Genomic DNA, 109,101 nt, shown 5'->3' on the forward strand with positions numbered 1-109,101 from the left:
TCCAACTCGCCTCCTTCACCCGTCAGGATGCAGCTATCTCTTCTCGTCCCAAAGGGGAAGAGGAAGAAACTCAGTGCAGCGAAACTCCGCCATGATTTATTTGGCAGTATGACTCATTAAAAAGCTTAGCATACCTAGCATACTCAGCGTTAGCTTGAACTTCCCCTAATCCAAGAAGAGCAGGAAGGAGTCAAAGCCCTGAGGAAGAGTCAGGCTTTGAGGCACTGAGCCAAAAATCACTTGTTGCCGAGGTATTTACCGTGTTGAGACCCGTAAACACACGTTTCAGCGTGTGGACGGATTGCACAAAGTTGGGGTTAGACTTCAAACGGTCAGTTAAATGTGCTACAAGTGGTCTTTGACTGATCGGTTGTTTGTCCCGCAGCGTCACTTGTTTATGAGCGCAGTTAAATCAAACTCCCGGTTCACACCTTGCCCGCCAACAGGAAAGACTTTGTGACTGTTTGCCAGCCAATTACAGGACTCAAACGGAGAGGCATTAATCAGATCTTTAGCACGGTGGCAGACATCAGATTGCAGAAGCCTGCAAAACAAATATGTCACTGTCAGTGAGGCCATGCAGCAGGCATTTAGGGGATTGCATTAAGTCGATGGCTCAGCTGCAAGCTAAGCTAATGTGGAACAGGGGCCTCTGGGAACTGTTTGCCGTGGTGGGAGGCGGAGGGGGAGAGTGTGGAGGAGTGAAGCTGCTTCATTCTCTCATCCCTCATTTTTCTATCTCTTCTTAATTCTTTCTGTCTATTTTCCACCTTTTGTCTGTTTTATTTAAGCCGACAGGCTGAACTGGAGGGCGTGGGATGGCCGGTGGGAAAGAGGATGAGAGAACAGTGTAAGAAGGGAGGAGACAGATGAAATGAGATAAAGACGAGCAGCATGGTGAGCTGTAATGAAAGAAAAAGAGGACGTAGAGCGGTTGAAGGAGGAGAGGAAACAAAGAGCAAGACAGCGCTAAGTGAAAAACAAAGAGGAGTTCAGTATATTTGTGTTTCTGTACAGATGAAGGGCCTTTGTGGCTTCTCTCGTGTACTGAACTTTGTGACGAGGATCATGATTTGTAGTGGAACGAGTGTGAATTTAACCATTAAGATCATTGGATTGCCACCATGGCCTCCTCCTGGCTGCATCTAGCTGCCTCCCTGATCGCTCTCCAAGCACTCTGCGCCTTTTACTTTGACCTTTTTAGAGGTAAACAAGTACACTGCTGCACACTTTCGGACATTTTCCAAGTCGAGAAAGTCGCAGTTTGTCATAAAACGAATGAAATATAAGGCTGTAAAAGTACGTAATTATAAAGACTACACAGCCAGTAGTCGCGTTAGTGACGTCGTCTCGTGAACGGTCACCAAAACCCTGTAACTTGAACACTGTAGAGCTGCTCCTGAATGTTAGCAGCTCACAAAACTGACCAACTCTCACTTTCACATAACTCTAGCTGTCAATATGAGTGGATTTATTGTGATTTTCATCTTTTTTAGTACCTTTCTGTGCCGAGGTGGCGGCCATGTTGTTGTTGTTGGTGACGATATTTGACTTTAACTAAGACAAACTGCGACTTTATTGACTTAAACATCATATGTGTGATTCTCGGCACGATTCAAACGGGATCAAAAATGTATTTCTGTCCCCGTTGACGACTGTACGGTGTCCCGTGAGGTCCACTGGAAGAGGCGTGACTTCGGCTCTCTGCGTGAAATCACATGAAATTTGCTTCCTCCGCACTTTCACATGCAAATTGGCCATTTTCACCTGCAGTATGAGTGTAAATCTCACACGTGGAAGCTTTAATGTGTAAAAAGAGCTTCCCTGTAAAGTATTACAGTAGACTAACGTGCATACTAACGCCCTGCCCTCAGCGTATATAGAGCTTATCGAACTTATCAGTGATTAAATGAAAGTGTAAGTCTTAAATGAAGCTTGTATCAGTGATGTCACCTCGGCAGTCAAAGTGGGAGTTTATGGATCAATAGCTGTCGCTGCTCAGGAGTCCTGCGATCTGTAAAGCCTGCTTAAAAAGATTATGACTGCACTGCTGTGGGTGTCGGGCTGCTGTGGTTATGCATTGCGGGTGTGTGTGTGTGTGTGTGTGCGCATGAGGAAGAATAAATTACAGGGTAATGATATTAAAAGCACAAAGTCGTTAAGATGCCAAGTTAAGACACAATAAATCCAGTCATGGCTTCTACAGCCTGTCCCCACACTGGGTAATTAAATTAGATTTATAAGCCATATTACATCAGTGCGAGATACTTCATCCACCCTCAGCTCCTGCACCGTCCCTCCATTTTGTCCCGCTTTATTAGACGACCTGACAGCCGGCGAAAAATATGGTGGAATGTTTCAGGTCCCGGGCTGCGAGAGCTCTGCACAGGGGCACTCTGTCTTTGGCGGTGTCAGTCGTGTCCACTGATAATATATTAAGCGCTCCACTTCTCTGCAGAGCGGGGTAGTAGCAGGGCTGCCTGTGACACACTCAAACAGCTTTATCATCATCCACAGTCATTGTTAGCACCGCTTTACTGCTGCTGCTGCTGCTGCTGCCGCCTCCACCTCATCCCAGGCGTCTGCACCCTTCTTCACCTCCTGTCAGATACTTGTTGAGCACACGAGGAAGAAGGTTTTGGATGTCAACGCAGGATGTTATGGTCCCTTTAAGTAGCAAGGTGGAAAGTACGGGTGTGGAGGCCGAGGTGGTGGAGAATCCAGATCTCCACCCTCCTGGACTTCAGTCCTACGTACCGTGTTGTGTTCACTGTCATCACGTTAAGTCTGCGAGTGCGTGAGACTGCAAGGCAAATATGACACATGCTTTTAAGGACATCCTTGATTGCAGTGGATCTGTTTTAAACTGGTGGAAACTAGGCTGGTTTCACATAATCCTGAACAGAACCAGTTCAAGAACCGGAGTTTATTGGTAGAAAGGGATGTTATAGTGTCTTTTAGCTCATTGTTTTTGTTTTCTGGCCCTCAAATTTACTGTTTTGGCTCACTGTTATCGCTTTCATCCACATAGCTTCCACCCAAATAACAAGGAGAAACTAAATTTGAACCGTAAACTGTTTTCATTAGGATCATTTCTCCTGTGGAATGAAAAGTATTCAATGTAAAAGGCTGGAAATCCCCAAATTTGAGGCAAATTGAGCTAAAATATGTATTGTTAGACACCTCTGAAAGTGTAAGTAAGCAAATATAATATAATTTGGGTGAAACAACCCCTTCAAAGTCGAGGCAGAGAGCAGAGTCAATCATAAAAACCCCAAAACGTGATGAGATAAAAGGATGAATCAGTGTGATTGTGTGTGTGGGAGGACATTTATCTGTCAGCATCAGAGTGACTTAATAAAGACAATAACATTAAGTATAACAGCGAGTGGAGTATTAATATTTATGACATTTGATGTGTCAGCTGAAGATGGAAACATAATAAAAAGGCCAGATGAAGCGAGAGCAGCAGTGCGGAGGGTTAAAGGCGCCGCAGTTCAGCCTCGTGTGGTTGATTTTAATGAGCTGTGGCAGTTTTATTATCATTATTAATTAGCAGTTTTCAACCAGCGGGCTGTGATCAATAAGGTGGAGTGAAACAAATTTCAATGGGCCATTGGAATCAATCAGAAAGAGTTTTTATCTACATAACTGCCACTAAGCCGCGCTCGTTAGCGCTAACATTAGCAGATGAGAGATTTGCAGCGTTTTTAATTGGAACGACGTCACCGAGCCGACATTTTTCTTCTTCTTCTTCTTCTTCTGCTCACTTTTAATCTCTGTGATTTTTTTCCTCTTTGTTTCTCCCGTATTAATAATTTTCTTTTCCACCAGCCGTCGTTTCTAACAGGCACGTGTGGTGTGTTTTACACGAGGATGTGTGCATGCATGCTCACACCCCTAATCCTTCTCACCTCTTAATCAGACAGCCATTAAAATGGGATTAGAGACTGTATCTGCTGAAATTCAACGTTTTTCAAGCGGGAGATGTTCTCCTTGTTTACTAATCTGCGATTTTCCTCTTTGGAAAGCGACACAATCCCTTAAACTCGACATGATGAGAGCTCGAGACCGTTGACACCACGTGTGGGACTCCAGTTTTACTTCTGGTGAAGGTATCGTACTGTATGTACTGAGTGAGGATATGTACACTGTAATGATACTGTGACTATTGTGCATATTTTTCAAAAGAGGATAAAGAGGCTTTCTGACATATTTGTCAAGAAGATAAGAATAATAATTTATTGATCGGCAGAGGGGAAAGTCTGAGATTAAAGACTCTGGTTGGGCTTTAACACCATTTTGGTCAATATCTCAACAACTGTCAGATTAATTGCCATTGCATTTGGTGCAGTTGTTCATGTTCCCCTCAGGATGAATTGTACAAACGTTGGTTTGACCCTTAACTTTTTATTTTGTGCCAGCAACAGGTCAATATTTCACTTCCTCGCCCCCATGATTCATTTACATTTAGGGCATTTAGCTTTTGTCCAAAACCACTTACAGTAATTCATACATACACTGACACACCGATGGCGGTGGCTGCCATGCAAGGTGCCGACCAGCACATTAGGAGCAGTTTGGGGCTCAGTATCTTGCCCAGGGACACTTCGACATGCAGACCAGGGGAATCGAACCAGCGACCTTTCGATAACAAGACGCCGGTACAACGTCTCAGTCATTCACGAACATCTAGGTTTGCGACTTTATTGAATGAAAACCACAAACACGCTTCTAAAGCCTTGAAAGGGCCACCGGTGCGTCAGGTTTCGTGACCACCAAAGTCGTTTTAGGCAAGTCTTGACACTCAGCAGCCATCTTTGCAGCGCCCCCGGGCAGTTTATAAAGGCCACGCCTTCGAAGATCGCCGAACAGAGTGTTGTTCAATGAGACGGTGTAGTCTACGGGGTATATACGTCACCAGCTCTGCTCCTGTTGCCTACCAACCTCGACATTACTGGAGTACCTTGTTTTGTTAACATCTGCACCAAATGATTTGTAACCACATACTTACATTTAAAAAATGTATCCAGCTGCTGTTTCACAGTGTGCAGAGATGCTTGGGAAAGCCGAAAGCGAAATGGGACGGTCTTTTCGGTCTTGTCGGGCCGTTTGTCCTCCGAACTGGGACACAGCAATTGAGAGCATGTTAGCATACTTAAGTTAGCATTTCACTGAGATCACCGTAGAGCCTCATGTAGACTCCAGTCTATTTTTTAAAAATGCCGACATTGTTTATGTACTGTTAGCGATTAAAACATTTCTGTCACAGCCTTTTAAACCAGGAAAAGAAAAACACTTGTGTCATATCATGATACAATGACATCCATAATCCAAGAGGATATACATTCACATACCCCGATAACGATATAATCTCAATATATTGCCCAGTCGTACTTTACACTAAATGAAATAATGTGATCACCTCCCTCCCCTCCTGCCTCCCTCCTCTTTCTCCCCCACTGTCGTCTTTCTCCTTCCACCTCTCCTCTCCTGGCAGTCAGCGGTGGAGGGCTACTTAGCACACAACAGTTAATACCTGTCTAATTTATTAGCCTCCTGCCCCAGCCCTGAAGGGCCATTAGCAACACACACTGACACAGCACACCGGCCTGTGTCGTAATTTATTGTCTTATTACAGTGCTGCAGCGGCATCAATTAATTATCCATTAAAGCGCTGCTGTCCCAGGATTTATGGAGGCGACTGCAGGGGCTGAGGGAGATACAGAGGGAGAGGAACGAGGAAGAGGAGGAGGAGGTGGTGTACAGATATATAGGTGAGGATGAAAGATGGATTGTTGTTTTTTTTGGGTTGCGCCTCTGTTTATGAAAGTTGGGATAAAAATAAAGTTTGCTGAAAAAGCTTTTAAAAGAAACAAGAGACTGCGTATCACATGTTCCTCTTGTAAACAAATATTGTTTTAATTGTGAGATTATAAATCACATTGAAAGCTGAAATATAGTCTTTGCTAACGCTGCGTTTACTGCTCAGGGTCAGGCTGGTCTCCACGCTCACTGAGCTAAAATGAAAATGTTCACAGATATCAATTAACACAGTCGTAATATGCGCGCCGTGGGCAGTTTAATAGAGTCACAGTTAACTACACCACCGCCAGAAAATTATATTTAGCGGGAGAAGTTATCGATGCTTTAACTTCAATAAAAGTTGCTACATGACAGTTTATAACAGCATTGATACAGAAGTGGGACCAGCTCAATGTACTTAAAGCTGCACTGATCAATATTTAAGACCCAACAGTCCACTTTAATTCAATCAAGCCTAATCCAATATAAAAGAAAACATATATAAATCCACTAGATCTGGATTTTTATTTGGATCCACATCCATTTGTACTCATAGATACCAGACACCTAAATACACCAGATCTGACAATGTTAAAGGAAGTGAGGAAAACATTCCTGGTTCTGCACGGAAGGTTAATCGGGTCTATTCTGGGCCGGGACCCATCCTCCGTCCAAGTTTCATGGAAATCTGTTCAGTAACTTTTTGTGTTATCCTGCAGACAAACCAACCAATCAAAATGGACAAAGGACCTTGATGGAGGTAAACATCACCAAACTCTGCTGTTCCCCTGTGTGGAGCATTTTGGCGTCTTACAGCTCATTGTTTTGGCTTTACACACCGCGACTCTACTGTCATCAAATACCGGTTGGTATCTGACCGGAGCTCCTGACCTGAAAGCATCTTTTATTTGACAATTTACAATCAACTATCTTCCTAGCGCTGTGGACACCCAACTTGTCAGCTCTGCCTAGCCGTAGACCCACTCAGGCAGGTCCTGGAGGAGGATGGACCCAAAGACGGAGGGACTCCAGTCTCTGAAGAGGTCGGTTTGTTTACTGGGGAGACTGCAACTCACATCACGTCTGATCTGCTGCTGTTTGTTTCATAAAATAAAAGTGATGCTGCGGCCGAGAAAGATGAAGTTGGTTATAGTTGAAGGTCTTTATTTTGATAAGTGCTGTATGGTTGCCATGGTAACAGTACATATGCATTTGCATGTAACGGAGCGTACAACCATTTCTACGAAAGGGTTAATTCATCGGCTCCAACAGAAAGCATTGTTACGGTCACAGCATGCAATCAACAGTCCCGAGATCCACACATGTTCTATGTTTTCTTTGATTAATAACTCAGTTTCTCAATTAGTATTTTTGTCTAGTTAGAAACAGACATGTTGTCTTACTGGTGTCAAATCTTAGAAAAGAACATCTGTGACAGATGTTTTGAAAATGTAACACAGGCTCATCTTGCATCCGAGGAAGATTTAGTAAGAGTTGGGTGCTGCTTCCCCAAAAACAGATTTATTCCACAATTTGGGAAACAGATGAACGCTTTTCCTGCGTTCATCCGAGTCCTGTCCACGCTGGAGGTGTTTGACCACCAGCATGAGGTTGGAGATAGATCAGGAACGTGATGTTTAATGTGCACACATTGTTTTGTTTTTTTGTACATGCAAAATTTTATTCGTAAAACAGAATTTAGCACCTGGATTGTAACAGTTCAAACAGGTTGTTTGAGTCCCAGCGGGCTGTTTTATTTCTCTGGCTCATTACACATATGTGAGCGCTGTGGAGGAGCTGACGTGGTCGTCTCACCTGCTGTCTGTCACTCAGCGGTTGCCATGACGAGTCAACTGACACAGCGACTGTGAAACTGTCGGCGTCGCGCTGCTAAGTTCACCACAGCGATTTATCCTGTCAATCATTCGCTCTTCTTCCTCTGAAGGTTCGAGAAAAGAGGAACAGATTAACATAAAATAAATACAAATGTTATTTTTCTTTCTTAAAGTATTTAATTTAATTACGTTGCATTGAGGCTTGTGGGGATCGCTGCAGATCTTTGTGACCACAGGGATGATGATGATGATGATGATGATGCTCATTTGGGTGCGTTTGATTTGTCACATTGCCGGGGACGCAGTTAGTGAATGTGAACCCCATTAGCCCCGGATCACCAGACTTGTTAGCAGCAGCACCTTCTGCAATAATTTACAACCCTTTCATCGCAACAGAATGTGTTTCTTGTAGAGCGTAATGGAAGTAATCCATTCTGCCTGTCAGCGCCGGGAAACACTTTGTTTTCTGTACAAATTGTGTTCGGGTGGAAGATGCTGCTGCTGGAGGAGGAGGTGGAGGAGGAGGTGGAGGAGGAAGGAGATTTTTTTTTACCGTGGGCATGTTTCATCATATATGCAGGTTTTCAGGACAGGAGTGTTTCTATTCTCGTGCACAGACGAAGTGGTACAGTAAGTCTGCTCGTACACTCTACTGTGCTTATGTGAACATGAATCTTGCAGTGAGATTTATTTGTGCGTTTGTGTCACATGTTCATGTTTATCTACAGCTCAGACATGTTTTTGCAGCTATAGGAATATGATGTGTGAAAAACAATTAAAATCTCTGCAAGAATCAAGCAAAAGTCAGACAGACGCATAACAAATTGTGATTTTTGGCGCTTTAAGTACTGATTATGTTCAATATATACAAAAACAAGCCCACACCCTGATGATAAGAGGGGTGTTTATAGTTTGGAAACGTCCTTTTGTCTTCCTTTGTTTAACTTTCAACCAAACCAACCCTGACACCAACAAACCCATCATCAGTGTTTCCACGACAACAGCTTTATCATGGTCAAGAGTTCACGTTGGTACGAATGTGATGTCCTGTGCCATTGTAATCTCTTTTCATCAGCTCGGAGAAAACACTCGTGAGCAACAATCACAATGGATTTGCGCGTCCTTGGGACAAAGAATAATTCCAAACATGAAAAAAAAGAAAATATATATATATGAGATTTTCCTTCACACCTCCGTTGTGCCGTCGTTCCCCGGGGTGACGCAGACAGGAAATGGGAATGACTGCTTCCTGCCCGAGCCGGCTTTGAAGGCAGGCTACGAGGGGACGATGTCATGGCGGAGCAATGTTCCTGTGCTTTCAACGGGCTCTTTGTAATGTGTGATTTACAGCTTCCCCCCCGCTGTTTCATCTGTGATTTAGTGTTTCCCGGTCAGATGGCTATCAGCTGCCTACATGTCCGCTCAGTTCCTGCAGGACCGAACGTGGAAACAAATAACACACAAGAGCTTCCAGCCACGATCGCCTGTACGAGTTAAAATACACAAGTATCATCAGTGAATGTACTTAAAGTATTAAAAGTAAAGTACTTGATACTGAGGTTGAGATATATTAACAGTTACATAATCGAGTCCAGTTCCTGAGCTGATTAATGGGAGAGGAGATATGAAAAGTTCTGCTACACCAAACTCCATTCATTTTTTTGTCGTTTTTCCAATTTTTGCTGTTTGTCAAGTATTGGATGATTTGACCTCTTTTGGCCTCAAACGATTATTAAAAATGAAGTAATCTGAGAAGTTTTGAAGAATTTTGATTAAAAACTCAGATGTCTGAAATGTGTAAGGAGACACAACTACACACAGATATTTGTAGCGGCTCAAAAGGCCAAAAAAGGTTAGAAACCCACACTTACTTCTTAAACAATGTTTTTATTTTATATAAAGTTGAATAAAAGCACAATATTTGCCTAAAATGTGGCTCTGACATGTAGTGGAGAAGAATTAAGCAGTGATGTGATGTAACTAAGTATCTAAATCTTATACTTTACTCCACTACATCCATTTCCCAACCTTAGTTACTAGTTACTCTGCAGATTACATGCTGCATCAGGGCCAAAGTGCTGCAACTTTTAAATTAATTTAACACCTTTTCAAAGCTGAACCAGACGAGTCTCCACTCTGCCAGTAAAAGACACATGAATGATATCATGTCTTTGTTCTCTCCGACTATTTTGAATCATCAGACATGAATCATAAAACAAAAGCAGGATTTCAGCCTCTGTCACATCCAGCTAATTGAATCATGATGATAAAAAGGTGTTTCTTCTCTTGTTTCTCACCCAGAAATATAAACTAAACTGTAAAAGAATCATAGCAATGTTAAATTATGTAACATGCAGTCTGAGGCTTATTCCTTCCTCTTAAATGTTGTAATAAATGACTGGAGTTTGGTGTGTGTGAGATACTTCAAAGAGAATTTCTCATTATTTCAGTACTTTTTGAAGTACCTCCCTCTAACACACATTCCCTGACACACGTTCCTGTTAATACTCAGCACTTTCCCTGCCGTGACCTCTGACCTCGCCCCCCTCCTGACCTTCACCTCCTCCTCGACCTCAAACCTCGTCGTAAATCCTCCAAACCTATAAATCCTAAAGCTTAAATTAGAGGTCGAGGTGATTTAAAGTTCAGCTGTCGTGTCATTCCCAGTGTTGCCATATTAGTTTTTTTGTACAGATGCTTGTTTTTTTCTTGATATTAACTCGACAGCCTTAATTAAGATGTAAATTAATTGACGGTAACATCTGTAAGACAACATGCTGTTGAGACATGAGTTCCTGGAGGAGGCAGACTCTTGATTTCTCTCTGCGTCTGTCAGCTGATTGACGGTTAAGCAGAAGGAGAACGGATAAATAATAGAAAATAAAAAGTGTTGGTGTTCATACCGCTCGCAGAGGAGCTTTGGACCAAGACAGGTTTTAGCTAGTTAGCATGCTAACCTCTGTAGATATCTCTACAACACAGATCAGTCATAATGTCAAAACTGTTGTTTCTGTTGATACTTTTTGTAAATTTTTTTAATGTTTTCATCAAAAATTGCACCTTTAAGTCAAAGTTTAAGCCAAATGGAGCCTGGTTAGCTGACAGCTAGAAGCTAGCTTGTACACAAAGTAACCACGCCCTTAATTATTCATGACTTTTAAGCTTTAATATAACCTAAACGAATAAGTAAAATTAAAAATTCAACCCTTTAGAGCTTTAGAGACCAACAGTTTGTTGTTTCAGGCTGTAAATGTGTTTATTTCTGCTCTTTTGGGGACTGACTCTCCTTTTTGGAGCCTCAAATGGTCATTTGAGGAACTGCAGTTTTTGGGCACTTCTGCGTTGGCTTTACTTTTTTATATATATAATATTTTGCCAATAATGTTTAGCCTTATTTGTGAGTGTGCCTTTTACTGAGGCTCGGGTGGACAGCTCTTAATGAAGCCCTGTCAAAATAAGACCAAAGTGTGGCCCTCAGGCTTCTGTCCAACAAAGACCAGCAGACGAGTGGCTTTTCTTCTCACTCCTTCCTTTTCCTTCGTGACCTACCGCTCTTATTTTTTTCCCCCTTTCACTGGTCTCTTCTTGCACATGTCCTCGTTGTCAGTCTCTCAGCTCCTCGTCCTCCCCTGTTGTCACTCCTCTCCTCCCACTGCTTCCTCCGCTGAGTGAGATACTGTAGGGACGGAGAGCAGATGGTGCGGCCGCCATACGTTTATGAGGCGTTCTGCTGCTGTTGAGTACGTTTGTTTTTACTGTGTAAACATTCAACAGCTCCTCCAACTAATGATGGTGTCAGGAGAAAACCCACCAAAGAGTAACAGTGAGAGGAGTCGTGGTTACAGTATTTCTTATTGTTGAAGACCAAGTCTATCCATTATTTTAGCTCTTTCAACCATTTATCCAATAGCAAACTAGCCTATATTGTTGCTTTTCCGCTAGCTTAGCTAAATTTTTCAATATTTTTTTACATTTAGCTTTATTATGCAACCATTTATCTATTTGAATAATTTTTTTCACTTTTAAGCTAACTATTTGAGTTGTTTATTTGCCAACAGCCTACTTGGCGCTAACTCATTTAAACTTTTAGCAAAATGTTTAGCCAGTGGTTTTGGCTAACATGGTCACTTTGAGCAAACTGTTTCAACTGTTATTCATTTAGCTAAACATTGCTAAAACTTTTCAGCCAGTCATTCATTACCTTTAGCTTTTAACTATTTAGACTGTTTGCTAGCTATTGACTCATTCAAACATTTAGCAAACTATGTAACTGTTTAGCCAGTGGTTTTGGCTAGTCAAGCGAAAATCACTTTTAGCTAACTATTATTTTTAGCTGTTTTTTTAACTATCATAGCTTAAATTATTCCCCCCATTATTTCCCCATAAGTTATTCATTACTGTTAGCTATAGTATTGTACTATTGTATAGTGTAGTACTGACAGTGGGCAGCGCATACACACACATACTCACACAATCAGTACACACTCACAAATAGATGAAGCGCTTCACACTCACCTTGTCCTCAGTAAGCAGGCAAAACGGAAGCGAAACCATTTCCGCCCTTAAGAAGAGTGGGACACGCATCTCCAGGGTCAGGTGACCATTAATAAAAATGTTTTACTATTTTCATGGTGATTGTGTAGCCAAATCACGTGTTTTGTTTATGGGAAAATGTTTGGATGACAGGCTAAAATGAGTGTATAAACGTAGTATACAAAGTCTAAGTAAGTATACAATCATTTATCTATTTCAACCACTTATTCAGTACGGTTAGCTAACAATTTGAACTGTTTATCCTACTTTCAGCTAACTATTTCAACTGTTTGCGATTAGCCTTAGGTAGCCATATGTAACTGTTTATCCATGTGCTTTTGCCTAACTAAAATCACTTTTAGCTAACTATTTCAGCTACTTTTCAGCTATCATCGATAAAATTACTGAACACTTTTAAATAACTAATTTGCTTTTAGCTTAGTAGCCAACATTTATCTATTTCAACCATGTATTCATTACTTACTCAGCTAACTGTTTATCATTAGCTTTCATTTTGCTAGCTCATTTTAACATTTAGCAAACTATGTAAGTCTAACACATCTTTTGGCTAGCTGTTATCACTTTTAGCTAACTATTTGAGCTGTTTATTCTACTTTCACTAACTTTTTCAACCGATTATAACTAGCTTACTTATTAGAAAACTTACTAGAAAACTATATAACTTGTTAGCCATTGGTTTTGGCTAAATCATCACTTGAAACTGTTTCAACTTCTACGCTTGCTTGCTAAGACGTTTTTGCATCTGCAACAGGTGGTGTGAGGTTTATATGTGGATCCTGGGGTACCCCTAGTTGATAAAAACTGCAGTATACATGGGCCTTCGTATAATACTGTACAGCATCCTGTGAGCGTAGGCCGATGTGCGTGCATAAAGGCGTGCTTTTGTGTGAGAAAGTCCAGGGCCGGCCTCGTCCTGATCCCACCCTCTCATCACGGCAGTGCCTGTTTTTAATCTGGGCCAGTGATTTATGAAGCAGCTCCGACTGTGTATATCTCCTCACTTCCTTTCATTTCTCAAATGGTTTGTGCACTGCGGGATGATAGATTTATCTACACACAACCCCTGCATGACTAATTAACTCTGAAATATCAGGGCCAGATGTGGAACTGAAAGACGGACCCAGGAGTGTTTTCTCTCCCTCTCCATCTTACTCTTTCGTTTTTCTAACTGTTGCTCGTGATTTTTCTTCTTCTTCTTCTTCTTTGTTCCTGCTCGACGTTCGGCCATATTTCTGTTGGTAATTTGACAGGGTGTTTAAGGTGAACGTAAATGTTGAAATGACTGAAATAACAAATCGACAGAAGGGATCCGGCTGCTAAATAAAAGGTTTTTTGCCTCATTTTACAACCACGCAGACATCCATCAACTTTGATACTAATCACAGTATCCTGATAATCAGTGTTGTAAAAATGACATGTACTGAAAAAATGAACTCACGTCTTTTCAAATCAGTTTTGCATCTTGTGACTTCCAGAGACTTGGATTGTGCCAGACGAGCTGTATGGACCCATTATGTGTTGGTGCTTATTGGATCTGCTATTCAGCATTTTCTGTTTATTAGATAATCAGTTTTTTTTTTTATTCAGTTGCTGATGAAATAAACTAATTACCTTCCATCAAGGAGGTTATGTTTTCACCCGTGTCCGGTTCTTTGATCATTGGTTTGTTGGCTGGATCGTTAAAAACATCTACAAAACAGATTTCTAAGAAACTCGGATGGAGGACAGGTCTTGGCCCAGGATCCAGAAATCTATGAGTGTATACAAAAAAAGGGCAGAGGTAACCTCAACTGTTTAGGATGAACAAAATAAAGTAAAACGTGTCCTCAAACATGAGATTTTACATCCTCATAAATATTAAAATTATTGTTGTTGATGTTTGTCCGATAAAGGACGCGTGGCTGTGGGAACTAAAACGAGGCTGGAACATTTGCCGAATTTACAAGAAGAACTAAATAATTATGAATTTGTCAGAAACAGAGCTTCAGAGTTTTTGAATTTTCTCCTGAGTCAACAACTCACAAAATTAAGTGTTTTATAAAGGGAGTCTGGTGAATTTTTCTCCGTCAGATTCATCTGTTCGCTGTAATCAAAATTAGTGAAGGATATTTTAGTGTCTCAATTTAATTTGGCTTTTATTTTACTTTTACTTCTAGTTTAAAAATGTGTTTTACTTTTGCCCTGGAGGGAAAAGTAGTTGGTATTTCTTTACTGCTAGCACGCTGACGTTAGCATTAGCTCAAAGCACAGCTGTTCCTAAACTCACAGAGCAGTTGGCACGGCTGTTAGCTCGATTCTTTCCCTCTAAATGAAAACACAGAATAATAAGTTTTTGCTCTCTGAACGTCTCTGTGTTCGATCTCCGTGTCCGTCGATGTGGACTGCAGCTCAGCTTCACGCCTCGTGGAGTCCCTGCCTGCATGAGATGAGTCAATACACAGTCTGAACAAGGTCCTCACATCACACACCCATAAATCCCCTTTATGACAGATTAGAGAGAGCGATGGCTTTTCCACTCGTTTACCCATAAATACAGCAACACGCTCAGCTGGTTTATGCCTCTCTCTCTCTCTTGAGACGATGGAAACGGGTGAGCTGATGTTTATAGCTGTCACGGCCCAGCAGTGAATACGTCTCTCACTGGCTGCGGTCCAGCCAAACTTCAAAGCAAAATAAGAAAATAAGAGGCGCTCTGTAAAAATGGAAAAGCAAACCAGCTGTGTGTGATATGATTTTTTAGCTTTTGTTCCTCACAGAGTGCCTTTTTGTTGTGAGAAAGAACAAACAAAGTGAATTTTTAAAGAATATTTGCTGCTGCACGTCGGCAGAGATAATATTTCCCACGCCTGTTTTTTGAAAGTTCGTGTCACACACATATTTTGGATTAGAAATGAAAGAGAGGAAATAAGTGGGAAAAAAGACTGTAGGAAAAGGCGAGAGGCCGTGTGAGACGGAGAACAGGTTAGAAAAAAAGAAAAGCAGCCGTCAGATCTGATGTAGGCGTTTCTTCCTGACAGCTGTAATTCTCCAGCCTACAGAGTTTCATCAACGGCGGTTGCATTTAAGCTTCGCCGTGGGGCAGCGGCGCTTTCAAGTCTCCTTCCTCTGACAGGTAGATTTATTAGTCCTGAAATTTGTACAGATCACACGTCACTCATGGCAAAAGCTGTCAGCGTGTCAGAGGGGCCTTCTGGCTTTTTCTCAAGGCGGATCTGCCCTAAAGACTTTTACCCATCAACTCCCTCCTCCACCCAGAACTCACTGCCGTCAAACATTTCAAAAACAGAAGAGGAGAAATAAAACACAGACACTGACGGTGAATATCTGTCTGTTCCCTGAAGAAGATTAACTGCAGAGATCAATAACACTGAGAGCAGACAGTTTGACTGATAACTGAGCCAAAGTACAAATACTTTATAATTTCTCAGGTATCTGTACTTTACTTGAGTATTTATTTTTCTGACAACTTTTTACTTTTACTCCCAATTTTAACACAAATATCTGTACACTGTAAAAAAAAGAAAGAGAGACTATTACTGTAATTTTACAGTAAATTACAGTATTCTGACATAAAATGACATTATGATACTGTTATAAGCATCTGTACTTATTGTAGGTTTACACATTTACTGTGACTCCATAGTAATATTACAGTAATGTACCGTTTTTATGTCAAACAAACTATATTGCTTTTAGGCCTGTTAGCCTTTTTTTTTAAGCATGGTAGCATGTTAGCATTCTAGACTGTTAGACTGTTATTAGCATGTTCACGTTGTTGGACCACTTGTCAACCTGCTTGCCTATTGTTAGTATGTTAGCATGTTAGCCGTTTAGCCTGTTATTAGCATGTGCACCTTGTTGGACCACTTGTCAACCTGTTTGCCTGTTGTTAGCAATTTAGGCTTTTAGCCTGTTATTAGCATGTGTACCTTGTTGGACCACTTTTAGGCCTGTTGGGCTGTTGTTTGCCTGTTAGCCTATGGTTAGCATATGTACCTTGTTGTAACACTACAGTATGTTATTGATAAAATACTTCAGCTTACTGTAATATTCCAAATAATTACCCATCATGCATCGCAAAAGCTTAATAACAGTACTGTCAGAATTTGAGTGTAAAATAACTAACAGGGATTCATAATTGGTTTTAAAGGGTAAAATAATCATGTGCCTCTCTGGTAACTCCCTTTAACCCCTCGACCGCTCGGCTGACCATCTCACCGACCTCTGAACCCTGGTTAAACTCCCAGCATGCCCTGGGGCTTGAGGTTCACGCCCGGGTCTAGACCAACAAACACAGTCAGAGGTCAGCCTTTCTTTTGCTCTCGTCTTAAGCTTAAGTGTGTGTGTGTGTGTGTGTGTGTGTGTGTGTGTGTGTGTGTGTGTGTGTGTGTGTGTGTGAACACCCTGCTGGGAGCAAAAGAAAATGAAAACTCGTGAATCCACCTGGATCTAATTTTGTACTTTCTCTCTCCCTCTGTGAACATGTGAACTCTTCAGTGCTGTATGTGCCTGTTTGGTTGTGTATAAGAGTGTTTGTGATTGTATGGATGTGTGTTTCTTTGGGTTTTTGTGTTGTAGAGTGTCGAGTGCTGTGTGAAGAAGCTCCAATGAACATCTTGGAAATAGTTTTAATAGAGGAGAAAGTGATATTTGTCAACCTTGGGCTCTTTCTTACGTGCACTATTTCTACTTGTCATACTTTTTTTTTTTTTTTATAAATGTCTTTACTTGGGTGATATGGCCATGAAATAATAACGCACTACATGATATGTATCTCGATATTTTCTCAATAGCAATTCATAAATGCTCGGACTGGGTGAGAAAATCAAAATATCTTGATATTTTTCACCAAATATATTGATATTGCGACAACATTTAAGGGATGACTGTTGGTACAGCTGTTATAGGACCAGCAGGCAAAACATGTGAAGGGCCACTTTAATGCTAAATGTTATCAGGAATAGACGAGGCTGTGCGAGTTTGAGAAACAGTAGTGGACAAAAAACTCGGTGACGTAGCGACTGCCTGTGGGGCTGGTTGGTAAACTGCTGCAGCTGGCGAGCTAACATGCTAGTCTGCTGGGAACATACGAACATCTGAGAGCATTTTGTTCTCAGAATTTTACATCTCGTCATTGAATAAAGAGTTGTTGATGTAGTTACAAAAGCTCCCTGAGCTAGCTGGTTGCTAACTGTCAGTTAGCTAGTTTGTTAGCTTGGCACCACAAGTTGACACAGTCCTCTACCGTCTGTCTGAATGAATGAGGAGTGGACCTTCCATGTTGCTGCTCCCTGCTGGTTTGAAGCTTCTCAGTAAAGCTTCTGTGGTTGCTGGCGTCTTCACGTCCCTGTCAGGTTATTTATGTCTCTCAAACCTGCAGGATCTCAGCCAGCGTTACCCATGAACTCTGCAGGAACCCACACACACCAGGAGGAAGAGGGAGGGAGGGCGAGCAAATGATGAAATCTTGGGATTTCCATCGCTAACACACACACACACACAGAAACATGTCGTCTATTTCCTCGCTAACCGTAAGTAATGCCAGAGGTACAAATGCAAAGCTGTGGACGTTGCCGCACTCTTGAGTGTAGGAGACGAGAGACACATTGAAACCATGTGTTTCCACTCCACACTGTGACCTGGGGAAGTCTCCAAAATCCCCAGCACAAGCCCCGAGCGCCTGCCACCAAGCATAGAGTCACCAGCCCGCTCAACGCCTCGCTTCAAACCAGATTTTCTACTTCCAGTGCCAAGCTGCTGCCATATCCCATTTCTCATCAGACCTTGATGGACCTAATGTGGGAATCCATTATCACACCCGTGCTCTTTCGCGGCTTCGCTCTGTTCTTTCTTCGGCCCTGTCATGGATCCACAGCGTATATGTGCCTCCGGGGGCCCCCGAGCAGCCTTGTCTAGTCTGCGCTGCCCCAGCCCCGAGGTCATCCTCCGCTTTAGTCCTGTTCACCGTTGTCAAAAGACATTCTCTTAATGTCAGCACACAGAATAAGAGACAGTAGATGCAATGTAACGGGGTTGGGATCTAAATAAAAGAAGTTTTGTTGGTCGAAGCCACACTTGATTTTTCAAGGCTTTGAATAGATGTGCTTGTGCTACAGCGAGTTGACCTCTCGGTGCCTCTGCGAACAATCGCTCTCCTGTTTTTGAAACATCGTCAAACTCTCAGACGCTTCGACTGCTATCGTGAAAACTTGTACCGCCGTATATAAATATAGTCCACATATAGTAAATCCAGCCACGGCTTTATGTTTCTTTGTCTCCGTCACTCACACACACACACACACACACACACACACACACACACACACAGTGAACTCTTCACCCCGGCTGCCGACAGAAGGCTGTCATGCTAAATTATACCTGTGTTGTTTTGCTTCGATTGACAGACAGGCGGTAAGATCAGAGAGATACAGATTAACTCGCTGTTTATGTCTTCAGGAGTTTTTTCCTTCCACACTTTGGAATTAGATTACAGCCGCTCTGAATCAGCAGAAAAGCAGAACAAAACAAAAAAACCCTAAACTTCCGTGTTTAGTTTCGTGGCAGTTGATTACTCGGTTTCTCTACTTGGTCTTCTGATCAAACCTGTGATCTGACACCTGGGAATCTCTCTGCATCAACCCCGTATCCAAGAAACTAGATTTTTACACTACTTATTGTCACTTTCACAGGTTCGTGAGAGACTGGCGGAGACCAAAAACGGAGCTAAAAGAGATGAAATTGGCTTCAAATGAATGATAAAGTTGCTCCACAGCTGCTGGATGTTTGAATAAGCATCTCTTCGTCAGAGATTCGGGACTCGGGTCTGAGACTTGTACTCGAGTCGCAACACACAGACACCTGAGACTCGACTCAGACTTGCGATCAACAATCTTTAAGACTACACACAAGGCCGACACTAAACACTCGTGAATACAACATCTGCAGGATCAAAATATAGGACACTGATTCGCGCCTTACTAGCAGACGTCAGCTAGCGACAAGCCAACGTAAAGAACGACCTGTAGAGAAAATGACTGGTGATGATTATAAACATGTTGTATTGTTTTCCGTTATACATTTTGTTTGCAGTTGTTTTGTTTGACTACTCGAGGCTGAACTTCGGGCTGCAGCTGAAACAGAGACGTGTTGATTCGCTTTACAAAAAACACAATGAGACAGTCGGGTTAGACGCGTCGGCGTGAAGTTCGAGGTGACACAACATCAGCTTCCTGCGTAAGCGTGGAAGGTTACCGAGCAGAGATCATCCATCAGGAGTTTCCATGAATTTTCTGATGTTTTGTTGTGGTCCAAACACCGGCTGAGTAAGACCAATAGATGCCTTTTCAAATTTATCTGTGTCAGTGTGGACGTGGTGAAAGATAAAGGTCCCACATCTGCTTCGCTCGCTCTAAGGCAACACCTGCTGCCTCGCTGTGAGGTCTCTTGGATTTGGTCCCACCTTTGACCAACTCAAAGCACCATAGTAAACTGTGTTAACTGCTCCTTTGTCAAAGTGTCCTGAGCTGCAGTGAGTGATTTACAACACACAGCTTTTATTAACGGTAATTTATTGCGATCTGCTTCGAACAGCATAATCTGATTAAACAGCACAAAAAAGCTCTTCGGCTCGATCGAGATCAATGCTCCGTTTGATTTTGATGCCAAAAGCGGCTCCGAGCGAGAAGGCCAACTGAAATCTGCAAACTTCATCATTCAGGGAATCATTCAATGTGACGCTGCTCGCTCCTTTTGAGCGTGTGCTCACTTGATACTGTCAAGAAGAGAGTTATGTGTTTTTTGCTGTTAGACTTTGATTTACCACCAGTGAAGAAATAACTGGAAATTAAAAATTGAGGTCAGGTTTAATAGGACAAAGGCAGACAGGACGTTTTCAAACCTGTTGTTGTTTAGTCTGGAGGAATCGGTTATGGACCTAAATTACTAAACCACAATCCAATCTGCAGAATAGATGTCAGAAAAGACAATGATGTGCTTGTGTTCGGTTTGAGGCACAAAAACCACTTGGTGAGTGTTCGGAAAAGATCGTGTTTTGGTTTAAAAAACCTGCTTCTGTCACCACAACCGATCTTAATGTATATACGGTTTTGTTGCCATGACCACAGATGGAAAATATCCCAAAAATAACCAGTGGTCTTGTGCTGACACAATGTTTTATGCACAAGAAACTAAGAAGCTAATGTATAACATAAGCCGAATTCACAAGAAGGCCCCAGTAATTGAGAATTTGCCATGAAAAGAGTTTCACAAAGTTTAAAAAGTGTCTCCGAACTCAACAACTCACAAAATTGGGCGATTTTCAAAAGGAGTCTTGTGAATTTCTCTTCCTCTTCATCTCTTCGCAGTTGTTGACTATAGTTGACGTTGCTGCTTTGACCTATAGTATGTTGGAGCTCAGGTTAAGAGATGTTCTCTCACACAAGTATCCACTAACTTTCTCGTGACTTTTAGTTATTAAGCAATTTTGCTTTGCTTGTCTGAATGAAAACAAGCTGAACCAAAGAGGAACACATAACACGTTAATACCTCGTGATGTGGACCAGAGCAAACAAAGCACAGGTTTCAAAAACATCCTGAACGTCTGGACAAAATGTTATGGTTATTATTTCAGTGGTTCAGTCTGGACCGACCAGACATAGGAACATTTCCATCCATGAAGCCACGACACAAGCTAATAAAAAATTATGGGAAATCATGCGAATGTGTGGTAGTGATTTCTTCATGTTCGTACAGGAAGATCTTCATGTGTTGGCTCGTTCCTCTGAGATCGTCCTTCTTGTCCTCCTTCTTCCTCCGAGGTGTGAGCGAGGCCTCGGCTCCTCACGTGATGAAGCCTCTCTGGAGTTGAGCGACAGGCCGCGGCCTTCAAATTGCCCTCCTCGCCCTCGGGGCACGTTCATGTGAGGATTCAGTTTAGGGTGTGACAATGAGGATCATCTGGCTCAAATCAGCCCAAACAATCACGGTTCAGCGCCCCTCAGACAGACGGGTAGACAAGTTGGCTCAGACGTGCCACGGAGAGGCGCTGACAATGCCATCAGAGGCCGTCCCAGTCTGCGTTATCCGTCTTTATATTCCGGCGAGATAAGACGACTCTGAATTAATTACGCTGCAGGAATCTCTAATGCCTCTCACATCACCGGCGGCGCTGACAGAGAGATGTTCCTCCATCGTTGTCCTCACCGAGCCGAGCCGCTCTTCAAAGGTTATCATCCCAAATTCCACGAGTCGAGATAGATTCGAGGAGCTTTGACGAGAGAAGCTTGCGATGAAAGAAGCTTTCGAAGCACAAAAGGCTCCTCCACTCCTCTTCTTTTTTTGCTTTCTGTCCCGGCTGTCACTCTGGCAGATTTGTCAAACACACACTCTGCTGCCGGTGTCACACTTTTTCGCTTTGAGCCACGAACCCAAACTGGTGTTCGTGTACGAACGCCGCACGCTTGTCTCTTCCCATCTCGCCTCGTCTTTTACCCCCTTTTTTCTTGACACGTGTTGCAGACTGTGGACCAGCCCGACCAGCAACAGATCCCCCCCCCCCCCCATCAGCCTTTTAATATCGAGAGATGTGAGAAGTGATGAAAGGAGAAGGAAAATAAGTGAGATGTCATCTTTAATGTCAAACACCAAATGTGAGCCTTCATTATTTTCACCCCCCTCCTTCTCTCTTGTCTGGCTGCTGTAACATTAGCCGTGTTGCTCGGAGCGACACCCTGTCAGGTGGAGTTTAGAGACTCTGACACAGTATCCAGTAACCCCTCGTCAGGGCGAGCGTGAGCCAGAGAAAAAAATACAGTGAGAGAGAGAGACGGACGGAAACGGCAAGAAAGACAAGTCAAAAGACGAGAGGCGACCGCTCGGGAAAATCTGGAGGAGCCGCGTTTGCAGAGGGAGCCGGATTTTTGCGTTTTGCAATCTAGTAACGAGAGTCCGGTTAGTGTTTGAGGTTTAACAGAACAAAACAAACTCTTAAGCATTTAAATTAGTGTTTAAATCCCAGTATGCCCCCTGCCCTGACCACTTATGGTGCATTCAGACCAAACGCAAGGTGAATTATTCATGAGGAAAGGCGCTAAAAGACGCAAACATTTCAAATGCGTTCGCTCCGGGCGCGATGAAAGGACGCCAACATGCGAAAATTTGTCATGAAAAAGTGGTAGCTGGATAAAAGACAAAATCGGGAGACATCATCCTGACAGATTTATAAAAACGTGTTTGAGAAATCACTCTTAAATTTCCCCCTCAGGCTCTTCACTGCTGCGTCTACACTCATGACGTCCTGGCTCCTCTTCGTCTTATCTAACACTAACCCTCCCTGAACACTGTTTTCCTCGATCTCAGTCTAGATATTAGCTGTCTGTTCTTTGCTGGAGTCTTTCTCTCCCTCCTCCTCCTCCTCCTCCTCTTCGCTCTCTCCCCTCTTTGTTTTCTGTTCATTTTGCTGCCTGTGCACAAACATGTCTGCTGTCTGCCTGCCTGGCAGCCAGCAGGTTTGAGGCCTATATTTAATCACCACAAGGCTTAACTCCCTCCGTCAGTGACGGCTCATTTGACGTGGCGGCCCTGGGCTCTCTCGTCCCGATCCTGTGCCAAATACAATAACTCCTCTCTTTCGTTACCCTGCTGTATGTTATAATTTCGCTATTTTTCAATGTCAGGGCCCGGCCTTTTGAAGAGTTTTTATTGAATTTCCTGCTGGACCCTGCTGCCGGGGCCATTTTTTATCCAGCCTTCACTGCTGTCACCAGGCTTTTCTTTGTGAAAACCCCCTTTGGATTCGCTCTTTTTGTTTTTGTCTTTTTTAAAGGGAAAAATTCGCCCAAGCATGAAAATCCATTCATTATCTCCTGAAAATTGGAAAGTCAGGTGAAGTTTTCGTACTCTGCAAAACATTTCTGGAGCTTTGCAGCAAAACAGATGTGCAGCATCCTCCCTAAGACTCCTAAAACTGGCTGCACACAGCTCGTCCGGTGTTATCCAAGAGTCCTGAAGAGGAAGACGTTACTGGCACCTTTTTAAAGCTGAAATCATCACTGCAGCTGTTAAGCTAAAAGCGTTAGCGTGTATACCGTCTGAAGTCGAAAGAAAATGTCCGAAATGTTTTACGGTCCACGAAACTTCCAACACATCCTCAAACCAAAAGGACTGAACAGGTCGACTGCCAGCGACTCCCAAAACAACACAACCGCTGCAGCGTAGGAGCGTCGACCCAGCCCGCAATGGACCTGCTCCGGAGTATGGACGAGCCAGGCCCGCCTCGCCACCAGGCAGGCCACGGTGATGTCTCGCGACTGCGGCCAACCCGTGACAAGCCCCCATCTGACCCTTAAACAAGCGTGTGTTGCAAATTGATACTGTTCAGCTCTCAGTACTTTTTATAGCTTCTAACTGAATCTCTTTAGTTTCTCTCGTCCTGTTTGTACTTTCAAACATCTGCTGGTGAAAACACGCTTCCTGTAATGCTGCTTCATAATAAAAGCCTTTAAATGACTTAAATAACCGGGGCTCTCATTGTGAACAAGTTGTCAGTGCTATCGAAGAATCACCACAAAGTGGCTTCGCTAATTCAGTTACAAACAAGCGCGATAAGAAACACCTTCAAGCAGTTTGTCCAGCCGTGGTGGAAATGCAAATCCCTGCCGTGCCGAGTCAAACCGAGAAGATGAAGAACGGCAACTACATGTTCGTTTTTCTGTTGAGGACGAGCTGGAAACGTCACCAGACTCTCTCTCGGCGTGGGGGTGATTAGATAACCACTGAATCTTCTTTTTTTGAGTGAACTGCTCCTTTAAAAACAGTCAAACCTAGCCCAAACATGATTCACGGCATCGTTTCATCACACATGAAACTACAGTGTTTCATTGTTGAAACTGTGTAGGTAAAAAACAACCCCACTGCCCAGCAAGCAGAAACCCCCCCTGCATACTTACTATTAAAGGTTCTTGTTACCCATGTATCTCCTCTGGGTAATATTATCTAACCCTCCTCCGTTACATGTGTTCACAATTCTCGAGCATTATAAATCTTGTGCCGAAGCTGTCATGAGTGTCTTGAAAGCATTAAAATGCCTGTTGTTTGACCAAATGGAAAGGGAGTCGATTCAAACAATACTTCACTCTTCCTGTCTCCGAGTTCACAGAAGTTAATGCGTTTGGCAGTAGCAGATGCCGCTCTCTCTCCCTCCTGAGCTGTGCGAAAGAATGTCACCCAAGTCTAATCAAATTATGGCTGTTATAGCAGATGTCAAACCTTCACTTTAAATTTCAGCCGCTCGCCGCTGACGCCTTTCGCTGCACTTCGTTTTTTCTTGTTGTGATAAAACCTCGGATAAGATCTCGACGAGAGCGTGTCCGTAGGGTGATGTGCTCTCTGATAACGTGGCCGCGGATCATATGGTTAAAATCTGCGCGGATAAAGGCCCACGGTTCGCCTTGCATGTGTGTGTGTGTGCGTGTGTGCGTCATCTCTTGTGACCTCTTAATATCGCATCACATGTCTGATCTTATTCTTGTCTGCCATCTGAACTCCTGTCATGTGCTCCCTTTGCCAATCTGTCACACTTAATCTGAGCGGAAAGGAAAAAAACTTAAAGAGGAGAGCCTCCAGTGCCCCGGGAGCGCTTGGGGTTGGGGTGAAAAAAAAAAAAAAAAAAAGAGAGCGGAGAAACAAAAGGAGGAGAAGGAAGAAGAAAATCACAACGGCGTAGCATTTCAGGGGCATGAATGGCATCAATGATTCGCTGAGGGGGATAAATGGGGTGAGAGAAAAGAGGGAGAAAGATGAGAGAACAATGCGTCTGTTGTTCTTTAATCTGGAGTAAAATCATCTGTCTCTGCCTCTGTCAGGTGTTGAGCTCGCCTCTCGTCGCACAATGCTTCAAGGGTTCGCCCGGTACAGTGCTGTCCTAATGATTTAGTCAGCTCTCTCCCCTTCATCTCATCTTCCCTTGCTTTGGTTGATTTCACGAGATCTGAAGCTAAAAGGTTTTCTGCACACTTGAGTCAGCGCAACAGTTACACGCTTGTTAAGTTGATGATTGTGGTCATTTCCAGCAGCCCGATATCTGAAGTCTAATCAAGCCTCGACGCTCGTGTTAACGCTCTCGACAGTTCAGCGAAGGGAATCGTGTCTCGGCCTCCAGGTTTTTTTTTCTCGCTGGTTTAGATTTGTGTCCTTGGACGATCATGAGAGCGGCGAAAAAAGTCAAACGCGTTCAGATTTAAGTCCTCGCAGTAACGCGAACCATGAGCTGGCTTTGTGTTCGTCTGCCAGATGGGACAGCTGCGCAGGGTGCAGCTTCGCTTCACTTCACTTCGCTTCTCTCCGGGTGAAAAGTTCACTTCTGAAGTGGCAAAGATCCACGTGGGGATGCAGACGTTAGCTGAAGTTCATCACTCTGCACGTCTGAAACGTTTCCACAGAACATGTTGGAACAAGAACATCGTTTTCTCAGAATTGTAAGATAAAGATTTGTTGAGTCGGTGTTCGTGCAAGTGACCCAAATCTGAATCTGTTCTGTTGTCGGCCGTCAGAACTCGACTGTTAGTTGGAACCTGAGGTTCTGAGCCGTCAAATTTACTTTGGATGTGAATACAGATGTGGACGATACTTCATATTTGCTGGGTAGAATAGAGAGCTGAAGAAAAATGCTGTTTTTATGCCAAAACAAGAAGCTAAAACATATTAATCAGTGAGCTTTAGAGATCTTTTTAGATGTTTTGGACTAATGTAGGCTAGCAGTTCCCCCTTGTTTCCAGTCTCTGTGCTAAGCTACGCTACTTGGCTACGGGCTGTATAGCGCTATCACCCTAAATGTTGAACTACTCCTTTAACCCAGCTACACAAAAAGCAATTGAGCATTTACAGCATGAAAAGTCCGATCGGTCTAGATTCGAGCGATGTCATTCACAACTTTACGAGGAGATGAAAAACACCGGACGCCGCTCTCATTTATAAACACCCTCAGCGTTGCTCCGCTCAGAGTCCAATTAAATGTTTTATGAGAAGACTGGAAGTTACGCTCTTCTACAGACAGAAACTGAGAACATATGCCGGGATGTGGAGCTGCTCTGTGTTTGACCCGAGCCGTCGGCGTCAGCAGCTCGCATTAATATGTCAAATTAAACAGCGCTGGTGACAGAGCAGCGTCGGCCTCTTTCTGAGGAAGTATTCCCCCTTTATCTTCCACTCTTAACCTACATTTACTGCATCGTAAGCTATAATTTTCCTTATGTGACAAAATTCGGTCGCTTGGCTTTGAAAACGTCCGTAAGTCGAACACGTCGTGACTCAATAAATGGGAGGTTCACGAGAAGTCAGTCAGCTCAGACATCAATCGAAGCACTTAATGTCGTCAGGGTTCAGTCGCTGAGGGCCTCTGCACTTTATTTTAATGGTCGCTGTAGCTCAGACTGTCAGGTACATAACACGGATCTGTAGGGTTGCATCTTTTATCTTAAACACACACAATCCTCAAATTGTTCTGCAGCAGGTGGCAAGTACAGGCTCATATGTACTCGGAGTATCAAAGTAAAAAGTTTCCCTCTGAAGGACGTTTCTGTGCAAAGCTCGCGTCGTATTAATCTAATTCAAAGACGATTAAACTTAAAAGGTAGAATCAGTAGGATTTGTCCCAGCTGCTCCTAAACGCACCACGACAATAGCTGATTGTTGAGTCTCATTCCCAGGACGTCAGGTAGACACATTTTGGGTTGGTAAAGTGCCCCGGGCAGGAACAAAGTGAGAAAGTGAGAAAATCCAGGCAGATACGAGACACGAACACACCTTTTCACCCCGTTCCAGTCTCCCTCTCTGTCTGTTTGCGTCTTCTTACGTCGTTTGGTCTTGACACTTACTCGCCGACAGGTTGAAATCGGTCTCGTGGTGCTGGGAAGGCACCGTGCAATGACTCAAAACAAAAACAATCGACGATTCCCCTCAAATGCATCAAAGCTAAAGTAACGAGCCTATTTTGAAAATGTAAGAAGGAGAAATTCAGATATTTGTTTTCAAATGTAGTGAGGAAAAGTCAAAAGTTGTCCGAAAAATCTACTTAAGTACAGTTATTAAGTATTTATACTTAGCTACTATGTTAAATTGGTATAATAATCTAAAAAGTAACTAAAGCTGTGGAGTTAAAAGTAAAAAAGTTGCCTCTTTGATGCCTTTAAACAGCAAATACGTGAGTAAATGTACTTAGTTACATTCCACCACTGGCTGAGACTATTAAGCTAACTAGCTTTGAGAGCCACTGACTGACTGCACAAGTAATTCCTGGCTGTTGCTTGTTAGCAGTTAGCTTGCTAGCGACAGTGGTTCTCCAACTAGGCCCCCAGTCTTTATTCATCAGTCCCCCTTTTTAAAGCCGCTGAAGAGCATCGAGAAGACGAAACACGTGGAGGTAAAGTGAAGTGAAGCAGGTGAGGCGCTGAAACGTGTGTGGCTGGCTGCGGCGTGTGTGTTCGCCTCCCTCCTCTCCTGCGTGGGTGTCGATGTGTCGGCCTCCCGTCGCTGAAGAACACTTCACAGAAACTCCATCAAAGAGAGAACAGAAGAAGGGAGCGGGAGGAACCGAGCGGTGGGAGGCATCAAAGGCCGATTCTCTCCACTGTTTCCACATGCTGCAACATCCCAGTGGTAACAGCTGACAAGCCCCCTCTATAAACAGCCTGCTCAGATCCTTGCCAGCAGGATGCGCCCATTCAAAAAGCATTTTGCTCGCTGGGCTTTGTTTATTGAAGTGCTGCCTGGACAGCAGGGCAGCATGAAGGGCGGGTTTGAATCCAAACAGAGAGCGAGAGAGAGAGAGAGAGCGGAGGAGTTAAGAAGATAAGAAAGGAAAGGAAGAAAGAGGTCAATGAAGCCAAGTTCATGTAGTGTTGCTGCAAAGACCAGAGCTGGAGGATCCTCTCACGGATCTGCTGCATGGTGGCGTCGTGGTTTCCTGGTTGGTAGTTGAAGTTTGCAGTAGCTCAAGCGTGTTTTCTGTCTGGTTGTTTCTCACGAGTTCGTCGCATCAGCTCCACAAGCTGCTCAAATATGACAAATTACGATTTCTACAGTTTCCCGTTTGCCTCCTCGTCCCTCCACACCTCCTTTGTCCTCCTCTCGCTATCTAAACTGACAAACGCGCCGACAACTGCTGAGTCGTTTCTGTCGCCACCTTCTTCTTCTTCTTCTCGCAGCTGAAAGACCTGAGAGCGGTAAATATTTGCCGTCGGTGCAGCGATGATCTCCAGAGAAGACAGACAGTGTGTTCATGTTGAAATAAAGACCAAAGAGAGCCGAAGACGTCTTTTTCCAGATGTCTGACTTCATTTCACTCTCCTGTGAGTGAAAGGTGTGACTTAACTTCTTCCCTTCATCCTTTTCTCCACATCAAAGGTGTTATTCAAAAATGTGCTTTCCAGTTTTATGCAATACCTCCGCTCGGTGTGTCAACAGGTTCTGCTCTCGGGGTTTATTTTCACTTCCTAACCTCCTCCTCTTCCCTCGTGCGCCCGTCTTTTGTCGGGGCTTGCTCCGAGTCTTTATTTTTCGCCCGGGGATGGGCAGTTGTGCAAGAGGAAGAGGATGAGCGGAGGACGAAAATCAAACAAATGGGCGTGTTCCCGCAAATTCCACCTTTCACCGCGACTTCCACTTTCACCTCAAAACATCCCCAGCGTCGGGGCCTCGAACCGGTCGCCCGGCTCTGCCGAGGCTACGCCATCGTCGCCGTCAAAGATCAAGTGAACGTGACAGAACGAGAGTGAGTTGCATTCCTCTCAGGTGATGACAGCGATAATCCACCGGCAGTGTTGGATTCATGACGGGGGCCGGAGTGACACGCTGACACGACGCTGCCACACATTACCTGAAACCCTCCCGTTCGCCTCAAGGCCCCGTGTTGAAAAAAAAAAAAGAAATGTGGGTCATGGGTGACGACTACAAAGGCTGTCTTGACGCTGCCGCACACATTTCCGCGTCAACAGCTCTAATCCTCGCTGTCAGACTGTGTGACAGCCTGATGGACGGATAGAAGGAGGGGGAAGCAGCGCTCAGTGTTAAGTGGCAGGGTGACGGCAAAATGACAGTCCTTAGGCAACACACACACACACACACACACACACACACACACACACACACACACACACCAGTGGCAAAACAATAATCACACAATCCCTTCACACCCTGAAGTGGTGGAGTCTCACCAGTGGAGACTGACTCACTGACATGACAGGAAAAACAAATCTCAACACACCTGGAGTTCATTGTTTCCGTCCTACGAAGTTCATAAAATACATTTTGTAAAGAAGGTTATTTCTGCCAGAAGAAGATTAATGAACCAAAAAGTCAACATGAGAATAAGTCAAAAACTGAAATTAATATTTAAGTCAATATTTCTACTTAGTGTCTCATAAGTCTTTCATTTTTGCCTTAGTATACTTTTAAAGCCAGTCTTGTGACTTAGTACCTCTTCATTTTGACTCGCTTGGTCAAAATTTTGACTTGGTATCGTTAATTCACAGCTTTAATATCAACATTGTTTCTTTGTATCTCATAACTTTTACTCAGCGACTCTTAATTCTGATTAACCAGAGTAACCAGTCTGCGGCTGATCGAGTCAATCATAGCAGTTTGACATATTATCTCATAATTGTATCTTAGTAAGTCAAAACATTTGGTGAACTGTCTCATAACTGTAACTCAGTATGCTGATAGTTTCATTTGGCATCTCATATATAATATTTTGACTTGGTATCGTGATTTTATTAAAATTGTATGTAAACATTTGTGACAGAATATCAAAATTTTTACATTTTCAATCAACATTTTTGACTTAGTGCCTCCATTTTTACTTTAATGTCAATATTGTTACTTATTTTTGTATGTAATGCCTCAATTCTGACTTAGTGAGTCATAATTGTAACTTTTTAAGTCAATATTTTGATTTAACATGTTATATTTCTACTTTTAACATCAATATTGTGAGTAAGTATCTGATCATTTTCTCTTTTAAAGTCAATATTTTTGACTCTCTTGAAAACTTTTACTTAGAGCCTCATAATTCTGACTAGTATCCTATAAATATAACTTAGTAAACCAAAACTTTGATTTAGTATCCAGTTATTTTGACTTTGGTATCATAATTGTAACTTTTTGAGTCACTGTTTTTGATTTAATATCTTATAGTTTGCACTTTAATTTTAGAAAGTCATAATTATGAAACTGTAAGTCATTATTTTTATTACTTGGCATAACTTGTCTAACTAAATCATAACTTGTCCTTTTAATCTCAATATTGTGAACTAGTATCTCATATTTTCATCTTGCTTTGTCACTGTTTTGACTCCGTATCCTATTTCTAACTTAGAGCCTGGGGTGGTGGCGACGAGCTTGCTAGCGGCAGCAGTGTGTGGCAGCATTTGAGTTTGAGGGGACGTGAATGATGAAGGGAGCCGTATTTATACGGACCGCCTTGTGGTGAGAATAGCTGTGGTTCTTGTGTGACTGATCGGCAACAATGATCCAATTGGCAGCTGTCAGCGTGCGAGTCGACCTCCACGTCTACATGAACTATAACGTTTGGCCTCATCAGGTCAGAATATTAACCTTCCTGTTAGGACGACACGATCGGCCTCCCGTACACACCTCCAAATTTCACACACAATAATTTTTTTGGATCACGATTCTGTCCTCACCCGACTGCAACTCATTTCCTGGAACTGGTAGCCAACTGGGAATGATAAAAAATCTTTTTAACGATTCCAGTAAAGCGCCAGTGCTGGGAGTCACAGCTCCCTAATACCTTGTGTACTCTCCACACTGGGCTGATGTGCCAGAGGCAACACCCTCATTTGTCACCCCTTGTCAGAAAGATGGCTGCGGGGCTGTGGTGCTGGTGCTGGTGCTGGTGGGGATAAAAAAAAAAAAGAAAAAGAAAAGGCTGTCGGGAAACAAACGGCGCCTCTGTTTGAGGGGACGAACACAGAAATGGATTGATTTATCCACAGCTCAGAAGTTTGACAGGATTTTAAATTCACAAGTTCAAAATGTCAAAACAAGGATACACGGTCGGTCGTTACAGTTAGCGAGGTCAACAGTGAAATGAAGAGGAATGTCAGTTTCCTGCACGATTATAAAAGACCTTTTTGTCTGTTTTACCCCTTAATTATGCAAATGGAACAAAAGTCCATGAGCCATCATGGACGGATACTTTATGTTGACTGCTTAATGTATTTTTTCGAATAATGAGATTATTGTGAGGGCAGAAAAAAAACAAAACAGGAATGAAACAATTTGAATAGTCAAATAGGCGACACACACACACACACACACAACACACACACACTCTTGTTGTGCACCCCTCCTCCCTGACGCCGCTTCCCTTCCTGCCAAATCATTTCCACCAAATCCATTTTGATACGACATCACAGCGCCACGCAAAGTGAAGATAATCCTTGACATTTTTATCGTTCACCCCCCTTTTATTTAGTCTGCGCTCCGCTCTGCCTGTCTTGTTTGCTGATAAAATCTGCCAGCACGACGCCAGGCTCGGGCGGATCGCACATCAAAAAGGTCCGTTTCCCCCCAGAGGGTGATGAAGTGTCAAAATAATATTTCCTCTGTGTGCTCTGGGTGGCAGCCTAATTTAAAAAAAAAAACTTCATCTGATGATTGTAGCCATTTACATCTTGTTCAAGGCTCGACTGTAATGTGTGGATCCTTCTGATTTACATGAATAAAAGAAAAGGGGAACAAGTCGGGGTCATAAAATACCAACGGAAAAGACCGTTTCTGCCAAGAAAATATAAAAAAATATGAAATAATGAATGAATGGCAGCTACCAAGACTCTTGATCACTGATGAACCACACAGACGCCGCCTGAAACCAACGGCCTTATAGCTTAGTGTAGTAACGAGTCTCAAAACCAAGAAATCAGTTAGCATCAGTTAGCGTCTATGGGTTTTTTGAATTGGTTTTTGGTTAAATGTCTGAAATAAGGTCTGTGGTTACCGCAGGCTGAAGATATTTAATAATAAGTTTTGTTCTACGACATAAAATACGTAATTAAATATCCCACAATTTAATAATAAAACAATTACGTGTCTTAAAAACAGCGGTTGCTAACAAATGGCTAAATTACATGTCATCACAGCGAACACGGAGACTCATCTACTCACTAGTCCGTCTTTACAGGCCGACTTTAGTTACAAACTATTCTAACTCTGACTTTACAACTTGCACATTGATCAGTTTATAGAAAACATATACAGTAATCGTGTAGTAAGACACATTGTGGTGGTGACGCTTAAATTAGCTTTTTACCTCTAGCGACTGAGAAGATCATCTTACTGAACAAAACATGTACGTAAATTAGCCTACAAGAAAACATCATCTCTGCTGCACTGTATTAAAAATAGATTTATTAAACCCAAATTTCAGAATTACTTTAAAATTCTTTCTCAATAGAGATAAAAAAAGACAGAAATCATAATTTGGATCAACAAGTTTTGAAGGATACTGAAAAAAAGCATTTACATGACGTTCCTGACTTACCCGTAATTTAGACTTACCATCTCTATTTTAATGTTTAGCACACATTTTTATCTATTTTTCTGGTTCTGTCAGCGTCCATGAGTAACATATGGTCGTTATGAAGTTTAAACGGTTGGACTCTGATGAAACATTCTTGTCTTTCCCTCCATGCCGTCCATATAATGTTGTTGGGCTCGAGTGAAGTGCGTGAAGAACAGTGAACTGCGTCTTGTGTCGGACTACTGTGATCCTTTTGAAAACAGGCGAGATTTACCCAACAATAATTCTCCTTGGCTCGAGCTTCAATAAATTATTTGTGAATGTCCGGATAGGCTGTAACAGACTGTGACAAGGCTTACAGTGCGAGACGACATAAAAAAAGAAGAAGAAAAAGCTGCGGGATAAAATCCAAACATGTGTGGCCAAGAATCCACTCAGAGTTTCTGCAATCCTGACTCGATGATTAATCATATCTGTCGACGCTAATACAGAAAAAAAAGCCCCTTTATTTGAGGAGCTATTACAGCGTTTGCCTGTCGGGCCACTGTTTTCCAATATTCGGGGGCTTTCCTGCAATAAGGCAGAAGTTTTTCCCAACTGTATTCAGTGGAATGAACAACCCGGGCCAGGCCATGGTTTTGATTTTAACAGCAACGAGCACAAACACTATAAATTTACAGTCACAGGAGAGAGTTTTTAATAGGAACTCAACTTCGCAAAGGCAATAAGTCTTACTTTCTCTCCCTGAAACGCTCCCACTGTTTGCTGAGGTAGCCGAGGCAGCTGGCAGCGCTCAGTACTCGCTCTGACAAGGTGCTTTGAAATACCAATCACTGAGTTTATACAACAGGGAGGGCTTGTAAATGTGTCGAGTGGAGAAATATACAATGCCATACTTCCATTTTCGTCTGGTGAAGAATGAGAGTTATGGTCTCAGCAGTGAGTACACCTTACAGGTGATATAATATATGCTTGGGCTTGTTCTGAAAACCCATTTATCACAGATGACAGGAGAGGAAAGTGCTTTTAGTTCTGTTATCCTCGTGACAATCTGCCGTAACCTCTCGCCAAGACGCCACCCACATGTATACACACATGTACACGGACACATGAGACAGTGAAAGGCTGGATGTGGCCTCGCTGTGAGTAATTTACAGCACCGTTCGGCAGGAAGTGAGGAGAAAAACTTGGACTTTTACCCACAAAATAACACCTCCAAGTGTGAAGTGTCTTTTACCACATGTGTCGGGCTTCGAGCCAGCGGTCAGCCGTTTTTCATCTCAGCTGAAATGTCATTCGGAGAGTCTTTCAGCTGGACGTGGCTAGCTAGCAAAGTAACATTAGAAATAAATCATGATGCGAGTCCAAAATATTCACCTCTCGAGACCGAGGCTGAAGCCACATGTCCAAGACGAGATAGGAGAAAACTTAACGCCAAGAGTAATGGTGGGACGCTGCTAGCTTCAGCTGTGGCTAGCTAGCTGATTAACATTAATGCTAGCTCAGAGAGATGGTTGGTAACTCTGTCTCCGGCTGACTCTTTTTAAAACAGGAAATCATGAAAGGGTTTAAAATATTCACCTCATTGCTACATGAATGATTATACTAAAACACAGAAGCTATAGCTACATGTCTAAGGCGAGAGTAGTAACACTGGGTTACTGCTAGCATGCTGGCTAGCAGGGCTTGCTGGGATGAACAGGATAACCTCACGTTATTCCACACTGGGAGTATTTTCAAGATGGTAACTCTTAATTTAAATTGTCTGATTTAAGTTTATTTGCAATTCTACGAAAGGTAAATCATTGATTTTTATTAGTGTTATATTTGATTTTATTGAGATGCAACCTCCAGATGTTATGGACCCATTGAATGCATTAAAGCGTGATCTTTTCACCAGATGTTTCTTTGAGCAGAAAGTTATCGACGCCGCTGCCAATAAGCGGAGTTACACACGAAAGGGAGAAAATAACTGAGTCAACATCCCATACGGATGAGTAACAGGGAGCAAGTGGGAGTGAAATAGCAGGAGGTGAACAGTGGAAAAAGACTAATCCACACTTCAAAGATATCAGGAGTTAATCTATATTTATGACTCTGTGGAAAATCATGACATTATCTCACCCTCTAAAGTTCGTCGAACACTCGGAGCTGGAGGGGAAACTGTCCTACTTCAGCGAGAAATCTGAGGTCAGCGCAGAAAATATTTCACGGCGTGTCAGGCCGCTCTGCACATGGTGAATAATGTTCAACATGACACTGTAATGCTTGTTCAGGTGAAAAACGGTTCCCTCCGCAACTTTCTGGGGCAGCGGTAATAATATTCCACGCGAGGAGGGCGGTGGTGGTGGCGGGGGGACGAGTGTGAAATATGGCGCTACTTCACATTCATGTATTCATCCTGGAGCGATAAATTAGACCCCAGACGTTTCAATCTAACTTCCTAAATAGAGCACTTTGTCATCACAAACTATGGGGAGGTACGTCGGGTGATCAACAGAATAATTCATGACCTTTTTTTTTTTTTTTTACAGTTTGAGCATCTGACACACGTGATTATCAGAATTAGCTGTAAAACAAACAAGAGGACGACAAAACGCAGTTTTAATTTGAAATAATTCCTTATCCTGCTTCCTTTATCTCCATCTCTGCAGTCAAATATCATCTGTAAACGAATTAGACTGGTGCAACCGGGTGAGGATCATTTGTTTGCAGTGACGCGGCTGATCGGCGTTGACTTACTTACACAACAATGGTCTTTTAATTGAGCTCTTCCGTCCTTTGTAACATCAAAGCCTGACAAGTGGTTTGACAACCAGCCCTTTTCTCCGTGACTGACAGGTGCAATATGGTCGCCCTCATCCCTCTCAGCTTCCTTTCACTGTCACGACTGACTGCAGGATTTGAAATCGGACACCTTCGCCTCAGGGACGAACTACGAGTCCAAAACAGAATTTGAAATTAACGTTATCCATTTAGAAAACAGAGTTTACTGCGGGGCGGTTTGATTTATTCAGCTCTGCATTGGGGGAAACTGTTCAACACGCGTGCTCTCGGTTTGATTTATTTGCTAAGACAGAAATACAAATAAAGAAAGCAATCTCATTTACCACCTTCCAGTGTTGCCATAGTCTGTTAAGCCACAAGTCAAGTGTTATGACAGACTTTGTCTGCTCTGCTGGCAGGTCTTGAGGGAGAGCAAGAGGAGGCGTGTGGTGTGTGCAGAGCGATGACAGATGTGGGACGAACTCCCAAATGCATCTTTCCTTCAGTAATGGTGTGTTTTGGTTTGAAAGGCTCGCAGCTGACCGGTGATTATGCGGCCGTGTGCACGCAGGAACACGGCCTATGTTTGGTGTAGCTCACTTTTGGGGTTTCTAAATGGTGCGTGGATTCATTCCTGACATTTATGAATGAGGGTTGTTCTGAGGGTTAAGTAAATAAAGCCATCAAAGTGGGGGAGCGTGCGAGGGAAGCGAAGAGTCGCCTTCGCTGCTTCCTCCCGCATTTTTTCACCCTCAGCTGCTCTGTTTAAATAACTCACAGCTTTCTATCTATCTATCAGTGTGACTTATTGAACAGGGCGGATCGATGCCTGACACGGGTCCTGGTCCAGCGCCCCGTTACAGCTTACTGCTTCTTCTTTGATTTTATAGACAGCTTGAGGATTAATGGGGATACAGAATGAGAGCGATTGACTTCTGTGTCGCCCTCTTTCTCATTAACAGCAGGGGATCTGTGCGAAAACACAAAATGGCTCCAGGAGGACACATTTCCTTTACTGGTACGGTAACCTACAGTGTTGTGAAAGGGTTAGTCACATTTATGCTAAGTGACAGTATACAGTATTTTTAAAGATTATTCAGACTTCAGGCTTGAACTATTGGCTACACTGCTCTGTTGTTTCTGCAAGTTTTCAGAAAACATGCAAAGTTAGCATCGCCCTGGTTCCCTCAACATAAAGCCAATGAGACTTTTCAATTGCGTTTTGGATTATTGCAAAGAATAAGCTCTGTGGTAAACACAAGTTTCTGCTACTTACACATTTAGGAAAACTTCCCAGATGTGTAAGTAGCACTTCTATGATTTTTGAAGCGTAAATGCAATCGGAAAGTAAAAAGCTCACGTTATATAACCTAAAAAAACTACATCAAGGTCCCGTAACTTCAGCGTCACCAGCACTAAACGTCTTACTACGCTATACTATTCACACTTTACTATAAATTGATCAATGTACAAGTTGTAAAGTTAGAATAAAGACGGACTTGTGAGTTGATTATTCCCCGTGTTTGGTGTGATAACTTTTAATGTCCCCGACAACCTCTGTAGTCTCATTTAGCCACTTGCAACCGCCTTTTTAAAGACATGTAAACGCTTTAAAATGCAAATGTGAGGTATTTCTGGATGTATTTTGTGTCGTAGAACAAAACGAGACAACAGAATCGTCAAATTATCATTTTATCACTGAATTTCTGCTTTTCAGGGGTTAGGGTTGTTTTCCTCCAAACAAGTTTGCTTTGACAAAGGACTCAATAAACCCTCTGTTATTACATCATATGCAGAAAATCCATTTTTCAACTTCAGTCATAATTTTGCTTCCTGCGTGGCGACACAAGGGTAATCAAAACAACACTAATGGATTAATAACCATTTCTCAGCATATAAAATGATGACTAACAAAACATTTTGTCGATGCTATGGGTATTTCAATGAGCATATTAGCTCGAGAAACAACCCTTAACTGTTGAGCGGACCTTTAGCCTCAAACTTACTGTCTCAGCTCAATCCTTAAATCGCCTCTTCATTGGGCTTTGAGCTTGACCGATTTCCAAACTTTGGCCACAGTTCACAGAACGTATTAGGAATGCTGTTTTATCAGCAGAAATCTTTCATTTAATTGGTTTTATGCACTCGATAAAGATATGTTGCTTATCATTGCTCTTTCATAAACTCCGATTCTCCGCAACGACCCACGTGAGTGAGATGGACATCAGCTTCAGATAAATCTGTGGCATAAGCCCTGACAAACGAGATAAGCCTGGCCTGTTCTTTGCATCTGTTTAAGTGTTTCAAACAGAAGGGAAATCAATGGTAAATGATTGCCGAGCTACTGTGCGGAGTGAAGGCTACAGGGAGCGATGGAAAAGGTTTGTTTAGCGCCTCCGGGGCCGTGCAGTCACGATCAATTTCCCTGCAGCAGCCGAGAAATGGTACACCAGGTCGCTAAAATACTCTGAAAAGTGAAAGTAATAAGTAATTCTCACAAGAGTGAATGTCAGATCTGTATACTTTTAATGGAAGACATGAAGTGTAAACTGAAACCACAAAAATGGATGTTACGCCTGTTTGCTTTCCATTCTACCGTTGCACACAATGTAATGTTGTCGTTCTTTGTACCATGAAGAAGGCGTATAAACAGAGAATCTGACAAATAGTTATCATTTCAAAGTTTAGATGATGGATAGTGTAAATCCGAAGCGATGTCGGGACATATTTCGAGGCAAAACAACATATTTGATTATTGACAGTCTGTTAATTTCACTTTTACCAAAGAAAGAGCTTTCAGGATGAGGAAATTTGGCAAATAACATCATCTAGGGTAAAGATATTAGCTTGCTGTTGGACTGTAAAGCCGTACAGAGATGCTAACATTTCTCTAAACTCTGATATAGCATCTTGGCTTGGCTAATGTAACGTGCAACCCCACGAAATAATGTTTAAGTAATGCTAGTTATGCTCCCTGACCTTGGTAGTAATGCTAGCTTACAACTGGTAAGAAAGTTAGCTGTGTATGCTAACGTTTGCGGCTCCTTAATGCCCTTTCTGTTGGATTTTTAACATCCTTGCTCTTCTATTTTTGATTTTGTAAAGGCTAATTAAAAAAAACAACTCACCACCGTCATCTTAAATGCAGCTATTGCTCTTTCTAAAGCGCCTAGCATCATATAAATAGTCCTAAATCAACTATGAGCCTTTAAAGATAAGCTTTATTTTCACAGCATTAAAGTAGACAGAGGTAACATGTTATTTCAATAAAAAGCTGAATTAATACAGCGTATATTTTGCCTTTTAAAGCAGTTAAAACAAGACATTTCTTCATTGGTGCTTCAACCTTTTGGGTTTTTAGAGGACAGGCTAGCCAGCAGGCAGTTCTGAGTTTTTGGAATAAGATGTTCTACAAAAAGCCAAATCTAGAGGGGTGTGAAAAAACATCTTTGATGTCAGATGAAATTTCACTGAACAGCACAGTACAATCTGATTGCAGGCTGGCGTCCTCTGGCAGCCTGATCTCACTGGATCGTTCCACCCACAGGACATGAAAAGTGCATCTGTGCTACTGAGACACTGAGGTTCTGTGTGTCTGAGCTCTTCTGTGTGTGTGTGTGTGTGTGTGTGTGTGTGTGTGTGTGTGTGTGTGTGTGGACAAAAGAGCTAATGGTTTAAATATATGAGGGAAAGTTGATTATAGAGGTGGACCGACCTTAATCACCGGACAAATCCGAGGCATTCAGCAATTTTAAGAGGGCAGTGTTGTACTTTAATTGATTCACATATTGAAAATGAGATATGCCATCAACCAAATACTCTGTTTATAATGCAGGAACATTAGATGTCTGCTTGTGTTTCTCTTCTGTGATACACAACAGGTGAAGTTTTGTAAATAAACATGCTGATGTAAGAGAAGGATTAAACGTTATCAGCTCTCAGTAAGATGCTGACGTTACCATGTAGGTCTAACAAGCTTTTGTTGGATTACAAACACATCCTTTATGTTAATAACTAGATCGGTCAACTGTCAGCGACATATATCACCTTCGTTAAAGGTTTATTTAGGTTAAGGCAAGAAAACAACTTGGTTAGGTGAAGGAAAACTTCGCAGTTTGGGCTTAAATCACATTTCTTCGGTAACTTCCGTTACAAACGTACCTTCGTTACCCAGGTAGGACAACTCATCCTTGACTTCTGGCTTTGTACTGGATACAAACAGCGATCTCCTGAATGAGAGTCCTGTGCTCGGATTACAGGTTAGAAAAATCACCATTCAGGACCGGACAAGATGCCACTGTATCAGGGTTTAGGCTAACAGTAGCAACTCCGTCCTGCTTCTTATGTGGTTATTTGGTTTGCCGGGATGTTGTTTCGTTTACCCAAACTCATCACTAACCTCATTGTTGCTTCTCCATTTATGTTTTTCTACTTACCGTTTATAATTCTGTACCATATTGGGCTAACTAAGTCTTTCCTTGTCTTTTTGCTTTATCCTGTTTTATCCTTAATCCTCTCCTGTTTGTGCACAATCTCTTTGTGGGTTCTGATATAAAACTCTCCACAGGTTACATTAACACATTAAAGAGAAAAGTGACGATGAATTCAAACGTCATATTTTGAGTCTGTACGACTGGTTTTAATCCATTTCTCAAAATTGGTTCCATTGTTTTTCCACGTGTTGCTGCCTTCACTATGTTTTTAAGATAAGGTGACGAGAGGAAACCCGTCTCAAATTAAACAACAACAGGAAACTGGAATCACTCACACGCTTTGCCGCTGCTTGTTAATGACCGACTTCAAGGCGAGTCACGAGAAGTTAAAGAGAAGAGCTCTATTGTTTATTGTGGCTTCACTCTCAGTGTTTGACCTTCTTTGGCTTCTCCTCGGCTGCTTTTGTCTCGGTCTTTCCTCTCCTGCTCAGATCCACACCTGCAGGCTTTGGATGAGAGTTTCTTAAATACTTCTGACCACATTTAAACTTAACCGTTTAATCAACAACAGTTGAATGAGTGTTTATCAGTCCTCAATGCAACTGTGTCGAGATGCCTGGTTGTACATGTTTATGTGCATATGTAAAGTATTTATGTTGATAAATAACTGTGCATATGTTCTGTTTGTGTTTACAAACTTCTTCTATAATGGCAAACAAATTACCGTGAACCTCAAACAGAGTGGTGTAGTTTGGAGTCCTAAAACCCTGAAATCAGTTAGCATCTGGTTCCCTCGTCTCAAACTCTTTGAGGTTTTTTTTAATTGGTTTTCAGTTAAATGCCTGAAATAAGGTCCATGTTTACCACAGGCTGAAGACATTTACTTGTTTTGTTCTATGACATAAAATACTGTACATCATTAAATGTCCCTCAATTTAATTATAAAGCACTTGAAATAAAAGCAGCGGTTGCTAACAAGTGGCTAAATGAGACTACAGAGGTACTATAATGTTATTTCGGTGTCCTTCTGATCCATTTTGGAGTCAGGTCACACAGAAATGTCTTCGTTTTGGGATGTGGTTTGAGGTTATCTTTATTGGCGCGATCAAACTTAGCAATTTAGCAATAACAAATTACTGCATTTCGTCTCGATCCTTTGAGTTGAATTTACTGTATTATTATATATTTTGTGTGGAGATAACTGAACAAGCAACTTCTTCATCAGCAAATGGCCTCCGGTACCATTTAAACCTTAATCTATTAAACTGTAACTTGCAGAAGCTGATATATTGAATACTATGATGTATTTTTTAATGTACTTTGTGCCTGTATAACAACAATAACTGTACTGTGCCAACACTTGATACTGTGTCTGCTTTTCCCCCCACACAGCCATACAAGCGCTCTCTCCTCGACAACAGTGCCGGCTGTGACCTTGTTTCCTGATGAGATGCTGCTCGCGCTCTTTGCTTCTTATCACCAGCAGGACATTGATGGATGGCTGTGAGTAGCTGTTCTGCTGTCTGGGCCACGAGGTCAAGGCGACAGTTACTTTAGCCAAATGTTGATTTTTCATGACCGCGTGCTGATTTCAGATCGCTAACGAGGATTTATGTGTTGATTTGACGCGTGTTCATGAAGAAATCATTGAATAATCTGTGTTTTTTTACATGAGTATTTACGTATTACCCTTATGTTCACATTGCTTTTGAAGATTAAGCAGGACCCTGCAAGATATGTACAAATATCCGTCAGCTAATTCACATTATGCAGCCGTTTGCCCACAGGTTATGAGGGATTAGGAGTGATTTCGCACTCAATTGAGGCTGCAGAGGATTCAGAGAATCAGAGCCCCTCAGACAGAGACTATTTTGGGCCGCCGCTGCTAATAGTTCTTGTCAGCCGTAATTTTTAAGTACTTTAACCAATTCATTGTATAATTAGGTTAACAAAATTAGCTCATTGCAAAGTCAGTCAGCAGGCGGTAATGCAATAAAGTTATTAACATTCCAGATTTATAGACCCATTAATACAGAGGTGATCTGTCTTTATCACATTTTTCTTCCCTGGTAAAAATGGCATAAATTAATAAAAGAAAATAGACTCTAGTGACATGCTCTGTATGCTTTATTGATTTTTGTTGGGGTTTTTTTTTTTTTGTGCTAACAGCAAAAAGCCAGAAGACAAAACGATCCGTCACTCCACGTGTCAAAAGTCAAAGCAAGAAGAAAGTGGATAATAAACATGGTGTGTGTGTGTGTGTGTGTGTGTGTGTGTGTGTGTGTGGAGGGCTTTTAAAGGGGAATTCCAGTGTTTTCAAAGCGGGATCACATGTTCACATATGTTGGTGTGTATATGACGCATAGGTACAACTAGTTTGGTACTTGGGATGTGATGAATGAGCGACATGGATACACAAAATACTCGCCTGAGGATTATTTTCTACGACATAAAATGTTTTTATAAAGGTGGTCTGGTGGATTTGAAGAAAGCACAGACGGATACAACACCTTCAGTTCCCCGTCAGTTCATCCCACATATATACTGATATATATCTGTCATCCTAAATCACATTTGCTTAAAAGGTGACATATTATGCTCATTTCTGCTTGTTGACATGGGTCCTTGATGTCTAAATGGATTGTTAGTAACATGCTTTGGTCGAAAAAACCGAAGGATTGAGCACAGCAGGGTTGTTTACACACCAGTTTCACAGCCCTGCTCTAAGCAGCCGGATTCAGTGACTTTCCCTTTTATGCTAATAAGCTACTGCGTGCGCCGCCCACTTCTTCCTGCCGACCGGAAGACGTGAGGACGGCATCGCGGGACCATGGCAACGAGCGCTACACAGCAACTTTCAATAAAGTTGAGGAAAAAAACAAACAAAAAAAACAACTAACAATACACAGCGCGACGCAGCTTTTCTGTGTCCGTGCCTGCATAAAACTGATAGTAGCACAGCAGACATGTAGCATGTAGCCATGTAGCCCCTGTCTCCGGCTCCAAAACAAAGTAGTGACTGCTTTACTGCAGATAACGTTTTGATACTCTCAGGTCTGGTCTCTCATGCCAGCAGCTAACGCTACAGGCTGTAGCATTAGCTGTACCGTTAGCTGTAGCCTACAGCTAATGGTACAGCTAATGCTACACACGTATTACATGTATACTAACACACAGAAAAACAGTCAGAGGACAGTCTCCCAGAGCCATGACATCTGCCAAACTACAGCAGCTCCTCGGCCTGTCACACAGTCAGCAGTGCATTCAGACAAGACACGCTTCTAGAAGTTTGATTACACACTGTCCTTTAGCACAACATGCTAATGAATGAACGTAGCTCACTGGCCGTGAATAACAGACCAGCTCATACCGTTTCCTCTGCGTGTTCACCGCGGAACAGCAGCGAAACGTCCGCGAACAACTGACACACACAACTGAGACGATGTCACCCCGTCTCCTCTGTTTGTTCACCGCGGAGCAGCAGCTCACTGTCCGCGAACAACTGAGACATTTCACCCCGTCTCCTCCCCACGTTCACGGCCGAGCAGTGGTTCACCGGCCGGTTAGAAGCGATAAAATCTCAATATACTAATTCATTTTCTCAATTCACCGTCATGTTTTAAAAGAGTGCTGATATGACAAATAAACGTTTCGTATCATTCACATTATCTGAATCCTACGGCCAGTAAGCCCAACGTTGATAACTTCACATGTAATGTTAGCTCAGCCTCATATTTACATCCACGGTTAGCGTTAGCTCATGTGCTAAACGGCCAAAGTAACACAAACTATACTGTTTTTTAAATACTTACAGTTCCATCACTGACAGTGGGTATGGATCCATCTTTCAAGGGACAATCTTGTTGCCAGTCCAGCGTTGTACTGACCCTGGTTGCTGAAACAGTCCGGGGTGAAGTGACTGGCACAAACCATAACGCTTCTGCTCACTGAAGCTGGGACCCTGATAAATAAAAAGTAGCCTCTTCGCTCTGATATCCTCTTTGGTAGGGCGGCGATGTAGCGAAACATGAGGATCCGTGCATCCGACGACAGAGCAGCAGTGCTCGGCTTTCGGGTCGTACATGGTAGCGGTCAGGCTGTCGCTAACTAAAATGGCGGATCCTCGTTCAGGTAGCTGGCGTAATGTGGGAGAATGCAAAAGACCGGATTGTGACGTCACAACCCGGTCGAAATCCAAACGGCTCGTTGAGAGACTCAATTCCTGACTCTGCCAGGTACAAAATATTGACTTAGTTGTCAAAACTCATGCTTAGGGGGTGGGGAGGCACTCCGGATACGCAACTATACATACTAAAGCAAGGAAAAAGTCAGTTTTGCATAATATGTCCCATATTTTGTGTCCTTTGTCATATAATACCACCATTGCCATAAATTGTAACTAGACGTGCTTGGTTGATGCCTTAATTTGTAGTGCAAAAGCTATGAAAAATTTATGTCATTAGTTTTCAGTATTTTGTTCAAAACTCGTGACAAAACCAACAGTTCAAAAAAAATATATTGACGTACGTTTTAATCACACATGGGCAAAAAAACCCTTCTGTGTAAAGACTAAATGTTTGTTTTTTGCCACGAACAGGCTCAGATTGTTATTCTTAAAGTCAGGAAACTGAATACCTCAGAATTACCAGATGAAGAAGACTAAAATTTGAGTTGTTCGAGCTAAAAAAGTTTGTAACTTGAAATTATCAGTGTACTTTACTCAGTCATTTCAAGGTAATCAGTTTCCTCTTTTTTCTTTTTACGTAAAGTCACTTGTCAGATTTTACAGCGTCTGACACCATTACAGAGGATCCCTGCAGACATATAGTCCCTTCTGTCGAAGAGTTGGATCTCTTTTTGTATCCAGAAACCGACGCTAATTCTGTCAAACAAGATAAAACTCATGAAATCATCTTTGTTCGTCTCGCCGGCTCTGGTTTGGTCAAAATTACCCCTTAATTCTCCTTTAACTTCTACGTAATAAAACAATTACTTTAAAATTGCATCAAGGATTTTTTTAATAAGCTCCACATCTCAGCTGCCTGACGTGTCGCCATTTGACAAGTTGCCAAATTGTCACGATGTTGAAGTATTCGGCGTGACACGGTGTGGGCCGCCTCGCAAACAAGCGTGTGAACTTTAGAGGGTTTAGAAATCAGGATTTAGGAAATATGTGACCCGTCCTGTTTGTGCTTCTGTCAACTACATTTATGTCTTTTCCCATTTGTTCTGCGTCGTACATGGTGTTAAGGAACATACTGTACGGCGTATGCGCGTAATGTGGCGATTGACTTATGTGGAAAAAGTGGGTCATGTATAATTGCAGCATCTGTTCCAAGTTTGAAATGATTCCCACCCTGTTCAGAGGCTGAATTAACACTCAGCACATGCTGTGATGTGATGTCAGCGATAAAGAATCAGCAAACATTGCAGAGATGATAAAACATATTGTTTAATGAGCTGTCACATAGTTCAGTTCAGATTAAATGGACTTTTAAGTTCAGAAGACTTTCGTAGTTCTTCTCGTAGAGTTTCGTAGTTTTGATCGCGGCACGAGCTCCATTTTTGCCGACTTTACAGACAAACCAGTCGCCAGAATGAATGAAATGTAGCTACAGGCTACATACGGTACCATATTAACATGTGTACAGTAAGTGGATATTTTTAACGAGACGTTGGGATGTTGTTTTTTCCTGTAAGTATTTGAAATGAAAACATGATGTTTTCCTCACCGTACCCAAGTGATTTTTGTTGCTAAACCTAATCAGAGCATAAACAAAGCATTGTCACGACACATAATTGAAAATTTTACTTGTAGAAACGAACATTGCCAACATTTATTCCTTTGATTCAGCTGAGAAAGTTTGTTATTTAAAATTTCGCACCCAAAACGTTGGTGTTTTTGTGTTGGCAGCGCGGCTCCAGGGACGGAAACGCTGGTCGATCCACCAATTTGATCTGGACTGAAATATCTCAACAAATAAAACGGATCCAAATGACTTTGATCGTATCTTTTCAGACTTGGGGCGTAATTATTAAGTGATAGGAACTACACTTCCTATATTTAGGGCACTTTGGGGAATGTAAACAGGAAGTAATGTTGCATCAGAGTCGGTGAGTTAGCTGTGGGCTACAACTTGTGACCCCTCGTTATATCTCAGCTTTGATACTGAAGAAAACTTAAAGGAGATAATGACATCCTAGAGAAAATATGTGTATCATGCCTTTGTTTTTTGAGTTGTGACTTTAAATTTTGAGCCAATCACAGCTCACTCTCTCTACTAACTGCACCCTGAGCCCCGACACAGCGAGCGTGACCCTTCGCTCTGAATAACAAGCATCTGGACTCGTACAGTAAAAACCCTTCTGGTGTTTTTTGCCCTGCGTCTACTCATCTGCTTGTTGACAACAGGGTTGAAGGATGACTCATAGGACCGTATGACTTATTTCCACCGCTCGCTGACTTTGTTCTCTGCATCATTTCACTCACAAAAGTGCATTTTTAGTTTTAATAAGGGGTTTACACACCGCAATCGCAAGTACACTCACAGTATCCCTCTCTGTGAAGTTGACAGTGAGCTCTTCTTGGAGAGCGATCCTGCCCGGGCCTTCAGATCTTATGTTTCACGAGCTGGAAATTATAAGATTCCATCTGACATTTTGAGTAAAGTTTAGTTTCCCACATATTCATGATCCTGTGGTTTCATTTAGACTTTACCGTAAAGTTTAAATACCGTGTGGTCACATGTCAAACATTTGATGTGTAATTTCCTTAAAACTGCACTCTTGAGATTGAATCTTATGATTTATCACTCATGATTTATGATTCATCTGTGTTGTGAAGCCAAAACAAATTAATCATGTCAACATTGAGGGCAAATACCCACCAATTTTATGCTTTTTTGTTTCTGCGTCTTGTGATCAAGCGAAGCAGTCTGACCCGGAATTCAGGCCACAGCATTTTTCCAAAGATTTATTCTGATTATTTTTCCCACGAACGTGAATAAAACTATTTGCTGGAATTCTTCGGGCCTTTAATTTTATCTTTAAAGTGGTAACTTTTTTAATTTTATTTTTCAGGACAGTTAGCAGTGTGATTTATGGATGTGTCCTTGCTCCAGGGCGAGAACATTTTAAAGGGGAAGTTCGACATTTTTAAACCAAGGCCTGGCATTTACATGTATGAGTGTGCAAATGAATCATGCTCGTCCACTAAAGGTGCTCCTTGTGCCACTGACAGGCTGAGGATGTTATTCTAAGTGTCCGACAACATTACAAGCACAATTCCTCTTCTCGCTCTGAAATCATGCATGGTGAGTTGTTGAAGTATTGTCAAAATCAGCTAAATATACAGCTGTGACTTTGGGAAGAAAGTCTGTCTGTCCTCGCTACATCTCTGACTCACGTTTCCACTGTTGTTTTGGTTCCTTACAACTCACATCTCGTGAGATTTCAGAGCGAGACTTGAACAAACTTGTGTTTCTGGTTACAAAATGTTGTCAGACACTCAGAACAACAGCCTCAGCCCTTTTCATGGACGTAACTTCAACGGTCGGAGTTGCCTCAAAGTATTGCCTAGCAGCCTTTGCAGCAGCCAAGTCGTCAGGGTTTAATGTTCGCAGTTAACATTTTTGCAAACCACAGATTTGTCCGAGGTATCATGTTCACAATAAATGCTTATTAATATACTGTTAGACTCTAAGACTGTTATACTTGTGTGGTGTAGAGATGACAGATTTTTGTATTGATTAATTTTTGAATAATTGCTGAAAATAATCTCGGTGACAAACACAAGTTTGTGATATGTACACGTTTTGCTCAGCGAGATAATCTTCACAGATGAACACCACTTTTGTGATTTTCGAAGCGTAGACTAAATCACTAGAAGTCAAAAGCTAATGTTAGGCTATAAACAGACTACATTGCAGTCGCATGAGGTAAAAAGTCACCACCACTAACCATCTCTACTGCGATTTATTGGGACTTTCACCTTTTTATGGAACTTGACCTGTGCCGTGGCGGCACGATGTAGTTCACTGAGCGGTTTAACACAAAACTAGATGATGTTTTACTTTATTTAGGACAAACTGTGACTTTCTTGACTTGGAAAATCATCTTTTAAATTGACAAACAACATATGTGTAGTTCATGATGCGGTATCAAAAACTAATGTATCTCTCTCCGTGTGACTTGTGCAGCTTCCTCTGGAGCCATTAAACTACGTTTTTTTCTCTACAAAACCTGTAAACACACTTTAATGCGAGAAATTGTTGGAGCTACCCTTTAAATCAAATATCTGAAACCCTTCTCCAACACTGGGTGTAATGGAGGTGGAGGGTTGTCACTGGGGGAGGCTGGCTGCCGTCGCCCCGCCTCCCCTCTCGTCCTCCCCGCCCTCCTCATCGCTGATGCGGCCACCCAGCGGACACTCTGCTGCCTGCCTGTTGAGATCAGTGAGCTGCTGAAGTCCGGAGCGGAGACACGCAGTGGGACGTTTCCTCTCAACACTTGGGATCTATAAAGTAAGCTGCTGTTTTATGACCTTACAGAGGAGACGCTGTGTCCATTTTTACGCACGGTGACTCGCTCACTTTTTGTTTTTTGGTTTGGGATCCGTGTGTCAGGAGGTGAAGATGCTTCAGACGAAGTGAGAGAAGAGGCTCCTCCGTCCTTCGGGACATTTAAGGACGTCCAGCTGTGTGTTTTTCTGGGACATATGTGCTGTCTGCATGGATTGGATTTAAACGTCACCTGCATTTTACGCACCGTTTCGCATTTTACGCACCGTTTTGGACTAAACGATCTCCAGAGCGCAGCGCCCTCTCTCCAATGAAATATCTCCCCGCTGTGGATCGACTCAGTAAGCGGATCGAGCTCAGTGAGACCAGCCACAGCACGAAGTCTCGTCCCGGTGCCGTGGTCTCTCTATTGACCCCTCTGGACCCACTTCGACAGGCAAAGCGGCTTCCTATCCGAGTCATCAAGATGTTGACTGCGCACACTGGACACCTGCTTCACCCCGAGTATTTACAGCCTCTGACGTCCGCACCAGTGAGCATCGAGGTAATTTATGTCTTTTAAAACGCCTCATTTTATACTGAAGTGTGGTGAACATGAGAAGACAACTATGAATTTATCGCACTGTCATCTGATGTGACAACAGACTAAGGAAACATGTCTGACCTCAGATTTAACTCGAAGGATTAGTAATGAGTAAAAGTATCAGATACATTACATCATAGATCAAATGACAACTTAATTATGTTTAAGTTAGTCCTTTAATTTACAGAAAATTTATGATAAATGACAAAAGGCTGCAACTACTTGAACTAATCGATTAATCTACCGATTATTGTGTCAGTTAATGTGTTTGAAAGGTGAAAAATGTCCCTCACAGGCGCTCAGAGCCAAACATGAAGGCTTTAACTGTCTTTTGTTCAAGTCCCAAACCTCGCAGATTCTCTGTTTAACCCCATGAATGACAAAGAAATGCAGCAAATCCTCAGTTAGACAGTTAAATCGTTTACTTCTTTGTCGACTGACGATTAATCGACAAATCGTTTGAGCTCTGAACACAACAATGTGAGGATGCCCCTTAGGATTCTGGGAAATCATGTTTTAGTATTTTCTGTCGTTTCTAAGACAAAAAGATCGATCAAGAAAATAAAAAATAAAAGAATCTGCCTTTAACTTTAACGTTTCTGTTGTCGATCATTTGCTCGATTAATCGATTAGTTGTTTGGTCTGTAAAATGTCAGTCAGTTTACTTTAAAGCTGAAGATGACGTCGACAAATGTCTTGTTTTGTTCTCGTTACAAAGAATTTTTAGCTTTTGAAAAATTATTTTAGTTTGTAAAATGATCCTTTATTTTCGTAATGATCGTTTGTGCTCCGAAAACAGCAATTTGAAGACCTCGCCTCGGATCCTGGGAATTTATATCTGGAGTTTTTTGTATTTGTTTTTATTTTTTTTTAGATGAAAGGATCCATCAAGAAAACAATCGTCACAACAATTGTTAAATCCAGGGCGGCAGCTAACGATTGTTTTTGTTGTTGGTTAATGTTCTCGAATAATTGATTAGTTGTTTTGTCAAAACAGATGAAAGAGATTTAAGTTTACTGTCAAAGATGAGTTAAGAAACCAGAAAATATTCACATTTAGGAAGCTGGAAACAGAGAATTTTTGGCTTTTTAAAATAATATTTTTGCTTGAAAAATGTTTGTTTATTTCTTTGACGATAAAACGATTCATCGATCAAGTTTGAGCTCAAAAAACTTTGATTTGAAGACGGCCTCTTGGATTCTGGGAATTCATGTCAGGCATGTTTCAGTATTTTAAATCAATTTTTAGACAAAACGATTCAAGAACGTAACTGTCACATTAATTGCTGCTGTAATTCCATGGCTGCCACTTTCATTCTGGATCATTTACTCGATTAGTTGTTTGGGCCTTAAAATGTCAGGAAATTCTGAAAAGGTGCCTCAAGATGACAACAACAAATGTCTTGTTTTGTCCACAACCTAAAGATATTCAGTTTCCTGGCACAGAGGAGGAAAGACACCAGAAAATATTCACATTTGAGAAGCTGTAATCAGAGAATTTCTTAAAATATGACTCAGGTCTACAGATGACAGTACATTTTTTTGCATGAAAGTTAAAACGAGCTAATCAGAATCTATATTTTGTCGTAGCTGGATGCCAAGAAGAGCCCCCTGGCCCTGCTGGCACAGACCTGCTCTCAGATCGGCAAACCAGACCCTCCATCCTCCTCCAAGCTGAGCTCCTCCTGCAGCCAGGGGGACAAGGAGCTCAGCAGTCGGTCGTCCGGCTCCAGCCTGAAGCTCGGGGAGCACCGTCCCTCCCTGGATGACAAGTGTAGCTTCAAACCCTACAACAAAGGCGGTGGAGACTGTCGCAGGGAGGGAGTCACCAGCAGCAGCTCCAACAACACCAGCAGCAGCAGCGGCGGCGATAAAGTCGGGTTCAGGGTACCCAGCAATAACGTCAACACTAATGGGAACTCAACCACTGGCCAGCAGTCGTATCCGCCCCACTCTGCCTCGCCCAGCTCCAGAGCCACCCCACCAGGACACACTCAGCAGCAGCCTCACAAACAGAGCCAGTCTCCTGGTGGACAGTCACACTCCCAGACTCTGAATGGAGACGCTGCACATGAGCGGGGCAGTCCGACCAGCACGAGCAGCAATAACAATCACCCAAAAAAGGACGCGGATGTAAATAAGAACAACTCGGACGGTCCACACGACGCTAACTCCAGCCACGTTCGAGCCAGCACGAACTGCAGTAACGGCAGCTCTGATGGCGGCTCCAACCACGAGGGGGGAGGTAAAGCGGAGTCGATGCAGCCGAGCCACGGTCCCGGACGCATCACGCCCATTTCTCCTTACAAGACAAGCCAGCCGCTCTTCCCCCTGCCCTCCTCTAACATGGGCTACCACGGGTCTTTAGTGGGGGCTTACGCAGGCTACCCGTCTCAGTTTGTTCCCGGGTTGGATCCGACTAAGTCGAGCCTCAGCATCGGAGGGATGGGAGTTCCTGGTAAGCACCCGAGCTCCAGCCCTCTCACGGGTGCCTCCCCTCCCTCCTTCATGCAGGGTTTATGCAGGGACCCCTACTGCCTGAGCTACCCGAGTGTATCCCATCTCGGCGGAAGCAACTGCAACTCCTGCATCCACGACCCCTCCTCCACCCTCAAATCAAACTTCCCACTGGTGTACCCCTCCCACCCGCTCCACTCCCTCCACCAGAGCTCCAGCGTGTCCTCCTCCCTCTCACACCCCCTCTACACCTACGGCTTCATGCTCCCCAACGACCCCCTGCCCCACGCCTGTAACTGGGTGTCAGCCGGGGGGCCCTGCGACAAACGTTTCACCACGTCAGAGGAGCTGCTGGCTCACCTGCGCACACATACGTCCCTGCCTGTGGGGATGGACAGTAAGCTACTCGCTGTTTCCTCCTCTGGACCTGCCTCCTGCCACCTCCACCTCCCCCACCAGAGCAGCCCAGGCTCCATGCCCAGCTCCCTCTCCCTCAGGGCTCCACCCAGCCTGGGTTTAGCTCGCTATCACCCCTACAGTAAGGTCCATCTACCCCCCGGACCCTCCTCCATCTCCCTGCACTCTCTGCCCACCACAGGCCCGTACTACCCTCATTACGCCCTCTACAGTCAAAGACTTGGATCAGCATCTGCTCTGGGCTACCCGTGATACACCATCTGCTCATATGTTTAAAGGAGTAGTTCGACATTTTGGGAAATATGCTTATTCACTCTCTGGCAGAGGGGTAGATGAGAAATATGATACCAAAGTCCAGATTACCTTCGCACGTACACTGGAAACAGAGGGAAACAGCTAGCCAGTTTCCAGGCAACATGATGAAACTTCAGGAGGTTCCCTGAAGTGTCAGGTTAATTTAATTCTTCGTCTCTCAGCCAAGAAATAATCTAAAACAGCGACTTGACAATTATTATTTTTTTTACAGTTTTAGTATTAAAGGAGCAATTTTTTAAGGACAGACTTTTAGTTGAAAGCATCCAAACAATGAATTAAGCAGTCAAAGTGTTGTTGTTATATGAAAGATGTCTGAACTGAAATTAGCATGCTAACCAGCTAGCCTCGTCCTGCCCTGTAATACAACTCATTACCGCAAGAGGCGATAGACTGGTAGTTTAAGTTAAGTCTAGTTTAAACTGGGACATGTCTTTCCTTCGTCGTCTAATAATTAAACAAAATAAACTAGAAATATAAGAGATATTTTTACACATACAACCATATGAATTTAAGTTTCTCTCTTTAACCGAACCAAGACAAGCTTAATTCCCTCGTTAACTCATCGTGAAACAACAAACCTCTGGTTTTGTCGAAGTAAATCCACAATTCAGTGAATAAGATGTGACACTGTAACACTCTGTCGCTTCTTTCCACGCTATAAATCGCCTCCTTACCTGAGTCGTCAAACTAACTAACCGTGAGACACTGTGTTCAGTCCCAGTTCGGCATCCGGCCATGTTTACTGTCAGTTTGCCACCGGCTCCACGGCTAACTGAGTCATGAGCCAATAAGCTAACGGAAGCTAGCTATAGCCAAGGATAGCTAGCAAAAAGCAGCCACCTATGTCTTTGGAGCTACCTTGCATTCTGGCTATATTTTACAAATTACAACTTTTTAGAAATGAGATTAGGAATGAAACAATATGACGATTTTATGTTGTGAATTTCCTCGCCGAAATAATTGAGATTCACATTATCCAAGTAATCCCCGTGATTAACTTATCCCAAGTGTTTAATTGGACTGTGATAAAGTTTTAATCTGGATATGAGATATAACATGTTGATTTAGGAGTTTTAAAGGTGCTGGTAGGCAGATTCGGTTGCATTTGGACTGAGCCAGGCTTTCTGTTTCCACCGGTTTCAAGTCTTTGTGCTAAGCTAAGCTAAGCTTTAGCTATTTAATGGACAGATGCAACAGTGGTATCGTCCTTCTCATCTAATGTACCAAAGATAATAAGCAAATTTGACAAAATATTGAGCTATAACTTTAAGTTTGTACTTAATTGCGGCAAGTTGCTGCTTCCTGTGACTTCAGACTGGATTCAAGTAGAACTGGGATGGGAGAACAAGTCCTGGATCTTGACTTGAGCACATCTTCACTCTTTTGTTTCTACATTATATAAGTAGGTTTTTCTAATCAGGCCCCACTCCTACAGATCAGAGGACAAATGTGGCTCTTTGCATGGCTGCACAATACTCGGATACTTCTGCAACAGATGCGACTGCCCCTTTGGTGACACATTGATTGGTTGGACGCTGTGTGATAGCACTTGGATGTTCAGGGTTCTCAAACGATGATGATTTAGCGCAGAGAAACATGCGACAGGGATGGCAATAAGCTGCAGCCGTGGACCGAAGTCCGGCCACAGTCGCTTTCTCCCTGCGAGAGATGCATGTAAGCTCGACACAGCGAACACACGTAACTGTTTATTCAGCCCTGATGGTTTGTGATGATTTGTTTTGGTTCCTTATGTTTTGTTTATTCCTACTGAGAACTTGTATTTATTTTTCACCAGGAATCTGGCTTTCATGTTTACCATCTATTCTCATTTTACAGTCCTCTGAGCAGACATGTGGGGAAGCCAGATGACAGATGTTTAATATTTTGTGTCTTAACACTTTTGCGAGAATGATGAATGTTGAAATCACATCTCTCTCTCTCTCTCTCTCTCTCTCTCTCTCTCTGAACTCCTCAGCTTTTTGATTTTTTTTTTTTTTTTAATTCTCACAGCAAATCAATAAAAATGAGATGTGATATTTTTTGTATAATTGGAATACCGTGTGGTGGTATCCAGTTAAAGGGGAGGTCATATTTTGTTAAATAAATCACACTGAAGCTGTTGATACTGTCGTCTTCATTTCACTGTCAGTTCCTCATCTAAATATCTCTTTTATTTAGAGAGTTTAACAGTAATCAATCAAGAAAATCATAAGTTTTAATTTTAATTGGTTTCATTTACTCCTTAAATGTAATAACTATCTGATTTTAGGTGATTATCTCCGATTCTAGAGGTCATTCTGTTGCAGTTCTTACGACCCAAACGCTAAAATAAATGTTGGCTTTTCTGCAAACCATGAATACGATGAAACTTTACATTTCTTAAGGTTCAATTTTCTATTTTATCTTGTGACAACGCTGTGCTTATGGTCAGTGATGGACTGTAACTGAGTACATTTACGTAAGTACTGTACTTTAGTACAATTAGAAGTGCTCTGTCAGAAAAGTGTTTATGTTTTCTGCAACCTTTATACTTCCTCCCCACTATAATTTGTATTATTACTGCTGTTATTGTAGTAGATGTAGTAGTGATTTTGCAGATTGCAAGTTGTATCAGAGCCAAAGTAGCTTTTTTATTATTATTATTGACAATCAGATTGAAAAAAACAACAAAAATGCTGAATATCAGATCCAATAATTGCTTAATCCATAGTATATACATACATTTAAATGTATATTTACTATATATGTATGTATATTTTACTTTTGATACTTAAGTATATTTAATATCCTTCACTTTTACCACAATATTTCTTTGGGGTACTTTGAACAACACTGTTTATAGTCTGGTTAGGTTTAGGCACAAACACTTGGTTAGGGTTTGGAAAACGTAATATTTTGGCTTAAAAGATCTGTTTTTATCGCCACAAACACAAAAATCTGTTGCTTTCACACTTAAAATTGTTGAAACACAGTCTTGAACTGCAGTCACTGGCTTGGCAGCCATCTCACCTGTTAGGCAATAAACATGTAACGTGAATATATGACACCTGTTGTACAAACGTCAACATGTAGCCGGAATGTTAACCGCCAACATTTTTGCGACTGGGCTTATAAGGGTGTGAGTTTAAAGGGGCACTATGTAGTTTTGGGAAAGACATCCAAACTCAGAACAGGTTACGTGGTTGCACGTCTTCCAGGATCACCTTCGACGTTTTCGGAAACAAAACATTCGCACAAACTAGCTCTGATGGAGAGTACAGCGGCCTTAAGGGGGGAAAGGAGGTGATGTAGTGAGAGGAAGATGTCAACTTCTGTCCGTGTACGTGTCAGCCAGACTTTGGCTTCTGATTTGTACCAATGGCTATTTTTACGGTGGAAGAATCACATGATTAATGGCTCGAGGTGTGCTTTACTTCTGCTAATATTTCACTGTGTTGACAGCGGCTCATGAGCAGACCACAAGGATACAGCTCACATTCCTCGTGTTCTGCGGTGTCACCTTAAAGCAACAGCATCCTTATTTAGACCTCCTGGATTGTTTTACAGAAATGCCGACATCTGTGGATGCTGGAGTCAAGCCTGTCTGACTGTAATGTATAAGATCCTGATAAGCATCAGAGTCAGACTGCCGATTCTCGTATCTGTTCGAGATGAAGACCTGACGGTCGCTCGAGTTACCACCGCCGCCACATGATTGGCAGCGGTAATATGCCATTTCCTCGCAACATGACACTGTGACACCCATGGCGAAGTATAGATGACCCACGCTGGTCACTCACAACTCTGACAAGGGACCCACAGGGGTCAAAACAGCCTGTCCCCACTGTAACAAGAGAGAGCGCTCCTCTTTCAGCGGTCTGAGATGCTGTAGGGGTGTCTGAGTTCGGCAGGAGGGCATCAGATCCTGTAGGTCCACTCTGGAGGTCTCACGTTCCCCTGATATGTCCCAGAAAACAGACACACTTTAGATTATTGAGAGCTGGATGCTGATACTATAAAGCAAAGAGTCGTCACATGCTTTCTCTCCAGTCTTGGAGTTAATCTTAGAGGATTTTTTGAGGCAAATGTGGTTTTTATTGTTTACAGGATGGATTTCACTTCACTTTGGCTTTTCAAGTATTTCCAGTCAGTTGTGTTCACTGTCACAAAGGTGGAGAGGGATGTATAGTGTTGGATTGGGATGCCACCTATTGGTGACCAACAAAACCTTTTTGTCATCTAACTTTAAGCATCAACATTCGAGTATTTCTTGTTTGTTTCTGTTGATATATTCTATCAACCTGCCCGGGTACATCCCACTGTTTATTCATGTGGTTTGTCCCTGATAAAGTAAAGTAAATAAAAGTAACTACTGTATATTGATTATTGGGCAAAGTTTAGAAAGGGGGAAAGGATATATATTTCTAGTATACATTCATAAAAACAGGGAAATGTTTTTTTACATTTCAGCTTCGAAAATGTATTGTTTTATTGAATACTTTCATTTTGAAGCTCACTGTCTGTGTAGAAAATCTAATAGTTTAATCTAAAAGATGGCTTTGGTTGGAGCCACAGAGTACCGGTAACAAAAACATGATGTTGAATGTTGATAAACGTGATGCTACACATTCATTTTTGGGCATTTATTTATTTTTGTCTCCTCAAGATGATTTTTTTTAATAAATTCAGAACTTGTGCGCATCAAGTTGAATATAAGAACTGAACTGTCACCATCAAGAAGTAATAAAAGTTCATTAGCTGCAAAACTAACTGCTAACGTTAGCATGCTAACATGCTGAACTAAGTCGGTGACCACGGTAATCATTTTTCTTCTTCTAATGTTGCGTTCCAGTCAACTTCAGACCTCGAAGCGTTCCAGGTGCACAATGCACAAAAGTTGACGAAGAACCTGGCTAGCCGCAACAAAATGGCGTCTCTTGTGTACACAGAATTGAACCCTCAGCAGCGCTGCCTCGTTGCGTATAAATGAAATACAGGAGGAAAAATAATACAAGGTAAGAGACGTCATTATACATTTTATTTTACAGCACTTTTATGCCTGGAAACACATCTAAATACTGGATACTCGTCCAGAACACAGCATGTTAGCATTTAGCTTAAAGCTCCAACAGAGCTGCTACCACGGCTGTAGACTTGTTAAAAAAAAAAAAAATGAAACATGACCTTCATTCCTCACACCATTAATTTTCACCCAGCCTCTTCGTCATTACTCATTCATGCAGCCAATATTTATGATTTCTTTCTTTTCAGGCCTCGATTATTTCCTTCATTTGTTTCTAATCTTTTCCGCCCCAGACCCTCATTTATACACGAGCTGAGCTGAGTCATGCTGTTTTCCATCACTTATATTAGTTTCACACCTCGGAGAGGCCCCGGCTCAAGCGACAAAGAAACCGAGGCCAAAAGAAGGACTGAAGGGAGGGGATTACTTATTCACTACTCCCACCCACACTCCCCCCGTCAACCAGAGGTTTCATCCGTCACAAAACAACTCTTGCTTCCCCTGATCTCTTGCTTACCACAGCCCTTTTTATTTAGCACTCTAAATTAAACCCAGAGTCTGGAGGACATATTTCTCTGTAATATATAAAAAGTCTCTTGGTATTGTTCTTGGAGATGAGGGCTCGCCTCCCTGCTCGGTCTGAGGGAGTCCAGGGTGCAGCTTGACAGCCCCGGTGATTAATGATGACAGACTGTGGAGCTGCTCCTCCATCACTTGACGAGGCTTTAACCCCTTTATCAGCCTAAATCAGTGCAAAAAAAAGACCAGAAGAAAAGAGATAGTGAATTGTTTCTTCCTATTAAATCATTAAGCTTCAAATCACGAACATCTGCCCCGATGCTTCCTCTGGATTGTCTGTGAGTTACAGATTGCAGGCAGCGTCCCAGAAATAGATTCCTCTCTGCTTTTATTTTGTCTTCTCTCCAATTTTATCACTTCATCCATCATCCGACTATGTGGGCTTTTCAAGTGGTCCAAAAATAAAGAGGACACAGATGTCAGCCATGCTATACTGATGTTTCTAAACCACCGTAAACCCATAACTTACATTCACCCACAGGCCGGGAGAAAGGGTTGAAAATACACTTTTTTTCGCCTACAGAAAAACACTGAGCTGCACATAACATGCTGAGACTCCCACGTGCTTGTTTTTTAAAGGAACAGTTCACACAAAAGTGGAAATTTAGTTGTTATCTACTCACCCTTAATGTATTATTCACTTTTTATTGACCATACTTGAGCGGATAGTGACATGACATGAAAAATTATACCTTCTCCGTCGAAGTTGTTAAATACTGCTGTATTATGTGACTTTATGCATTTTCTTGAGTGCCTCGTCTCAGCGCCTCTCTCTGTTCAGCTAACGGAGAGCAACAGTAGCTAACGTCGAGCTTGTGCACCCACGTCAGATCGGGTTGCACGCTTTTCATTTCGTAGCTACATTAAAGATTTCAGCTGAAAAAAATGGTTCTGGTAGGTTCTCAGGTGACTCAAGTGACTTTCCTTCAGCATGGGGGTGAGTACATGATGACCGACTTTTCATTTTTAGGTGAACTGTTCCTTTAAATTTCCATAGTCCAACAATAAATTAGTCTCCGTAATGCCCCCAGGAAGAGAGCCGGGCTTTGCAGCCAACTTTCCTAGTGACCAAACTGTGTAATTACAACATCACGTGATGCACTTTGGGCCCAAATGACCTTTTCCCATAAGCTTACATTGTGAAAGAAGCAGCTGTAAAATGGTGGATAAATTTCACAACCCCTGAGAAATTACTAGTTTCACTGTCATAACTGGAGCCATTCGGTCCAATAAAGTCTTGAAGAAACCACACGATTTAATTCATTTATCCCCGTTCAAGTTAGCCGGGCACTAAACCGAAAGATAGAGAAGCTCAACACAGAAGATCCTGGTATCTACTTTTTCGGCTTCACAACCGCCGCTGAGCAGCTTTCACAGGAACGAACAGGGCTCCATTAATACAACGTCCTCGGTCTCCACTTGGGCAGGTATTTTTGTTGCTAAAAAGGGGCACTATCCTACCTCTCTCTCCTCATGTCTCAAGCCCTGTTGTTTAAAAAACGTCGACGGAGAGAGTTTAGTGGTGTACAAGAGGGCAAACGCAATTATGGTTTCGTTGCTAATGTGCATGGCCCCAGCTGGTTTTGATCTGGCTGTGCTCTGAGGGCTCCCAGCTCAGTTGTCAGCTCTCATGCATCACAGACCCGGTGCTTAACGGAAAAACGTGCTTTGGCAGCAGCCAGCAGAGGCCTGGAGGCCAGCGGGTGCTGGTGGGTTAGCCGCATTCAAGTGGGAGGGGGGGGGGTGACACTATCCTCTGCCTTCCGCATCTGGATCCTCACGGCCACATTCTCTCATTCCTTATGGTTTTTCACCCTCTTCATGAATGTAACCGCTGTAATTGGACGGCGTGACCCAGTGCAGACGCCACGCCACAGACTTGGGAGGTCAGAGAAAAGGCTCCAAAATACACACACATGGATGGCAACCGAAAGAAAGAAAAGTACAAAGCAGAACGAGGAAAGAGATGCTTGCATGGAAATAAGCAGACATGATTACTCAAATACAGTCATTAAGGAGGAAATGTTGTTTTTCATGCTGTCAGGATGATTAATGAGGGACAGCAAATCCACTCAAATGCTGTTGTTTAGTCTAACCAGCAGACCTGATCTCTGCCACTAACGTAGAACAGACAGGATGTGTGTGATATGTTCAGTGTGTGTGTGTGTGTGTATGTTGAATCACTAAAAAATGTAGAAAGCTTAAAAAAAAAAAGGTTACAGACTAAAGCTGGAGAAGTCAGGAGCTTTAAAACAATGATGTAGTACATGTAGACTAGTTTAGACAATACTCAGCCTGACCTGCTGTGTTTACTGTGTGCTATTCAAGTCATAATTAATCTTAATTAAGTGACCACGAGGATGTGTTTCCGTTCAGAAAACACAACTGCCTGTTCTCTAAACCCTTTTCCCTGAACGGCGATCGTCCAATCATGTCTTTGTACTTGTAAACTGTCCAGTTTTGGATTTCTCAATGTTTAATTTGTGTGTTTGAGGCTGTAATAAGAATAATATTCAGCATTTAAAGAGTTTGAAGGTGTGAGGAAGGGATCAACTAGTGTGTTCAACATAAACTTCAGTCGTTAGCATGCATGGCTTGCTACCTACAGTCATTGAATGTTATTTTTTAAGTCCAACACCCATTTAATTAACTAATTAGATTAGTTTGGGCTAACTTTTAAAAGTTGTGTAAAAATTAAAAACACAAGAGTAAAAGTGAAAGGAACTACTGTTAATCTACTGTAATGTAAGCGTCAATCATTAGCATGTCTGGCTAACTAGCTTGTTACCTACAGTGCTTGAATGTTGCTTTTAAGTCCAACACCCATTAACTTTAGTTTGGGGTAACTTTTAAAGGTTATGTAAGAATGACGAAGTGTGTAAATCTAACGTTAGCTTCAATTGTCAGCATGTCTGGGTAACTAGAAAGTAATCAAGTGTTATTTTTAAGACCAAAACCCTTTTAATTAACTAACTAGAGATTTTGGGGTAACTTTTGACAGCTCCTAGAGTAAAAGAGTAAAAGTTTGAGGAACTAGTGTTGATCTACTGTAACGTAAGCATCAATCGTTAGCTGTTTTTGCCTACTTTCTCTGAAATCAAGGACCCATTGTTTCCAATATTTACATTGAAGCAGCGTTAATATTACCATTGTAGGCTGGCCAAGCAGGAGGTTGTGACTTGAACTGAATGTTCAACATCAAAATGTGATTTAATTTAGAAAGCAGTCTCAGACATCTTTCTCTGGTTTCCTTCATGCGCACCACATTCATTAAAAATACATTTCATGCTCCCATTGATCACTTTGAATACAGTATGTGTCAACACATTCTAGAAAATTAGCCGTCTTTTTTGAGTTTTGTAGCCCGTACCGTGCCAAACTCTTCAGAAACTCCAGATGTTCCCCAAAATCATGCTGGAAGGCTGATAAGGAATCAGCTTTCAACAGATGTCTTGTGCCTGGACTCAGTGATTTAGTAGCTGCAAATGATGAAACACTGTTTCCGCGTCTCACAGCCTGACTGGCTTTAATCATTATGCAAGCAGCTGCAGATCTGGGTGACGTCATGTCAGCGGATGGGAACGACGAATGAGATGGTACATTAGTTTTTACATTTTTGTGTCTTTGTATATTTGATGGATTTGGGATGTTTTTGCTAAAGCATGACATACAATCACAGGAATGTGGAAATGAAGCACAAAAGAAGTCGCTATGCAGCTATTTATTATTATGAGGGGGGAAGTTGTATCTTGACCTTGGAGAAATCTTAACTCAAAGACCACTAACCAGCTTTTCATTTCATGTTTTACTAGACAAATGAAAAACTTTGACTTACTGGTACTGTTAGATTAAAAAATCACAGAATCACCGAATAGGATTAATCTTCTGGGTAACATGAACGTCTGCACCAAATTTCCCAGCAGTCAGTCCAATAGTTTTTTAAGACACAAGATGAAAAGTCCCCAAAATCATGAGGATCAATTTGGAAAAGTCACCAAATTATCACCATAATCATTGGGATTAATCTTCTGGGGAACATGAATATTCATGCCAAAATTAATGGCAATCACTCAATAGTTTTCTAGACATTTCACCAAAAACTACAGAGCCAACCTCGTGGTGGCATAACAGTAAAAGTCAGGTATCACCAAAACCATTTGGATTCATCTTCTGGGGAACATGAATGAAATTTTTTCTAATCCATATAGATGTTGAGATATTTTACAGGTCAAAAAACTCTGAACTTTGACTTGCTGTTAGTGTCAGATGAAAGGTTAGAGGATCATTAGGATTAATCTTCTGAGGAACATGAATATTCTTGCCAAAAGTAATGGCAATTAATCTAATTTGTTTAGACATTTCACTCAAATCAACAGACTCAATCTCATGGTAGTACAAGATTAAAAGTCAGAGGGTCACCAAAATCATTAGGATTAATCTTCTGGGGAACATGAACGTCAGTAAAAAGAAATGTGCTCTAATCTGTATTGTAGATGTTTTACTTGACAAAAAAACGATACACCATGACTTGCTGATGGTGTTAGATGAAGTCAAAGGATGACCAAAGTAAATAGGATTAATCTTCTGGGGAACACGAATATCTGTACCAGATGTCATGACAATCTATCAAGTTGTGTTCACTGTCTAATCAGGGTTATCTGAGAAGTAAAAACCTGTGAACGCACGACTCCATCGGTAAGAGCAGTCGGCTCGAACACGGCTGCGGTTGGTCAGGAGGAGGTGGCGTCTGACAGCACAAATGACTGACACAAACATTGAGGGAGTTGGACAGATGAGAGCCACAGGCGCTGGGAGCCGAGGGGACGCATGAGGGTCAACACATCGGCTGTGCATTGAGTGTGGCCCCGGCAGCTGTATGCATAGGGGAGCCTTGGCCTCCTGCTCTGCATGTCAGGGGCCGTGATTAATGACCTGCAGGCCTTGCTCTTTACCCCCCCCCCCCCCCCCCCACCACCACCACCTCCGCCCCACAGAAGTCACAGCGCTCATTTAGCTAATGGACACAGGCATGGGCAGGCACTGGAGGCGAGGGGGTACGTACAAGAGCGCGTACATGTGAAATAAGAGCAATTTCCCTCCTACAAAATACCACTTTTCCAGGCTCCGTGTAATTTCAGGGCGAGAGCGATGATTTCTTAGATTACTGTGTGCAACGGCTGTGTGCCTGTGCAGTGTCGAGGCTGAGAGGGTGCCCGTGCCTGTGTACCGGTTCCCAGCTTGTCAGGCAGCTGTCGAGGAGTGATTTATGACCACTAGACTCCAACCTGTCTTCACTGCCAGCTCAGTATTGTTACAACTGACAGCTAATGAGGCCAGACATGCTTTCAAGCAGAGCACTTAACAGGACTTCAATCTTCCCCCGTCACAAGTACCATTTTTGCACTCTCTCACACACCAACCCTCCTTTTCTCTATGCCTTCCTTGTTCTCTGTCTTTCTGTGGTGGAATATCTGACAGGCAGTGAAAAGGCTTCTGCCTGCCGAAGGAGGAGATGTTTCTCAGAAGGCAAAGGCATCTTTCGCGCACACATATCTGCAGCTAATGCTTCATTTAATCTAATAGTCAAAACCCTTTCTCACTGGGCTTGTGGCAGAAAAATGCCAATTCAGTTTCTTGCCGAGAATTAGACGAGAAGAACGACGCCACGCTCGTGTGAAGCTACAGCCAAGGAGAGGGTTGGGTTAGCTTAGCTTAGCATAAACACTGGAATCAGGGGGAAACAGCTAGCCTGGCTCTGTCAAAATGTGATATAATTCTCCTTAATTCTCCTTTACCTTTTGGATAGAGTCAGGCAAGTTGGTTTCCCACAGTTTTCATGCAGAGCTAAGTGTGATTTGGCTTAAGTACGCAGGTACTTTACGTGAGTATTTTAATGTTATGCTACTTTATATTCCTACTCGACGTCATTTCAGAGGGAAGTATTGTACTTTTTACTCCACTACATTTATCTGACAGCTTGAGTTACTTTACAGATTAAGATTTTACAAAGATATGATCAATTTCTTTATATAGAAATATGACACTCTGCAATACATTAAACTTTCCAACAGTATATAAGATATTCTGTTAAATCATCAGTAATAATATTAACTAAAGGGACCATTCTCCCGAAGAAGTACTTTTACGTTGACACCTTTGTACTTTTACCTGAGTGAATTCACGGCTTTCTTTGAAACAGAGCCGTATTTCTACATTAACTTGAGTAAATAAACTGAGTACTTCTTCCACCGCTTATTACCTGGAGATGTGAACCAGTAAACAAACACACTCTCCGTGTCTCCCAGCTCTCCTTTCCTCTGAATAAGCTGTTGGTATAAAAACAGAGTCTCTGGCAGCTTTCCAACCTTTAACCCCTTGTTCCCTGTCAGCCATGATTAATGGCAGGCTAACTAGCTGCTAGCTTCCATTGCCGGCTGTGCCATTGTCTCCTGGAAACTTAATGAACTCTGACAAGTGTTTTGCCTCCTGAGCTGGTGTTTTCTTTAAATGCTGCAACAGCGACACCTGGAGGTCGATAGAAGGAAACACAGACACAACACTGACTATGATAACATACATTAAATTAAAGCTGCAAGCAGCGATGAACGGGCCCTCGCCCCCCCACGTACGTTGGGGCGTGGCGCTGTCGGAGGGCAGACGCAGAGGGCAAGTCTGTCCACTATGTGGCCCTAGAGCTCACCCATCAATTATACGTCATGTTGTAGTGTATGATTTGGAGAAAACAGCCTGTGAATGTCATGTAAATTGGATGATGTTTGTCGTCACAGCACATAGCTGAGCGAAAGGTAGCGCCTCAGTAAGCTTCTGTCAGAAATGCATGTAGGCTATGTTTTATGTGTGAGAGAAAATGCTAATATTTACATATAAAAATCAATAAAAATTAATGAAAAATATGAAAAGATGTAAAACGTAAAAACAAGAGGTGTATCTCATGCAGCCAGTGTAGTTACATGATCTCACACTGCTTTTGAGTCAATTGATCACATGACCTGGAAGCTATTGAGCTAAAATGCTAATATTTGCTAAAAATGCTAATATTTGCTAATAAAAATTAATAAAAAATTATGAAAAGATGTAAAACGTAAAAACAAGAGGTGTATCTCATGCAGCCAGTGTAGTTACATGATCTCACACTGCTTTTGAGTCAATTGATCACATGGCCTGGAAGCTATTGAGCTAAAATGCTAATATTTACATATAAAAAATAATAAAAATTAATGAAAAATATGAAAAGATGTAAAACGTAAAAACAAGAGGCGTATCTCATGCAGCCAGTGTAGTTACATGATCCCAACATGAAAACAAGTTCTGCTGCACAAATCTTTATTTATTTTTTGGACTTGGTCTTTAATTCTTGCTTCTGTTTTTTGCCATTTTTCTTCTGTTTGTGTTGAACTGTTACTTTAAAGAGGTCATATTATGCTTTTTGTGTTTTTGCCTTTCCTTTATTGTGTTATGTAGCTTTTTTTGTGCATGTAAAAAGTTCTGCAAAGTTAAAAATCCCAAAGTCCACGCCACAGAAAACACTGCTCCTGCACTGCCTGGTTTGGAGTCGAGCCTTTACTTTGTAACTTAAGTGCGTCACTATGTAACAGGTGTTATATAAATATATACACTGAACACAAATATAAACGCAGCACTTTTGTTTTTGCTCCCATTTTTCATGAGCTGAGCTCAAAGATCTAAGACATTTTCTATATACACAAAAGACCATTTCCCACAAATATTGTTCACAAATCTGTCTAAATCTGTGTTGGTGAGCCGAGATAATCCATCCCACCTCACAGGTGTGGCATATCAAGATGCTGATTAGACAGCATGAATATTGCACAGGTGTGCCTTAGGCTCGATCTTTGAATTCAGCTCATGAAAAATGGGAGCAAAAACAAAAGTGTTGCGTTTATATTTGTGTTCAGTGTATTTATTATAAAATATACACACTCCAGTCTGAAGCTGCCTGGAGTAGAAAGTACAATACCCATCTGTATTTAAGTCGGATTTTGAATACAGGCCTTTCACTTGTGTTTTTTATTGTGTGCTGTTGCTACTTTGTAACCAAACGATTTCAATAACTTCCTCCAGCTGAGTCAGCGGACTCTGCAGGACTCTGCTGCCCCTTGCTGGAGATCCCTCTCAAATACACTCTGTTACAACGATGTTTAAAGTTTGGAAATCCATTTTTTCACTGCAGGAAGTTGAGTAACAACAATAATTAAGAGCGTTAGGAAGCAGCTACCCAGACACTGGCACTTTTTTGGCGATTTGGAGACGATTACGCACAGATTTTCAGAAGTTCAACCTTTTACGCGCGTATTTTTAAGATCTTCTGCGTGTTTAAAGAGGTTAAATTCCCCGACTTTCCCTGCTTTATTAAATTGTAATCTGCAACCCATGGTTAGAAGTCAGCCCCAGCAGCAGGAGAAGGCTTCCTCCTTGCAGTTCCTGATGTTGTTCCCTGCTGCTCCCTCCCCTTTCCCGACTCCTCCTCTGTCCGACCTCTCGGCTCTCAGAGCGATCTTTCCAAAGTTTCCGTGCCAAGGCTTCCTGAAGCTTCTGCATTATATGCAGCACTGAGGCGACTGTCGGAACCGACGGAGGCAGAGATGAAGTAGAATATGAGTTAAAAAGAACATGGTGCTGATGACCGAGCAGGCGGACAGACCTCTGACCCCGTTATCCTCACCGGAGCAACTTTTCAACAGGGACTCCCGAGGGAACCGGCCCACGTAAGTGTGGATAAGATGGAGAGGAAGAAGGGCCCGGTTTGCTTCCCAGGCCTCATGCATTGTGCTTATTTGCATGTATGTCCTGCTTTTTGAATTAAAGGGCCCTGCTGACTTTTTAATGGTTGCATGAGACGCGTACGTGGCACAGAACAGGCGCAGACACGGTTGATTTAACAAGACAAAACTCCTCTGCTGTGTGTTTTGATCCTCAGATCTTTATGTGTTATGACACGTCTGAAGAGTATTGTGCAAGAAGAGAGAGAGATCAGTGTGTCGTTGTGTGATGTGTTCAGGTGTGAGGTGGAGAATGGAGGTGAGAGGAGACAGAGGAGGTCCGGACGGTCACCTGCAGACCTCCACCTGTGTCTGGACGCAGAGTCAGAGCCCTCAGAGAGCAGGAAGAAACCAGCCAGCATGAGGTGAAGAGGGTCATACTGTCCTCTGTGTGGCTGCACAATAAAACCAGATAACGCTTTAGAATAAGCATCATCAATAAATGGTACATTTACAGTTAATTAAACTTTAATCAAGAGTAATTTCACTGTTGACAAACAATAAAGTGTTTTATAAACAGTTTATTAAGCAATTGTTTGTTGTAAAGTTGCAGCTGATGTTTATAAACCTTTGCATTGGTCAATAAATGACTTATGAAGCATTAACTTTAAGTTTAATTAACATTTATTGATGATGGTTATTATACGACCACTACAGCTGCAGTCAATCAACAGCAATTTTCATTTTTCAAGCAACGAAAGACAGAAATGATCCCGTTCCAGCTTGTCAAATGTGGAGTTGGCTGCTTTTCTCTGTTTTCCATCACTTTAAATTCAATATTTTTGAGCTTTGAACTCTTCATCGGACAAAACAAGACATCTAAAGGCGTCACTGTGGACTCTGAGAAACTCTGATGGATTTTTTTCACTGTTTTTGAACAAGTAATAGAGGCTCATTTTATTTGTTTATTAATTTAAGGTATAGCTAAAAATACACATGTACAGGTTGAAGGTGTAGAATCGGCCACCTTGGATTCGGCATATCGCCACCAGAATAACTGTTGCTAACTTTATGCTCTTCGTACATCCATGTACTGTTAGCATGTTAGCTCAGTTAGCCGTGCAGCTAGCTGGACTATCGGTGTTGGTGTTTACACTGCTCACACAAGAGCTTTGAATCGTGGGAAAGAAAGAAGTCTCCAGGCCTGAGGTGAGCTGGTTAGCATGCTTACTTCAGTAGATAAGCAATAATCGTTAGTTGCAGCCTAAAAACTACTCAGTCTAAATATTTGGGTGTGCTATAAGACAACTGGACTTAATGTAAATTCATAGTAACGATTATTTTCATTGCGGATTAATCCGTCTATTATTTTCTAAATTAAAAATAAATCATCACTTAGTAACACCCTAAAAGAAATCCAAATAAACTGAATCCATTTCTAGGGCTGCAACTAACAATTATTATCATCGATGATGAATCTGTTATGTACTTTCTTGCTTAATCAATTAGATGTTTGGTTTGTAAAATGTCAGAAAAAGGTGAAAAATTGTTTCTCGAAGCCCGAGTTTACGTCTTCAAATGTCTTGTTTTGTCCACAACCCAAAGATATTCAGTTTACCGTCACAGAGGAGGAAAGAAACCAGAAAATATTCACATTTAAGAAGCTGGAATCAAAGAATTTGCCTGTTTTTTCTTTAAAAAATCACTCAAAACAATTCATCTATTATCAAAATAGTTTGCGATCAATTTAATAATCGTTGCAGCTCTAATTCATGTCAGTAAAGCTGACAGCAGACACTGACCGTAATCTCCACAGCACTGTGATTACACCTCACTACACCTGCATGACCAAAGTGCTGTTTACAGATGTAGCTGTTGCTGTGTAAGCAGCCCTCATAAAACCACAGCTGACACCACACAAAGCCAAATGAAGGACGTTTACTTTGACTAATAAAAAAGTCAGTGCGGATCAGTAGATGAGATGATGTCAAATGTTAGCTGTAGCTTTCATCAGTAAGTCTTTACCCGTCCTCTCTTCAGGTGTTACCTTGCTCTTTAAAAGATAAACACCGACCCTTTATTTGCCAGGTTGAAACCTGTGGAGCAGCTTTCACCGATGCCGAGTCCGAGTGACTGTGAAACAAAGTTTGAACGGAAGAAATCCCAGCCCAGCCACGTACGGACGCAGCTCACAACAAACTTTGTGCAAATTTGACACGTTTTTGCAGTTTCCTAACAAAACAAATCTCCTTCCTGTTCTTTTTTTTAGTTATCAAAGACAAACACTCAGTATCATAAGTTGTTCAAGGAGGTCAGCAAAGATGAGATACTCAAACAGAGTAAGTTTCAGACTGTCTTCACATAAAGACAAAAGATTTTGTGAGATTGTTGATCTAAATGTGAAGGACTCTTTGTGCCGACAGGTTACACTTGTGCCCTGCAGAGAGACATTTTATATCAGGGCAAAATGTTCGTCTCTGATAACTGGATCTGTTTCCACTCCAAAGTCTTTGGCAGAGATACCAAGGTAGGATAATAAAGACATTAATCAAGTGCCGGTTCATGTTTCATGGCTGTATTCTCTCGTATAACATGGTGGTGTCTCCTCATCTCCAGATTTCAATCCCTGTCATGTCTGTGACATTTATCAAAAAAACTAAAACTGCATTATTGGTCCCAAACGCTCTTGTGATTGAAACAACAAGTTATCAGGTCAGAGGACAGTTCACTTAATCAGTTTTTCCCACTTTTGCAACAACATGAAAGTGATTCTTAATGACTGTTTTCCAGCATGTCTTTGTGTCCTTCCTGTCTCGAAACACCACCTACAAACTGCTGAAGTCCATCTGCATTCATTTGGAGGTAAATAACATCTTCTTTAATACTTAATTGACGTTATTGAGCTCAATGGTTTCTATTTTCATTTCACTTTTTTATTTTGAAAGTTATAAAAATTAGTTGCTTCCCAAATTTCTCCATCACTTTTGGCTATTTTGCACCATTTTCTGACGCCCAAACAACACCTCGTTAGCCGTAAACCTGAAAAGATTGATAGCACCCTCATGTTTGTACGCTAAACATGAGGCTACAGCCAGCAGCCGGTAAGTTTAGCTGAGCATAAAGAACGGAAACAACGGGAAAAGCTAGCCTGGCCTTTGTACGCACAATCTCAAAAAAATCCACGGACAATAGAAACTAGCAGCTAGTTGCTACTTTGTCTTTAGCAGCTATAAAGACAAGCAGTAGAGTTATTATTAAACTTAACAGTCAGTAAGTGGCCTGAAACACGACCAAGCGAATGCTAACGCTGCTCTGTAATGGCTAGGTGTTGAAATGGATAACACGTTAGCCGTAACAGCTTAATGGGCGAAATATTTTGTTTTCATGTTCAAAGTTGCAAAAAACAAACAAAAAAGTATTAATACTGCTTTAAAAAAGTATATGTATTTCTTCTACATATGAATGGGTGTGCTGTGTGATTCCAGGTGGATAAAACTTGTAACAGCCCCGTCACTTCCTCCTGTGAAAACAGCTTCAGAGCGAAATGCCCATCGTCTCTTCCTCTGGTCAGTGGGTCTTGTCTGATGTTTTTATACAGGGTGTATGTATTTATTTCACATTTTCCATTGTGATAAAAGATCTAAAGAAACCTTGTTCTCATGTCATACAATACCTGCTCACTCAGTATGTGGTAGCCATTGTATATTGTCCTGTATGTGGGCTGCAGGACTTTTCCAGAGACTTCTCCGACCTCGATGGGGTTGTGCAACAAAGACGGCAGGAGATGATGGAGAGCAGCAGCTCCGGGTCTCAAACTCCAGATTACGACAAAATAACTGGTGTGTGCACCGTCCTTACCTATATGTACACATCTACCCTTTACTTAGTATAATCTACTGTACACACCTTGTAGTGTTTTTCTTTTGCTCCACATATGTGCTTAGCGTGTCAGGTGACGCTGTGGCTCAGACACTCTTAGGTTTGCAAATAGCTGGAGTTAAGCCAAGTGAAATTTGACCCATGGAGGCTTTGTTATAGCAAAGACAGTTGGCATGAAAACAGTGATGGGCCTATTGAATGATGAATGACATCTTCAGATGATTGTGGGATTGCTGCAGCGAGGCGTCTTTATTATTCTTATTCTTTGTCTTCTTCCATACAGTTTTGCATATCGACACATCGTTCCAATTTTCATATACAAGTAAATTTTTCTTTTACCTTTCTTGGCGATCTCTTACTATAATGTCCGTGCTAAGTTGTGTATTGATTTCTGATATCAATTAGCATTTATCTGTAGAAGGTTTTTTCTTTGTCCACGTGATCAGCAGCAAACTTCAGTCTTGCTTTAAGGTACCACGTCTGGAGCAAGGTCTTCTTTCTTGCACGGCAGCCTCTCAGCCAATGGTGATGCAGAACACACTTGATTGTGGACACTGACACCTGTCTTCCAGCAGCTGCTAATTCATTTTAGACTTGTAGTGCTTTTTGGTTGACTCTTGACCATCCTGACCAATTTTCTCTCAGCAGCAGGTGATAGTTTGCGTTGCACTTTATACTTACAAACAATTGTTTGCACAGACCAATGCTGAGCTCTTTAGACTTTCCCATTGTAGAGTGTGTGACCGAGTGTGTGTATCAAACAAGCCCTATTGAAATGGGCCCAGAAAGGTCACCAGCTGTTATCAATCAGAATCACTCAGAGGAAGTTTCCACAAGGAAAATGTAAATCACGCAATTTTCTATAATCACCAAAATTGATGGTTCAAGTTACTGTATGTATATTTTTGAGCCAGCAGATTTGGTCACATAATAAAAAAGACCCATAATAAATTCAGACGTGAAGCAAACTTCATGAATGTTTTTTGTGACAAAGTAGTTTGTGTTCCTCTCATCCCATCACGGAAATCATTGGAACTGAAGACTGCCATGATCTACATTTTCTTAACAAGTGTTTGTAAACTTTTGACCAAGACTGTATATATACAGTACAATGAATATCAGCACTTTCACATGTAAAAGTTAAAGGGAAATTAAAATAAAACACTTTGGGTCAAAATAACCCAAAAAGAGTTTTTTATGCAGCATGCAACTTCTTAGTGTGACAGAACTACATTAATACAACCACCAGATCCGTCATTTGGTTGCAAGAACATGAAAACTAGTGGATATATGAATTTTTGAAAATGACAGATTCTTTTCTTCTTCAGAAAACAAACTTCCTGTTATTAATTTGATTACTGTAACCATTCAACAACAACTATTTAAATGCAAACATGTATGTGTGTATTTGTGTGTGTGTGTGTGTGTGTGTGTGTGTGTGTGTGTGTGTGTGTGTGTGTGAAATCAAAGCAAAAGAATTTTGGGCCACAAGAATCAAAGCCACAAGAATCAAAGCAAAAGAATTTTGGGCCACAAGAATCAAAGCAAAAGAATTTTGGGCCACAAGAATCAAAGCCACAAAAATCAAAGCAAAAGAATTTTGGGCCACAAGAATCAAAGCAAAAGAATTTTGGGCCACAAGAATCAAAGCCAAATTGAACCTGATATATATAGCAGGTCTTCAACATTTCTTCAGTTTGAAGAAAAGCTTCAAGAGGAAGACATCTGATAACGACAATATCTGTTCATCACAGACAAAAGCAACTTTCTAAAACAGATTATACCAGCCCGACGAAAAGCTTCAAGAGGAAGACACCTGATAACGACAATATCTGTTCATCACAGACAAAAGCAACTTTCTAAAACAGATTATACCAGCCCGACGAAAAGCTTCAAGAGGAAGACACCTGATAACGACAATATCTGTTCATCACAGACAAAAGCAATTTTCTAAAACAGATTATACCAGCCCGACGAAATGGAATTCTCTAGTGAGCAGCCCAGAGACATGTCTCAGCAGAGACTTCTTCAAGAGCTGGAAGACACAAAAGAGCAGCTGAAAACCCTGGAAGAAAAGTATATCAACGGGGAAACAACCAAAGACCTAGAGTGGCTGAGAAATTACAGCTATGGTACAAATCTCCACATGGCAAAGATAGCTGTAAAACTGAACAGGATGAAAAAGGCGCAAACATCCAACCAGGAGGAGGTCACTGTTGAGCTCCAGGTGGAGAAGCAGAGGGACATGTTAAGTCTGCATTCACACCATGATGACAGGATGACCGAGGAATTCTATTATCTGCAGGAAAACACCATCCCTACAGCACCGACCTCTGAATTTCTAGAGGTGACTCAAGTTCTGTGTGAGCCGCAAGAGTCCATCGCTACTGCACTGGCCCCTGAACTTCTTGCCGTGACTCAAGTCTCTGAGGTGAATCGCCCAAGCAAACCAAAAAAACCTGTCCGGAAAAACGCCCCTTGGATGAGAAAACCAAGCTTGAAAGAAGCTGAAGTCCCTGAGGAGAAGCTGTGTGAGCCGCAGGAGTTCATCGCTACTGCACTGGCCCCTGAACTTCTGGACGAGACTCAAGTCCCTGAGGAGAAGCCGTGTGAGCCGCAGGAGTCCATCGCTACTGCACTGGCCCCTGAACTTCTTGCCGTGACTCAAGTCTCTGAGGTGAATCGCCCAAGCAAACCAAAAAAACCTGTCCGGAAAAACGCCCCTTGGATGAGAAAACCAAGCTTGAAAGAAGCTGAAGTCCCTGAGGAGAAGCTGTGTGAGCCGCAGGAGTTCATCGCTACTGCACTGGCCCCTGAACTTCTGGACGAGACTCAAGTCCCTGAGGAGAAGCCGTGTGAGCCGCAGGAGTCCATCGCTACTTCACTGGCCCCTGAACTTCTTGCCGTGACTCCAGTCTCTGAGGTGAATCGCCCAAGCAAACCAAAAAAACCTGTCCGGAAAAACGCCCCTTGTATGAGAAAACCAAGCTTGAAAGAAGCTGAAGTCCCTGAGGAGAAGCTGTGTGAGCCGCAGGAGTTCATCGCTACTGCACTGGCCCCTGAACTTCTGGACGAGACTCAAGTCCCTGAGGAGAAGCCGTGTGAGCCGCAGGAGTCCATCGCTACTTCACTGGCCCCTGAACTTCTTGCCGTGACTCAAGTCTCTGAGGTGAATCGCCCCAACAAACCAAAAAAACCTGTCCGGAAAAACGCCCCTTGTATGAGAAAACCAAGCTTGAAAGAAGCTCAAGTACCTGAGGAGAAGCCATGTGAGCCACAGGAGTCCATCGCTACTGCACTGGCCCCTGAACTTCTTGCCGTGACTCAAGTCCCTGAGGTGAAATGCCCAAGCAAACCAAAAATACCTTTCTGGAAAAATGCCCCTTGGATGAGAAAACCAAGCTTGAAAGAAGCTCAAGTCCCTGAGGAGAAGCCATGGGAGCCGCAGGAGCCCATCACTACTGCACTGGCCCCTGACCTTCTTGACGTGACTCGAGTCTCTGAGGTGAATCGCCCAAGCAAACCAAAAAAACCTTTCTGGAAAAATGTCCCTTGTATGAGAAAACCAAGCTTGAAAGAAGCTCAAGTCCCTGAGGAGAAGCCATGTGAGACGCAGGAGTCCATCACTACTGCACTGGCCCCTGAACTTCTGGATAGGACTCAAGTCCCTGAGGTGAATCGCCCAAGCAAACCAAAAATACCTTTCTGGAAAAATGCCCCTTTTATGAGAAAACCAAGCTTGAAAGAAGCTGAAGTCCCTGAGGAGAAGCCATGTGAGACGCAGGAGCTCATCGCTACTGCACTGGCCCCTGAACTTCTTGCCGTGACTCAAGTCCCTGAGGTGAAATGCCCAAGCAAACCAAAAATACCTTTCTGGAAAAATGCCCCTTTTATGAGAAAACCAAGCTTGAAAGAAGCTGAAATCCCTGAGGAGAAGCCATGTGAGACGCAGGAGCCCATCACTACTGCACTGGCCCCTGACCTTCTTGCCGCGACTCAAGTCTCTGAGGTGAATCGCCCAAGCAAACCAAAAAAACCTTTCTGGAAAAATGTCCCTTGTATGAGAAAACCAAGCTTGAAAGAAGCTCAAGTCCCTGAGGAGAAGCCATGTGAGACGCAGGAGCCCATCACTACTGCACTGGCCCCTGAACTTCTTGCCGTGACTCAAGTCCCTGAGGTGAAATGCCCAAGCAAACCAAAAATACCTTTCTGGAAAAATGTCCCTTTTATGAGAAAACCAAGCTTGAAAGAAGCTGAAGTCCCTGAGGAGAAGCCGTGTAAGACGCAGAAGTCCATCACTACTGCACTGGCCCCTGAACTTCTTGCCGTGACTCAAGTCCCTGAGGTGAAATGCCCAAGCAAACCAAAAATACCTTTCTGGAAAAATGCCCCTTGGATGAGAAAATCAAGCTTGAAAGAAGCTCAAGTCCCTGAGGAGAAGCCATGTGAGCCGCAGCAGTCCATTGCTACTGCACCGGCCCATGAACTTCTGGATGGGACTCAAGTCTCTGAGGAGAAGCCGTGTGAGCAGCAGGTGAGGTTTCAAACTGACCTGGAGTTTGAGAACAATCTTCTTTATGCTGAGCTCCAGTTGGAGAAGGACAAAAACAATCTTCTTAACGCTGAGCTCCAGTTGGAGAAGCAGAAGACCAACCATTTCCAAGACAAACTGGACTGGAGGGCCGCTACACAACAAGTGATATGGCATGATGTCAACACTATCAGACAGCAGTTTGAGACTCTTCAACAAGGGCTTCAGGAGAGAGACAAGCTAATAAAACTAATTCAACAAGAATTTGAGGAGCTAACAACTCAGTTTAGTGTTCAACCCCCTTTCAACCTTAAGCTCTCCAGAGAGAAGCGGTGTGAGCAGCAGGAGTCCATCGCTACTGCACTGGCCCCTGAACTTCTGGACATGACTCATGTCTCTGAGGTGAAATGCCCAAGCAAACCAAAAAAATTCTGGAAAAATTTCCGTTTCCCCTCATTCTGATGTGACTCAAATGATGATCACTTTCTGTGATTGAGGAAACCAAAGAAGTGGAAGAAGTAATTTGGCTTCAACAACTCAAGCTGTCATATTCGCATCAAAATGCATCAACACCAAGGACCTCTATACTGTGGACAGCCAGTAGATGCCATATGTCATATGTGTGCTGTCTGTGTGGAGTTAACATGTCCTCCCCCTGCCTCTGTGGGTTTCCCCCGGGTGCCCCGGTTCTCCCACAATTTTCAAAACAATTGTTTAAATTTGTTTTTGAAAAAAAAAAAAAAGACTGCTCCCCATGCCTCTTTGGGTTTCCCCCGGGTGCTCCGGTTCTCCCACAATTTTCAAAACAATTGTTTAAATTTGTTTTTGAAAAAAAGAAAAAAGACTGCTCCCCATGCCTCTTTGGGTTTCCCCCGGGTGCTCCGGTTCTCCCACAATTTTCAAAACAATTGTTTAAATTTGTTTTTGAAAAAAAAAAAAAAAGGCTGCTCCCCATGCCTCTTTGGGTTTCCCCCGGGTGCTCCGGTTCTCCCACAATTTTCAAAACAATTGTTTAAATTTGTTTTTGAAAAAAAAAAAAAAGACTGCTCCCCATGCCTCTTTGGGTTTCCCCCGGGTGCTCCGGTTCTCCCACAATTTTCAAAACAATTGTTTAAATTTGTTTTTGAAAAAAAAAAAAAAAGGCTGCTCCCCATGCCTCTTTGGGTTTCCCCCGGGTGCTCCGGTTCTCCCACAATTTTCAAAACAATTGTTTAAATTTGTTTTTGAAAAAAAAAAAAAAGACTGCTCCCCATGCCTCTTTGGGTTTCCCCCGGGTGCTCCGGTTCTCCCACAATTTTCAAAACAATTGTTTAAATTTGTTTTTGAAAAAAAAAAAAAAAGGCTGCTCCCCATGCCTCTTTGGGTTTCCCCCGGGTGCTCCGGTTCTCCCACAATTTTCAAAACAATTGTTTAAATTTGTTTTTGAAAATAAAAAAAAAAGACTGCTCCCCATGCCTCTTTGGGTTTCCCCCGGGTGCTCCGGTTCTCCCACAATTTTCAAAACAATTGTTTAAATTTGTTTTTGAAAATAAAAAAAAAACACTGGCTCCAACAACTCAAGCTGTCACATTCGCCATCAAACATCAACAACAAGGACCTCTCTACTGCAGACAGCCAGTAGATGCCATATGTCATTTGTGGTCGGGCATTGGGGGGGGGCAGTGTATCAGCGCTACCTCCTACAGCAGCACACATTTATCTTGCAGACATAGTATGGGGAGCTAATTGGGAAGACGAGATGTCAACCAAAATGCCGACATCTCGCCAATCAGAAAATGCTCCCCATACTGTGTCTCTCTGAAGTAACTTCAAGCTATATGTGTGCTGTCTATGTGGAGTTAACATGTCCTCCCCCTGCCTCTGTGGGTTTCCCCCGGGTGCTCCGGTTCTCCCACAGTTTTCAAAACAATTGTTTAGATTTGTATTTGAATAATAATAAAAGAAATTAAATTAAAAAATTTAATTTTATTTAGCTTTATTTTATAGTATGTAGTAGTTGTCGTGTAGGTAATTGTAGGTAATTGTCTTTCTTGAAGTGGGAACAAATTTTCTTCTCACTCAAGTGAGAAAACTACATCAGCCGGCCAGCTGGTACCGCCATCGCTGAGAGCAAACAAAGACCGCACAGCAAAATCCCGACTCTTCTCTGTTCTGGCACCTCAGTGGTGGATCGAACTTCCGACCAACGTCTGGCCGCGTTTTGGCTGCCCTGGTTCATGTTCTGTCTTTATCAGAGCCTTGTTTTGATTTACAATCATTATCTCGCCGTGGAAACATTTCACAATGCTACTTTGGCAATTACTCTGATGTTTGAGACACTCTGTAAGACATGCCACTACAAGGCCTCAGTAAATAAAACCCTAGATTTTGTTCCTGATACATCTTTTCTTTTAATGTTGCCCTTTGCCATCACCGTGGCACTTACCACCCATCATATAGGCTTTTATTGAAAAGGTTATATGTTTAGTCTCACAGATATTCTGCAGGACTCCAAAGCTGTCTTCTTCTGTCAGGCCCACGTTAATTGGATTGCCTACGAGACAAAACCACACATCACATTATTTATTTCCTAGAACAAAGCCAAACATGTATTATCAGAAGAATGATGCACCATTGTGTGAACAGTCAGTCAGGGGGTGACTTCACCAGTTGCAAAAAGAGGTTTACTAGTGAGTTTATGCTCTCGGTCACTAGATTCAAGCCTTGTTCAACACAGCATGGTGTTTATTTGTAAAACTGGCTTCACACACAAGTTCTCCATGAGCATGTGCATGATGGTACCAACAGCACCGCCTTGTAGTCTTTTAAAAATACAGCGCTATCTCTTTAAAGCATGATCCGATCAGCACCGATTTTGGGTTGTACCAAAAGATATTGTAGATAACAGTTGCCAACACTGCTGTTAAAACTGATGTCTTTCACCTGTAGGTGGTGTCACAGTACAAATCCAATTGGACCGATTATGGAGCGCAGATTTTTGCGACAAATTTACCATCAACAGACATGGATTAGATGCAGCAATCCCACAACTTTTCTTTGGTTCAAGTTGTCTGGTTGTTTATGTCAGTATGTTTTTGTTGTTCTTTTTTTTTTTTTTTAAATCTTACAAGCTACCGTAGAGGACATGTTCCTCTGTCAGGATATTTGTACGTCCATTCATGGGAATCATGGGTTCTCTCTGTTTATTTGAGCAGACTTCACCGGCCTGCCAGACACATTTCTGAGTGCAGTGAAGAGCGGAGAGGTTTCAGTCCACGCAGACATTCACCTCCAGACTCCAAGCCAAAAACACGGAGCTGCCCTTAAGAACGGTAGTTTATACTTGATCTATTAAGAAGCTTTGTTCATACTTCTGTAGGTTTGTGTTTCAATGTTTTGAGGTAGAAATCCAGAAGCAGTACAAACATCTGTTATAAACCAAGATTAATTTATGTTTATTTCAACCTATATACAAATAATCGTGTAAAAAGATAGATACCACTCTCATGTCCTCTCTGGAAAAATGAAGCTACACAACAGTCCACAGGCAACTACTTAGCTTAGCTTGGAATAAACAGTGGAAACAGGAGGAAACAGCTGTGCCGCTCTGTCAAAACGTACATAACACCCCTGTAAAACCACAACATATTGGTTTTTACACTTTGTAAGGATCAAATAAACAAGGTATAACTTATTTTATTAAATCAGTGAGAAGCTTGGCTATTTCTATATAGTTTTTCTTAATGCCTGCCTGGCTTTTATGATGGAGTGTTGAGAGAGGATGAGTTCAGGAGTCTGACTGTCTGAGGAAAGAAGCAGCTCTGTAGTCTGGTGGACCGGTAGTGGATACTTCTGTATCTCTTGCCAGAACGCAGCAGAACAACTGGCTTATAACGTGATATTTTATGATGGCTTTGCTTCTGAGATATATCTTACGGTGGCCGACGAGGGCAAGAATTTGGCTAAAAGAGCTAATAGCTTGAGCTAAACGCATAGCAGGACTGAGACTTTCTCTTTAGAGGAACATGTTTTGTTGTCACGTTAAACTGCAGTTCACTGTCAACACACTAAGTGTCCGTAAATACATGTACTGAAGTACATTTACTAAACGTCACCGTCACCTGCACAGCATGTACTATGTTTAGAAAATAAAGTCCTGGTTCTTGCAGTTGATAAAGAGCACTCCCCCTAGAGGCCTGGAGCACTTCCGTTGTGGGGACTGGATATGCAGCGTTTTTGTGTTTTTGATTTTTCATTGTTCCTGTATGTTTTTCTATTCGAGACAAATTGACGATTGCATGTGCTTTCCAAAGTTGCAGCAAGTTTGCAATTGTCAACCACCGTAACATCTTGCTGTTGGCTTATTTTTATGAAAACATACCATGACAAGGAAATGTTGACAACCTCAGCTTTTGAACAAAATTAAGAAAAGAAAAATAGTATTAAAAATATATTTTTGCTTTCAAAAACAAAAGCCAACCAGATCAAAATCTTTATGACACAAAGCGATGGTGCTCATAATGCTTCTGTCCACATGGGCTGCCAGTCAATTAGTGAGCTTTTGATGTGCTGGTAGTCAGATTTTGTTAGTTCTGCGCAGAGCCAGGCTAGCTCTTTCCCTCTGTTTCCAGTCTTTATGCTAAGCTACGCTAAATGTCTCCTTGCTCCTGCTTCATTTACACCGTACAGTTGCGAGAGTGGTATCAATCTTATCACAACACATGAAAACAAATTAGCATCTTTCCCCTACAAAGATCATTTAATGGTGCAGCTAATGTATTTGTTTCCAAAGATGTCTAGTTTTACTTGTTGATGAAGGTTCTCAGTCTCTCAGGTCATGGTAGATCTAAATGATGTATCGCAGGCAACTGAATTTGTTTCAGTTTCTCGAAGACGTTTCACTTTTCATCCAAGAGGCTTCTTCACTTCTAAGTAACTGATCACCCACCTACAATGCAGTACTGAGTTCCCTCCCCAGACAGCTTAACAACCATTCACACCTGGGCTCACCTAGCCCTAGCAACCCACATGAAGGCCGGTTGGGTCAACAGCCCACAAGTGGCCCTAACGACTCTGAAACTCAGAGTTCACATGTGTCCGACTCTGTAAAGACACTCCCACAAAGAGTTTAAAAGCCAACTCCCCTCCAGTTAGTTAGAACTGAGGAAGCCTCTTGGATGAGAGGTGAAACGTCTTCAACAAACTGAAAGCACCTAGATCTAGTTTTACTACAACTAGCATCTAACAAATCAGTATTTCTCTTTTTGCTCTTCCTTGTAGGCTCTACTAAACCAACCCGGAGAGACATGCTCAAAGACAAATCCTCTCAGCCGATGTCTTTACACGCCATCCTCCTTATCTACCTGTTTTTGTGAGTCACCGTTCATTATGTGTAATATGAGAAGTCTGAACGACCTGACGAGACAATGGTCAGATTTCCATGACGAGTTAATTTCCATTATTTGGGCGTGTTGGCGATTGTTCCGTGTGGCTTTGTTTTGTTGATCTGTCACTGTGTTTGTCTTCACAGAGTTAGTGTCCTCGTCCTGTCCTCCTGTTACATGGCTTTCAAGATAGTGGCTCTTGAGCATCGTCTGAACTCGTTGGTGTCCACGGGGGAACAAATTCGTAATGAGTAAGAGCTAAACTGATAATCATTAAGTCAGTGTTGGTAAATCCAAATGAAGTTCATGCTGTTTTATTTCTTTTGGTAGTGAAACATCACATATTATTTTGGTTAATGAGTTACTGGAAATGTTGTTGCAGGAATGCTGTGAGCCCCAGGTCCCAGAATGAAATAAATGCTGAGATTTATGGAGAACTGTCAACCAACTTGTTCAAGCTGGAAAAGGTTCGTTTTCATGCACCGGACAGCAAATATGGCCACTGAAATATCTCCTATGTTAAGTTGTTTATTTCCCCCAGCTGACAATTCATCTGTCTTTTATACTGAGTGTCATATAACATATCAAATCGTAATGAACTAATTTGGAGAAACTCTGGCAGGGGTCGACTCCACTGCTCTGGTTGTATGTAAGCGTATGAGAAAATTACCCTAATTCTCACTTGATGTATTAGCTCAGTAAACAGATTCCTGATGAGTTTATGATCTCAATCTCTAGTTTAGAGTCTTCTTTAATACAGCATTGGGTTCATTTTCTAAATTATGGTCCCATTTAGAGTAAAATAGACGATATGCTTTAGGGCGTGGTTACCTTGTGATTGACAAGTCGCTACCACAGCGTGTCCAAATATATGGTCCCTTTCGGCTCCAAAAAGCCAAAATGTCACATGTTTTCACTCGTTATGCCATGCTAAGCTAACCGGCAGCTAGCAGTAACTTTATATTTAAGCGACAGACATGAGTGGTATTGATCTTTTTGTCCAACTCTTAGCAAGAAAGCAAAGAAGCAAATATCCCAAAAATGTCAAAATGTTCCTTTTAAAAGCAATTAGATTAACTTTCTCCTGAAATGAATACCTTACTTTATAGTCAGCAGTAGTTTATAGTGTTTATACTTTGCATGTTTTCTTCCTAGATTCAAAGAAATCTCCGGAAGCTACTTGAAGAGACTTGAGAAGAAGACTGTTGTCTGTCGGCCTGTCCGAACAGAAGCTGTACCTGTCATCAGAATTGATCGGCAGTGATCAGTTTTGGAAATGGATCTGGTGCCAAAGTGTGGACAGCTCGGACAGAAAGCTTTCTTGACGTTATGTGAACTTTAACTTAAATTGTGCAATAATAGCTTCTTTCCTCTTTCCACTCAGGACTCTTTCTGAACAAACTGTTAAAACTGAAGCAGCGTGTTAGTGTTAGAAGTTAGGAGCTTGTGTGTGGTATTTATCTTTATTTTGCATTTCACAACAGTGGGATTTTTAAGGTCCAAATGTCTTATTTCAGTGTTTTCCAAACATTTCTTAAAAAGGTCAACTTGTGCTGTTCAAGTGTTTCATTTGTGAGAATTAAATTGCCAATAAATTGTATTTATGACATGTATTTAAATCACTCAGCTGGGGATGCTTGCATCACATCTTTTGATGACATTCATTGGCGACTTCTTCTTCCACTGTGTGGCATTTAGAGAAAACGAGAGCAAATCAACTGAGTTTAAAAGGTATTTTTATTGTAAATCTGTCCCGATCTTTAATTTTAACCAAGCACATAACAGGTTTATTGAGGAGCTTCTCAGCTGATCTTAATTTAAAAATGCGTCCTGTTTTAAACATTTGCTGTCGAGTTGTTTGATGTGTGTTAAAAAGAGCAGTCAGTCATTTCAGGACTGAGTGTGAGCTGAAGCCTTTGTTTACATTTAGATCGCAGACTGTGCCTTCAATTGTTGTGTCTGTCGCAGTCCTCAAATAAATTTCTCTTCTCCTGCAGAGTCGCTTCAGTTTTGCTTCCAGAGCATTTTTTTTATTCGTCCTCCAGGTTTCTTCACATAAAGCTGACCCCGCAGTGAGGGGACACACCTGCAGGGCAGTTTATGTATTGATACTTGGCTAATTCTGGCATATTTACAGTAATGTTGATAGATATCCTGTGTCCCAGTAAAATAAACTGAATAAATTAACCTCATCCTCCTTTACATAAACTATTTTTCTCATTACACAGATGTTTTAAATAGAACCCAATAGTCATACTTATTGATACTTAAAGATATTGTGACAAAATATTACTTGTGTGAAAGTGAAAGTCGACCCACACGAATAGTACTTGAGTAAAAGTCTTAAAGTATCTGATATTAAATATACTGTAAAAGTAAATTAGACATGTATTTACATGTGTGTTTATACTGTGTACTGTGGGTCAACAGACTATCATATCCAATATTCAGCATTTTTCTGATTATTTTGATTAATGATCATTTAAAAATGTGCTGATTTGGCTTTGTTGTTGCATGTAATCTGCAAAGTAACTAAATGTATCAAATAAATGCAGTGGAGTAAAAAGTACAATACTCTGCTCCAAGATGTAGTGGAGCAGAAGTATAAAGTAGCACAAACTATTCGACAAACGCTGAAAGAAGTGAAAATGAGTCACTGCAGAGCGGGAGCGAAGAGGAGAGACTGAACTGTAACACTGATGGAAAGTGTTTATGTTTAGAAGCTGAAGAAGAGAAGTAGTGCAGTAGATTTACACGAGGGGTCGACCAAAATGGCTTAGTCGGGGCCGATACTGGTGAACAACCAAATTTCGAACGACCAGTGATGAAATAAACCTAAATACAATTTACTCAGGTACTGTTCTTAAGTACAATTTGCTTAGTATTTCCCTTTTCTGCTACTTTATACTTCCTCTCTACTACATTTGTTTTGATAACTTTAGTTACTACTATAGTATGAGAGTATGATGACGTGCTATCTTCTGAGAAATTAAACATTATTATTATTATTATTATTATTATTATCATTATTTTAATTGTAAAGTGAACAGCTTACAGAGATTTCAGGGAAACATTAGCACATACAAAACAAATCTAAGTGAAAATAAAGCCACACAAGGACGTCAAACAAGAATAAAAATAAATATATGTAAACAAAACAGAAGGTGCAAATTAAATAAAATGTATTACTCATAAATGTATCACGCTTTTTGTTATTTATTAACTTCAGTGATTTAAGTAGTGAGTTTAGTCCTAAGAAGAAAAAGTAAAACAATAATTTCTGTTATTATTATTATTATTGTTATTATTATAGTAACAAACAATATCTTTAAGCTAAAGTTAGCGGGGTCAAAATAATGAGATTCAGGGTCTCACAGTCCAAATTAACAGACTCTGCACGCTCATTGGTCCTCCGCATCGCATCGTCCCGCCCCCTCCGGAGTTCTGAACCAATCACAGGCGCGCCTCCGCATCACATCTGCCCGTCAACCCGTGTCCGTCCCCCTGCATGACGTAACACCCAGTCTGAAAGTGCAATGGCGATATTGGACAATAACAGCCATCTCTTCCCGGGGACCACATCTATATTATGTGGCTAACGCCGAAGAAAAACCCTCCAGTCGGCCGCCAGACCACATCCAGCAGCGGGTGAAGCAGCTGCGAGCAGGACAGGTGATCCGACAAGGCTGCACACCATGACAGTGTAGATAAACCGCTGGTGAGTGAAAACTCCTCTGGTTGTAGAGAAGAAGAAAAAACACACACACACACACACACACAAAAAAACCCAGCGTCTCCCAGTAAACGGTGTCAGATTTCAAAGGGGCGTGGCGGCGTGCTGGGTACCACTCCGACTAAAGGATGCTGATAGCTTAGCAACAGCGACAGGAAGGAAGCAGGAGGCGGAGGAGACACAATGGATGTGCGCTTTGTCAGCGTCGTTAGCGGGTAGGCTGAGCCGAGCCTGGATCGTGTGAGTACAGAGACGGAGAGGATGCTCGTCAGTTTGTGCCAAGTCAAGCACAAGGAGCCTGGATGCAGAGTGGGAATGTAAACAAAGGGTGTGGGCCTCTCAGCTGGCCCGTGATGCTCTGCCTCCATTACTGCTCCTCATCATCATCATCACACACATGGCTCTGTGTCTGAACGTCTCCTTCTTCTTCTTCTTCTTCTTCTTCTGTCCTCAGGTGTGACGTGTGAACAGACACCATGGCCACACAGGAACCGTCCCCTCCCTCGTCCATGGAGAGCAACAAACCCGGCTTCCCCAAGAAGATCCTGGGCAACAAGCTGGAGGACAAGCACCTGTGCAACTGCTGCCACAACATCCTCCGACGACCCTTTCAAGCCCAGTGTGGACATCGCTTCTGTTCCTACTGCTTCAACAGGACCGTGAGGTGAGGACAGGTCCAACGTAGTGATGACATCCACTCCTGTACTGGTCACCTGACTCTAAAGACCTTACAGGGACTCTAGGTGTTCTCCACTTCAACCAGCCCATTTAACTGATGATGAAGAACCACCGAAGGGTATCTAATGTGATGATATGTTAGATTTTCAGTGTATCAGATGTGTGATGTTGTTGTTTTTTTGCAGTAATGGACCCCAGAAATGTAGCGCCTGCATTAAAGAGGATATCTTTGAGGAGCCTACATCGATTTTGAAACAAGGATGTGTGAGTATTAAAGCGTTTTTATCCACTTGAGAGTTTCTTAAATGGGTTTCTTTTGTTAAATTATAGTTTCTTGTTTATTGGTACCACGGCTGCTCCTGTAGTATTTTAAGTCAAAGCATTTTCAATTCTGGCTTCTTTACTCCATTAGTTGATTAGTTGTTTGTTCTCTAAATGTCCAAGGCCAAGCTGACATCTCGTGTTTTATCTGACCAACAGTACAAAACCCCCAAAATATTCAGTTTACAGTCAGATAAGGTTAATGAATTCAGCAAATACTCCAAGTTGAGAAGCTGGAAGTAGATGACGTGTGTCATTTTGCATGTAAACAATAATAAGAACTTTATTTATATATACTTGTTTGACAGTAAAACAGCTTAGGTTTTGTTTTGACCTGTTTTTCACTCAGTTTCAGTTTCATTCTGACGTCTCTGCACAGTATAACAGACACAGATGTTTCTATATATGTATTAATTCCAGATGTTTTCCCTCCGGTGTGTCCGTCCCACTGCTGACAGAAAAACAAAACAAAACTGTTACTCATAAAGGGACATCAGGTGTATAAATGATGCTAAAACTTATTTAATCTGACATAATTTAAGTCACATTAGTCAAGCACAGCCACAGAATATGTAAAAGCAACAATGCAACAATAAATAATATGAATCATATTATCCACACCCTCTTTTTGTTTGTTTGTTTCAGTTCCTATAGATGTATTATTAATATTAAATAAATAATAATAATACTACTACTAATAATAATAATACAAGCCATCTGGGGAAATGTCTTTTCGTGAACTCAGGAACCTCTGGTTTAATCTTAAACAATTTTCTGTATTTTATGAGCCTATTATATGTCTTTTTCTATTCTAAATGTCAATCAGAAAAGTCACCAGAAGTTATAGAAATCACAGCATGAAATGGAAATATTCAAATACACTACCTCAAAATAGTAAATGTAATCTATTGTCTAACTGTCTCTTATTGCCCTGATATGTCCATATGTTCAGATTATGACAGTAGTTATTTGTTGACGTTTACCTGCAGATCTTGTAGAAAATAAAAAAAAAAATTGGTCACAAAATAATAAGTAAAAAATAATGAAAATAAGTAAATAAATGTCCAAAAACAAGTTTCCTATATCTCACTGAAATGCTAATTTTGACCATAGTTCCAGGAACTAAACTTGGAAAAAAAAAAAATTACTGTTTGTATTTGAGCTTCCACTGCTGCAGAGGAACCACGAATATCAGGCAAAATCCTCTATGATGAACAAAAGGCTGATTTTCACTGTCGCTCTGAGTTTATGTCTTGTTATTAGTCTTATTTTCTCCATAAACGTGCAAACTGGACATGAAATTTCTTCCATTCCTCGTCATAATGTTTGAGAACTGGCCTACGTTTACGGCTGGCTGACCTGCAGACGTAGTTTGGGCTTTATTTATGAGCAGACATGCAGGGAAAATGTTGCTGCTCCTGATTCCCACGCGCTCACGCTCACACTGAAGGAAATCCTCTTGTTTCCTGCTGTTTGTTTTCAGGCTTTTCCTGACAACGCAGTCCGAAGGGAAGTCGAACACCTTTCAGCTGTTTGTATCAATGAAAATTGCACCTGGAAAGGCAGCATTAAAGAGTACGAGGTGAGGCGACATCTGACCTACTTTCATGACTTCTTTATTGCTCTACACTTTGTTTAACAGGTCGGTAATAATTTGTTTTTATTGTTTATAGTTAGATGTAAATGTGCAGTTTTTTCCTGATAACTTATTTTCCTACATTTTGCTAGCTTAGCTGAGCTTGTGCAGCACACCACAGAGACTGTTGTAACAACTTAAGCTCCACTTTTTTTTTTCAGATGAACCACGAGGGCAAGTGCGATTTCATGATCATCCCCTGCCCCTCCTGCAAAGAACATATTCGCTTCAACGAGCAGGAGCGCCATAACGAGCGCGAGTGCCCGGAGAGAACACTCAACTGCAAGTACTGCAAGGAGCCATTTCACTTCAAAAACATCAAGGTTGGACATGATTTATTTAGAACCGCTAGGACGCTAAGAGGCTCGTCTGGGCCGCTGCGGCGCGTCACGGCAGCTCTCTGTGTAACATTTTGTTTTCTTTCAGGCACACGATGAGATCTGTCCCAAGTACCCGATGATCTGTGAAGGCTGCGCCAAGAAGAAAATACCCCGAGAAAAGGTGAATCTGTAAACGGCGTGCGGACGAGAGGAAACATTTTGTTGCAGGAAAAAGGTCACGGGAGGCTGCTTCAACTCAGGTTTAGCCTCTCGTGTGTCGAAATTACAGACAAGTCACAGAGCTGAGAGTGTTTTTTTACTGGAAACTATAAACCTGGACACTCACTGCTGATCTTAAGCTATTTCAGGAATCCTCAGAGACACTTCTAACTCTCTAGATTAAAAATACATTGTGAAGATAGAAAGATAAACAAGATTTTAACCCCTCCTGCTATAAAGGTGTTATTTTTGTATCAAGATATAAAAATAACAGAAAGTGAGAAACGTGCGTCTCCAATTACCTCTTGTGATCAGGTGTCACTTCCCCGCTCTGTATGCAATTATACTCTTACATCACTGGAACAAATAGATATGACATTTTTTACACAAAGAAAGAAATATCTTCACGTGTAACGCTTTGCCGAATTAACAAGAAGCATCAAACAAGTAAGAATTTGTCATAGACAGTGTTTCACAAAGTTTATAAAGTTTCTCCTAACGCGACAACTCTCAAAATTGAGTGTTTTTTAAAGGGAGTCTGGGGACTTTATTGGTTACTGTTTACTGTATTTATAAAATTTTTCAAGTTTGCCATCAATAAAATGTTAAAGAAGTAAAATGTCTTTAATAAAATTATCTTAAATGGTGAAATCAGTTGAAACTGTTGTTGGGAGGTAAGACAGGCTGGTACAACAAACAGTAGTTTCACAGAGTTTGTTACGTTTCAGCCCACACAAAAAAAATCTTAAAATCACACGATTTGTTAATGGGGATGTCGTGTTACTAGTCCAATGCTCAGTTGAAACAGACAGTGTTTTCACAAACTGCTAACATTGGCAGGTTAAGAGAGCCCAAACATGTGATTAACATAACAGCGAACCACATAGAAATAAGACGGCTGGTAATCCATGTAAAGGAATGCGGTCACATGAGGCCCAGACCACCTCTGAATGCGAATGTGGAATATTTTTCCACATTAAGATTCTGTAAATATCTTCTAAAGCCCGTCTGGGTTCTTCAAAGACCACCAGGTATATGAGCTAATGCTTAGCCACAAACTTCAGCCAGTAGCTCGTCTGCTAAGTTTGCTAATAACACTTTTAATTGTTTTTTTTTTCAGTACGTGGACCACATCAAGTTCTGCAGCAAATTCAGAACTCCATGTCGATTTCATGTCGTAGGATGTGACATGTCCGTAAGTACTTTACGTTTGCACACTTTTAGATTATTGTAAGGGGAGGAGAGGGTTAGAGATGAGGGAGGGTTATGTATTGTTTTACTACAGCCTGACTGATACTCAATTTATGGAGCCAATAGTGATATTAGAGAGTAAAAATATATTCGAGGCCAATATGCACACATTTTTTGCAATTATCCCTCAAAAGTTGTCATCACAGTCTTGTGACGAAGACATGCAGCTGAGGCAGGATGTTTTCCAGTTTGATCAGTGCGCTGAAACAATAAACGTCACCCCAGGTGCTTATATGCATGCGTTTGTCTCTGTAGGTGGAAAAGGAAAAGATTCACGACCATGAGCGCTCCTACGCCTACGAGCACCTCAACCTGTTGCTGCACTACATCATGGGCATGAAAGTGAGCATGGAGGGCCTGCAGCCCCAGGGACTGGAACTCGCCGGACACAAACTGGTGGAACTCCAGCAGTCCCTCAGGGAGCTCGAGGCCAGAGTCTCCCAGCTTAGCACCACCTCCTCTGGGCCTCCCGTGCAGGGAGCTGCCGCCGCCGCCTCATCATCATCCTCCAGCTCCGGTCCTCCTGGTCCAACCGCTTCAGCTCCTCTCCCACCTCCACCCACTCTGGCTCCCACTCTGTCTGTGTCTACCTCCTTCACCCCCCTGCCCAGCTCGGTGGGAGCGGCGCTGGAGCTCCAGCTCCACAGCGAGAAGACCAAGGTGGCCGAGCTGGGTCGCAGGTGTACGGAGCTCGAAGTTAAAGCCGGCACGTTTGAAAATGTGGTGTGTGTCCTGAACAGAGAGGTGGAGAGGTTCGCCACCACCATGGAGGCCAGCAACCGTCAGCACAAACTGGACCAGGACAAGATCGAGGCTCTGAGTAACAAGGTACCACCAGAATACTAGTTGTTGTTTTGACAACCTTTGGACATGAAGTCTTAAAACATATAATAGTTAAACTCATATGCAAAGTGATAATATTTCCAAATAGCCCAACTTATCCTGAAAATATCAACATATATTGGAGAAGTTTTTGTGATCTCATTAAAACAGAGTGTGTTTATGTCACAGGTGCGTCAGCTGGAGAGGACGGTGGGTTTGAAGGACCTGACAGTCGCTGAGATGGAGGGTCGGCTGAGGGAAATGTCTGCCACTACGTTTGATGGTGTCTTCGTCTGGAGGATCTCCGATTTCGCCAAAAAGAGACAAGATGCCATCGCCGGTCGAGCCCCTGCCATGTTTTCACCAGGTAATCCTGACTGAATCCAACCTGTTGAAAGTTATTAAAAAATAACATCTCTAATACAAAAGACACCCCAGGACAGTCAGAGCCGTATTATCTGCTGATGCCTAACTCTGAATTTCAGCCTTCTACACCAGTAAGTACGGCTACAAGATGTGTCTGCGGATCTATCTGAATGGAGATGGGACGGGGCGCGGCAGCCACTTGTCCTTGTTCTTTGTAGTGATGAGAGGACTGAGTGACGCTCTGCTCAAATGGCCTTTCAACCAGAAGGTAAAACATCTACAGTTTGTGGCCCCTTTTTAGATGCTACTGAAATTTTTCTTTTTTAACCCTCATGCAACTGATAAAAATGTTCCATGTCAAAAACTGCCATGTAAATACTATATATTAATATTATTTTCAAGTTTCACTGGGTAACATTCTTCAACAATAGTCCTGATAATAACAACCAAATATTCATTCAATTTCAATGTTTTAACCTTTTAAATACCAGTTTGTTTACATGATACATACATATTTTTTATGGCAGTTTTTGACATGGAACATTTTTTTTTATAATAAATGTGATATTTTATCAGTTGCATGAGGGTTTAGTTTTATTATGAGGCAAAGCCCCCTACAGGACACAAGGGAAATGGCACGTATTTGGTCTATGGGCCAGAATACAGGCAAACTTCCCCATGTAATGAAAAATAGTAGAGATGCACCGATCCGATATTGGGATCGGATATCGGCTCCGATATTGACTAATTAGCTGGATCGGATATCTGATGAATGAGGCCGATCCAGCATGCCGATCCAGTCATTTCATTTTTATTGATATTGTTACAGCGATCTAGTCACGTCGGTTACGTCGTCACGCAGAGCACGCACAGCAGCTAGTGATAAGCAAACACAGAGCAACATGGCGCAAGCGCCGGACCGAGCTAAGTCTGCTATTTGGAAACATTTCAAACTTGATACGCCAACAAGTCCGACTGCAACATGCAATATCTGCAACGCGAAAGTTGCGAGGGGTGGTGATAAAGTTAGTAAGTTTAACACCACAAACTTAAATAGGCACCTCCAAAAGCACCATGCTAAAGAGCACGCAGAGCTCCGAGCGAAGCCAGCAGAGAGTACAACGACGCAGCTAACTTTGGCGGATGCACTGCAAAGACGGGAGAAACTGCCAGCCGGCAGCGTGAAAGCAACCAACATAACAGAGAAGGTTATGGAGTTTATTGTTTTGGATTCGCAGCCCCTCTCTGTTGTTGATAACGAAGGATTCCGCCGCCTACTTGAACATCTTGAGCCAAGGTACAGTTTACCATCTCGAAAATATTTTTCTGTGACCGCTCTGCCTGAACTGTACAAGAAAGTGTGCAAACACATATCAGAAGAACTAAAGGATGTAACATCAATGAGCTTCACCACAGATATCTGGAGCTCCGACGTGTGCCCCATGTCACTTTTAAGTTTAACTGTGCACTGGTTAGACGCAAGTTATTCACCTCACAGCGCAATGCTCCAGGCGAAAAACTTCCACGGATCACACACCGGAGACGTGATTTCGGCAGCTATAAAGGAAATGCTTGATCAGTGGCATATTCCGTTGACAAAAGTGCATGTCATTTTGAGGGACAATGCGAGTTTTGAAGTTAATTAAGCCATTGTTTGTTGGGTTTCAGGCAGCTGCTATATTTTATATTACATTTTAAAATATCTGTTTGCAGTGCACTTTAAATGGAAGTGTTATTTATTTCTTTTTGCTGCTAATGTACACTGTTATTGTTGTTATTTGTTAATAAATAATAAGTTGATTTATATCTGTGTTAATTTGTTACCTTTTTTAACAAGGCTAAATGTTTATGCCAAGCCTGATGCCTTCACTCACATGGCAAGGTATACAGTTCATTCATTCAACAGTAGTATCGGATCGGTATCGGGTATCGGCCGATAACTCAGCCCAGGTATCGGTATCGGGATTGGATCGGAAAAAACTGGATCGGTGCATCTCTAAAAAATAGTTAAACTTACAAAAACTCATCCAAACCTCATTAAACCTGAAATGCTCATATCTGGCGCGGTAACAGTAACAGTAACAGCTAGTACTGGTGCGTCAAGTATTCCTTTATATCAATAAATTTATTTCATGAGTCAGTTAATCACTGACCTTTTTGTCGAGCTCAACACTCATTAGTTATTATGTCCTCACATATATCATTCCTCCTGCAGGATGAATGCACACATTTAGCTCCAAAAGTGCCTTTGACATTTGTAGGCTTATTAAATTGAAGATTTGGCGACAGACGTTGCAGGCGTTGAGACCAAAAACAACAGAGGGGGCTGAGTTGGTGGTGTTGTTATATTGAAGGTATCGACAGTGAGACATGAAATGTGATCCAGGAAGTCCAGTTGGAATAACAGAACAATGCATTTAAAAGCTTAACAGATGGTTTGTAATACGCAGAAAGGATTTTAACTCTGGATTATTTTATCCTTTTATTGCGTCACCATCATGAGGTAAAACACATGCTGCTAATGTCACAAAGATATCTACCAATAATGTGTAGAGGAAAAATATTTATTTTTAGGTTTTGGGTCAAACTGTCCCTTTCAACAGCAGACAAACACAGCTCTTCCGTCTGTTTTATTCCCAGGTGACTCTGATGCTGCTGGACCAGAGCAACAGGGAGCACATCATCGACGCCTTCCGCCCCGACGTCACTTCCTCCTCCTTCCAGAGACCCGTGAGCGAGATGAACATCGCCAGCGGCTGTCCGCTCTTCTGCCCGCTCTCCAAGCTCGACGCCAAGAACTCTTACATCCGCGACGACACCATCTTCATTAAGGCGATCGTGGACCTCACCGGCCTCTAGACGGCTCCGCTGGGTGGTACAGTTTGGCAACCAGGCAGCTCTGTGACCATTAAGGCTTCATTTCGGCTCAGTCGTGGTCCCCTTTAGGGCTCCGTTCAGGCATCTAACTGTCCCCTGCAGCTCGAGGGAGACAGACATGCTTGCAACTGCATGTGGCTGCAGTCCAGGCGGCGCCGGCATCGTCATACCCGGTGTTCTGTTCGCAAGAACCACCGTCATTGCTGTACATTTTGGGTGCAAAACTTTTTTCTTTTGACATCACGGCACCACTCCCATGGTGGTTTAAAGTCACTTCAGTTGTTGCACATGCAGTAAGCTTTCAGTTAAAGGAGCACCAGTGCAGCGTGGTCAGAAGCAGATGATGGAGTGAAAAGAGTGAATACTTTCTATTTGAATCTCCGACGCGGGATGTCCCGGAACAGGGTTGTAGATTTACAGATAGTTGATCGTGCTGATGTGGCTGTAGAAAAGCTGGCAGTAGACTTAAAATAGAGTTAGAGCATGGCTTGATGCAGTTTTTTGCTTTTTTCCTGCAGGTTGTGGATATTGTGAGCTTCTCAATTCCAGTGTCGAGTGAATTTGCATAGACAAACGTGGAGTTATGTTATGAATAAGATTACAGGCTTTTTTCTTTTTTTGTTTCGTAGCGCAGAGTGCATGCCGCCGGCGTTTTTAATGAAGCATTAAAACCCGCTCCTTATTTCGACTGAGCTTCACGAAGGGTTCCTCGTTTGTTGTTCAATTTGTTAGTGAATTAGCCATCCGTGATGGTGGACATTGCCTGCATGTCTTTTTGGAACCAGGCTATTTTACATGTAAAGAAGTCAGTGTTGCGTATTTGTTTCCTATTAGGGGTTTGGTGGTTCTGATCGGTGGTTTGGTACATCTGTGGAAGATACAGTGGAGTTACCAAGGAGTCAGGGCAGCTTGCCAGTCAAGCCTGAGGCATCGAACTCTCTGACAAACATACATAGCATACATGGAGTTCTCCCCCAGGATATGCTCACTAGCTCACATCTCAACACATAGTACTGTGCCCCACCACAGATTGAGGTTAACACAGATTCCACGAAATGAAGGAATTGTCCGTTCCTTGTTTTCTGTCCATTCAGTATACAGTGCGTATGTGTTTCTGCTGCTCTGAGATAGACTACTGACGTGAACCTAATATATATGTTGGTGCAAATATACGTGTGTGGAGGCTGAGAGGCTGAGATAACCAGAGGTTGTTAGACTTTGTTGTAGGTTTACGGGCCGTTATCGACGGCCCCCAGATTACTCTTTAGTGTTTTGAACGTGCTCTCACTGATTTCCAATAAGGCACCACGAAACGTACACTTTTCTACGCGTCCGCCCGGAGATCGCCGTTGTACTTTACTTAGCATGCATGCTGAGGTTTTTTCAAGGTTTCACGCTGGCCTGTTTGAAAACCAGTCTCGACCTGTATTGAAACCTCTCTGTGCATGGGAGGCTTCAATTCATATTCACTTATGGAGTTTCACATCGGTTTCCTCCGCGAGCCTCGTGTGAACGCATTTATTTGTATTCGTTTTGGATGAAAATACGTAATCATAGGATAGTTATTATGTTATAACTGGCGCTGCGTCCGTTCAACGGGGGCAGCCGCCTATATTCATAGCAATTTATAAATATGTATCTTTCATATCATAATGTTGAAATAATCTATATATCAATGTTAATATACAGGAGATGTTATAATAAACATAGTATTACTGAATACCTTATTAATTCTATATCTATATACCAACTTTTTCTTTGTCAAGATGGTTTGAACAGGCCAGGACGACCCCCCTTTTGTGCAGTAAGGACTTATGATTCCTTCTAGAGTGCAATATATGATTATGTCTGTTAGATTTGATGACACCTTGGCTTTAAGGGTTTACAGAAGTCATACTCGACTTATTTGTTTACATTACTCATTACGACGCTGAAGAACTGCAATTTTTTTGGACTTTCCGAGGAAGAAAACGGTGCTTTCCTCGTCATTAAGCATTCGCTGCTTGACATCACAAACATGAGGATCTCTAACTGGTTTTAAAAGAGCTTGATGATTATTTCTTTTTTTAGAAAGACCATTTAAATGTTGAGGAATTCATCCTATAGGCAGGTTTCTACTCTAAAAAAAATACTTTTCAGTGAGGACGGAGCATGTAACAAGTAGGATTACATGAACTTTTTAAGTGTTCCTGTAAACGTGCCAAAATCAAATATTACCTCCATATACGAACAATGTTGTACTGCAAGTTGTATTTTTTGTGTTCTATGCTAAAATATGGTGCCAAATATGTTTATAATTAACAATGTGTGAGTGTGTATGTGTGTGCGTGTGTGTGTGTGCCATTTTAATATGATGCATTGGTCACTAAGAGATAATTAATACTGTCCCATGAAGCTATCCTCGAATAACAGACCCTCCCAAGGTTTTCTGAATGTAAGCTTTAATTTTTTCTTTCCTTTCTAGAAACAAAAACGGCAGTTCTGTAATGTGATGCAGTCGACTTGAAGCAACTTTATTTGTGCACTTTGTATCGGTTGTTTGTCCAAACAGGGTATTTTGTTGAGTGATTTATGTACCTTGAAGTCAGAGCCATATATATTCTGATGTTGATAATTGATGTATTATGCTAAAAAGGACATGCAGTATGTAATAAAGTTTGCTGGTTTTAGCTGGTTGATTATTGTAGACTCATTAGTGGGCCAAGTTTCTGCATAATGAGCATTTTTGCTTCATGTACATTTACTTCTGTTCTTTCACATTGAGTGCAGGAATTGTAATGAAGTGCTTTTAGATTGTTGTGCTGTTTTTTTCTATTTAAAAAGTGACTAAGAGGAACTTTTAAGTGTTTATGAAACAGTCTCGTGATTCCTCTGATGATTATAAATGACCTGTTTTGTTTGGGGTGGACCACACAACATCACCAGAAAATACCAGTACAACAAACAAAATATACTTCATTACAGCATTCAAATTCAGCATATCAAAAGTAAAATGACCCCTGAGGCTAAGATGTTAGCATCTGTGACATGATTAGATAGGGCAGCTGCTCGAGGTGCAGCTAGTTTGAACTACTTCAGGTACATTTGGCTGTTTTAGTCCAGTGTTTCACAAGCTGTCATCATCATAGGATAAAAGGACAGAAGCGAAACATTTCTTACACAAATTCTCATTATTTTTTCTGACTTTTCTCTAATTTTCTGTTGTTTTTGTGAAATATTGGTCATTTTACCCTGAACAGTTATTTCTCCTATGTCCTATGGGATCATCAGCTAAAGGACGAATAGAAATGTTTTACTTTTATCACTTTTTTTTAAAGTTGACACAATGAGGAAAGAATTAGGGTTGGAAGTTTAATTAGTTATAACTTTAGTGATCTTTGTTCGATCACTGATTGACTTGTTTCCTTCAAACGTTAAAACAATTTAAAAAATAGTCAGATTCCTTAAGACCTCTGAAATCGGGGGTCTGTGATCTTGTGTAAATATATTACATTACCTCCCACCACTGCTCACTAGAGGGCGCTATGACCCTGAATGAAAGGCTCTAACTCTTCCTCTGAATGTAGTTACGCAGTGCTTTAAAAAGCATGAAAACAGGGATCATTGTACTTTTATGAGCAGTGTAATTTCAAGGCTATCTGCATTTGCATCCCTTACTGGAAGTGAACTGCTGGCTCATCTTTATTAAGAGACGAAAGCGGTGGACACTCGGGACCGTTTGACCCTCAACACAACGCTCTGCATTGTACACATCTGAGTGCTGCCGGGATGGTCATTTAAAAATAAGTGCTTATAATTAACTTCTTACAGTAAATGCACAAAGACACAGCTGCTGTGCTGCTGACAGGACGTGTTGTGAACAGAACCTCATGAGTGAGTCACACACAGACTGCAGAGGAGTGTGGAGGAAGTCGTGGTTACCTGTACAGGATGTGGTCAGGTGAGGAAATGGAAACTAATGGAGGATATTTTTTTCTCATGACCTCTTTACTGTGACAGTGAAAGCAAAAGAAACTTCATCTTTCTCTTTCGTGCAACTCAAAGCTATTCATATTCAGTTCATCAGTATCATTTGTAATATCTAATGAAATTCACATTATACAATGTACTTTTCGCACAACTAAATATATAAATATACAATATTTCTCCCTCAAATGTAGTGCATTTTTACCGTTCTTTGCAAGTTTGACAGTTTAAACCACATGCTATTTTGTAGATTAAGATTTTATATACACAACACATGATCCTATTATAAAATAACACAGATTGTTGAAGATTAAACTGACCAGCAGTACATCTATCTATCTATCTATCTATCTATCTATCTATCTATCAATCAAATATGTTAGAGCCATAAAGCTGTTATTTATTTGTGTTTATAGACATACATTTATTGTACTTATTATTGTTTTGCTACTGTGTTTGTGTATCATATTTCCTTGTTTGTTTTTTGTCTTTTTCTTATTATTATTTTCTTCTTCTTATTATTATTATTTATTAATTATTAGTAAATAAAAGTTTGTAATACAAGTTTAAAGGTAATGCTGGTAGATGACCTCATTTTAACTACTTTACACAAGGCTGGATAGTTTGACCTGTATGACAGTATCATATTTAGTTACCAAGATAGTAACTAAAGCTGTCAAATAAATGTAGTGGAGTAAAAAGTGTAATATTTCCTTCTGAAATGTGGCAGAGAATAAGTATAAAGTAAAATAAAAATACTCAAGTAAAGTAGAAGTAGGCTACTGAATTGTACTTAAGTACTTTACCTGAGTAAATGTCAGTGATGGGATGTAACTAAGTACATTTACTTAAGTGCTGTACTTGAGTACAATTTTGAGGTACTTGTACTTTACTTGGTTGCTGATGAACTTTTGGTACTTAAGTACATTAAATAACAGATACTTTTACTCAATTACTATTTGTATGGGTGACTTTCACTTTTACCAAAGTAATATTTTAACACGATATATGTACTTTTACTCAAGTATGAGTTTTAGGTACTTGTACTGGTAAATGTACTTAGTTACTCTGAAGTTAAAGATGGACAGTCTATAAAATGGTGCGGTGCTAAACTCACTCACATGACATGCTCGACAGGCCGGAGTGTAAATCAAACGCACCCTTCTTTTAATGGCGCGGTATTCTTGAACCTCCCGTCTCACCTGTTGCAGGGTGTTTCACTCACCTGTTGCAGAGTGTTACACTCACCTGTTGCAGGATGTTAGACTCACCTGCCGGATGTATTCCTGCCGCTTCTTTCCATCTCTTCTCAATCAGAAAGCCGACAGTTCAACCTGACAGCTCTGAATACGACGTTAACCGTCACACTGCGACGCCATTTTAGTTGTCCGTTAGCACAGTTAGCTGCACAGTTAGCTAGCTGTGTCCGCAAACGCGAACTTTAAGCCGAGTTTCCCTGCTGCTTTCCAGGATTAGGGACGCCTCCTCAGGATGAGGACCACTGCTTCACTTCACCGAGATAAGTGTTTTCTGGTTTCTTGTGCTAACATGGATGTTGTGAGTGTTTTATCCTAGCATAATTTAAGTTACTGGCTGTTTGTATGCTAGCATGAGGCTGGTTGTGGAATGTAGCTAACTACTTTTACTCGGCTAGCTTATCGCCTAATTGATTAATCAACTCGGTTAATCTTCCGGCTGTATATAGTAGTGAGTAGTACATTTATTTATTTATTTTTATCTCCATATGCTTTGTATGCTAAAATATTTTACGGTTAATATTGAAAAGTAAATTAAAAAAGCACAATATTGCAATCTGAAATTTACGCTAGGACAAGTGAAAAGTAGTAAAAAGTAACGTTAACGCCTCAAATTTGTATTCAAGTACAGTAGGCCTACTTGAGTAGCTAACAGTAACGTTACTCAGCTACAACCTTGATTAAATGTAGCCCAACTAACTAACTAATGATTTAAAACAATCATTAGTTGTTGCCCTAATAATATTAACATGAGCCTCACAGGGACCATTTGGCTGCTATGTACTTTTACTTTAACACTTTTCTGTATACTTTTACTTAAAGGGGAAAAACACCTGGATGTCGTTGTGGTAAGAACAGAGGAAATCAACGAGGGAACAGACTTTGAAACAACACCGTTGCTCTCCATCTTGTTTTACCTCGGTTTCTATAACTTCCTCTTTTGCAGTGTAGCGTTTCAACAGTTACCACCATTACCTGTGGATGGTGACCGGGGAAAACGATGCCTCTTCCTGTTTTGGTTGCACAGTGGCGGACGTGCTTCCTTTGTGCTGTAATTGGTCCTTCCAGTGGCCGGCAGAATGGCAGAGTGAAAACAAGCTTCATAGGGAACCAATCTATTGGTTGATGGTGTAATTTTTCAACAGCCATTACATAGTGCAATCAGTATTTACTTCAGAATAATAATATATATAAAAGTAACACTTTCAAATTCACCAACAACAGCCACCAAAATGTTTACAGTACAAAGCTGAATCCATACTTCTTTGGACATGATCTTGAGCTGTTTTTTGTGCCTTAACATCCCCAACTTTAACTATCAGAAAACTGTTTTATTTTAAATTCTGTGAGAAATTTAAAGAGGCACTGACAGATGAGGATCTGTACAAGCAACATATGTTGTTGTTTAATTTGGAGGGCTTGTTGTGCTGAAATGAATGATGTTTATGGGCTCTGACAGTGGAGCAGGCATGGGATAAACATTTGCATACTCTTTCCAACAGTCAAATGGACTACTGCTGAGTGGAATAGATGACACGCTCCCGAACACGTCTATCTGTTTCAGCTCTGCTGTTGCTAAATGAATCTCCACAGAGATGTTCCAGTGTTGTTCTCTCTGTTGGAAGAGTTTGACTGTTATTTGGCTCAGTTAGTTGCTGCACGGTTCTTGTGTGTTGTGTTCAGATAACTGCCAAGGTCACTGTAGGTAAATCGCTTAGACTTACTGTACTTGTTGGAGTACCTGAAACTGACATTTTTTATCTCTTATCTGACTAAGTAGTATAGTATAGTGGACCCCAGCATTGACACAAATGGTGGAAAAAAGAAGTATAAACAATGATTTTCTATCACCTGTGAAGTAGGGACCATTAACAAGAGCACTGAAAGGAAATAACTCTTCTAGAAAGGAAATGCCTCTTCTGTACTCATGTGAACCTGTAATATAAGATGTCCTTGCATGCTTCTTAGGGGCTGACAGGAAAGCAGATGGAAAATTAATGAACACTTGACTCCATGTGTCCTTTTGCTCAGGTGAAACTACGGATTTGAAGGGGAACAGTACTGTATGCCCTCCAGTAATGCACAACAAATGACTGTATGCAAGTGAAAGAAGTTAATATATCACATTTGATCAGCTGAAACCATAAAATGTTTTTCATGGAAAGTGTCTCAAACGATTAATCGGGTATCAAATCAATCTGTCAATTTATCCTTGTGATAACTGACTAATCAACTTGTCAACGAAAATTTTCCAGCGAGATTCAACATAGGTCGAGTGTCATAGGGACTAATCTAATGAGAGAAGAAGACAGATTTGATTATTTTGAGCTCATGCAAGTTAAACAAAACTGTGCAAAACTGTGCAAAACATTTTGCTAACATTACTACCTCCCTTGGTCCTAGAGATAAACCGACACAGAAAAGGTGAGACGGATGCTCAGTTTTGGACTTGGCCCGAACAAGCAAGTTGTAATACGTACATAAGCCAGACATTGTGAACGATGACGGCATATTCAAAATACCTCATCACTTTGGGATTGCTCTCTTTAAGTCAGACATTAAGCACTGATGCCAGTGATGTCCTTCAGACTAAACAACCAGAGTAATGAACGTGTTGTTTGGTTTCATGGAACTTAGTGTAGCTTTGACCCGATGTGGGGTTGCATGATTCAGGATGTGCACAGAGGTATTTGATAAACTTTGTATGTCCATATTTATACTTCAGACTTGCACTGTGCATTTTCTGTTTTTGTTGAGGATAAAGGTCAGCTGATAGACGTGAATTGGGCTCGACCACAGATGTTTAACTGGCCTTGTTGGATTCATTATGTCTGCTCTCCTAAGTAAATGAATGTTTTGGGTGAAGTAATGATAAGTTGGTCTTTGTAATACTCTCATCTGAAATGAACGGAAGATTTTGTTAAGGGCTGTAACAAACAATAATTTTCATTATAAATTAGAGCTGCAACTAACGATTACTTCATTGTTGATTTACCTATTATTTTCTAGATTCATTATATTACATTATATTATAGTTGATTGGTCTGTAAAATGTCAGAAAATGGTGAAAATATCCATCAGTGTTTATCAAAGCCCAAGATGACGTCCTCAAATGTCTTGCTTTGTCTACAACCCAAAGATATTCAGTTTACTGTCAAAGAGGAGTAGGGATGTCAGGAATTCTATTTTAAATAAAATCATCACGATCATCTAAATTAAAAGAAGAATTGCAATGCTTGTGTTACATTCTAAATAAATTATTAAACTGAAATGTAATCAAGAGTTATTAATAAGTGGACACATGGTATGGAAAAGAGAAATGGCTACAATAGAAATGTGGTTTAGATCTTGGTAAATGACTCATTTCCTTGGATACAGACATTGGTTATACCAAAAATTAAAACCAAGACCAACAGAGGGAGCGCCTCATTTTACTGGTCAGTGGAAGCACAGAAATATCATGCACAAAATTACGTTTGTGGCACAAATCTGAAAATGCACATTACATTTAATTTAGGAATTTATGAGTTTGAAAGATTGAAACCAAGTTATTTTTTTTGGTGGCACAAATGTAATTTTTTATGCCAAGAACTCAATTTAATGCGTCCTGAAAAGAACTGGTGAACTGTGGGATTTTTAATGCGACGTGGCTCCAGGCACAGTTGTCCCTCTGTTTAATTTCTTGTGGCTTTGGTGGCCAGTTTGTTGATTTTATGTGGAAGCACTGGGACGTTTCCCTTGATGATAAAAAGCAGGCAAGTTTCAGCTCCCATGTCTTTGCCTCGACTTTTTTTCACCCAGGATTCAAGTCAGACGGCAGGAGTTACCCAACTCAAAGTCATGTATACAGAAGCAACAGCTGATGTGTGATGTCACCATTGTAAAGACTGTGTGAAAGCTGGGACTCCCAGCTCATTTCACAGATATGTGGCTGTTTGAAAGATTGTGGCTGGAGAGTGCTGGTAAAGTTAATGAAGTGCATTCATATATAATGAGGTGGCCTGCAGGAAGAAACAATGTCTGGGGGTTTTTTTTTTCGGTGATGTGTTGGGTGTAAAAAGTGACTTACCAGAGACAGTCCTGCAGTATAAATAGCCATGCTCATGGCATGGTTTTAGTCACGGCAGTGTCGGTCTGCTGGTCTGTCTTTTGTTCGGTAAGTCTGGTCAACACTTTTTGTCCAGACCGGAACATTTCAATAACTATTTGATGGATTAGCATGAAGTTTTGTAACCTGTAAAACTAATGATATTTCCATCAGCCTTAGCTGTACTTTGTAGGCCCAACCCTGAAATTGGCCTATCACAGATAAATTGGTATCGGCCGATGTGGGGTAATTTATAATTATTAAACTCCCAGTGAAGTTTACTGTTTCAGTGTACTGGGCTTTTAGCTCAAAGCCTTACAGAGCTGCTAGCATGGCTGTAGATTCTTAGCCTTGTTTTGTCAAACCAGTAGTGGCAAGCATTGATGAAGTACTGAAAAATAGCCCTTTTCTGTTGACAGTATTAAGTATCCTCTGTAATCTAAACATTTACTTGTAGTGTCATGGCTGACATATACTGCCCTTGTCCCACTGAGATGAAGACGTAGCTTCATAACTGCTGTCATGATGACATGCCTGGTCTCGAATGTTTGTTGGCAGTTGGTCAGAAGGGATTAGCGGAAACACCTGCAGTTCCTCTGTTTATTTAGTCCTCATACTTTTTAAAGTCACATCAACTTTAAAGTGAAGGACACTGTGTAGCTGCCAAGAAGCACTGCATTCAAGTTAAAATGGCCTGAACTTGTCTCACAATCAGATTATTGTGAAGCCCTTTGGACATTAATGTGTCTAGAGAAATCCAGCAAAAGTATTCACGGCCAAGGCAAAAGGTAATGTAAGGTAATATGCCGGCAGTTCAGAGTAGGAGATAAAGCTGCAAACAATTCCAAGTTTGCCAACACGGTGATCCCATGGATTTTACAGGAGCCACAGTTTCCATTTCCTGTTTCTGGATGCTGTTTTATGGCTTGAGCATCAGCCAAATGAGCTGTGAGTTTTGTAGCATGATTTAAGACAATGAAGAAGCCTGTTGTACTAATTCTGTATGTCTAAAAGCAACCAATACTCTTGTTTTTATTGTTAGAAAACCATGATGTGTACTTCCATAGTACTATTGTATATTAATTGAACTTTTTCTGTCATTTTACTGACCACACAATTCATCGATTATTTGAGGAAAATGGTTATTTGATGATTTTTAAATAAACTTAAATTGGTATTGGTAGCATTTTTCCCTCACATCGGACTCCCTTCTTGACACAAAACTCTAATTTCTCTTGGACAGGACTGTCGGGCAAAAATAAGTAAAAGCATCCAGAAACAAATACAGCTAACCATAAACCTATTACTCTTAGAAAATACCAACTCAACCAGGCATTTTAGTTGTACTTTTCTGGTCTGCTACCAAAGGTAATTGTTATCAGACCTTATTTAGACCTTGCGGCACCTTTTTCCAAGCTTTTTTTAATCTTATCCGAAACTACCGTGCACCCACAGTCTTTTCACCATCTACCACATAAGAACCCTTCATAAACCTACAGCTGTTTATTGCCATGCTATTTATAGTACTCTAGAGATATTTTCACAATCCTGCACACTTCAGGATGCTTACACAAGCCGAAGCACATTAGATCATTTTTATCCTTTGGAATGTTTACACATGTTTTATGATTGCCAGTGTTTGAGCCACTGCTGGACAAGAGAAACTACTGAGGTCTTGGGAATCCAAACCATTTAAAACTGAAGATTTTACTGAAGCTAACCTGCTATGGTCTGCTCTTGAGTGCCCTTTAGATAAGACCACTCACCCTTGCTTACCCTTGCCTGCCAGTGTCAGCTTGGATTATCAGTTTGTGTAAATTATACAACTCTGAAGCTGATACCCAGTTACCGTCCACTGTCCTATGCAGAGGAAAGAGCAACTAAGTACTTTTACTCGAATTACAGAACTTCAGTGTAATTTTCAATTACTTGTCATTTATTTGAATATAAGGGGTGGCCGATATGACCTTAAATTTACATTGTGGGTTTGGTGATGGTATTATGTCATCTCTACTACAAAATTAAAAGGAACATTCCACTAAAACATGATTGTAGCTCTTTCACTCTATTGGAAATGTAAGGGAACATATCCTGCTTTTTATGTTGCTGGCCGTCGTTGGGAAAGCAGTCCAAAGTAAAATGGCTACTGCACCCACAGCTTGTATGAGTTTTCCAGTTGTTGTGCGGACATTTCCTTAATCTAAAGTTAATCCACTGGGCTTTCACTTCCACGGATGGCAGGAGAAGATGAAGATGATTGTGTTGGTTCTTTCAGACAACAATGGAGAAATTGGGTTGCTTTGTTTACCTTCCCCATGCCTGGGTTCCTAAAGTTGGTGTTACAGTGGAAAACAGTAGTTACTGGATGTAACTGCAGTGCTATGAGCCCTTTTAGCCCTTTAAATGCATATTATTTTGTTATGCTAAGCCTTTATGATGATAATGATATTGCAAAATCCATTAATTTTAATGCAACAATGATTGTAACTTGTACTGTATTTAATATTTTTTTACTGTGATAGTTCTACATCTGATCATCATCGAAGAGAGCTAGAGCTACTAATGACGCAGAAATAAAAGAAAAACCTTGACTATGATTGGACAATCCAGTCTGACAAAGGTTTAATATCTTTATACAGAACTGAATCATGTTCTTGTATGTTCTTCTAACCATGTCCCACACTGACTGACTAAATGCCGGTTAGCAGTGAAATTAGGTCACTCCCTGGGGTCTTGTCAATACATAATTAAAAAGATGGGACACAGACTCACTTCTCATGCAGTCTCTGCACATATGAACCACTGTGGTGTGTCAGAGGCTGTGCTGCAGTGTAGGACAGTTAATGATGTCTTCTGTTTAAAACATTAAATTTATCTTTGGGAAAGAGGGAATTATGAATCTTGGTAAGACATGTAACAACTTGTGTTTTTCGCCATAAAATCCAATACATCTAGTTAATCAAATAACTATAACTATAAAAGCTGAATAGTGAAAGGCAGGCTTGTGTTTCACAGACAGTCTGATGTCAGCGGCTCCACTGTTGAGAGCGAGGAGTTTGCATGACCAGCGGGTAACTCATCTTCTGATTCATCCCCCACCTGGACAGCAGTGAGCTCATTTATTAAATTCTCTGTCTCGCTGTAAAATATAACTTAAAAATAGATTTGCTTGTTAAACTTGACTTTGGTTGTTTCATACTTCATACGAGGATATTTTTATCTGGCATTACACAAACTGTATCCAAAACTCAGATGTATTTGAACATCATTTCATCATCTCAATCTCAAACTATTTTGATAATTAATTGTTTTGAGATATTTATTTATTTATTTATTTATTTATTTGACGCTTTGGGAAAGACTAAATCGACATTTTTTCAACATGTTCTGGCATTTGATTGACCAAACAACTCGTACATTAATCAAGAAAATAATCGACACATTATTTGACAATGAAAACACTAATTTTGGTTAGTTCTGATTGGTTGACTGACGATCAATTCGAATCGCTGAACAAATCTGGAATATTTGGTGGTGATTTCAAGGTCTGTAATGAGGCTAACAGTATTACACAGGTTTGTTTTATAATTACTGGTTATTATTGGTTGATTATTTGTAAGTGTGCACGTGTTTAGTAGTAGATTTCCACTGGTGCATGCCTCCACCTCGTGACTCATCTGCCTGGGCTAAAGTGAACCTATTGACACTATGTGCCTGTTTCCTCTCTCCACTGTGTGTGCAGTCATCTGCCAACTAATGTGGTAACTAATGCTGAATGAGATGAGTCTCTAATCAATAGTGTTTGACTGTGCTGGAATCAAATAACAGACGACTCTTCATATGATTGTCTTAAAATAATTTACATTCTACCTTAGTATGATAGTACAAGACTCACTGAATAAATGAAAATCAAGAGCTTTACATCACCAAAAGTCATGAAGCTTATTTGTATCTTTTGATGGAATTCACATATTCCTTTATCATCCATGTTGTTATCTCCAAAGTAGCGGTCGCACACTAAAATAAAGGAGCCTCCAGGGCAGAGGTGTCTTTTATTGGTGTTCTTGGATCAGGTAGCCTTGTTGAACAACTTACTGACAAAATCTGAGATTTTCCAGGGCCTCCTGGGGCCTTGTTCTTTTTGGAGGGACTCCTGGAGAAAGGAGGAGAATGTTTATAGTTTAAGCTTTTATATCCATTACACAATTAATGAGGTTGCCACAGGACATCCTGACATATATTGATATCGGTAGCCTGATAAATATCTACAATGGGTAAGAAGACCTTGTATTCGGGTCCTGCAGTAGACAAACGGTACAAATTAGTACATATAAACAATTTGATTTCTTCGGTAGGAGAATCTGTTAAAACCGGGCAGTGTTTTAAAGATTTTAAACTGTGTGCTTGTGCAAACAGCTGGGAAACATTAGTCACAAGCAGTCACTCATTGGATCATATCCACTCATTCACCCGTGAATGGTTTATGAATGCTTTTTACATCAGTTATCCACAATTGGCTGTTTATTTTTTATAGTAGCAAGACATTGGCTTTGTCTTTTTAGCTCTTTAATTCATCAGGAAGATAGCTACAAAGGACTGTTTGACTTCTTACATTACATATTACGTTATGAAATGTGTTGTGGATAATCTGCACCAAACTCCTTTTTTTTTTACTTACGAGGTCAAGATTCGATTATTCATTTAAACATTTGTTTTTTAGCACTCGTATTTGTAAAAATCAAAAAATAACATCATCAACGTCATTGGTTTTATGCCCTGACAACTGTCACTTACATTTTCAAAATTAGCTTCCTTACAAAGAGTTGTTGTTTTGTTTTTATTTTGTTCACCAAAATTATTCTTATTCTTTTTCTTTCCCTGTTTATAGCGTAAAGTTTTATCACTTTTTATTAAGTGAAAACCAACATTTAAAACGTTTGTGTCGACATTGTTATTTTTGAGAGGCAAGACCAGCCAAACGAATTTTACACAACCTGGCAACCCAAAGATTGCTCTAAAAAATGGCTTATAACTGATCTATAAAGCATCAACAGTAAAGTAAAGTAAAGGGAAACTATCCAGCAGTCCATCAGAGTTAGCTGTAGCAAGCTTGACCTAAACTGTTGTGTCTCAGCTTCCTGTAGTGATGATCTATCTCACAACGACCTGATTCATCACGTTGTTTTATCCTGATGTTGATTTTGGCCTTGGTTTTCGTTAAGTTGCTTACACTTTGTCTGCCTGAGTCTAAAGCCTTTTGAAAGTAGAAGTCTGGTGTTGCCTTTAAAGTTATAAATTACGCTTGTTAATTTCAGTGCCAAAATTCACATCTGTAGCACAATAGCAATGAATCCTGCATATGGGATAAGAAATCTCTGCTACTGATGGCATCCAGCCATGAATGACTTATTTAAACAGTGCAGAGGTCTCAGCATCACCTGGTACAATATTATTAACCTCATCCAAATCATGCAGCACTGTTATTGTTAGTAAGTTTCCTGATTAGCCAAAATGCACAGTAAGAAAACTCTTGTCAGCTTTTAAAACATTTGTACTCGTGCTTTTAGTGGTTTCCCTGGAAACCAAATATTTAAAGACAGAAACATCAGCCTTCAGGGATTTTTGACAGGGGGTCAGAGAACTGTCTCGATTACTTCAAAACAAGGGAAAATTATCCTGCCAGCTGTGTTGTCTGTCAAACAGAATGTATATGCAAAAACTTTAGCATAAATTGTGCATTCTGTCTTTAGTGTTTCCAAGAAACTAGGCAAAGCTGACGACAACATCACTCAAATAACCAGTTTGGACATAGCCATGGTTTTCCTCTCAGAGGGGAGAATCTTGAAGAACTTGGCAGCAGTATTATATGAAGGCCTGTTTTCTTGTTGGACTCACATTGCTGAAGTTACACAATACTAATGGAACCACATGCATGCTTCCTTTCCAAAGTAAAAAAAACCAAGTATAAATGTATAATATAGCTTACTGTAACAAGCATGAACTTGAGTCTGCATAAAATACTTCAACACCAAATTAATTGCATAAATACGTTGTTTTATGTAATGTGTGTCGACGTGGATGATGTTAACAGTACTACCGCTACGCTCGCTAAGCACTTAAGTGGAAGCATCCCGGGGGGGTGGATTCACACTGGATCTGGCAGTGCGGCGAAATGCCGCAGGTGCGTGTGGGATTGTCACTCCATGGTCTGTGTGTGTGAAGTATTGGGAACCCCGCTGACCAGTTTGCCAAAAGACAAGCTGCTATGTTATGCTACTGGCATGCTGGTCCTACTAGTGATTGTTTGTCCTCATCAACAAAATAAAAAGTAACGGTAAACAACCAGGATGAGGAAGATCATCATCTGCCTTTTTTTTGCGGAACCCCATGCAGCACGCAACGCCGGACCACCCTCATTAAATGTATTGATCAGTCCATACTGGTCCAGACATGATCATCACTTGTACTTAAGCACCTATATATTGTTAGACTTTTATCCTTCAGTACTCCAGAGGGCAGTATCTGATTAGTCTGAGTCTATAAAATGTCAGAAAATAGTGAAAAATGTACATCATAATTTTCTAGATCCCAAGATGGCTTTTTAAAATTGTGATGACTCATTTCTTTTTGATAAGCAAATCAATGAACTGTTTTAGCACCAATATCCTCCACACATGTACAAGAAACTTGTTTCTGCTGTTAAAACATAACTTATGGCTAATTGAGCTGTTGGGACACTCTGGGCCTCTCCAGTATTAGCTACAGTGATAAAGAAATCATTGTGAAGTATGGTGGGCGTTAACACTTTAGACATCTCAGTCTCATGACTAATGCATGGAAATAAGGTTGAAAATTGGCCAGTTGTTCCTTGCAGGAACATGAAGTCAACTGACGACACTCGGAGGTAACATTTAACATCCTCAGATTCCAACAGGGAGACAAAAACTGATGAAATAGTCCTGATTTACTCGTCACCTCCTTGTCTCCAGATAACCCCTGAGGTAGAATATCATCCAACACTGACAGTAAAAGAAGGAAACTTTTATTTTGGTCCTGGAAATTACGTTAGTGTTAGCACTGGCAAACGAGCATAGAGAATTTCCGAAAGTCTTTTGTTCATCAGAAATAATATAACTCAGCAGGCCAACGATTTGTTTTCAAAGAATTCCTCCAGGACAGCCTCCTGAGGACACAGATCAAAGACGCCAGAGAGTATCCGTGTCAGCTTTACCTCTGACCTGCTAACAACTTGCA

General features: G+C 41.5%; 3 protein-coding genes across 4 annotated transcripts; all 3 read left to right on the forward strand.

The window, feature by feature from the left end:
* Positions 1-48,404: 48,404 nt before the first annotated feature.
* LOC311275399 (zinc finger protein 703-like) lies at positions 48,405-54,343 on the forward strand. The gene is made up of 2 exons (XM_084383926.1): positions 48,405-48,992; positions 50,622-54,343. Exons 1-2 carry the CDS (start codon positions 48,759-48,761, stop codon positions 52,155-52,157), a joined length of 1,770 nt encoding a protein of 589 aa, XP_084240052.1. The 5' UTR covers positions 48,405-48,758; the 3' UTR covers positions 52,158-54,343.
* An 11,575-nt stretch (positions 54,344-65,918) lies between these two features.
* On the forward strand, positions 65,919-82,322 carry LOC311275221 (GRAM domain-containing protein 2B-like). 2 transcript variants are annotated; one of them, XM_084383565.1, is made up of 14 exons: positions 65,919-66,548; positions 66,842-66,967; positions 68,631-68,718; positions 68,812-68,881; positions 68,966-69,069; positions 69,159-69,254; positions 69,333-69,404; positions 70,028-70,108; positions 70,270-70,381; positions 78,147-78,263; positions 80,212-80,302; positions 80,462-80,566; positions 80,698-80,782; positions 81,471-82,322. In XM_084383565.1, the coding sequence occupies exons 1-14, from the start codon at positions 66,454-66,456 to the stop codon at positions 81,507-81,509; spliced, it is 1,281 nt and encodes a 426-aa protein (XP_084239691.1). In that variant the 5' UTR covers positions 65,919-66,453; the 3' UTR covers positions 81,510-82,322. The 2 variants fall into 2 exon arrangements, with proteins under 2 accessions (XP_084239691.1, XP_084239692.1); XM_084383566.1 differs by lacking the exon at positions 78,147-78,263.
* A 1,355-nt stretch (positions 82,323-83,677) lies between these two features.
* LOC311275273 (TNF receptor-associated factor 2-like) lies at positions 83,678-95,207 on the forward strand. Its single transcript, XM_084383669.1, has 11 exons — positions 83,678-84,033; positions 84,503-84,712; positions 84,912-84,990; positions 86,531-86,629; positions 86,845-87,006; positions 87,110-87,184; positions 88,343-88,417; positions 88,729-89,301; positions 89,485-89,662; positions 89,781-89,929; positions 92,302-95,207. Exons 2-11 carry the CDS (start codon positions 84,525-84,527, stop codon positions 92,518-92,520), a joined length of 1,797 nt encoding a protein of 598 aa, XP_084239795.1. The 5' UTR covers positions 83,678-84,033; positions 84,503-84,524; the 3' UTR covers positions 92,521-95,207.
* The last annotated feature ends 13,894 nt before the right edge of the window (positions 95,208-109,101 follow it).

Source organism: Pagrus pagrus (assembly GCF_965226575.1).
Source record: "Pagrus pagrus genome assembly, chromosome: 19".
In the NCBI taxonomy this organism is placed as follows: domain Eukaryota; kingdom Metazoa; phylum Chordata; class Actinopteri; order Spariformes; family Sparidae; genus Pagrus; species Pagrus pagrus.

What these genes read in the sequence shown, in the direction of transcription:
- LOC311275399 (XM_084383926.1), top strand. Translation starts at nt 48,759, where the DNA reads ATGAAATATCTCCCCGCTGTGGATCGACTCAGTAAGCGGATCGAGCTC. An exon ending in CCGCACCAGTGAGCATCGAG is followed by an intron (nt 48,993 to 50,621) that starts GTAATTTATGTC and finishes ATTTTGTCGTAG; the next exon opens with CTGGATGCCAAGAAGAGCCC.
- LOC311275221 (XM_084383565.1), top strand. Translation starts at nt 66,454, where the DNA reads ATGGTGCTGATGACCGAGCAGGCGGACAGACCTCTGACCCCGTTATCC. An exon ending in AGATGAGATACTCAAACAGA is followed by an intron (nt 68,882 to 68,965) that starts GTAAGTTTCAGA and finishes TTGTGCCGACAG; the next exon opens with GTTACACTTGTGCCCTGCAG. An exon ending in GCCCATCGTCTCTTCCTCTG is followed by an intron (nt 70,109 to 70,269) that starts GTCAGTGGGTCT and finishes TGTGGGCTGCAG; the next exon opens with GACTTTTCCAGAGACTTCTC.
- LOC311275273 (XM_084383669.1), top strand. Translation starts at nt 84,525, where the DNA reads ATGGCCACACAGGAACCGTCCCCTCCCTCGTCCATGGAGAGCAACAAA. An exon ending in CGATTTTGAAACAAGGATGT is followed by an intron (nt 84,991 to 86,530) that starts GTGAGTATTAAA and finishes GTTTGTTTTCAG; the next exon opens with GCTTTTCCTGACAACGCAGT. An exon ending in TCGAGGCTCTGAGTAACAAG is followed by an intron (nt 89,302 to 89,484) that starts GTACCACCAGAA and finishes TTTATGTCACAG; the next exon opens with GTGCGTCAGCTGGAGAGGAC.